The sequence below is a fragment of the Anopheles ziemanni genome, chromosome 2 (genome assembly GCF_943734765.1).
Source record: "Anopheles ziemanni chromosome 2, idAnoZiCoDA_A2_x.2, whole genome shotgun sequence".
NCBI classification, from domain to species: domain Eukaryota; kingdom Metazoa; phylum Arthropoda; class Insecta; order Diptera; family Culicidae; genus Anopheles; species Anopheles ziemanni.
In genome coordinates, this window is record NC_080705.1 from 38,451,038 (window position 1) to 38,558,342 (window position 107,305).

The 107,305-nt window shown below is 41.5% G+C and overlaps 9 protein-coding genes across 9 annotated transcripts; 5 read left to right on the forward strand and 4 right to left on the reverse strand.

The window, feature by feature from the left end:
- Positions 1–8,487: 8,487 nt before the first annotated feature.
- LOC131292024 (UPF0047 protein YjbQ) lies at positions 8,488–26,928 on the reverse strand. The gene is made up of 4 exons (XM_058320771.1): positions 26,482–26,928; positions 9,931–9,985; positions 9,589–9,670; positions 8,488–9,494 (listed from the first exon to the last, which is right to left on the reverse strand). The coding sequence occupies exons 1-4, from the start codon at positions 26,642–26,644 to the stop codon at positions 9,279–9,281; spliced, it is 516 nt and encodes a 171-aa protein (XP_058176754.1). The 5' UTR covers positions 26,645–26,928; the 3' UTR covers positions 8,488–9,278.
- A 4,054-nt stretch (positions 26,929–30,982) lies between these two features.
- LOC131292395 (adenosine kinase) lies at positions 30,983–32,897 on the forward strand. Its single transcript, XM_058320822.1, has 4 exons — positions 30,983–31,154; positions 31,332–31,493; positions 31,692–31,853; positions 31,929–32,897. The coding sequence occupies exons 1-4, from the start codon at positions 31,054–31,056 to the stop codon at positions 32,716–32,718; spliced, it is 1,215 nt and encodes a 404-aa protein (XP_058176805.1). The 5' UTR covers positions 30,983–31,053; the 3' UTR covers positions 32,719–32,897.
- Positions 32,898–38,900: 6,003 nt separating this feature from the next.
- LOC131294850 (cytoplasmic protein NCK1) lies at positions 38,901–42,096 on the forward strand. Its single transcript, XM_058322905.1, has 5 exons — positions 38,901–38,949; positions 39,029–39,349; positions 39,430–39,766; positions 41,220–41,541; positions 41,624–42,096. The coding sequence occupies exons 1-5, from the start codon at positions 38,928–38,930 to the stop codon at positions 41,831–41,833; spliced, it is 1,212 nt and encodes a 403-aa protein (XP_058178888.1). The 5' UTR covers positions 38,901–38,927; the 3' UTR covers positions 41,834–42,096.
- A 5,355-nt stretch (positions 42,097–47,451) lies between these two features.
- On the reverse strand, positions 47,452–50,625 carry LOC131282683 (arrestin homolog). Its single transcript, XM_058312210.1, has 4 exons — positions 50,272–50,625; positions 48,389–49,199; positions 48,190–48,319; positions 47,452–48,115 (listed from the first exon to the last, which is right to left on the reverse strand). Exons 1-4 carry the CDS (start codon positions 50,378–50,380, stop codon positions 48,014–48,016), a joined length of 1,152 nt encoding a protein of 383 aa, XP_058168193.1. The 5' UTR covers positions 50,381–50,625; the 3' UTR covers positions 47,452–48,013.
- Positions 50,626–53,732: 3,107 nt separating this feature from the next.
- LOC131282186 (protein croquemort-like) lies at positions 53,733–55,603 on the reverse strand. Its single transcript, XM_058311593.1, has 5 exons — positions 55,466–55,603; positions 55,098–55,400; positions 54,225–55,030; positions 54,059–54,149; positions 53,733–53,984 (listed from the first exon to the last, which is right to left on the reverse strand). Exons 1-5 carry the CDS (start codon positions 55,589–55,591, stop codon positions 53,835–53,837), a joined length of 1,476 nt encoding a protein of 491 aa, XP_058167576.1. The 5' UTR covers positions 55,592–55,603; the 3' UTR covers positions 53,733–53,834.
- Positions 55,604–58,458: 2,855 nt separating this feature from the next.
- LOC131281967 (trichohyalin-like) lies at positions 58,459–60,041 on the forward strand. The gene is made up of 5 exons (XM_058311344.1): positions 58,459–58,506; positions 58,573–58,625; positions 58,685–58,861; positions 58,935–59,097; positions 59,160–60,041. The coding sequence occupies exons 1-5, from the start codon at positions 58,459–58,461 to the stop codon at positions 60,039–60,041; spliced, it is 1,323 nt and encodes a 440-aa protein (XP_058167327.1).
- A 7,443-nt stretch (positions 60,042–67,484) lies between these two features.
- Positions 67,485–70,098, forward strand: LOC131282440 (peptidylprolyl isomerase domain and WD repeat-containing protein 1). Its single transcript, XM_058311910.1, has 7 exons — positions 67,485–67,773; positions 67,841–68,228; positions 68,297–68,936; positions 68,999–69,108; positions 69,187–69,305; positions 69,522–69,862; positions 69,940–70,098. The coding sequence occupies exons 1-7, from the start codon at positions 67,578–67,580 to the stop codon at positions 70,081–70,083; spliced, it is 1,938 nt and encodes a 645-aa protein (XP_058167893.1). The 5' UTR covers positions 67,485–67,577; the 3' UTR covers positions 70,084–70,098.
- A 108-nt stretch (positions 70,099–70,206) lies between these two features.
- LOC131293529 (uncharacterized) lies at positions 70,207–71,695 on the reverse strand. The gene is made up of 4 exons (XM_058321605.1): positions 71,633–71,695; positions 70,569–70,629; positions 70,404–70,490; positions 70,207–70,319 (listed from the first exon to the last, which is right to left on the reverse strand). Exons 1-4 carry the CDS (start codon positions 71,693–71,695, stop codon positions 70,207–70,209), a joined length of 324 nt encoding a protein of 107 aa, XP_058177588.1.
- Positions 71,696–74,535: 2,840 nt separating this feature from the next.
- Positions 74,536–106,174, forward strand: LOC131282482 (uncharacterized). Its single transcript, XM_058311965.1, is given in 7 exon segments — positions 74,536–74,597; positions 75,707–75,965; positions 95,577–95,954; positions 96,538–96,608; positions 101,667–101,826; positions 102,672–102,994; positions 104,925–106,174. Coding segments are annotated over 5 exon segments (1,443 nt in total). The 5' UTR covers positions 74,536–74,597; positions 75,707–75,965; positions 95,577–95,934; the 3' UTR covers positions 105,794–106,174.
- The last annotated feature ends 1,131 nt before the right edge of the window (positions 106,175–107,305 follow it).

Consider the following 107,305-nt stretch of genomic DNA (forward strand, 5'->3'; position numbering starts at 1 on the left):
TAATGTAAGAAAATCTAAGGACAAAAATTACGTGTTCTGTACATGCTGATGCAAGAAGAGAAGATGTTGATTTGATTTCTTTTAAATATTTTGTTTATTTTTTCATTATTTTCATTTTTCTTGATCCACTTCCCTCATCTCGTGCCCGACTGTTTCGAATTTCATAGTGTACTTGTGTGCTTTGTCTTTCGCTTCTCGTCAGGCTAATTCGACCATGGGTTGCATTTGCTTAATTCTGTTTTTTCTTTGTTTTCTAACGCCATCTCGCTCCTGCCATACCTCCATTTCCTTATCTCTTTAGTATCCTATTATTAGAGAGTAGCGAAGTGTATTGGATAAGAACAGTGGACTCGGCATTTTGAAACATAAACCAAATGCACTGATACTCGAACTCCAAACAAACAACATTCGGCAATAATAAATTTGTGGTTCTTTTTTACTTCTCCCCACCCTTCATTTCACTAATCATATTTTGTTTAATGTTAGGGTGTCCTCGATGCGTGGCACTACTTACTGTTCTCTACTCTTCTGTGGTTTTATATTATTTCTTATCGTTTTGCTTTACTTTTTTAATCTTTTATTTGTTGCTTCTATTTACGATTGTTGCTAATTATTATTTTGGTTTTTGTTTCTTCCTGTTGCTAACGGCTGTTACGACACATTCTAGATTCATATTCTAGCGTTCGTTCGGTTATTTTTTTTTTGTTGTGTTACTCGTAATTTCTTGCCATTCTATCTCACCAACTTTACCTACAACTCTACCATTATCTTTGTTTCATATTTTTTTCATTTCTATCTTGGGCATACGCACCTTTCCGTCACTTGCTTTATTATTTCATTTTCGCTAGGCGCAGTTTTCATAATCTCTTATAATTTTCGTCTTGGTTACGCCATCAGTGCCAACCAATAACACATTCGTTAAGCCAACGTGTCTGCAATAGTACTGTTTAAAGAATCGATTTTGTTTTGTCAATCTGTGAATTCGACCAGTTTTGTGGTTTTAATTGTCATCAATTGATCATATATCTCCTGATTTGTTGTTCATTTTAATTTGGATTTCAGCTATTTGTTATGTTTCTAAAACAATAGTGTTAATGCCCAATGCATTCAAACGAACGTGCCATTTCTCTTTATGCACAGTGTACAGTCACTGCCGCTTGACAAATCATTCGTTATGTACAAGAAAAACAAATGGGTTTATAAGTTTGACGAGGGATTCCGGATCCATTACCTTTTAAGGTTACTCAACATTTACACCGTTTTGTTTTGTTTTTCCTCTACCCATATTAGATTTAATAGTTCGCTTTCTTTTGTATATCTGCCATTACAGTATTACATTGTATTAATGCATACAATTGTATGCTTTAAAAATTGGTTTGAGTTTTCCATGCTTTACTATCTTGCTGTGATGTTTGCAATAATGTGCCCCGATTTGCTAACGGTAACGATGCAAGAGTATCGAAGGGCGGCAGAAATTATTTTTATAGTATTTCTCACTATTCTGGACTCATCGTGGTTTGTCCGATTTAAGATGTATGTTTTGTGTTGCACCCTTGGTCACCCTCAGCGTTTCGCAGCAGAGTGTTATTTGTTTGTTTTTACTACTTGTTTGTTATATTAGCTAATTATTAGATCAAGATAGTTGTTATGCTTCAATTATCTATTTACATATTGTCGATTTTGTGTGCATGAGTGTATTTTTTTGTGTTATCTGCTTCGCAAACATTTTTAACCATATATTTCTATGCTCGTTTCCATTTCACTTCATAATGTTCGACACGTGTCCTGCAGATAGATATTTTTTCCCATTTTCTTTTAACCGTTTTTTTTTTTGTTTTTGTAAACGGGCAAGCGTATAGCGTTTGTTTATTCTTTTAACGCAAAGAGCTCACTCAGAAAAAATGTTCTTTTGTTCCTTAGTATTTTTGTTTAAATTTTGTTAGATTTAGATTGACCACAACGTTCAAAACCAATTTTGAGATGCTAGTGAAAAAAGCAATAAGTTTAAATTTTGCCTGTTTGTCCTAGCTCTTCTACCGTATTGCAATATGTTTGCCGTTGTGGTAGTAAAATCAAGTTAAATGCTTTCTATGAATGGTTTTGCCTCTTCTTGTGGTGTACCTAGGGACGCGGATTCGACACGCCGAACCACACTTAATGCTGCTCACTCTTTATAGCCCAATCGACACGATAAACTGTATGCCATTTATGCACTACGTTTGTGCTCTGTAGAACAACGAGTGTAATCTATTTGATTTGAAGAAAATTGACGCTTTGTAAATTAATTATCTTCCTTCTTAGAATGGTGTAGACATACAAACGAAAAGCGGGATAACAAAACAAATGAAAGCATAGTACATTAATAATGTTTGGATGTAAAACATAAAATAAAAAGTATTTAATGTTCACTTAAACACACCCATCTGTCTGATGAAAGGATACTTAGAGCATTTTAACAGTGTCCTCTTAGTTCCATTTCTGCGGTTATTGTTTTGAGGATTCGGGGTGAGTTTTCGTTTCCCTTCTCTCTCGCCTTTGCCTCTTTATTACCTAATGCATTATATTTCCTTTTTTTATACAAATTGGCAGTGCGCTTTCTGTGTGTATTTCATTTTTTTTTTTAATTTTTCGTTTACCCCTTGGTTGGTTGTGACATTTGATTACTACTGCCTATTCGCGTCTCAGCAAGAATATTATTAAAGAACCCTTGATGACACGAACGTGAAGCACAAATTCTGTTTTCCCCTTCCTTGACCACGTGCTGCTACGAAAGGGTCGCGCTTCCGCAACCTTCCGGGAATGTACGTATTTGCCCTCGTCGATGTTCACCGCTACGACTATAAGTATTTGTCCAAAAAGCAATAAGGCTGCCATCGTACTAGCTCGATGGGGTTTTCAGTGACAACAAGTTTGTGGGGGTTTTTGTCTAATCCAAACTCGAAGAGACATTAGGACGGGATAAACCAGCTTCACCACACCTGGTTAAAACGTACATACGGTGCAAAACGGTCTGCTGCTGAAAATGCCAGGTTAACAACGTAAATGGCCGGCTACACACACTCGTTACGAAATAATTTCTGTTCAGTAATGTTTTGTAAAAATAATTCTGATTTTTTTTTCTTTCTTCTGCTAATACGGAAAGATACGTGAACCGCGATGGTGCAAATTCCAACTAGGATATAGTATTGCTTTTGCTCTGCTTGCGTCTGAATTATCACATGGAAATAATTTGATCTTTTTGATTTGGAAAACTATTCAAATTTCTACCACCCGCGACGGTGTCTCAGGGCAACGCCAGTGCACGCAAAAATGGTTAATACATTGCGTTTAAAAAATCCTGTTGGAATGGAACCAAAAGTACTGGAAAGAACCTTTGGCACCAATAGTCAATCAATGTGTTTGGTGTTCGTTGACAATTTAGTTTTGTTTTTCCAACTGATTCGAAACTTGCCAGTGCCTCGCTGTGTGAACCTATGATGTCTCTCAGCCAAATCTTCTTCATCTTCTACCTACAGCTATGGTTCCACGCACCGATGGGAAGTTTATAACTATATTCTTTAGTATGCCCGCGCTCGTACGGCTCCTGCTCGTTCATGTTCCTCGTTTACTAATCTCCTGCTCGCGCAAAATAGCTTCGTTACCGTGTGTTGTATAGAAAAGAACGAAGAAAATAGACATTGTTTTGTTCACTACCTTTGGACGCGTTGTTACTTACTTTCACTGGCTCGACGAGTTGTGATGTGCTTTGGTGTGAGAATGGATTGTGTAGTCACTTTCACTGCTCAAAGCAGTCGTTAACGGTTTGCAGGACCGCGTGCGCACTTGGCGGTTTTGAATATTTCGGCCGTCGGCCTTCGTTTAAATTTACTCTACTTCCTTAATTCCTTTGGTCTACGGATTTACATGCGTACGGCAAGCGACTGCATTTGTGTGTTCGGAAGTGTGTAGCCTACTTGGTATATACGATGGCCAAATGTTGTGCACAAATTGTTGTGTGTTTATGTCTGAATATGTGAGTGGCGCTCTCGGTCTGGCATAGCGTGTGTTTGTGTGTTCTCTTAATCAGTACAGGGCGGAAATTTTGCATTTGCTTGCGCATTACAAGTGGTATACAAAATAATTATTCTATTTTTCTTTTGCTTGTTGCATTTTTGTTGCATCACCGTTCGATCGCTTCCGTCGCCTGAACCGCCTTTCGTGTACCTGTATTACTTTAGTTTTCTTCACTACTTTTACCCAACGGCAACGGTTGGACCTACTGCTCGCTTCCTAATTGTTACAACAATAGCAGCGAAAAAGCTTGAACATTTCTGAAAGATTGGATTGGTTTGATGAATTTTGACTTCCACCACCAGCTTTTTGGAGCATCTTCTTGAACGTTCAATTAGGCTGTTTTATTTTTGTTATTTTTAAATATCTTATGCCCTCGCCACGCCACGATTAAGATGGCCTCCAACGAATTCGGCCAGCCGCACATTCTGCCCACTGATTTACGGGCACAACAAAATTGCTCTCCGCTTAACGGTATCGAAAATTTACTCCAACTACAAATTTTCAGAATTCGGATTGTTTATGGACTTTTTTATTTATTCATGTTTTTGTTTGTTTGTTTTGTGGTTATATTTTACCTTGTAACGCGCGTACGAGCGATATTCAAATCAACAGAAATGTTTGTTTTGTTAGCTGGGAGCGTGAGGGTTTTATTTATTAATGGGTTACTTGCGGTATTTTCATCTTTTTTTTTAAGCTTTTTACCTTTTTATTACAAAATATTACCTAAGTTATCAAATGAAAATAAAAAATGTCCCAAATAACTAGCCGAAATCGAATGTTTCAAACGTAAATATTCGAAGATTAAACATAGCACTCCGCCGACAGTTGGTTTCCTATAATATAATTCTACTACGAGGGCGCACCCCTCGTGCCTTTTCCGCGCTAAACTTGCAATTTGCTTCCGATGGTTTTAAGTGCAGAGGAACATTGAACCTATTCTCACACCTTTTGCCGTCGATCGCGTCCGGCTTGACGAACCAGTTAGCTCCCATCTTCCCTACCTCTATATACCCAACCCGGCAGCTTCGTAGCATATCGGCAGACCAGAACGTGGGGGAAGAATCTCTCGTTTTGGAAAACCGATCACGTTCAACATTGCACTGAGCTAAAACCTTCCGCGCCCTTCCCTGGCCAACCATTCCACGTTCCTAGTAATGGGGTGAACGGTTTAGCCGTCCTACGCTGGCCCTTCCGTCCGATGGGCAGAACACAACAAGAAGAGAACGGAAACATTCGATCAATTGTAAAAACAATGCCTGCCAACAAATGTAAACCGCGAGTCTTCAGCATCGTTTACAAGAATAGTTACCGTTTGCTCACGTTGCCTCTTTTGTCCACTATAAGTTGCATTCCTATAATATGTTAATACTTTATAAAGTATAAGCAACTTACACGCTAAATAATTGCTCTGTTCTATAAAGTTAAATAAAAATTGCATTACAAAAAGAGTTAGCTTTTTCTCTCACCCCGCCTGTGCTACCATTTAAATCTTTTTAACTACTTTTGCTGGCCTTTACGTCTTTTCCGTCTAACGTGTGTAGATGATATAATGCTCCTGTATGTGTGTGTGTGTGTGTGTGTGTGTGTGTGAGTGTGTGAACCTTCTCTCGGGTTGAGGGAAAGAAGGAAAATGGGAATTTTTATTCGTACATCAAGCCTTTTCCATCCTAGCGAGATCTGTTTCGAACCAGTCCACTCACATCCATGTACGTACAAGCGTTAAAGCGTAAAAAAATATATAAATTTTTCCCTACCTTCAATGTTTATTGCACATTTATTGTACCTTTAGTAGTTTTTTTTTCGTTAAATTTATCCTGTTACAAACAACGGGAGCATTGGGATTTTCAAAACTGTCCATAATAAAACTGTGGATTTTCAAAACTGTCCATAATAAAACTGTTCGTCGTCAAAACTAACAAATTGCTTCCACCAATCATAGGATAGAAACTAACATTCGTTGAAAATAATATTTCCCAACTTGTACCGATATGCATGTAAATGGACAACCTCGTGATCTGTTTAGGATGGTTGACCTTTTTTTAACTTGGATGCCGTGTGTTCCGAATGGGACACCTCCCAGTATGTCTCCTATTGAAGTGTATATGCGCACGCCTTTATCTAATTATTTAACGTTAGTTATATTACTTTTTATTATACTTATTTTGTTTTTAAAGCTCATACCAAGATTTTTATTTTATTTCTCTCCCCTTCGTCATTTTATTTTTTGCCATTTTCTCTCTTTATGTTGAGTTCGGGTTTCCTCATTTTATATGATTTCTTTAAAGAACAATATTCATGACTCTTTATGGGTGTTCTTCATGGTAGTGTTATGAACATGCGTGAATATTTCAATTATTATTTGGGGTCTTCTGATATTTATCAGTGTATCGTTTGGAGTATCGCTCTTAATCAAAAATTAGGAAGTATTTCGCTTCCAGTGCTTTACTCCGTTCCGTTAGGGCCCCGGGATGTCATGTCTCAATGCCCACTGCGACCAATAGTCCGCCTAGCGCCACTAGAGAATGTTTATTGCTCCTGCACGTCACAATTGCGTCATCGCTACCGTTTCATTGTGTTATTTTTGTTTTTGTTTTCTCCTTCATTCTCCCACAATCGCCAGTTTCTGTGCAATTATTTGAATGAAAGAATATTGATTAAGGAATACATGTAAACCACCGTAACGATGAGACAGTTAGAGCATTTAGATTTACATGTAGCGCATTCCTGCATTTTACTTTTACTACGATTGCTTATGAAGTTGGTACACAATTCATTGTGCGGTTCGAAGGAACGCTACTGAAATTTAGTACTTAAAAAGTTCGGGTGAACATATACAAAAATCAATAAAATTTCCTTACAATTTTAATATTTCATCGTCCACTGTCATGCAACAAATTAAAACTAATTTAACAATTCATTTACCACAAACCAATCTTGATAAGGATGTGTTAATTACTGTGTAGAATTGGTTCTGTTTGGCTTCAAGGATGCGTTAAACATTTTTATGGTCGGCCTATGGTTATTAACCTGTTAAGATGCAATTCGTTCCAGACACAACTCAAAGCCTCTCTAAGATTATTGCAACCCTTCATATGTTCACACCGGATCGGTTGGACGACCCTTAGTTGCCTTTGATATATGTCATGCCAAGTTTCGACCCAAGTCGAGATGTTCCAACCGAACCGGCAGTGTTACGTTGTCAACACCATTGGATGAAATTAAAAAGGGACATAAGAAGCTTGAATTTTGATGGTCAATAATTGATTTTTTTTCAATAATTGGAATTCGAATTGTTATGTTAAAACTAATTACAAATAGGATGACACCAATCCTTTTTTTATATGAAACGCAACAACAAAACTAGGTGGTTAGTGGTAATAATGAACAAAATAAAAAAGGGTTTTTGTTTTTGCTATTTATTTTTTCTTCTAACTTCTCGCACAACGCATTTCGCTTTGCTGACCGCGAAAAGTACAGCAAATGTGAAGGTTTGCAAAACTGTACAGTAGAGTTGGTTGCCGCCATCGGTAGGCCTTTCGTACACACGCATTAAATACATCCATTACTTTACCAACTACTTGCTATTCATTGCGTTTGCTTCTTTCTGCCTCTTATTTCCATGGCAAGTTCGTAGACATTCGTTCTGCTGCTGAAAAGTTGCTATTGCCGAACTATTAATGTATATGTATATTTAAAAAAACAAAAACATCAAATCAAATTCAATAGCAATCGTTCCCTGACCGTTCATCATCAAATGGATTCAGTCTAGCTATGTTCGCGACTACGAGTTTAGCTTCTCGAACCATTGATCAATCTAAAACAATCCATACTTATTTGGAACTTTTCAGTAACGACGTTTAACTAATCGGCACATTTGTGGTCGGTTTTTGCTAGGAGCAATGTACAACAGGGAAAATAAATCATCCACCAAACAACGAAAGAAACTGCCACATTATTGCAACGGTACAACACCGCACACCGCATTTGCACACGGGTTTTTCCCATAAACTTCTCGCTTCTACTACCCGCCGCCCTATGCGGGGGATGCGCACATTTCTACTGCTCGACTCAACCACGCAAGGTTGTCTTACTCTTTCCTTTTTTTTACAGATTTTGTAGTTGACGTAACAATTGCAGATCCTTACGAGCGTAACGCACATGAATGCGCGTCTCCACAAAATTTGATTTTTGGAAGGAAATGGATGCTTTCGAGCCTGCTTGTACTGCTGGGCGAACCGTGATTGCAACACCGTTCACCAAACACCGCTCACAATGTGTCCATTTTTAACGATTTTAAAAACAAGTGTCAACAATTTAAGTTATATTTTCATTTCTCAGCTGTTTCGGTAATTTTCAGTGCAGCCCGCAATCTGCACTACTGCATGGGGAGGGGAGGGGGGTTACACAACACACCTCTCTCGCCTGTCAGGTCGAAACGCGAGCAACGTATAACGTTGTCCGGGCGGTCATTTTTTATGCTCTTCTCTTTTTTGGTACACCACGTACCACGGTCAAGCTACTACCAGCTACATGTACGGCTGCTACACTTGCTCTCACTTACTATACGATCCTGATTGCATCCTTAGGACCATCTACTATCGGGCGGTCAATTTATTAACGCAGGCCCCAGGGAGCCTCTGTTATGTCATTCGGTTTAAAATGTGTATCCTTGTTTAGCTTCGCTGGTATGTGTGTGTTGCGTAGGTTTGGTGAGTGTATGTATGTGTGTATGTTTTGTGTGTGTGTAGGTGTGTTCGTGAACGTATGGGTGTGTGCAATTTCTTGCGATCATGCTGATCAGTTACGGAGATGCGCACCGCTTCCTGCAGTGCACTCAACCGTGTTCCACTCTTTTCAAACGGATTTGCAATTGCTACAATTCGATGCAGTAATAGTAGAAGTAGTTGTAGTAGTAGTAATAGTAGTAGTAAAAGTAGTGTCGTAAGTAGCATTACAATTTAGTTAATCATGGTAGTAGTAGTAGTAGTAGTAGTAGTAGTAGTAGTAGCATTAGTGGTAGCATAAATGTTTTTTGCTCTGTTTTCTGTGGTTGTTGTTGCTGTTTTTGTTGTTAAAATTGCTGTTGATGAAGTTGCTGTTGCTGTTGTTGTTGTTGTTGTTGTTGTTGTTGTTGCATTTCTGGTAGTTGAACAATTGTTGACCTTACAGCAGAATGCCGCTCTAACCCACGATTACCGACTATCGCGAGCAGAGCGCGGCCGACCCTAACTGGAGGTGGAAGCGATCGGTGATACAGGCGATAGTGGACTTCGGGCGGAATCGCGGGGACAACCGGACAGCGTTATCACCAACTTCCGGGAGCCGGCGTGGTCGCGATGCTCGCACAGCCAAACACCTTGCCACGTGCCCAGCGACAGTTTGCCGTCAGTGATTGGGATTGTCAGGGAGCTTCCGAGGAAGCATGCTTTTACGTGAGCGGGCTAGCGGGGCAAAGCACACAATGGGGTACATGAAAAATAGGAAGAAAAAAAATATTAGCATACATTTCAACGGAAGAAGGCAAACGTTCAGTACCATATCGTCTGGACCTTCGCAGGAATGCCTGTATGGAAGTCCTTCGGGCACTATTTTGTTCAACATCATTTCCATATCGTCCCTAAAAGTAAAAGGAAACAATTATTTATAATGCTACCGTACCGGTAAGAGATCGATTCGTGTATGTTATTATGATACTACAAGTCTGGTCCTATGAAAGGAAAACCCCCACCCTGATCAGTTGTAATTCATGTCTGTTGTGCTAGCTTAGGAAAACATGAGCCACATTTTGCTTCAGTAGGCACTATTGACCTTCGAGTGCGAGTGATTTCTTTACGGCCCGCGGCATAGCGGCTTTGGTAGCAAATTTCTCCAACTTACCGTACGTCTGGATCCCAGCTCTCATTCAGTGCTAAGCTAGCGGATGTATGCAAAACTGTAAAAGATGAAAACAAAAGGAGAACACAACGGAATAATTAGCACAATTTAGGCAAGTGTAAGATTGTTTTGTATGCTTGGCCGACCTGAAAATGCCGTACGCTCCATTAACTAAGCTAAAAGCAGCAAGGGGAACCAACGAAAGAGCAACACAGAGGAAAGATGTGCTCAGCCTTGATCAGCGCAAATTAAAGACCGGGCCGGCGGGAAAAGGGAAATAAAAATGTGAGATACACACACAGCGTACAATGAATGTAAAATCGAAAACGAAAAACATCGCCATCGCCAATGGTTATCGTTGCAGTTGAATATTGTTTTTACAGTTGCATGTAGGAAGAATGTAAAAAAGCGAAGGCACGAGATATTAATAGCCACGCTGTGTTGCAATTCTGCTGCGCTACCTGTGCTAATAGTAAACACTCATGTTTTACATGAATTACATTGCGAACTATAGTATCAATTAAACACACAGCATATCAGCGGTCCATTAATACTTGTACTGTGTTTAAAGTGTTATTGGTAATGGAAATTATCCAATACATATGTTATTGCAATATAATGTACGAATGTACAAACAAGTACACCAGTTAACTATTTAACGCTTCCATATTACTTGTTTTATCTGTTTCTTTTTTTATTACCCCATCCCACACTCCTCCATACTATCCAGCGTGATTTACTTGTCTCACCGTTATAGTTTAAGTACTGGACTTTATAAACCCCAGGTGACAAATACAGTAGCTTCCCGCTTTACGTTAATGTTTGGGATCGTTAATGATTTTTCCTCTACCATATCGTTTACATTTCATATTGAAGTGAGGAATTTGCTTTTTTTTATTCTTGGCGTTGCGACCATGTTGGTCATGCCTTCCCGTTAAAGGCTTAAGAGACTTTTGTACGTGGATTGTCAGTCCACTCGTACAGGGGAGGGTCCGGTCTCGGTTGGGATTCGAACCCAAGCCGTCGAGGTGGTGAAGCCACGGCGTTCATTGGCCGATTTTCGCTTATTTAACGTATATTCTATCAATCACTAATAAGCATTCCATTTCTTCTATTATTTCATTACGTTTCCATTATTTCATTACGTTCGCAGAATTCCGCAGATTAGTTTGCTTTGGGAAATGGTCTGCACTGTTGATTAGTGGTCGTTTTATTTGCTAGGCTATTGCTGCCTAACTCATTCCTTTTTCGAACATCTTCGCTATGTAACTTTTCTGAAATTATTATAGCACACGCGTCAAGATTATATTGAAGTTTAACGAAATAATAACCAACGTGTATTGATTGTGAAAACAATTGATAATTTCTTGGAAATTCAAGCCGTTGCACTCATGGCCTTTAAACGGCTGTTTAAAACAGCGTATTAAAAACTTCATCCCACCAAACCAAAGCCAAATTGACCATTCAGAAATCAGGCAACATCGGAAAACGCAACATCGGAAATCAGGCAACATCGGAAAACGCTATCTGTCATTTTTTTAAATATCGCGTATTTCGAAAACGCGTATATCGAGTACAGCGTACTGCGGGGATCTGCTGTAATTTCAACAACAAAAACAAAACAAAAAATAGCTATCCTATAATAGTTCTTAAAAATAATAGTACACTAAACACAAATTGATACCCCAAGCGATTTAGATAAATAAAGGTGTTGCCATCTAGGCTATGCTCTAACCCACGAATGATTGAGATAGCTCATCTACTGTTGTCTCTAAGCCGTCTGGTATTTATAGCTCATCGAATTCTGTCTCCGACGTATCTGAGTTTGTCTCTAACGCATCCAACTTTGCCTCTAATGCATCTGTGTTGTCTCAAACCGAAAACCAGGGAATAAACAAAGAAACTGTTGTTATGCTACATTTTAAAACTCCAATAATCAGAAACATTTTTGTTTTTGTTTATGCTTTAAAGCTATTCTTATATATTTTTGAACAATTTTCTGAACACTTTTTAATACGTGTATGCATACGTATATCAACTACGAAGGCAGCATAGTGGTGTTAAACTCGGTGGCATAAACGCATTTGCTTAGCCGTCAAGTGACATTGATTCAGCTAAGCAAGCCACCGAGTTAAACACCACAACACTGCATTCTGAATGTATGTACGCATAAAAAAAATTTACGGAAAACCATTCAAAAATACATAATAGCTTTGAAGCATACATAAATAACATAAATTTGATTTTGTCAGATTTCAAATACCCTTCAAATTGCAATTATCATACCGCCGAACAAGCAGTTTCGATTATTTGTTGTATCAACCTCAAAACGAGAGCATCTACAACCGACGAGAGGCTAGGCTAGGGACCAACGATGGTGCTGTGCTCCTCTTGGTGTTGGTGGGAAGTACAACCAATTTATTGTGCAGGACTCCACAACACTCCTTGCATGCGCTGCACTTTAAAGGCGGAAGTATCGAAACTCCCGCCCGCCCCCGGGGTTTGGGAATGGGAAAGCTCAGTCATCGCTTCAGGGACATGCAACGTGGTAGCCCATTTCCGCAGTATCGCGTGTGTATGTGCGTTTTGTCATCATGTACCGCTCATGACGATTAATAGATTAGCGAACCGCCCCGTTTCGCAATGCACTGTACTCTTGAAAAACCTTTCTTCATGCTTGACGATAAACCCCAACATGTGCACGTCTCTAACCGTGGTCGCCTCGTTCAGCGAATGGCGTTCTTTTGACGCTTACTATACCAACTCAATCGTATGTTAATAGGCGCACGGAAGGCAACTAGTTTGTTACTAAATGGGCAAGCAATTTTTCCATTTTCAAATCGGGCAGAAATATGCTTAAAATTCATCAAAGCAATACGATCGGCTAATTTGCTTCAGACACGTAACGATTGCCACCCCTCTTTAGGCGGCCTTCCAGTTTCTGACTGCAATTCCATGTTTCACCGATGCTATACGAAAACGGTGTTTATGGTTTTTTGGTTTTTGAACCGTAAGATATATGATTATGTTCTGGCATTTCTTATGGAGCGAAGTTAACAACACTTTTCCACAAACCATTAACTGATTTGCTTTGGAAATTATCTAAAAAAAAACCCACAGTTTGTTGAGGTATAGAATTATTTTTTCCTTCACGAACATTCGGTTTCAAACGTGATAATCATTCCATGGGAAATAAGTTGCACTCGGAGCTTAAGAAATTACTAATTAAAATACAGATCAATTATCTCGGTCAAGCTATAATAAATTTAATTACGAACAAATTTCATCTCGTCATCAATCGAACGGAAAAGTAAAGTTTTCTTCATTTTTGTTATGGTCACTATTTTTATATCACAAACCAACCTACACATCACCCTCCCAGGGGTGCAAACTCACGCTGATGATGCATATTTGAATTCCATCATCATTACCAAGGAAAATCTTTCTCTCCCTCTCTCTCTCTCTTTCTCTGTGGATCGAGGCAAAAAGCACATGAAACAATTGATGATGCATCACCGAAAGGTATTTTCATTAAATACTCTATCGGCTTCCATATCGCCACCCCGCGTTCCTCGCAGCTGTTTTGTTGGAAGTTTTACGCTTCGCACGGTTGTTTTAATTTCGAACTACGTGCTCCAACCACGCCGTTGGGATCGTGCGAGTGTCACTCGGTGGTCTGGGCGCCTTTTCCAACATGACAACGCTGCATGCATGATCCATGTTTCGCTCGTAGCGAACAAGGGACACCGACGATTGTTTGATGGCGGTAAAGGCTCGCGCGAGACCGTTTTGGCTTGGTGAATAAAATGGAAACCGGTGCAATGATAGCCAGCTGAAGGTTATCGTTTGGGACAGCAGGACCTCGGGGTCAAACGTGCCCAAACGTTTGTTAGGCCGAAGCAGTTCATCAGGAAGTCAAATTAAATTTAATTATCGACATTTCCAAATGTACATTAGCAAGACGAGAATCGTTGCTTGGAGCCGACAAATGAGATGCATCGTTTGCATGCTGTACAGTTTTGAGTTTTTAAGGTAAGAAGAATAGTTTATTTTAAGGGTTTAAGGTGAAACATAGATTTTGCAATACTAAGAAAACATTTAAGAGAGACAACTAAACGTGATTTAAACGTTCAGTGTAACACGCTGTACATTTTCATAACGATCTTTTCAGGTGTCACTCGCGTTTGTTACAAATTTTCCTTAAAAAAAAAAAAATTTCAAACATTTTTAGTCTTTGATACCATAAAACAAACTAACTTGTTTTTTTACTGTAGTAAAACACCCATTATAAACTCTGTACAGTTGCCTGCTATTTGTTTATAAAATGTGGAAGCGAATGTAGATTCGTCCGCCAGGTCCGCCACGAGATACTACTTAATCAGTAATATATATTTTGTGCAGGTTACTGTAGTACAGAAATTGAAAGGTTATCTGTAATGATAAGAAAATGGTTGCTACGACCGGTTGTGTTACGAACAACGTTTCCTACATTACTTCGGTTCTTTTCTCAGCTCATTTTTATATTTTTGTTTGTTTTCTAAAACTTTTAAATGACTTATGGTGTAAATTTTTAAATGTTTTGAATAAGTTAAACATGTTATTAACATACATTGCTATTTTTGCAATTTTTGAGGCATACAAATCAATATGACTGCGAATATAGGGGAAAGTGTGTTAAAATACACCAATATTGTTTTAACCGTTACATTCAGGTTCAACCGTTCGTTACAGGGGGGGTTCCATCATTTGATACAATATAAGGTAATATAATATGTTCATAGGCGGCATAGTCTAATTTTGCCTGAAATTATATAAGAATTCTGAACGATAGTTTAAGCTATAACAAGTGTTAAAATAAAATATTGTAATCGAGCAGACATTCAACAACCACAACCGAGCAAATACTGAAAAGGATCGAATTCAGCATTCTTACATTCTAGTTGTGAAGATAAAAAACCAAACATTCTCACACGGGGCCAAAATGCGCCGTCTTATGTGGGGTGGAATGAAATGCCGTAAATGTTAAGCAAAACACACCCGATATCCAATTTTATGCAGTTCTGTTCAAGCTAAATTAACACAAAGTTGTATGTATATCCATAACGCACATTTGATTAAATTCAACATAAAGGGCTCGGTAAACGAAGCGTAATCGCTGGTCTCTCGTGTATCGTCGATATTCAGGCCAAGCGTCATCTTAGCTTTGTTTATGTTTTGCAATTTGGTAAAAATGGCAACATTTCTTGAAGCTACTGCTATTATTTTGTTGTTTATTTTTAAAAATACAAAAACTACGCTGAATTATCTTAGAAATTTGATAAATAATCACGGATGAATGAACTATTGATTCGTTTGTTTACGTACTGACAAGATTACGCATGCTGGACAGATGGACCAGCAGAATAACACGATTACGCTAGCGATTACGCTTCGTTTCCCGTCCCCTTAACAATTTTTACGCCGATTATTTGCGGCATTCATCAAATAGAAAAATTCTGCTACACTGTTTGGTCCATTTTGCCCAGCGATTATAATATGACACGTGCAAAAAGTACTAATTATAAAAATCATTGTTTGAATAGAAACTTGCAAATGTTTATGTCATTTTATTAATTTTTGGATTAGAAGAGAGGCTTCGGAATCGATCTGTGGAGATTTGGATTATTTTTCTTGATTGGATTGATTGTGAGGAGCATTTCAGGATTGTGAAAGCAAGAGGGCCGTTCTGAAAAATAAATAAATAAATAAATAAATAATTGATTGCGAGGAATAAAAGATTTCCGCTTAAGGGGGGCATATGGCCTCACATTACCTTACATAAGTGTAAATATTGTGTTTTTTTTACAATTGGAAGTAATAAATTTAAAAACAGACGGGGCACGCGAAATTGCAAAATAATAAAAGTAAGTTACTCTTCAATGAATTAACGTGTGACGTGTTTCATCTTCGTTAAAGCGGGGAGAACCGCTTGTTTATAATTTATTTCAATTTAATAATACAATACGACCACTGACTAACTATATAAATTATGGTGAAAGGTTTTTATTTTTATGCTTTAGGGCCTAGTTATACAATGCATGTAACACGAATGCCTAGCGCGTGTAGAAAAATGAACCACCACCACAAATGCAACAATGTGCGCTCCTTGCGGGCCTGCCAATGTGTCATTTGTGCAACTCGCCCTGAGACGGCCGCCCATCCGTGCACGCGAGCCACAATGTAGGAGCGAAAAAGCTCATTGAAAGGAAGTTGTTTACAGCACACTCATTTCTCTTGACCAACCTCCCACGCCAGCATCAAGGGCGGTGTCGCTGGTTTACTGCCTGGGATTGCCGGAATCCTGCCCTTCGCGCATCCCTCCTCCTTCCGGCCACGGAAAGGGATGAGCCACCGGCACCGGCGTCCGCCCCGCACACCCTTTTTCCTTTTTCGGCTGCGGACCGCTCTCATTCATTCATTCATTCATGATTCCGGGCGTTCCACGAATACCGACACTGGCGAGTACTTGCTCGCCACAAAGGAGAAGAATGTTCGCTTCCTCGGAGATTCAGACCCCGGGAGGGACGCACATACATATGCACACACACACACCCACATAAACATCGTATTAACCGCACAGTGCTACGGTTTGTACGCAGCTCGCTTGTATCCTCGCTGCCGGGGCCCGCAAGGAACGGAAGGATTGTTTTCCTTTCGCCGGAAGCACCAGCCGTCGCTCCCGGGTGGTCGATGTCGATGTCGATGTCGATGTGTGTGCGGGCGCCCACAACGTTGTTCCCAACAAAGCCCAACCAGAGGGGGGGAGGGAGGGGGTGGTTTGGAATCCAATAAAGACCCAGGGACACATGCTCGTTGCATAAAACAAGGATGTGCTTTATCAGAATTGAAATGGAACGTAAGGCAGAAAGGAGTAAAATGAAAGCTGGCTAAAAGAAATTGTCCACCAACCGACCCCGGCACTCGGGACACGGTAAAAGCAAGGTGTACATTTTGTGCAGCACACTTCCTACGTCGGAGAAACGGGGTAGGCGTTGCAGGGTTATCATGCAGATGTTCACCCACAAGCTTGACGCTAAATAGCTTTGGTAAGTCACAGCATCTTGCACGGCAGATAGTAGGAAGGTTTTTGAATTGACAACGCTATGCTGCAACCATTGGCCACAGAACGGTTTTCAACAACGAGGATAATAATAACAAAAATGTGTTCGTCTTCTATTAATAGCAACCATGATTCTCCATCGTACGATTTTGAACAAGAAACTGTCCGTTAACGTTCACAGAAACAAACCTACGTTCAAACAGTTGTTACTTTCTCTCTATTCTCTTCAGGGAATTTGTTTTTTCGGGAATGGCTTTTTCCGAAGCATCGCAATATAAAATTAAATATAAAAAGCATTTACCAAAACCTCCGCATTCACATGCTGAACCTATCGTGCTGAATGCACGTCTGATTGACACTGACAGTTGCTGAATAGTACCGAAAAAGGATGGTACTCCTAGTAAAATTTCCTTCTTTCTCATCTCGTTTTACTCTCTTACGCTCTCACTTTCTCTCAACATATCTCTAGTTTATGCTCTGTATCGAATTGTTTTTTTTTTTTCTTATTTTCCCACGTGAATGAGATACTAAATTTCTCCAGCAGTCCTTACACAATCTCTCGTCCTAGCCGGTAGTGTTATTTCCTCCTTTTTCCTACAAATCAATCCAAGGGTTTCCCTTTCATATCACTCTCGTTCTACCTTCTTTCTCTCTCTCCATCTCTTTGCAAAGTCCATTCTCTATCTTTTGTTTTTTAGATCCTTTAACTCTCCAGTAGCCAAACACCGCTAAGGTTGATCTGTGATATCATCTCTTTCTACCGCAAAAACAATCGTTTCCCCTTTCGGGAGGGAATTCCACCTCCCCCCACGGTCACAAATCGCACACCGTAAAACTAATTGGAGTATGTCGTGACAGCAAGGTATGGCATAGAGTTGTAAAGAGGCGACTGGACGCTGCTGGGGCCGTGGTAAAAACCAGCGGGAGCTGAGTTGATTAGTCTTCCAAATGGGACGGTATTGAAAATCCTTCCGTCAAGGTAAAGGCTCGTTGTAACATCGTTGTTACGAGGCAAATAAGTGGAGCCGTTTTTTCGTCACTGCCTCGCTGTTGAGTTGGTTGCGGAATTCAATCTACGATCCTGCTTTATTCGCTTGCACACGGCGTTGTCGGTCCCTGTTTTTCGGCTTTCGTGGCCCACGAAGTAGAAGATTAAGGCGAGCCGCATCTCTCGCTGCCAAAATATGCTCTCCAATATGCTGTGTCCACTACAAGGCTCTACTCCCGCTCTCTATCGCGCCATGCTGCAGCATTACAGCAAACGGTATAAACAAGCGCTGCAAGAGAGACGACCGAAGCATCCTTACACGCACGCACACATGCACGCAAACTAGGGCACAAATAAGCTACAATATACCGGGACAGAACGGAGGTGGAGCAAAAAAAAAACGGGAAAACCCAACCAACCACACCACTATGATTACTTTAGTCAGGTCATGGACACGGAATTTTGTCAGTTCCTCGTTCTAACCGAACCGCATTCATCCTCCCTTCTGGCGCTGCCCCCCTCCTTCCATGGAAAATTTGCTGCAGCATAAATGGGAACGACCGTCTCGGTCACCTATTGCCCACCCGGCCACCAATCGGCCATCGTTCATTGCCAACCCTCTCCTCCTGGGTGGACGTTCTGGTCCGTCAGTTTGGATAGAAAAAAAATGAATTCCATGACTAAACCATGATCCATCGGGGTTTGCTTGTTCTGCCATCGGGTTGGTTCCCATTTTCATACCACTTCAACTCACCAACGTAAAATATTGGATTTTTTAAATATGATACTTTTCTAGTAAGACATGTTTTCAAAACGCTCATTATACGAAAAAATTGAACTCATCATTGTTAATTACCAAATTTTTGGTTAGGCTCTAATTTTCCCCTCTTATGAGTCATGTTTTGTGAAATGAAGGTTTTGTCATAATTAATTCTAACTTGTAGGGGATTTTTATGCCAAACATATAATCAATCAACGAAATGAAATGAAATGAAACTAGAGTTGTGTAATTCAGATTCAGATTCATGAATCTGTATGATTTTTTGCGTTTTAAAGATTCGTTAATCTTTTGATGAGAGATTCATGAATCCGAAAGATACATCAACGGAAGAAAAGTGATGAGCCAAAATTGGATCGAGGGTCAATGAAAGAATCGTGGAGATTCAGATCCATGAAAGATTCATGAAGATTCATTGATTTGAAGATTCGAATTCCTAAAGATTCACGAATCCATCTGAATAAATCTTAGGTGAAAGATTCATATGATTGAATCTCGCCAAAAGATTCATTATTCAACGCTAATTTGAACATATGGAATCCGAAACAGCCGAGCGGTAGCGCAGGTTAGAAAATCGGCCCATGAGCGCCGAGGCTTACCACCTCGATGGCGTGGGTTCAAATCCCAACCGAGACCGGACCCTCCCCTGTACGAGAGAACTGACTTGGAAGTGCACAAAGGGAAAAGGTTCTACTAACACGCTAACGGGTAGGCACGACCAAAACGATCGTTACGCCAAGAAGATATTGAAACATAGCAGATCATCACGCAAATTCTTAGAATGTCAGCTTCAGTATGGCCTGTTCTTGTTGTCTAATTACATTTCTGTCTTTCATGTACTTATACGTGACAGAGTAAAACAACATATGTTTATTTTATGTTTTCACTAAAAAAATATCAATTTTCGAACACACTTTTCGTCGCTATTTTGGCCCACTTTGATTTTATTTTGGCCCACCTGAGTACCAGTTTTGGCCTACATAAAAAAATGTTTATTTTATGTGTTTTGTGATTAAATAGTGATATTAAATTTTTAATTTGATATTTTAAAATCCACTTTTTTGCACGTTGAACGCATTTTTTAAATATTTTATGAACTGATCATAAAATCGAACTTTGAACACAAATAGAACTTCGAACATATGGAGTGAGACACACTGGCACTCACATATTTTAATTTGATTTTATTGCACATTACTGTCTTACCATAAATGGTTTGCAAACACGAGTATGTCTAATTATTTTGAAAGCAAATTATCCCCATTTTTCCTAAATTCCTTCAACTAAGTTTCAATTCATGCGCTTCTATTGTGAAAGTCTCTGACAACCAGCTGAATGTCAGTCAGAATGCATAGAAATTTCGTTTCAACCCAAACCGGATTTCCTGGCATCTATTGTGCGCTACATTTACACAAAAAAAAAACATATTTTTTGAGCTCAAAAATGCAAGTAACGTTTTGAAACTTCTCTTCTTTTGATTGCGCTCAAAACATAAGAAAAACATCACTTACGATTTTACAACGCAATGGTTACTTAAATTTCAATGTGGGCGAACAGCTGTGACAGCTTCGTAGATTTAAACGATTTTCTCAAAATATACTCATTCAATCGCATTCAAATTTGGCTAGAATAAATCAATATCAACAGCATAAAAAAGGTTAGAGTGCATTTGAAATCAGTCTGATAATTGATCTTCTTTTCAGTGGACCAAAATTACATGCAGGGCCAAATCTCCCGCACCCACCCTTTGTCTGCACTTAAGGGAAAAAATTCGGACTCAGTTGAGATTCGAACCAACGCCAACGAGAGGGTTCGCCAACAACTATGGATTGGTTTTCTAACCAGCAATTAGGGAGTGTTTGCATTTGAAATTAATAAATTTAGCATAACTGCATACAGGAATATTCGTTTGACTCAAATATTAAAAGAAAACTTTTTCCTAAATTATTTACCTTAGCCTCGGCCTAACCTACCAAATTTGGAGGGAACATTTCCCCCGTATGCCACACCATGAGATAGCGTGGGAAAACGCTGTGGCCATATGAAAAAAGCAATATATTTGGAACACAGGATCTTCCCCCCTTGTGTCCTGATCTTTGCCCCTCCCTTCCATAGGCTCACGATGGCCTCTATTTAAACATACCGTTTCAGCCTTGCATTTTATAGGAAACTTATTCAATAACAGTATTCACTGCCAAAAGCATTATTTCATTCCAACCAAGCTGAAGGTTCTGCCCCGTGTTCCCGAAGCAAAAACACACACCACCACCACCACCACGGCAGGTCTCCCAGGACACCGCCCCACCGCTGGCTTGGGTGGGAGGGTAGCGCGATATGTTGAGTGGTCGATACTCCGTCCGGAATTAGAGCGCGTTCGCGACGGATCACTTTCCTCCCCGGGTCTCACCCCCGCCGCCCGCACAGGCGTGCGCACAGCAGACCCCAAACGCGGAAATGCCCTCCCCTCCGGCCCCCCCCACCACACGAGGGTGGGGAAACGGAAATTGGAGGACGTTAGATTATTGATGTACGAGAAGTTTACGTATATACGTGGCCCCCAAAATAAAGCGAGCGACCGAAAGTCACCGCGTGACGCTGGAGGAGGGGGTGGGCAGGCGGCCCAGCGAATACCATAGGTGAACCATGAATATTTCAATTTATAAATTTGTACCCAATGCTTAGCATATCGGGCGCGTTCGCCATACGCTCGACAACCGTTGGCCCACCCGCTCCCTCCCTCCGAACGGTGATCATTTTCATTAAAAACATATCACTTTCTCGCCCATTGCTCCCTGACAGCGGACCCATTTAACCGGATGGTCAAAGGCATTCGGATGCGGAACCTCACGACCACGGATCAGCTTCGGCCCATCCGAGCCGTGCCGTTGAAAAATACATAACCACATTCGTCTCACCCCGTTGGCGGGGTTGGCGAAAGGCAGCCCAACTGCCAGCCAACATGCCGAAATCCTCATCCTCCTCCCTCCTCCCTCCTCCTCCTCCTCTTCCTCCAACCACCATTTGGTGACCTTCTTTCCCCTGCGAGGCCCCGGCTTTTTGGTCCTTTTTTTTCGCCATCCCATAATTTAGATTTATATCTGCGGAGTAGTTTTTTATTCATGTGCACCACACCGTCATCACCACCTCTCGCAACAACAAAAAAAAGCTAGCAGAAGAAGACGCCGATCCACAGCATTCCATATCTCGCTGGCCTCAAATGTTGCTGCCGATGCTGCTGCTGTTGGGGCTTCCTGCGCGTTCCTTGCTCCTCTCTCCTCCGCTTTTCGGCTGCTCTTTTCCGGTCCGGTCATTATCCATCGCATCCCAAAGTGCCCCGTCTCGAACGCGTAGCCGGCTGTCGTTTATGCACGGCTCAAAAACACATCTTATGCCGCATACACTCTCTTTAGCCCAATGCATCAGCGGGACACACAGCGTTGCAAAGGAGAAAATGAAAGAGAACTGCAAGCATGATGCCCGCATGGTAGGGTTTTTGGGGAAAAAGGGCACCCGAAACTGTTTGCGATTATCTCTACTACATAGAAACGCAACCAAAATCGATAATGATCCTGGTGTATTACACACCAGGCAGAGGAGAGGATAAATTAGAAGGGACCCCCCCTTACTATACTCCATTTGCTAACTACACGCTTTAAACATATTTGATCGAAATCAATGCCCAGCCAAACGTGTGATAGGGTCCAAGAAATATTTGGTTGTAGGCAAACACGAAGGAAACTTTTAATATCTAGCACCGTTATACATAATTTACCAACAGTTTCTGCCGGAAGATTTTGAACTTGTATAAGTTTAAACCGATTTTTGTACGGTTTTGTACCGATAAACAACACACCACCTTGGAGGCCGGAAGACTATTCAATATTATAATTTTTGCTATTCACATCCCACGGAAGCCGGTACACTATTATTTTGAATAACTTCCAAAGTCAACTCGATACAATCAATTCTTCCCAGATATTTTATTTCCCGTTCATTTTGTAAAGGACAATGTTGCAAGGCCATTATATATTTTTTTAAAATATTGCTAAACAAAATTTTAAAAAAGTGTTTGTGATACAACATTTCATTCCCATACGTTCAGGTAACATTCGAAATTGATTGAACAAAGTGCAACTTCATCTACAACTAATTGAATGATTTTGCATGATTTTTTAGAAAATGATTTGAACAATTTGATCAAGGGAAAACAATTCGTAATGAAACAGGCAAGTATTACAAGTCAGAAATAAAAAGAAATCCGCAAAAACGCACAATCAAATAAGCATTTTGGTAATAGAATGTATTTCAATAGTGTGGTGTTTCACCCTGAACTAAAGTTAAAAGATTTTTGTTCATAATTGTTTGTGTCGATAAACAAAACACATTATTTATCGAGTGTTACAAGAGAAGGAATATTGAATATTGATTTCCAAAAATCATGAAGACGTAAATATACATGAGCTTTTGTAATTGTTGATCGCTAATCTAGAACATAAGTACACACTAGCAGAATTTGGGGACTTTGTGTTCTAGTGAGTGAAAGTTACCTTCAACTAGAAAAGAATCGTTTTAACTTAAACAGCAATAGCCTTTACAGATGTCTATGCATCTATTGATTTAAATATATTATTAACTGATCATAAAATCGACAACTTTGAACACAAATAGAACTTCGAACATATGGAGGGAGAGCTGGCACTCACATATTTTAATTTGATTTTATTGCACATTACTGTCTTACCATAAATGGTTTGCAAACACGAGTATGTCTAATTATTTTGAAAGCAAATTATTCCCATTTTCCCTAAATTTCTTCACCTAAGCTTCAATTCATTCGCTTCTATTTCGTCCCGTTTTGAAGTTCTTACAATGTTTGCCACTGATTGCCCGTGTGCCCAGTGGGGTCGGCTTTGTTTCGTCACTTCGATATCCTTACCGTTTTTCCTTTACTTCCAGTTTGCTTGCGCCTAGCGCGAGCGCCCTGCCGCCTTATTGCCCGTAAGGGCTACGCCGCAAATAAGACAGTAAATAATTCAAAATTGGCGCGCGAGCATGTCGTCGTGCAGAGCGCGGAGCGGAGGAAACCCCCGGAGCCGGGAGGGAAGGGACACACACACACACACACACACACAAGCCACAAGAAGACAAATGACGATGACACTCGGTCACGCAACCGAACGGCCACGCCACGGCGCACTGCACCGAAGCGGTCGCCCAAGAAAATGTCAACCATTAAAACTATCACCGCTCGGCACTGGGAAAGCGGAAACACGGCGTCCGGGCGAGGCAGAGGCGCTTTACCTCGTTCTGCTGCGTTCTGCGCCACTGGCAGCCGCAAGAAAATGCAATTGCAGCAATTGTGCAGGACACCCGGCGGAACGAAGCCTACGGAAATGTGCCCACTGACTTCGCGATGGTCCCCGTGGCTTCCAACGCCTCTCGGAACTGTCGGTGTGGTGCAGTCTGCGCGACGTCCGTGGGTGAAAAACGACCACTTTCTTCGCCGACTGCGAGCAGAAGTGCGCGGTTTCGGCCGGGAAATCGTTCAACCGTCGCACAACACACGGGCGCCGGCTGGCCATAGCCAAGGAAGCTCGCGAGGGCGTGGTGCTAAATAAGTAATCAAGACATATTTCGAATGGTTGGCTGTTTATCGGCTTTAATTATCAGCACATTTTCATCGCAATTAGCCGTCGTCTCTCGGTGGCTCTCGGGCGAAGCGAAAGGGTATCATTATCGGGTCCGTTGGAAAAATGCACGGCCCGCCAGTTGGCAGTGAAGCATAAGGTTTTAGCGGCCTAAAACCTAAGCCTCCTCTTTAGGGCCGGCCGGCCTCGAGATGCACTACCGATGAACCGTGCAGAACACCAAACGCAATTGGGATGCATGTCTGGCGCAGTGAATTTTGTTGGAATCAGTGTGCCACAGCGGCAGACCGGATGGAAATGAAAGTAAGCTCTCTTCTCTCGTACCTATTCGTAATTGAAGTTAGACATGATGCCTGTCATCGCCATTCCAGACTCATTCGGCGCTTGATCCGCAATATTTATTTACGGACGGTTTATTTAAGAAAAAAGTAAATCTCTAGTCATCAGAATTAAACGCCATAATTTTAGTGGTCAATTTAGACCATTCATCCAACATTTGACAACTTTCGAATCTAAAGTCTCTACCTTCCAAGAACAACCATAACAAGTTTTCAAGATGCGTTAAGATGTGTACGCAGATAACCTATTTAAATTCTATGTCAAATTACGATATAGATTTGAATGAAATAATGTATGAAACTCGAATTGAAATTATTGAATGCCCCGAAAAAGGCTCAGTTCGACCAACAACCCGCGAATTGGTACATAAGAAAACTATGTTTTGGTCAGAGATGAGTAATAATCAAACTGTACCGACTTTTGGATTTGACCTCTCAGAAGATGCAATATGTGGTCATATATCACAAAATGCCTCAGAAAGGAAGCAATTATGGAGTAAATATGCACCAAACCCAATGCACAAATGTAAATAAGAATGTTTTTGAAAAGGCGACCTTTATGAAAATAAATATTAAAGCTCTTTATGGCAATTACTATTTTCATTTACAATTTTCAGAAAGAATTTCCCGAGACATTTTAAAGAACTTTCCAGCTAAACAAAAAATATTCGAAAATATTTATACGTAACGGAAAATTCAAACCACGAAATGAAGCATCCACCTCTACAATCGACTTTTTGAACAAAAGCGCTCACAAAAGGCTCGGAAAAATGACTGCCGCTAAAAGGTGCGGCGAACGGTCTAATAGGTGCGGGCAACGCGCAAAGGGTGCTCCCATTATCTTAGAAGGGTCTGTCATATTCTTAATGCTTTGGATGGAGTTGCTAAACGGCGCTCGCGCTGTCTTAATAGCTCCGGCGATCGTATTAATGTTTTGGACGGTGTCACTAAACGCCTTGGCCATCGCGCTAAACAGTGGTAAAAGGTGTAATAGCCGATGAGTCAACATTTCATACAAACTGCTTCTCATCTGGGGTTGGCAAAGTTGGCATAAATTAGTACGATGCCTGAGAACACCTTGATAAATTTTGATATCTGTAGGCGTCATTATTGAAAATTTAACTCAAATCTGTTTGGTTCATAGAACAATTGAAAAACTATAGGATATGGTTAAGGATTATATTTCAATAATACCCTTATTAGACGAGGACTTTATCTGTCATATTTTCCCAGAAGTTTTCTGCCAAACGCGTTTGACAGATACATTCCTTCCTCAAAATCGGAATCGGGCACGACCGGTTCTGATTTTCTTTCGACTGGAATTTTTATGTCAAAGTGATCGGTGATGACTATCCTGACTTTCGAGATCAGAATGTGTTTAGGTTTTTAAGTTCATAGCCAAATACAGACCGGTTAATTTCTCGATAAATGCGAGAACCGTAAAAACTGATTTTGATGTTTTTTGGTATAATCATACTTCTCATAGTGAAACTGTTCCATCATTCATTTCCAGATCTTACTAGAAGGATAAATAATCATTTGAATAAACTCAATTTTCCGTAAATATCTTTGGTATCTTATTGTTTGAATGTGTAAATATAGAAAAGTAGGGCGAGAAAGACGGAGACGGAGTGAAGAATCGAAGCAGAATTTCCACGTGAAGACGTTCAGGTTGTTTGCCGAGAGGATTGCAGCACACTTACTCTGTACGTGGCATAGTCCGACGGAAAATTGACCCAGCTCCGGCATCTGCCGCAGGATCTCCTCCGTCACCAGGTGGACGCCGCGATGCTGGGGCCGGAGGTTGATCTTGCGCTGAAACCAGGCGGACCCAATCTGTATGCCACGGTGATTCGATGATGCCATGTTATTGCTCTTCTCATATGATGAGCCCGTGGTCGTGGTCGTCGTTGTCGCCGTCGCCGGGTTTACCCCCGCCGTGGACGCCTGCTGCGGATAACGGTGGTATCCGGCCTGGTGCCGGTGGCTGGCCGCCGAGCTGCCTCCGCCACTGCTCCGTTCCGCTTCACCCCCGCCAGCGACACTGTTGCCGCTGTTGTTGGCTCTTCCACCAACGCCACCACCACTTCCGCCGCCACCACCCCCACTACTAGCGGCACTGCCTTTTCTTCCTTTGGCTCTACTGCCGCCGCCACCACCACTGCCACTGCCACCACCACCACTACCACCAACCACAGCACTTGTCGCTACTCCTACGTCGGCGGAACTTCCACTAGCTCCCCCGGCACTGGCACCACCTGCTCCAGCTCCGCCTCTTCCTCCACCACCTGCTGCTGCGCGCGCTACCGCTGATCCTCCTCCCCCACGGCCCCCGGCGGACGTTGACAACGGTATCGATGACGAGGACTCGTCGGTGACCGATGAAGGAGGGCTGCTCCGCTTGCGGGGATGATCCGTTTTGAGGCAGTGGACGGCAACCACCGGGCGGACACCAGAACCCTATGCAAACTCACACACGCGCGCACACACTCACACACGCACGCACTCGCTACACCATGCGTTTGAAACTCGAGCACTTCCGGGATGCCGCTCCGGATGCCGATCGTATTCGACTTGAAGAACTCCGACACACGTGCCCGTGTGCCCGTAACCGAAAAACGATCTATTCCACAGAGCAGGGCGAACAACACAAACCCGTTTGTTGGGTCACCGGAGGTGGGTGTATGGTACAATTTTTTCTTCCTTGCAAACTTCCTTTCTTTCACTTGATTGCGGTGCCACAGGATTGCCGGCGCCCTACATTTTCCTCGCCCGAACCGATCGCTTTTCACTGAGCAGCATTGCAACACTCTCTCATCTCATTCACAAAAAAAAACCCAAGCACAACTTTGTCGACTCAGCTCGTGGACATCTTTCTTCTCGGTCGCCGATGTGCCGTTACTTCCTCCTCAAGAGCCTCTATCAAAAACGCATCACTCGACGACGGCTGCTTTGATTAGCATACTTGCCTGTTGGGGCGGGGGAAAAAGGAAATGTATAAGTACAACAAAACAACGCAAAATTAGAGCACGGAAAAAGGGATGCACATTTCCAAGCAACACGCACACACACAAACACATCCACACCAAGCACTTTGAAAATGGAATGGAAAATCGAATTTTCCCTCAGGGTGAAGTCCACCAGGCTGATTACCAGGATTACAGTATGACAGGTTTAATTTTAGCGACCAACGCGTCGTCTCCCGCGACTAATTGCACGTGCATTGGACACAGAGTTTCCCGGTGTCGCTGTTCGGTAGCCACATTCTTAGCAATCTCATTTCCGATCCATCACAACAGCACGTTTCGTGTCTTCATTATACAATAATACTATTTTTTAAATACCGGTTCTATAATCATTCATTTTTTTATCTTCCTTTTTTTGGTTAGTACACACGCGTCACGCACAACCGTTCCATAGGACACGCACCAGTGTACGGGAATTCCTTGCGTGCCGTTTGTGTGTGGTCCTTCCTTTAACGAGGCCATTCATGGTTGGAGGCACGAAGGAAAGAATAAAAAAAAAACTCGAATAGTTATGAGCACTTTTCTCGACGTCTTTTCGGAGACACATTTTCGAGAAATATCAAAAACCTCCTCGTCTGCGGTGCTTTTCGCACCCGGATCATACCGGGATATCCGATAAGGGTCATATTAGGGTTGGGAACAAAATAGCATGATAAAGTTTACCTACTTAAGTGTGTTCTAGGGGAAAAAGTTTGATCGAAGTTTCTGCGCGACAACGGTGAAAAGACTGACAAAACCATTGACTCTTTACGTACGCTTAACTTGATCTTATGCGAATAGCGGAAAAACTGTGCTGCTCTTAGCCGCCTTTAAGATTTACATAACGGGTACCGACGAAAAAGGGAAGTGTGCATTAAATTTACAACAGAAACAGTCCTGTGGGTCGTTTTTCTAAGTAGCAAAAGGCCTATGGTTCCCAAATACCTTCATAAAAGTTGGCTTTTCACTTGCCACCCACACGCAAACGTGTTAGCAAGCTAGGAACACCATACCGTTTAGTAGTAAGCATTTCGTCGGAGAATTAGTTTTATTCGATGGGACTTGTTTTAGTGTGTTTGAAAGATTTGCTAAGCTGTAATGCGACATATTAAGCTCAAATTGACTCTTGTGGCAAACCTGGACAAACCATCAACCAATAGGACGATGATGACCGCTCCTAAAAGAACTCCTGGAAACATTCGGTTGTATCAAGCAGTATGAAAATTGGAGCTATTTAGCGGATCATAGTAACTTAACACATAAGGTTTATGTTGTAATTGTTAGATCAAGCATGCTCTTCTTTTCTAAACTACATCGGGCTCCGTTTTTCCTCCTGCCGCTCTCTGTCTCTCTCGTTCGCTCGGGCCCGTTTTCTCAACCCTCTCGCTCTTATACTGTAGTAGAATATCCTTTTTTTTTGCTATTTGCCTTCTTTCTCACTTTTCCATTGATCTTTATCTCAAACTCTCTTTCTCCAGGGCTGCAGCATACATAATCATTCGCATAAGATGTTTGCAGCAGGCACTGGTAGTACTTTACGGCATTTTAGTGCCACTAATCGTGGACAATCGGGATGGGTCCACCCGGTACCATTGATTTTAAGCACAGGGTTCTGAACTTGAGCACTGCACCGAATATTCTGCAAGTTCTGTTCGCTATCGAATTTATCACTTTGAATCACTCTGGGACTTGATTTACTCCGCACAGCGCTGTATGGTTGGGATGAAAATTGGCCACTGCCGCTGTGCAGGGAATAGGGAAAATGTTTTCCTCGAGCACACACTGCACACACCCAGAGACACAAGCGCTCGCCCTTTGGACTCCTCGGACACGCAGAACACTTTTGCTCGGAGACTGGCTTTACCATGCACTGCCATGTGTGTCCGCGTGCTTCGGAACGGTTTTGTATCCTGCTATCGAACGTCCGCTTGCTGCGTGGTGTGTTTAGCAAGGGATTTCCTTGCACGCGGCTAGAATCACATTCAAGCCCACTACCTTCACGGCGGGCCAGAAAACACGAAAGAACGCAGGCTGCTCCTGCGAATGGTAGAATGTAGGACTGTGCCGATGGCAGCAGTGAAAGATTGGATCGCGACTGCTTTGGGGCGAGTAAAAACCATCAAACTTCAAACACACCGTCCTCCGTGTCCGACGGCGTGTGATGAATTTTCTCTGCTTCACGCGCATACCCGCATGTACACATACCGTCACACATACATTCGGCCACTTCACACACACACAACACCCACTACTCGATCACAATCAGGACAATACGAACGCGATGTACTTTTTACGATATACAACTGAATTGAACTCGATTCTGTTTTATGTAATTTCAGATCCGTTTTTTCCAGTCCAACTTCTTTTTTCTTCTCGCTCTCCAGTTGCCCTCGACACTAGAGGTGTGAGTTCGAAGCTGGAGCGATTGATTTGATAAAATCCGTACAGAGAGCTTTTCAATCCGGTCCTAATGATTCGCTCCACATGCTACACTTTATGGGAATAACATGGCCTTGATCCAGGTGTGGTGGCAGATAATGATGCAAATACTAGTTGTAATATTTTTTTTTAAAGTAAGGTTTTGCCAAAGTAAGAGCAAAGGGTGAATGTAATTTTGCTCCATTGCTGCTCGTATATGAAAGATCCGATCCACACAAGGCGCTTTAATTACCATCACTAAAAGATCGCTGTCAAAAATTGTCTAATTGACAGCTGTCTTTTACAGCATTCAATTGGCCGCTTCAAACTCCAAGGGTCACAAGATGAAATAAAGGCCAAATAGTCACTTAGTTAATCACTTTTTATGACCTATAGCAATTTAAACAATAAGTCACTCGAACAAAAGTTATGTGTAAATTACAGCCAAAAACAATTAGGCATCAAAATCATATTTCGAATCATGTTTGAAACTGGATATCGAATATTTAAGCGTACAATATTCGAAACTATCAGCATTTATTAAACCGAGCAGGACATAATTGGTACTAGGTTTATTAGATGAAATTGGAAACTTTTTGGTAGTAACATTTTTTCCATTACATTTACTACAGTGTTCTCAGCTGAAAATCCAAGCATCGCTTGACTTTAGAATGCCGGTACTTTAGATAGTCGCTTGAGTTAAGTACGTAACTAGCGTGTTTAAACGTATGGTACACGAATGTCAGTCCGAAGTGGATCAACATAGCAGGAGTCACCTTGGTGCACATGCAGTTTTGCATGCCTTGCAGAGCATTAATGTAACATTACAGCATTGTACCGAAATAGAAGTGAATGGGTGCCGTTGTGCGCTCCAGCGGAATAAGTTGTGCCGGACGGTTTTGTGATATTGGCAAGATGATTAGCGCGAACGAGGATTTCACCATCGCCAGCTGGTAAGTGTAAACAAGTCGTCCTTGCGTTTCGCGGATTGGATGTATTTGTTCTGGGGCGCTTACGGTGTCCGCCAAATGTTTCGGTAGCATGTTTGGGCAGCAATATAGCGTGGCCTAAACGTTATGACTCAGCGCGTCCTATAATAATTACACTAAATATTGTATTGCATGCTTCAGCGATCGGTGCCCGCGTATGGTGGCATTCGGGAACATTCTGCTGGATATAAGTGTGGAGCTGGAGGATGGTAAAATACTCGAAGAATTCGATCTGAAACCCGATGATCAGAGGGAAATTCCTGCCGAAAAACTTGCTGCCCTTGTCTCCGTTGCCGTAGAAACGTAGGTATTTGGTCAATGGAAAGAGCTTCTTATTTACACCTGTCACATATACGCATAGCGCAATCATGCTCACGAGACGAAAGAAAAAGGGACGAACGCATTAGATTTCTACTTCAGTTTCCACGGAGCGCAGTTTTTCCTTCTATGAGAATGACGTCGTTTCTGGGTGGCTTTATTTTTTCGATTTTTTCCGTCTAGATGCGGTAATCCTATCTACAATCCTGGCGGTTCGGCTCTGAACACGTGTCGCATTTTACGCGCCCTTGGCGAAAAAAATATAATTTTTTGTGGTGCGGTTGGCATCGACGAGAATGGACAAATACTGCAGCAGATACTTAAAGACTCCGCATTAAACACATGGTACGTTATATTATCACAATTAACATTGTATGCCTTGAGCCTGTGTGTCGAACTGACGCTTTACTGTACTTTTAGCATTCAAACGTTGCCCGATCAAATAACTGGGACGTGCATGTGCCTCATCAGTGGTGATAAGCGAAGTTTAAACGCAAACATTGGAGCATCGTTACATTTCAAGAAGGAATTCGTGAGTTCCCGGTGGTGCCAGTCGAAGATTGGCGTTTGCAAATCTGCCGCACATACCAACATCGACGAAGACATTCGAATTTTCTACATAGAAGGGTACTTTGTGCCGGAGAAGTTTCACATCTGTTGCTATATATACGATCATTACTGCAAGGGGACGGCAAACTTGCTCGTAACGAACCTGAATGCATCCTACATACTGCAACAGTTTACTGTAGAAATGCGCTTTCTCGTGGAGAACGCAGATCTGGTGTTCGGCAATTTAGCCGAATTCATCGCACTGGCGGAGATTTACAAATGCAGCGATGTGGACGAGTTGGCGCGGCTGTTAATCAAGCAGTATCGAAAGCAGAATCGCAGCAAAATCCTCATCGCAACCGATGGCTGCCGGAGCGTTCGGTTTTACCACGGAGCAGGTTCGAAGTTCAGTGCGGAAAGTTTCCCAGTGCCGGTCATACCGGTAAACACCGTCGTCGATACGACCGGTGCAGGTGACTCGTTTGTGGCCGGATTTTTGTACAAATTTATGAACGACGAAAGTCCTACGCTAGTAGAATGCATTCGGTATGGATGTAAAGTGGCCGGTAAAGTGATACGACAGGTTGGGTGCAACTTGCCATCAAACGTACCGTCTTCACCCACGGTTCCGACGACTGCTCTCGAAGGAAAGATTCCTTAGATTTCAATGCTTTTGGCAGAATAAGTTCCTTTTGCTTCTATTATGTTACGCAATAGATTGGTCTAGGTGCTTGCTCGATGGTGATCATGATCTTATTACAGTAGTATGGTTAAGGGAAATAGTTGTAAAGTGTTGTTAGCTGTCAATATTTATGAATGCACATAAACTTGTATCACAATACGTTAGACTTGTGGTGAAATGTCTATGGAAAGAAATGTATGTACATATTATAAATTATTGAACAAGCGGTTGAATGCCGGCCGAATGATTTCGAGTTGTTCAGAACAATGTATTAGATTTATAATGATACACACATTCCAAATACGGTAGAACTGTTACAAAGTTCCACATAAAACTGAACTGTGTTATGTTACAGACCTTTAATTTTTGTATGTAGTTTTTAAAAAGACATGATTGAACGAAGAATAATTGATCCAGGTTTTTTTTAACGAAGCGAACGTTTAGTTTCACTTAGTTGAAACAACCTTGTTTGTAAACGTCTGCGGGTAGTTGTGATGGGAAAACTGAATCCCTACAGGGATTCGAATCATTCGATTCAAATCCATTCCGGATCGTCGAATCCGAGCCCCAATCCATCATATCATGCGTGCCTACCAAATTTACCGATTTTTCATATTATTTGTTACTTTAACAATTGTACAATCAATCATTGTACAATCAAAGCATCGGAAACTTTCGAACTCTGTTTTCCTGGATCCCAAAAAAAATTATTGGTAGGTTATGAGGAGTACATGCCTACCAAAAATACACTTGGCAAGGTTCTTTTTAGTAGGCATGTATACCTTTGGTAGGAAAGTGCAGCAAGGTTCTCCTCGGGTAATAGTATCTACACATCTCACTGTAATTGGGTCCCTTTCTGTTCTTGATAGTGACACCACATTATCAACCAATGGTAATTGGCGGGGGAACTACATACAGAGCAGAAATATCCTCTTACACTCCGGAAAGTGGTGCCTCGTTTACCTTGGGGGACTCGGCGATTTACCTTTCGAGGTGATTGCTCAGGGCCGTTGTATGGAAGGAACGAAATCAGGTCCCGTAAGTAGCACTGGTGGGTTTCACCACTCTATCAGTCATATATAGCTGGCGGTGTTAACCAAAACTGTGCGAAAATATCTGCCCTACTCCGGAAAGTGGTCTCCTTTTGCTAGTTAGGAAATCTAAGATGTACCTCCTTGTTCAATCGATGGCGACCGTTGTATAAATGGAGTTGGATACGATTGTTCTGGAGAGTAATGCCCCAATGCCCCCTCTCGTTTGGTGATTTATATTTAATATCGTAAGATACTTTCGTCCCTCTCAAACCAATGTAGGGGTAAGCGGTGGGACTTATCATCATCATCATCATCATCATCATCATCACCATCATGTAAACAAATCAATGTCGGTCTGGAAATTGTTTATCCTAATCTGAATCCCCAGAATCCGATTCAGAATTCGGTAAAAATGGTCTGGTCCTAATGATTTGGTTGGGTAGAACAACTCGGATAATGGACATTCTACTGTATTTCTTTGTAAAAAAATAGGTTCCAGGATTTTTTTACAGCAAAACTTGCAAATCGCGCAAAAAACTCAATCTATGTCCATTGGACATTCTACCCAGCGTTCGATTTGAGTAAACTTAAATCAATTACATTGTCTCTAGATCGACTAGTTATGTGACTAATTCGACTCAAATCATTGTGAGTCGATTGATACAGTTTAGGATCAAGTCAGAATCGAATCAAATCGAGTCCCAAATGAATCAAATTTGATTAGAATCCTAATTGAATCAAATCTTTAGAATCCGTCAAATGGGATCCAAATCTTTAGAATCTGTCAGATGGGATTCGAATCTTTAGAATCCGTCAAATGGGATTCGAATCTTTAGAATCCGTCTAGGGATCGAATCTTCGAATCTTCCGAGTCCCGATTCTGCCAACACTCGAATTCACTCGAAGTGACGGTCGGTCGCAATCAGTCGGCTGCTAAATAATTGTAAAGTTTCGGTCGGAAAAGATCACAAATTAGCGTGATTTCAGCTTCGCGGTAATCGTTTCGCGTACATCGACGCCACTCGCGGGTGTGGCAAAGCGTTCGCCGTCCGTGATCAGCGAAACAGACAAAGGTGCGAGAAAGGCAAAAGTTGGAGGTGTCGCCCTCCTCCGCTGCTGGCTTGGCTGTGAGAACAAATTACCCTTTGCTGTGGGTCCGTCGACGGACGGTATAAAGTGTTGTTTGGTTATGCGAAAAAATCATTCGTTCTTTGCATCGCTGCTCCGGATTTCGTACTTTGCATCCAATGTGCAACAAGGTGTGGTGGGAGAATAGAAATCAAAAACTTCATTATACCGGAGAAAAGCATATATGACTGCGAATCTTTTCCGCGAAGAACACATCACCCTTCGGGTAATTGACGGCGAATAGACGCGTCAAATGGTACGTAGCCTGAACAGCGTATGCAAATTGAATTTGTGTTTTCCTTTCAACAAAATGGAGAAGAGATGCAAAATATTGGAATAATCGAAAAATTGCCACAATGTAAGGTGGCATTTAGCACATGCGGGAGTGAAAGCATATGCAATTTGGTGTGCGTCCCTTGGGCGAAGGATACACACCGGACCTGTGCGCCTCAGCGAAATCACACCGTGTTCACATTGAGTGTGTGGTGCCTCTAGCAACAGCGGAAACATCAACGTACACAGCAACGCCAGAAAAAGGCTGTATTCTGGTGGTGTAGAGCAGCTAAAGGTTCGCACACTAGCTTACCAACGCGCGCAACGAGGGATGATGTCCTTTGCCGATGAACTGTTTGTACACCACCACACAACACATTGAGCGCGTGTGTGCGTGTGCGCAGGACGGTTCATAATGTGGTGTGCGTTTTGCAGCTTTGATGGTGTTGTTTGCGAGGATATCTTGGCTGTGTTGTCCCTGCCAGACGAGACGATATGGTTTTGAACATATCCTTTGCACATTGGTGCAATCTTCCATTAGTGTGTGCGAGTTGGGATGGGCAGATACCTCGTTTTCCTCGTTTTTTCGCATTTGTTTGTGTTGAAGCGTGTCCTTTGCACTTTGCTTGATTTGGTTACACTTCAGAATACCGTGCGGTGTTGAATCGGGGTAGGCTAGAAGGAGATCAAATCACTTCTTTTAAAGGACCCTTTGCTAGATCGGGCAATATCGCAAATCGTACCCCTTCCATCGTATTCGCTCGAGGAGGCTTGAGATTGAAGATCGTGCATCGTGTTACTTATGGAGCAAAGGAAAAATTAATTTCCTTACAAACGCTACTCGCGTGCAAAACTTAGTAGACGTATTGTACGGGGAGCACTGCTCGAAAACTCCTTACAAAATTTCACCACGGCTCACGGGAACAATGCGAATCCTGCGTGCTTGTGTTTAAGTGTGTGTGCGTGTATGTAGGTGTATGATACGTTCGTGTGCAAGTGTGTCCGGGGGTAATTTGTCAATTCATCAAAGCGAGCCCAGTAGTAGGCGGTTTCGTGTAGTTAAACAAAACAACCATTTTCATGTGGGCCACACACGCCGTCAAAATGAAAAAGCCGCCTCCCTGTCTTGCCTGGCCAACAAGAAGACGAGTGCGTGCTTCAAGTGCATTTTTTTCCATTTCGTTCCTCACGATCAACAACAATAGAGCCCAGATTTTCTAATTAGAGCTTTTCTTACTGTTGTGTTGTTTTTTTTTAAGTTTTTTCAGGACTGCCTCATTGTTTTGTTTCGAATACGATAAATTTTTGAATATTTGAACTACTCTTTGTAGACGACGCTGCTGACGTCCGAGGAAACACGTAATTTGAGCATAATATATCACGTCCCAGCATCGAACCTGTGGTACGGGTATGACGAAGGCAAAAAGCAAAGTGGAAGTTGCTTTAATTTTAAATTTAGTCGCTGGCGTGCTTTTACGTATGGTTACGTCTGCCTACGCACGCTCCCGAAGTTTCCACGTGCTCGGCACGCTGTACTGTTATGGCCACGCAAAATTTCCCCGGGAGGGAAAGCTGCTGCCACTCACCCTCCCCACGAAACACCCCCAAAAAACAGAACCTCAACAGTCGAGAGGGGCCGCCAGGTGGTGGGAAAATGTGGTAGAAAAAAAACACATAATAGTAATTGGGAAATTCGAGACACCAAATCATGCCGCGATATAGTGTTTGGTTCGTATAGGAATAGAAAAGTTACTTTTACCTTTTTCCCTTTGTTTAAGATTAGCGTACACATAGGCCAGTATCGAGTGGCACAGAAATGAAATCACGAACATTTAATTGGTGACTGTTGTAATTTTACGGCAAGAAAAACAGATCGAAACAACCCCGTTCCACTGTTGGATTTGAAAAATACTTTCTATAGGCTTCAAATAGTTGTAGTGTGCCACGATCGTGTCAAACAAATCGCTGATGTAAATGATATGCCGTTGGCGATAGCTGATCAACATTTAAACATAAACAAAAAATCTGATAGCATGGGTCTCGTATTTCTCACGGCACACTTCGAACACAAGCAGCACCAAATGAAATCTCGAACAAACTTCTACTAAGATTGCTGCTTCAAAACGACCTTCACTTAATTCTCATTATGGAAGTAAGCTTTCTGAGAAGCGCGTGTTGATAGAATACCCTTCGGAGGGGGGCGGGAGAGGCTGGAGAACTGTTGTGAGTTGAGCTGGGGTATTTTTTTTTACGCTGAGCCTCCGGCGGTCTCAAAACCTTGAGCAGCGACACCACTTCACGTCACTGCAGCAGATATATTGTGTACTTCACTTCGAATCTTCCGATTGACCGGAAGGCGTGGGCGAATCTTACCAAATGTGAGCACAATCGAGACCGCTCGGTGCTGTGCTGCACAGCTGGGAAGCATATGTTGTTTGTCCGGGTTTGGAGGTTTGTGCCAGAAAAGTCAACATCTTTCGTCGGTGTCCAGTTGAATATGGCTGGGGCTATCTTATTTTGTTGAGAAATTTGAAAGTATATTGACGAAACCTTAAAACAGTACCATGTATAGTATGGTCTTAAATTGCCTAACATATTTAAAAATAGAGCGCATCTCTTAACCTAATATAACATGCTATACAGCACCTCCGTTTTGTCCATATGTCCGGCCCCACATAACAGTCATCACTTCATCGTGGATGATGACGGCAACAAACATACGACAAGACACAAACAGATCATTTCTGATGCCGTTTGTCCATTTAATTAACATCCCACATTGGGTGAAATATATTTGTGTGCTGATAAAATGATTTTTTTTTAATATAGACATTCATAAAACTTAAAAAGTCATTTTGCTCGCGAGGTGTTTTTTTAACTATACTCCGAGAAACGTGCTCGTATTGCATATGACCCATGATCCCGTTATTAGCAGATTAAAACCATCACAACACTTCAACGTAAAAGTGTGATTCATAGAATGGTCCATTCGATGACGTATCCATAAACAGGCAGAGTGTCCTAAGAAACGTGTTGATTGATAACGCTGCAAATGAGTTCTGATACAGTATATTTGAATTATGCAAGGGAAAGAAAAATGACATAGGATTTTTCTTTGGAATGCAGCGAGCATTAGATTGATGAGGAGGAAGCAGGGAGTTCCAGTATAATCTCGGTCTCATTCTGCAAACGATGCTACATTGCATCTGCATCTTTTCGACGTTGGACACATCCTTACATTTGCTGTGTGAATAGTATCGATTTTGTTCATTGTATCTGTTATTATTGAGGTGGAAAAAATCCCCTTCCAATGGTGTCGAACTCCTTCCGCAAGAGTTTGACAATGCCATGACTAATATATGACTAAGGCACACGCTAAGCCTATCCGAATCAATTCTTATCATGTACCATTTTCTTATTTTAGGTGCATTGCTGGTGACAACGAAAATAATGTGACTGTAATAGAACGGTTCTGATGTACCCATTGGGCCCTCCGTATGTAGCAGTTTAGAGTAGAAGACACACCGGTCGAATCAAGCCGTTGGAAGTTACTCCATAAAAGCCACAAGAAAATAGACGGAAAAACAAAGGAGCTAGGCAGCAGTGACGCCGAGTCAAATTTCCGGTGCCCGGTATTTGGCCCTCTCATAGTCATTAGTCGTAAGAAGACTCAAAAGCCGGACGGTTTTGAACAACATTTTGTGCGGAACACATTGGAAGCGAGTTAAGCCAGCGGTGGATCGTTAAAAAATAATGGCCGGAAGCATTAAGCAAGGTACGTGTGGAGTGTCGTTGATTTTACAATTGTAAAGCGTTCTTCAAGAGATTAATATCGTTTTTATATATCTTTTCAGAGGATGTGTGCTACGTAGTAGCAAAGTACGATTACGCATCGCAAGGCGCCCAGGAGCTGGATTTGAGGAAAAACGAACGCTATCTGCTGCTGGACGACAGCAAGCACTGGTGGAGGGTGCAAAACACACGCAATCAGTCCGGCTATGTGCCGAGTAACTACGTGAAAAAGGAGAAGAAATCCGTCTCGCTGTTCGACAGCTTCAAGAAGAAGGTCAAGAAAGGTTCCGGCAGTAAAACGCTTCCAAATTGCTCTCCTTCGCGCCAGGTGGACAGTCCCACCATGAGCCGGCGGTTACCTCCGGACCCGTCGGATGCAGTTGGTGAGTAGCAATGGCCGTTTACCGTTTCGTGCCCAGCAAACAGGTATGGTATGGTTCAATTCCCCTTTTCATTTTCCCAGCGTCCACACCGATCGGAACTGCCATAGTCAAGTACAACTACCAAGCGCAGCAGCAGGACGAACTGTCGCTCACGAAGGGTACGCGAATACTGATACTGGAGAAATCGAATGATGGTTGGTGGCGTGGCCAGAGCGGCTCGGCGACCGGCTGGTTCCCGAGCAACTACACGACGGAGGAAAACGAAGACGACACCCTGCACACGTACGCGATGGCGGAGAACGTGCTCGACATTGTGGTGGCACTTTACTCGTTCAATTCGAACAACGACACCGAACTGTCGTTTGAGAAGGGTGACCGACTGGAGATTCTCGAGCGGCCGGCGGCAGATCCTGAGTGGTGAGTACACTGGTTTTATACTCAATTGTGCTAATGTATTTTTCTCGTTGATTTTTTCCTGTTTCTGTTTCGAAACTATCTTCACCGCTTATGATGAGGTTTAAACATATCAACTTTTTTTGTTCATAATATTGTAACGAATTGGATTCGCTACCGAAGCGCCCGAAGGTACCCGCTCGCGACGTTGTCGCCGTCAATGCGAGACACTTTATCTCGATTCTGATGTCCTTTGGTTCTCGTTTCAAAGCGAGGCCCGAGCCGTGACTATGCCGACGTCCGATGAAGTGCTATGAAATCTTGAACGTAGGCTTAAACATTAACCAACGTCGATAGCAGAGGTAGCTCTAGTGATCTTTTCTAAACCTTCTTCTTCTTGGCGTAACGACCTCTTGGTCATGCCTGCCTGTTAAGGGCTTACGAGACTTGTTTCCCTGTTGTACGTGGATAGTCAGGTGGTGAGCCCCGGCGCTCATGGGCCGATTTTTCTAACCGGCGCTACCGCTCGGCAGTCGCGGACCCCCGTTCTAAATCTTCTAGGACTTAATTGATTAGGGACTCACGATACTTGCTTCAATGTGTGACTACGCCGACGCCAGAGGAAACACAGTTAATGCTTGAATCTGGTCTTAAGGAAAATTCAAAAGAACTTTACATTTGTTATAAGTGCTTTGCGGACATTTTGTAATTATCTTTGCCGTGACGAAAAAAATCGGTCATAAGAGGTGAACCAACAGAAGTTAGCTAGTTTTGGGTATCTTGTGGTTGGATCGGAACACGATCTTTTCACGTCAGATAACTAATCAAGAAGGGGGTCCGCGACAGCCGAGCGGTAGCGCCGGTTAGAAAATCGGCCCATGAGCGCCGGGGCTCACCACCTCGACGGCGTGGGTTCGAATCCCAACCGAGACCGGACCCTCCCCTGTACGAGAGGACTGACTATCCACGTACAACAGGGAAACAAGTCTCGTAAGCCCTTAACGGGCAGGCATGACCAAGAGGTCGTTACGCCAAGAAGAAGAACTAATCAAGAAAGTCTCCTGTGAAAACATCTCAAGAGCTCAGCTTCGATATGGATGGAAGGACTTGAAAAGTTTGATTTTATTTCAATTTTTCTAGCCTTTTATACATATCCTGCTCCTATCAATTAGAGAGCTCGATTCCTTACGCATCGATTTCGTTTGATCGTCTTTCCTTCGAACGTGATTCCCCATCTAACTTCCTCGCTTGATTAAGTCCTTTTTCAAAATTATCAATACTTCTTGTATCACGCGATTAACACATTCGTTGCACGTATGCTGAAATATCTTTTTCCTGGTGCATCGTATCGTAACCGTCGTATTTTAACCAGCAGAGGAACAGCACCAATTCGAATTCTTTTTTTTCTAATTTTTATTTACTTTTATTTTTTTTTTGTATATATAAAACTTTTTTTTTCTTCCTCTCTATTTTACAGGTATAAAGCCCGTAACAACAACGGTCAAATTGGGCTCGTGCCGCGCAACTACCTGCAGGAACTATCCGAGTATTTGGCGCAACCATTCCGTAGCAATGGCAGTGGGCCGGATTCGCTAGACCGGCGGCCTGCCGATGCGCAGTCGAACAACAACAACTCCAATACGAACAATAGCAACAACAACAACTCGCAGCAACCGGAACGTCCCCATCTAACCGGGAAGAGCTGGTACTATGGTGCTATTACACGAAGTCAATGTGATACGGTGTTGAATTCTCACGGACACGATGGCGACTACTTGATTCGCGATAGTGAAACAAACGTAAGCAATATCTCCTATCCCCTTCGGGTCGGGAAGGAACATGCACGAATCTCATGGCATGCCAATTTTTTCTCCATTACAGCTTGGTGACTATTCGGTATCACTGAAGGCTCCCGGACGCAACAAGCACTTCCGTGTGCACGTGGAAGGAAACATGTACTGCATCGGGCAGCGTAAATTTCACACACTGGATCAGCTAGTGGACCACTACCAAAGAGCTCCCATCTACACCAACAAGCAGGGCGAAAAGCTGTACCTCGTCCGACCACTACCGAAGGCGAACGGTACCTAAGCCGACCTACTCCTCCTAGGCTTTCGAATGCCGGCAACGGTAGGTAGTGTAGAACAAGACAAGACAAACCGCTGCCGATTTGGTAACCGAAACCACACCGAAGCGAAATCATGGGAAAACGGTGCAAATTTGATGAGTTCAGTTGTAAGCTTGTTCGGGTTGATGGTTAATGTGTGGTCATTGACGAGATCGTGTTTGGAATTGTGAGCTTATTGTTTTCTCTTTAAGGCGCTCAATGAATCTTATCCGTTTATATTTTATTATTTTTATCGGTTTTATAATCGGTTGCTTGTTTTTAGCTAGTTTCTTTAAATTTTATGTTTTATTTCTATCGCTTGTATTCAAAATTGTCCTACCGGAACAACCAAACGCGTTAGGGCCCATAAAATGAATTCAATAAGATATTAACCGAATGCACATCTATTCGTGCATTATCATTTGGTAACGTGTACCGTACGTGTGTGTGGAGCTGTGGCTTCTACTGAGCAGTTGCAGCTGAGACTAGTTGGTTCGGAACAACGTCACGTACAGGCTTCTTCATGACACCGAAATAGGAAAGGAGAAACCCGCGTGAACTCGATATAATAATGATAATTATAAACGTAGTAATTTATTTTGAAGCAGAAAACTTCACTAAGAGAACTGTAGATCGATAAATAGACAAAATGTGGGTTGACTTCTTATGGTGGTATTCCCGATGTGGAAAAAAACGTTTCGTGCAGTAAAACGGCTGCACGATCAAATGGCACCGTCAGTTTTCCAAAGGGGGATTGGGCGTTTTATACCATAATTAAATGTACACTCCTACATCGTGTCCATAATGCGGAGTTGTGGTCGTTTCATTGAAACCAATTTACATTCAAACTTCTACACAAATAATACGATAGTTGTATTTGATTTTTTTTCTCTAATTCACTACCCAACGAATTTTGTACAAAGTATCCACTTTTGGGTCCTGTTTTTCGGCATCATATCTCGCTAGTTCTTTTCCACTCTTGCTTTTCCGAGTTTGATACGGGAGTTATATACCAATCTTTACCCTTCAGAATGGTGTATGCATTTATTTTGTAGTAGATTAATATTCCCACAACGGTCAATGTGTGCGTATATGACTAAAAAAAAATAGAACCGAGAAACACGATTAAACAAAATCCACCGGAAGTGAAAAAAGATCTACCCAATTTTCTAACGTAGTACCGTACACACCTATATTCCTACGAAAGGTTTGTGTCGCTAAAATTCTTGGTGTGAACGAATGATTAGCGTGGTAGCAATCCCGTCGTTTTGGGTAAGTTGATGATCTACTCGAGACCAGTGGAGAGTAGGAAGGGAGATTACACAAACATAAATCCGGCCACTACATAGCAGCAAATACACACAATAATTTCCGTTCATGGCATGTTCAACGGATGTAATGCATTTTGTCCTTCCTTTTCCCATGATGGAGTGCCGTGGGGATTCTAGTTGTGCAAATTCGTTTGAATCACTTACAACTATCTTTTCCAAAACATCCCAAAACATCCCAAACGGTTTTATTTATGGCTTGAACAATAACATAACGGCATGTGACGTCGAGCAATGCGAGCTAGAAACATTGTAGCTATATCCATTATAGATCATATGTACAGTATAACAAGCGCGCTTTGAAACAAAATCCCCTATCGAAGAAGAATGTAACCATTCGATATCCTTTCTCAAGTTTTTAGCATCACTTTGCAAACATAAATGACTTGTAATAAGCTCCGCTCCGCTGCAATGCAATGTCCGCATCGTAACAAGGGAAGCGGAAAGGATGGGAAATACCACAACAGAAGACGAGTTCGAGAGTAAAACAAAAAAAACGATATAACTATGAAAGCCAAAAGTAAACAAACTGTAACAGAAGAGAATCGAATATAAGGCGGTTCCGGAATACGTGAGTGTGTGTGTCAGGTAGTGTCGAGGAAGCGACGGTCTGATAATTTTATACAAGGTAGCATGTTGTGATGGAATTAGTCATTTTGATACTTCCTTTTTTACAATACCAACAATTGACATGAAAATCGTTCGTTGGGCGAAGCAAACACCACACCATCCAACTGTACTGTCTTGCGTGACACGTCGGCGGGGCCCGGTGTTTGCGTAGTGTGTAAGTGTATATCGGTGTTGTGATGTTCGCTCGGAAGTTTTTTTTTTGCTTCTTCTTCTTCCTCCTTAGCCCGGGAGCAGAAGCAGTTGTCCCGCAGTAGCGCTACGGGCCATTCGGGAGTCAATCGATACTTTTGATATTCATCCTTTTGGGTGAAGGTGTGACTGTAAGTAAGCACCGAGGCATAAGTAATATCCGTCATCGGGGTTGAAACTGATCTTCAAACGATCAGCACCATCCTACTACGGCTTCACTGAAAAATGTCCATATGCTGCTTGCACTGGTACTTGTCTGTGTGTATGTGTGTGTGTACGACTACCACAAGCTTTTTTCCTTTTTTATTGTTTTGTCATGATCCTAGCCCATACCGAGAGTCTCTCTGTAAGCTCCTGGATATGGTGCAGATCAATGCGGGAAATTGGCGAAATGTTTTTTCGAATTATTTTCTACATTTGCAAAAATGAAAACAAAAAATTGCGGGGTTTGCCGGAATCATGAATGTGTTCACAAAAAACTCACGTAAAGCAAACAAATATCGGATCCCAGCAGGATACTACATGAGACTTTCGAAAGCCTAACAGCATCTTCCGACAATGATATAAGTGGCATCTTTACAGGTATAAGACGAGATAGAACGCAGTGTAAGGGGCTAATGTCTCACGAACGAACGAATAATTGGCACTAATTTTTGGGTGAAAATGCGCCGTTGGCAGCCGGATCCGGCCCGGATCAACACACATCAACGGAACCTGTGGGGGGGTGAAAACGTACGCCTAACATGACTTTACGATAAGACTCGAATTTCTACTTGCCTTTCGGAAGGAAAGTGATCGGTTTGCAAATTGCATTTTGCAACTAAAAGAAAGAGAGTGTAAGGCCGTGAGAAAGGGAGTCGGGAATTAGTGTAGTGCCATGTTAGACAAGAATAAAACCGACAGAGACGTAAGGGCACGAAAGAGCATTGAAATGTTGAATGGAAACCTATGTATGCCTACGAAGCAGATATCAACATTACCATGGCCCTTGCGAGAGATGTTGGAATGGAATCAAAATTATTAAACTTTAAAACTGCTTGAACAGAAAAACAAAACTTAAAACACTTGCGCAAACGAAAATAAAACCAACCGAACGGTTGGTTGTCCATAATTAAATGGCTGGCAATGCGATGGTTTCGAAATTCTGTTGCTCGCATCAGGATACTACTTGTTTCAATGGGAAGTAGCGATCTCATGCTCTTATCACTGGATCGCATTTTTTCGGTTCGTTTCGAATGTGGTGCTCGCTAAATGTTACATTTATGTTTCATGGCCAAGTGAGGTCATCCATAAACCGAGTGACTATTTAGAAGGGAAGCTTTGTACAACAGAAAGGTTTTATTTTTCACAGCTCAGATCAACTGAGGATACGGTATATAGGGGTTAAAATATAGATATTAATTTCCACTACATCATCATAACAACACACAGAGAAAGTAACACGCATCTTTTCACTTTTATGGCTTGTAAAGCCAGCATGTATAAACACGATCTTTACATGATCACCGATCGTACGTAGGAAGTCATCGCGCGTTTTTACTAGCGTACATTAGCAAACTTTCTTTTGAACCATAAATTCCATCGTACCGCTTAAGGCGTTTCTAATTTTAAGCAACCTTGCCGCACCCAGGGCCGGTGCAGCGGGAGGTGAATGAATAAAAAAGGAAAACAGGAAGTGAAAAAGATGGATCAATTGATGGAATCATGTACGGCGAAATACTTGGCAACGTATGGTGGTTAAGATAGTAATGAATGAATGAATGAATCATCCTAATACCAAAATATACAATTAATATAGAATATTATAAAATTACTGCAAGTGCAGAGGGACATACACGATGAAAAGCATCCATAATGTGTGCAAGAATAATGTTAGTGACAAAAGGAAATAATGTGGATGGTAGGGGGAGTGTGTGTGTGTGTGTGGAGAGTAGGGTCGATCATACGGAAGGAAACGGAGGGACACACCGAGGGGAATCGACAGCGGCACAAGGTGTATCGTTTTGTTTTTCGCGGCAGCTTCCCGACACACTTTCGATCGACCCAAAAACGCACTGAAACAGACTGGCAAAGAGTGTGAAACTAGAAAAGTAGGAACGAAGAGAAAAAAAGACATCCATACACATGCATAAAAACACGTAGAAAACACACGAAGATATGAGCGCGAATATACTATCTACCATGGAATACTAAGTCATCGCAATAAAAGGTAAGATCAATGAATCTAGTAAAAAGTACTCATTACATTACAAGCTTATTGTTTATAGAAACGTTTCCTTTCGGTAACAATTACTCGTAAACGTAAAGCCAAGCGCACAGAACGCATTATGTTTTGGCAGCGAGTAACCGAACAGCTAACACACGCCGAACGGAAAGCGTAGCAGCGGTATCATAAGCGATAGAATAAATGATAAAGAATGTCGATGAGTGCGCGCAACTGGCAGGCAGGCAAATCCACCATGAAGGCCCTGCTATATAGTAGGTGCCAGAATTTGGTGGTACGAGCAGGAAAACCTGGTACGAGTGCAACATTCGAACTTAGAGCATGATGTGGTGAAGCGCCTGTCAGTCAAGGTACGCTCGGTTCACTGGGAGCGAATGGGTCGTGGTCATGTAGGTGTGCGCCAGGATTGAACTGAAGAATAAACGATGAACGAAATAAAATGTCTAGCTGGGTTTTACACTGCTTCGTTTGGTAGATGCGACATCCGAAACGATGAACATTTGAACAGTGATAGTGATATTTGATATATTTGTTATTTTGGGAATTTTATCAATTGTTTTTCTTTAACAAGTTTAAATTGCATGACTATGCCACTTACTTTAAGAAAGCAAGGTCAGGTCTTTTTTAAGTCCAGTACGAATGCGAATATTTCTATCAATAAAGTGAAGTGATAAATTTTCTTTTTAAATGTAGTGCTGCTGTTACATTTTATGTGTTATATTTGTTGTTACGAAATTTTGGCTCAGTTGCGTAAAATTCTCTCTCACTTGCCATTGCCCAGGTGATTTAATGTCGTTGACGTCCAAATTTAGATATGATTTTGATCTTATCTTCCCAGCCTGTACTCAATAAGCGTAATTAATTGTACAAATAAAAGTAAAAATGCATATCCAAAAGGCTTGAGGCTGATCCCTACTGGTAACGAACATTTTCGGGCAATTCAAGTCAAAAACGTTAATAACATTAACACCCTCGGAATTACAACACCGTGAACCACGTTTAATTTAAAATAAATTATGTCTTTTTCGGTACTAATTTAAATGTGTTTAGCTTTACATGAAACACGCTTGGGGCTTACGACTACATATTCCATTTTTAAATGAATGAAATACAAGGTCAGATGTTAATATAAAGTTCTGCCGAACATGGGTGTCGATATCTGTTTTTGTTAACATCAACAAAATAGGAAAAACCTAGAAAAAAATAACGCTGCTATTAGAAGCAATTTTTTTTAGCCAATCAAAAATTTTATTTTTATTTTCATCCACCCAATTGTAGTGTACATAACCAAGTCTCTCTTTTAAGTGAAGCGCAACATGCACCAATGCATGGTTGCAGTTCAAGCACATCCTTGGAAGGAACCTGATCAAGTTGGGTGTTTGATTTTCGTTTTCAGTATAAGGTACATATTTGCAGATAAGCTTCTTTATTGCTTCGTTTTTCTTTATGATGTTAAAAAGTTTCTATCTCGTTAAAGATTGTTTCATCCAATCGTGTCGTGGTCGTCGTTTGCGTTGTAGTTCCGTGTCTCTTCCTTTCTTGACTTCTGCACCGGCGAGGGAAAGAAAACAAGGACTGGAATGGAAAGCTCGATCGTCGTTCGTAGGTCGTTTGCGTTCGGTTTGCGGTTGTGGCATCTGTGTATTTCCTTCGTTTACTCCTTCTTCTTCTCTCTCTTTCTTTATCTCTCACTCTATCCCTCTCGTTGGTGTGTGTGTGTGTGTATATTTCATGTGTGAGTTTTCTGGTAGGCCCGTTCATCGTAGTTATCGGATTGCGATCACTTTAGCGCTTCAATCGAAGTCGATCGAGCCAGTCTGATCGACGGTGTCCTGCCGGAAGGTTTCCACCTCAGCCTGGCTGTCCGCATGCATCACCTTGGCCTTGGTGCCGGGCTAAAGGTGAAATATGGGGGTAAACGTTAGCCAAACAACCATTGCTCGCAGAGGAATATTTAGTGTTCAATTACCTTAGGGTGCATCAGGACGAACGGTAGCTCAGCCGACAGTTCGCCACCGAGTGCACCGAGGAACAGCTTCACCTTGACCGCGTAGGATACGATGATTCCGAATGCGTCACGCTGATCCGGTTGCGCCAAACTGGGGGAAGAGATCGTGACAAGTGCCGTCAGTCGATCGCAGTGAGTGAATGGTTGCCATGTTACTTACAGAGTAGTGGAGGCGAGGCACTGGTCCTGGTGTTTGATCTGCCCGTCGAGAGCTACCCCGCGGCGTTGCTTGTTCGAGGACAGCAGCGGCGTCAGGTACATCACCTTCTGCAGGCTGGACCCGGGCTGGACAGGGCAGCCCTCGCTCGTCTCCAGCGACGCGACCGTGTTGCGGTAGCTGCCGTTCTGGAACAGCACCACGTCGACGCCCTGCTGGATCATGGCCTTGATCTTTTTGACCATCTTGTTCGAGTTGTTGCGTATGCAGATGTTCACGCCTATCCTCTCGCCATGGAGATACAGCTGTTTGTCGAGCGTCACCTCCAGCTCCAGCTCGCCCGGGCTCAGCATGAAGTCCTTGCGCACCACGGTGCATGGCTGGGCGCCCTGCTTGGTCGGCGCAAACTGGATCTTGCGGATGCCGAGCGCAACCGTGCTGCGGCGATGCGTGCGGTCCGTCTCCGAGTCGCCGGCGAAGATCTTCACGTAGTACGACACGCCGCACGGGTCACCGTTGTCGTCCTCGCCCTGCTGCAGCGTCACCGAGGATGGCGCGTTCGGCGACATCTGGAACGTGAACGGGACGGCGTTCGGGCCGAGCTTCTTCAGCAGGCGCTCCTGCAGTTTCGTCTGCTCCTTGTCCGACTTCTCCGGGCGCGGCCAGATCTGCTCCGAGGCGAGGAACAGCTCTTTCTGGAAGTTCAGCCCCATCACCTCGTCCTCCTCGCGGCCATACCGGAAGCAGCACACGACCTGGCCGAACACCTTGCGGTTGTCGCGCATGTACTCATCGTCCAGGACGACGATACCGTCTGTAAGGGAGGATGTAAATTATTAGCATTCGAATTTATGGCATCTCTCGAATGTTCGTCAAAACGCCACGATCGTAATGGAGAAAACTATTAAATGATCGTACGCCATACATCAACAAATATTTGTAAATGATAATCTCCGTCATCGCCGTATGTGTTTGCCAATTTCTTTTAAATCGTCACCGTCACCCCGTTGTTTTTAGTAGATTACTGTACAGTTATTCTTGCCGTCTATTCTTGAAAAAAAAATGTTTCAATAGATTTATCTCAACTGCCCTAAGATCAAAAAAGTCAGTTAGAGCATGTTGGCTTTAACTATACGCCAACGACCGTAATCTTATCCAAAATCCCCTTTTTATTCCCATTATAGTGAATTTGATCGTATGTTTAAGCTCTCCAAGAAAATCTTAAGTTGTTTAATTTTCGATTTTGGATAATAATAATCAATCAGGAAGGTATAAAGTAAGCCAAATGGTTATTGATCGCTTTCTCTACTATGTCTTGGTTAAAAATTCATAGGTAAGAATGTATTATTGTTATTATGAAATTTCCAATTTGAATGTATAGTTCACGGTGTGCTGTTGATGTTTTGCATTATACTTCTAAAACATAATTTTACTTTTTAGAATTTATAAAACAAATAAATGAAATTCACCTCGGCCGAATTAAATATTCTCGTCGAGCAAAAAAGAACACGAAACTTGGAATCATCGCAGAATTTACGAAGAATATGTCGTATTAATTTACTTGTGTAATTAATTTAGATAAGGATAGTGAAATGAAAATAATAGTATCGGCTGCATTAACATTTACGATAATGTTCAATCTCAGCCAGCTTCGGCTGTGTCTTGCTTTGGGGCAAACAGTAAAGCCCCAAGAGAACTATAGTCCTATCCGACATAATGGCTTCCCAAATTCAAATCGTTATGAAGCAATTTACTGCCTAGCTATTGCATCACGCATCATCACTTTCATAAGCTGTTGGCATTCTTCCCCATCACCGATCGTGGACATAAGGACTCCCAAGGGAAAATACTGGCACCACTCGAGCCCAAAACCCCAACATACACACCGATTGGCTCGACTCCGGAAACGTGGTCGACAAAGTCCCGCTTGCCCATGTACAGCGTAATCTTGCCATTCGGGGCGCACTTCTTGAAGACCTTGAAGTTATAGACCATCTTGATGTAATCCTTTTTCGTACGAGAACAGTTCACCAACTCTCAAACTGGCACTCGGGATGCACACTATGAAGATATACGGGCGAGAATATGTTTCGGGGTTTCCGGCACTGAAAAAATGCACTGTTCGGTTCGGTTTCGGAAGCGGGTTTCGGTTTCAAACTTGGTGGTTTGGACTGGTTCTGTTTCTGTGCTGTGCTTGTGAGTAGACGTTTCACTGCGAGTAGAGGGATGACCACCTTCGTTCTTGAAGATGAACGCAAACTGAATTAGATGCCAATGGTTTGGCTTCATTTATACGCGCCCGGAACGCGGGTTGGCGTCCCATCGGTCGAACCGTGTTGCGTCGCACAAAAGCCCGCTGATCCAATTATGATACGGCTAGGCCGGGTATCCGTGGTTCGGCATGCCACGCCGCCATCGATCGAAGGTCCAGTTTGTCTTGCCATATTTTTGTTCGTTTTCTCTACCGAAGACACTTCGAATATATGTTCGAACGAGAACGATGTTTTGGGGGTGGGTTTCATGCCTTTTCGCTCGCTGCCCACTAGCTGGAAGACACGAAGACGCTTTTCTTGGTACGGAAGGACCGACAAAACAAAAACCACAAGGACAACGCTGACGCTCCTCATTGTCGTACGATTAGTCACGAATGTGCAAAATGTGCTATCGGAACTCGTGGCACGTTGGGGTTTTCGGGCAAAGCCAGCACGTGTTTTTGTTTTCGCTCGTTGCTGTTCATGTTATTGCTGGAAGAGGCCTTACCTGTTTATTTACAATTGTTTTCCTAGCAGCTACCCTGGTAAAGTTCTTTATGCTGAATCTTTTTTAATATTTTGAGTTTGATATCGCACGTTACCATGTATCGTACATTTTCATTTTCAAATATATCACAATTTGGGCACTTTTTAAGGTTTAAAATAAGAGCTGCCGTAAAGCAATAAAGAGAAAAAAAAATAAAGAGGGAGAACAATTCCAGATTTTGTTTCAAATTTCCGATTTGATAAGGATATCGTAAATAAATTTCGCTAGGAATAAGTTTTGTTTTTTGAACGGTATACTGTTTAAATATCTTTGCGGCATTCATAAAAAAAACAAACCCTGAGTCATGCATTCGAATCTTTTAAGAAGTTGAAAATATTTTTCTCAATATTATGTCTAAGTATAATTGCGACCATAAGAAATACCAACCATTAAAACGGTTTATTTTAGCAAATAACTAAAACATAAACATGGAACCCTGATGGCCATCATCGCTTACTGGCCCATCATCGTCACTCGGCAGCTCATAACTATTGGATTTTCGTTTGCTAGCCAATTAAAATGCTTTCCATCATGTGGCACGGGCCCAGTGGAGGCGCATGGTGTTTCGTAACGGGCAGCAACGATGGCCCTATTTATTAGCACGTTTATGAGCCTCGCTGGTAACTTTCACTAAGAAATCGACGTCCGAAGAGTATGCGCAAATTGGGATAAGACTCGATGGCGCGTCACTAAAGATTCCCTCGATGTCTCAATTAAGGTAATGTGATCGCATCGATTTATGGTGGACAGCTGAACCGGCACACCGGAAGCACCGAACGACGTTCGGTGACGTTCGGTGGTAACACGTGACCACATAGCGGCTCGAGTCGAAAACATTTCAAGGGACATGTTGAATGGGCTTTACCGCTTGTTCTATATTATGCTTTCTTCTCTCTGTGAGGAGCGATAGCGGGGTTTCTTTGCTAACGTCGATATGAGGATATGCAGTTTTCCATCCTTGAGCGGTTGAGGTGTGCAAGGTGTCCAGGGGCAATCGAACACAATCGAGTTACTGGAGGCTCTGACCGTGAACTTTAAGGCGTGAGGACGAAAAGCGAAAACAATGGACAACCAATGTTTGTGTAGGCTGATATTACAAAGTGAAGGAAGGTCATACACACGCGTCATATGGGATCTCTTTTCTACTGGCAACGTTATGGAAACTATATATAAAATGTAACGAACGTCTAGAAAGCACCGCGTAATTTTCCGTAAGCCTATTCAACGCAAAAAGAGTTGGCCGTTGAGCCGCTGTTTTCGTTTCTAAAAGCAACAAGAAGCCTTTTGATTTATCTAGTTGTAGCGATACTAAATCATACGATAAGGTTCAGCAGTGTTCGTAATAATTGGGTTGAATAAGAGAAGGTGGAGAGGAACGCCGGTTCTTTCGGGTAACACTACCCAGCTTTTATGGCTTATCAACTTAAATTAAGTTTTTTTTTAACAAAATTTTATTTTTCAGATTTCTTTTACGTGTATTACGTACATAATGTTATTTCACGTTTCTTCTTTTTTTTTTAAATTATAGTAAATATCCTTCTCCATTTATTTGCAATAATTTTTTTCGCTGTAATTAACGCAGTTATCACAATAAATTTACAATCCTAGTTTTTCAATTTAGAATCTAAAAAAATACGTACAGCTCCAACAATGGTTTAATTTAGCTTTCTTTTATTTTTAGATTGTACTTCATTCATTCATGCCTCGTTTGTGTAGCAATTTATGTTTTTTCTACAAATGATTGTTATGATCTTACTCACTTTCATCTGTGGTATTTTTACAGATGAAAGTGGGTGAGTTTCATCTGATGTTAGTTAGCAGTTATCCGTTCATTCAAATTATTTCTCACTTTGAGGACGACACGATTGCAACGCAGTTTCAATGATGATTAATCCAGATTTAGGGTTAACCAAGCTAAGGTGGAATGGATCAAGATTTAAGGTATTTTTTCGTAGAGTAAAATTAAACATCGAAATGAAATTGTCATTGGTCTTTATTTATAGCATTTTCACGCTGGCTCTCTCTCCATTTTTTTGTGGTTAAAACAAAATCCACCTAAACACCACCTTATTTTAACAAAATCTCTTAGGATATGCTGATGGAATATTGAACTATCTAACGAGTGGTTCCCTTAATTTTAAACGTTTTTGGTTACATCGTTTTTTTCAGCGATCACGTATATTACTATCCTCTGCGAATGATTCCACACTACAACTTAGAGATCACCTCTACGATCTTTTGTCGGTAACAAAAGTTTTCAATATTGATTGAGCATTGACTAACGATCGTCGAATGGAGGAATTTGAATGTGAGAGCATAATGAGTGATGAATAATAAAAAAATGTAGTGAAACAAGTGCACATTATGTAATTCTTCTTGTACCCGAGACCGTTAGCCGTGTGTTTTGGCACGTCGTCATAGTTCGTCATGAAAGTTAAAATAGTATTGATAGATTTTTATATAAAAAAAGAACAACAAAATGGAATAAAGAAGTCCTGATAAAGCATCGACAGGGTTTTGACTTTGTTTTTCTCTTTTGTGTTAATGGGGGATACCCGATACTGATATCACTGTAAGGCACTTTAATAAACAATGGTACCTTCAATTATCATGCGCTCGGATTGTACCTTCGCAGTTTCAGTTGAATTCCCTACTGTCCCAGCTCTTCGTACGGAATCATTTCCGTAACCGTGGACCATTTTTTGATTGACACGTATAGGAAAATGGCAGCCATGAACACCCCGACGGAACCAAAGAAGGTGGCCACGTAGATTCCAAGCGATGGCAATGCTAGAGCCAACTGAAATGATTGAAGCAGATGCACAATTTAAATACCGTACAGTTGCAATCAACATTTGGTTATAAAACACTTACCTTAGCTTGCTCGGCAAGTTCCTGCGTAAGGGTGGCTCTCTGTCGGAACCATAACATGGGCACCATCAAATCTGGAACATTTTCGAAGAAGCTGTGAAAAGGAGAAAAACAATTTAATGACAATCATCGCAAGAGAAGAATTTTCGTCCATCGAAATAAAACATACCCAATACCCTTCAGATTCTGAAGATGTTCATTTATCTGAAGCTGAGCGCGTACGTCCAACGGAATTCCGGTCGTCGGTTCGATGGCCATGTAGAACTCATGCTCGGTTCGATTCGGGTGCATGCCGTCCAGCGAACTGCGGTAGCTTTCGTCCGCGAGGTAGAAATGCGGGTATGAAACAAACGTCGGCGAGCCATACTTGCAAGCAGAGGCATTGAACAAACCCGGCTTCAAATCGGGACAGTGGCTGGAATCCGCATTACACCAGCAGCTCGCTTCTGGGTACTTGGTCCCGTTGTCGAACACCCGCTCATCTCCGACGTACTTCGTGCCGCGGACGTCGTACAGCGAAACCTCTTCGCTAGCCTGCAGCGTAATCGAACGGCAGATATCGGACGGAAAGAGCGTAATGTTGGTGGGCGTCACCTTGTTCGCTGGCCACAGTTCGCCGCTTGTACCGTACACTTCGCCGCACCGTCCACTGTACATACCGGTCCGGGGTGATCCGTTCCACTGGGTAAGGAAGCCGGTATTTTGCAACCCATCTGCACCGGTACGCATCGTGAATGACCCATCGAACGTTTCACTCAGATTGCGTCCAACGAACCAACCAAACTTATCGAAAGGAATGTTCAGTCCGGTAACGTTGAGGGTTTTCAACAGATCCAACAACGGGTCTTCTACGCCATCGAAAAGCAGTTGCCGGACTGGCTTATTTTTCCACATCAATGATCCGTGCGTATTGAGCACAACATTGACACCATCTTTTATCATCCAATTTGAATTGCGCATCAGATAAGCCGTGTTCTGGGAATAGAAATTAAAGAGATCGTTTACACCGACCGGAAATTGTCGTTGAAAGTACAACACTTACCAGCGTGATAACGTTCAGGTTGGTGATCACATCGTCCAGCGATCCCTTGGACAGCTCGGGAACAAAATGCCACGTCCGACGTTGTTGGAACGTGACGGTACCATTGTCATTCCACACCAGATTCACTCGCTCGTGCAACTCGGAGAAGGTATACGGTCCCACCTCGACGAAGTTGGGCTTCACCGAACGGTTGCTCAGCTGGTCCGCGTTGGTCCAGTTGAACAGGTAGATTTCCAGGAACATGGGTATCGGCGTCCGGATCCAGTTTTCGTAGTTCGACGATCCCGGTTTGACGACCAGCTTCTACGGGTGGAAAAAAGAGCGTTTAGAACGGCGTCCCACAGCTTGTTGGCAGGGACAACACCTACATCATGCAGAACCTTCTCCGACATGGATGGCCACAGTACGCCCAAGGTGATGGCTGCCAGAATCAGGAACGCCGAGCAGCCGAGTGATACCATTTTTTTCTGTAAATTTGTACATGATGAACACATGTTTGCGGTTGGTATCGAATGCTTTTTGGTTTCGGTTAAGATCGATGGGTGTCGTTGACGATTGCTTTGGTGAAATACGACACTGTCTTTCAGGTCAACGCTACATTAAAGCGGGCTGCAAAGAACGTGCACGTTCTGTGGGGGAGAAACATGAAAATAAAAGAAATGTATCTTTAGGAAAAAATCGCATTGATGTTACGGATTGCGCTGAGTTCGCAAATGTACACCGAACAAACCGGTGGCACATTGACGACTCATTATTTGGTTGCCGTTATTATCTACCATAGCTATCCGAGCATTTGGTGACTCATCCACGAGGTTGCAGACTTAAAGTAAAAGATTTTTCTCTTTCTTACTCCGCCTAGCGTATTGGACAGCGGTCATTTGCCCGTACCATGCTCTTTGTTATCACCCCATTGCCTAGATGTTGCAGGAAAACAAACTATGTTCCATTGAAACAGATAACGAATATAGCAATGCGACTGAGTGCACTTTTACTGAAGGAGACTAAGGGGAATAATAGGATTACTGATTTTGCGTGTCACGAACCGAGCACATAACACAGTCGTATGTAACGATAAGTAATCGAATTATAATATTTTTTAAAGACATTTGAGACTCCATAATATCGGTATTATGTTGGTGCCAAAAGTTGGTAAAAAGCAAGCAACGATTCCGTTTTTCCTCTTCTGTATGTTATCTCCCTTGGCAGATAGAAAGATCATCCTGTCTTGAGACGAATAACGATCGGAAATGGAACTTGGCTCCACGGTTGCATGCTCTACTGTGCAATTGTGTTGCAATCTTACGATCCTCGTAAGCTTCAACAGCACCGATTCGTTTCAAGTGGCATTGGCATGTTTGCTGGTCGGCAGTGTTATTTAATGCGTCGCGATGATTGAAAATTGCAATCTATACAGGTCGTCACTTGCAAGCGATAATCGCACGAGGAGCTTAGTTCCTATGATAAGAAATGTTTGTGGTTGCGTGTCTAAATAAAATTCTTGCTGCTTAGTGACCCTGAGAGGAAGCACCTACGTGTTACGGTATCGCTTCCAAATACAGACGATCGTAAGCACTGTGAACCGAAAATGATCGCTGTTACACAACGGTACTGTTATATAAAATAAGTTGAAAGTTGGAGGGTAATTAAATCTATTATGTGTACACAACCGCACTGTATCGTGGAAGGTAAAATGATTTACGTTCTTCGCTAAATTAGTATGATTCATACTGCTCTATCGACAACCAAACATTGCACCGTCACGACGATAAAATTGGCTTTGAAAAAGCACCTGATCAAACAGGAAAGACTAGAAAACCACTTGTTGGCCGTTTGTGCACTTGTGTTTTGTTTTGTAAGAATAAACTACCTTGGCAAATCAATATTCCGTTTGTTGGCTTAAATTACAATACGAATTATTACCTACACCGCGACCACAGACGAGTTGTTTACTACTGGCGAACGAACGAACTTCCTATTCTGTTTGCGAGATAAAAACAACTGACGACAAGTGTTGGTAGAATCGGGGTTCGGAAGATTCCAAAATTCGATCCCTACACGGATTCTAAAGATTTGGATCCCACTTGACCGATTCTAAAGATCTTATTCGATTAGGATTCGAATCAGACTTGATTTGTTTGGGACTTGAGTGATTTGAGTCGAATTAGTCACATAACGAGTTGATCTATAGACAATGTAATTGATTTCTGTTCACTCAAATCGAAAGCTGGATAGAATGGATTATCGGACATAGATTGAGTTTTTTGCGCGATTTGCATGTTAGGCTCTAGAAAAAATCCTTGAAACTAGTTTTTACAAACAAATACAGTAGAATATTGATTATTAGAGTTGTTATACCCAACCAAACCCTTTTAGACCACGGAATGGCAATGGTTCAGACCAGGGCCAGACCATTTTTATATATATACTATATACCATATATACTAAAATAACTGTGCCCGATTTTCAATGCCTGCCAAGAACATTCCCGGTTGACAAAAATTCAAATTTTTTGCAGCTGTCATGTAGTACCAGCAAGTTTTTCCATGGCAGATAGCTGGGACTCTTGCTGGAACTACATAGTACCAGCAACAATGTCAATTTCTGTCAACCGGGTTGTTTCCTTACGTGAATAGATTTTCATGATTAACAGAACTACTTACCTGAACCTGGAACTACTTAGGTGAATCTCACATTGGAAGTGTATGGCACGTTTTTATTTCTGAAAAGCGAGCTGTGATTTGATGAGGATTCAGATTAGCATAAACAATTTCCAGACCGACATTTTATTGGTTTACATCGAGACGATGTCGCGGCTGTTTCTTGGATTGGGATTCGGATTTGGGGATTTGGTTTGCCCACCACTACCACCTTCTGTTTGCTAGATGACAATAAACTGGCGACTTTGGTGTTGTCATTCTTCAACAGGTTCGTTCCGTTCACTTTATGAATTGTGAGTTCGACTTGTTCAATATATCTGTCGTATTGTTCAAATAATCTATAGCGTATAATCACGTTTCAGATGGTTTTTAACGTGGTTTCCACGGGGAACAGCCAAGTTAGTTAGATTTTACGGAAACATATGTTTTTCTAGCATAATTCAATATCGAACATTTTTCATCATCTTATCAACGCTATACATCTAGAGAAATTGTTGTCCGTTACCCCTGGCCACCTAGGGTTGTAGTAACAGCTGTAACTAAAAAACATAGCAACCATAGTAAACAACTTTGAACTTGATGTGATTGCTTACTCGGTACGTTGTTTGAGACACTGGAATTTTGTAGGTTTTGTTTCGAATAATAAACGTTTAATATTCAGAATTTATCCATTTTGGTTACCCATTTTGCGTAGTGTTTTCGCAATGCTTTTCTATCCGGAAATAAGTATACAAAATGAGTTGAAAAAATTGGTATGTATGGCTCAAAGTTGGCCAGATAAGGTTATTGAACTCCTGCAATATTTTCATGCCCTGCAGATGTCATGTGCGGATCAAGCGTACGATTACGAACTGGAGCAAAAACGTGAAAGGTATTTAATATATGATTTAATTTTATGAGTTCCAAACGTTTGAAGTTGTTTATTTGTAGACTTCGAACGCTATTACAATCTGAGGAGGAGCTACTGGGCCGTGAAATCATGCAAAAAATACAAGAAGAGGAAGCAACACGTTTACGAGTAAAACAAAACGCTCTGCTAACCGCTAAACAGGACCAGGAAAGGCAACGTGCCGAATTTGTTAAAAACAAAATGATACAACTGAAGCTGTAAGTAACCTAGCGAGCTTCTTATGGTTGTAATTAGATTTCATAAATATGATTTTATATTTTGCGAAACTAGAAACAACTGTGACGAAATAAGGTGCTTCATGCAGCAAAAATATCACGAAGAATCCAAAAAGTGCCAGCTGGCACAGATAGAAGATAAAATGAAACTGAGACAGGCAAAAATGGACGAAGAAAGAATGTGGATGGATGTTCACGTGCGGAAGTATAAGATGGATGTACGTTATACGTGTATTTAGGTTTTTATTCGGTACTTATTAGTTAATTTTTCCCATTGCAGCTGGAAAAGGAGCTCTCAGAAATGCGGGAACGAAAGATACTGGAACAGAAAACACTACAAAACATTCAAAATCAAATCAAAGAAAAATCGTTACGAGCTGGCCAGGAAAAGATCGATTTACAGAAAATTGTATGTGCTTCTTTGCCTTTCCCCGATCACGACCCAAAGCTGAAGGTGATGGATAAAATAGATTTAGCAGTGGAACTCAAGGATCAGATCAATTTTCGCAAAGAAATGGAACGCCGCCGGGAGGAACAAGATAAACAGGCTAGCCGGGAGATGAACGAAAGGCTGGCTCGGGAGCTGGAGCAGGAACGAATATCCCGCAGAGCAGAAGAGGATGTGTTAAGAAAGCAAAAGGATCAATTCTACCAGTATTCAAAACATGTTCAACGACAACGGCAGCTCGAGGAAGGCAAAGTGGAAAAGTTAATCAACGATACAAGAGAAAAATTTGCGCAGGAAAATCTAGAAGCGTGCCGGTTGGAAAAACAAAAACGTCTCCAAATGGCTACCGTTGCTTACGAAGGTCAACGATTGCAGATCGCCGAAATGGAAGCGCGAAAGGCGCGGGAACGCGAAGCACGACAACAGGAAGCTCTGCGGGAGCGTGAGTTTCAGGAAAAGAATCGCCAGGAAGCGGAACGCGCCGACTACCGAATCCAGACAGCGGTTCAAAAGTACAGGGATACGCTGAAGGAGCAGATTAAATCGGCCACACTGGAACGAGCGGAAAGAAAACGTTCGAATCAGATGGAAACGAACAGACTGATTGAGCGCAGTTTCGATGAATTGAACTTTGTCCACAGCTATGTGAAAGGATCTTTCGAATCCCATTTCAAAAGGCACCCAAATCTATCACTAATGAAAAAGAAATACTAGTTCACACTCTGAATGTAGGTATTAAATACACCAAATGTTTATTAAAAACAATTGCTTTGTGTTTTCGAAACTAAATAAAATAAATTGTACATTTGTATCACAATCTAACATTGAATTTCACCTTACCAAAGAAACTGAAGTGAAAATCTAGAAAGAAATTGCGGAATTGCTCGAGAAGCAGACAGATTGAAAGGGCTTTATCGATAGATGCGGTCGGAAGAAAAACGGTCTGGGCATCATATCGTTGGCGTTGAACGTCTTCTAACGATCTCTATTGTGAAGCTGTAAACATCGAATCGCTGGGTAAGGACTAAACAGTGTTCCAACAGAATTCAAGCGACGATGTAGACATGTCTAGGTAAAAAGAATTAAAAACATTTTTAAGCTTTTTTTACTAGAATTTGTACATCCACCATTTGTTTGTAGAAAAATCCACCTTTCTTACACATCTCCAGCAATTTCAGGATCCAAGCTCACAACAACCTGGTCGGAAAAATCATCATGCTTTCTCGTTCTGTCTAATTGACAATTGTTACCAACGAAACGAGAAAGCATGATGATTCTGTCGGCCAGGAACTTGCTCAATTCTGAAAATCATTTTTATTCGATAAAGTTTTGAATTATTTCGGATAATATAACTCGTTACAGAGGATAGATATTTGAAAACCGCGCTCTTCACGATATTGAAATTTACTATTTTTCTGAGAAATTGGATTGGTGTTTGACTCTCTCCAATTGTTCCAGAATAATAGTTTTTATTGAGGCCTGCATTTTGCAACGAGAGCTAATTTTGCACAATGATTTGGGTAAATGCGGACAGGCTGTGATTAATTTATGCTACATACAGTGCATTGCTGTCACATTCTCCCCTGTGTTTGAAGACGTATTCTATTAAAAAAAAAACGAAAAGATCAAGTTACACATACCGTGCCATAAACCATGCAAAGTCTAGTATACTTTTTGCGTGCAATGTGTAAATGGAATGTGTAAATGTTTTTGTTAGTTTTACTTATCGATTACTTTAATATGTTGATAGATGATAGTGACTTAAATATGATGATTTTTATAGTTTTATAAAATATAATATTTATATTCTTCTTCTTCTTCTTCTTCTTCTTGGTGTAACGACCTCTTGGTCAAGCCTGCCCGTTAAGGGCTTACGAGACTTGTTTCCCTGTTGTACGTGGATAGTCCTCTCGTACAGGGGAGGGTCCGGTCACGGTTGGCATTCGAACCCACGCCGTCGAGGTGGTCAGCCCCGGCGCTCATGGGCCGATTTTCTAGCCGGCGCTACCGCTCGGCTGTTGCGGACCCCCGCGAAATATTTATATTATGATGAGTAATATTTTATCTAGTTCTGTTCCGGCCGTCTTGCCAAGCAGGCCTATGTCTATGTTGGTAAATGTATGTTATACTTGAGTTAGTTTTAAGATGTGTTTGCATAGGCTAGCAATCTGCTATCAATAAACATTTAAGCAATACTCACTGTTACTTGCTGCACAATTGTAAGCGCTCATGTAACAGCTGTTACCAAACGTGATGTCTTTACCTGTACCATTGCTTGGTTGGCAACAAATTGGAGCATACAGAGCAGGACATATTTCGAAGCATTGTGAATACAGTACCAACCCATCAGTTGCAGAGCTAGTCAAAGCGACGACCAGAAGTACTACAAATAAAGCATCAAAAATCGATTATATTTAAAAATAGCATTTGTTTTAAACATTTGTTTTGTTAATCATTTGAACGTTGAGTTTATTCATAGGAAAATTAAAGATGGTTGTATTACCTGAAATAATAGTAACGGAACGCATTTTCTTGTGACGCTGTTTTGTGTTCAACGAGAAAAGCTTAACGAAACGTTTCTTTATTGTACGCGAGCTGCTTGTAAACTGAGAAATGTTGCCAACTCGCCCAGTATTTGAATTAAAAAAAATGATATATTTATGATGACAAAGTGTGGTGTTACCATGAACGAAAGCTGATTGTGCCTGATTCATTTGCACTTCACCGTCTGTTGATGTGTCGGCTGAATAAACCCTTTCACAGTTTCGTATCCGCCTCGAGTCTCACACGGACAAGAAAAGTGCTTTGTATCTTTGTTCGCTATCCGGCGTTGGTATAAGCAGTAGTGGCTTCAACTTTGTGCATGTTTCAATATTTTTGTAGAAGTATGAATAGGCTTTCGACAGTGATCTCAAAATTGTTCATATTTTTAAAGGCCTGGAAAAACAATATAATTTTACATATGACAAATGTTGGAAAAATATTTTTTTCTCATTTGTACAGTAGAGAGATTAAATATAAAGCTTTACTAAAATATGCGATCGAACGACGAAACCTGTTTTGTTAAAGAGTTTAACTAAAAACTCACGATTGTTACCCCGGGATAATAAAGAAAGACATGGTAAAATTCTTGTCGGAACGAAAGATTAGGGCAGAATAGTGTCAAGTTCGTAGTTCAAGTAGTGTAGTTTTGCCTATATAACGCCTATATTGTTTAATAAGTTCGGTATTTTGATCTGAGCGTTACCACATTTAAATATTTGAAATTCAAAAGAAGTTGTTCGAAAATATAAAATATGCTATTATGTATACCTCAAAACCTTGCAGAAAAACGACAGAACTTCGCTGTGAACTTTCTCAATAACTAGAAAATATGTAAAGATCTATTGTTACACAAACTGAGGTGTTTTGAAAAGACTTTTCATTTAAGGGGTCACATGCTCAAATTGGTTCAGCATTCATAAAGTTATTTACAAATTTGTTATTTCAGCAGAAAATACCAAAAAAGGTTTCTGTACCTACGCCCCATTAAATTATTTATTTCATAAACTAAAAACCTCGACGGTGTGGGTTCGAATCCCAACCGAGACCCGACCCTCCCCTGTACGGGAGGACTAACTAATCACGTACACATAGGGTAAAAAGTCCTTAACGGGTAGGAATGACCAAGAGGCCGTTACGCCAAGAAGAAGAAGAAGAAACTAAAAATTACAGAAGAATCTTTGTTGTACAGAGTTATCTGTCTTCAAAAGACCTTTCATTTAAGGGGTCTTCTTCTCTTCTTCGAGGCGTAACTGCCATGTTGATCATGCCTGCCCGTTAAGGGCTTATTGGACTTTTTACCCTATGTGTACGTGATTAGTCAGTCCTCTCGTGCAGGGGAGGGTCCGGTCTCGGTTGGGATTCGAACCCACGCCATCGAGGTGGTGAGCCCCGGCGCTCATGGGCCGATTTTCTAACCGGTGCTACCGCTCGGGGGAACATTTATACCCTTATTAGACGAGGGCATTTTCTGTCATCTTTGCCCAGTATTTTTCTGCCAAAATTGGCTTTTGACATAAAAATGCTGTCCGCTCGTGTAATAACTCAAAGTTCCACAAAATGTGTTTTGCAGTTAATTGATCATTTTCATGTTTGAATTTAGCGTATTTTTCAACCTAGTGTAACGAACAAAATCTGTTGCAAACAACAGAGCAAAAAGTATACAAATCGCCACTTTAACATAAAAATACTAGGCGAAAGAAAATCGAAACCAATCAATGTGTTGTCAATGGCCACTTGACACTATCTTCCAAAATCGACGGACAGAAATATTCCTCGTCTAATAAGGGTATAAGGGGTATGTTGCTGAAATTGACCGAGGTACTAAAAAGTTATTAATAAATTCATTATTTTAGCCATTATTTCAAGTTGTGACCAAGATTTTTGAAGTTTGTTGATGCCCCTAAATCCGAATCCCAATCCAAAAAACAGTCGCGACATCGAGACGATGTAAGCCACCCCGTTCACAGAAATTCAAAATGTTTGTTGTTGTCATGTAGTTACAGCAAGATTTACCATGGTAGATTGCTGGAACTCTTGCTGTAACTACATGACAGCAGCAAAAAAATACATTTCTGGCAACCGGGAGTTAACTGAAAGACCGGGCCCTTTTTGAGCTCGGGCCTACAAAGCGGCTGCTCGGTCCGCTCATACATAGGAAGATCCGCTCCTGAGATAGTAGTTACTAAAGAAAAGCCACTCTCCTCATTTACACTGTAAACAAGACACGCACCAGCTTTAGATGAAGTTGCCTCATAAAAAAACTGATTCTATACATCAATTCTAAAAATCATTTTTATTCGATAAAATTTTGAATTATTTCGGATAATATAACTCGTTACAGAGGATAGATATTTGAAAACCGGGCTCTTCACGTTATTGAAATTTACTGTTTTTTTGAGAAATCGGATTGGTGTTTGACTCTCTCCAATTGTTTCAGAATAATAGTTTTTATTGAGGCCTGCGTTTTGCAACGAGAGCTAGTTTTGCACAATGATTTGAGTAAATGTGGACAGGTTGTGATTAATTTATGAAAGATTCAATGCACTGCTGCCACATGCTCCCTTGTATTTGAGGACGTATTCTATTTAAAAAAAAAAAGAAAAGTTGAAGTTAAACATAACCATGCAAAGTCTATTACTTACAAAGTTGTATACTTTTTGCGTGCAATATGTAAATGGAGTGTGTAAATGTTTTTGTCATTTTTACCTCTCGATTACATAAATATGTCAATACTACGATATTATTTACTATATAATATTTATATTATTATGCGTAATATCTTATCTAGTTCTATTCCAGCCGTCCCAGCAATCTGGCCTATGTCTATGTACCCGGTTGACAAAAATTCAAATTTTTAGCAGCTGTCATGTAGTACCAGCAAGTTTTTCCATGGCAGATTGCTGGGACTCTTGCTAGAACTACATAGTACCAGCAACAATGTCAATTTCTGTCAACCGGGTAGTTAAATTTTTGTTATACTCGTGTTAGTTTTAAGATGTGTTGCTATAAATAAACATTCAAACAATACTCACTGTTACTTGCTGCGCAATTGTAAACGCTCATCTCACAGCTGTTACCAAACGTGATGTCCTCACCTATACCATTGCTTGGTTGACCACAAACTGGATCATACACAGCAAGGCACATCATTTCGAAGCATTTTGACTTCAGTGCCAATCCATCAGCGGCAGAGCTAGCCAAAGCGACGACCAGAAGTACTACGGAAAAAAGACCAACAATCGATTGTATTTTTTAACTTTAAAACATTTGGTTCATTAATCTTTTGAACGTTGAGTTCATATATAGGAAAATTAAAAATGGTTGTATTACCTGATATAACAGTAACGGAACGCATTTTCTTGTGACGCTGTTTTGTGTTCAACGAGAGAAGCTAAACGAAACGTTTCTTTATTGTACGCGAGCTGCTTGTAAACTGAGAAATGTTGCCAACTCGCCCAGTATTTGAATTAAAAAAAAATTGTATATTTATGATGAAAAAGTGTGGTGTTCATAAACGAAAGCTAATTGTGCCCGTCTTTATTCATTTGCACTTCACCGTCTGTTGATGTGTCGGCTGAATAAACCCTTTCACAGTTTCGTATCCGCCTCGACAAAGAAAAGTGCTTTGTATCTTTGTTCGCTATCCGGCGTTGGTATAAGCAGTTCCCAACGAGAAATTTTGACGTTATTTTGGGGTAAAAGAATTCTCTTCAGAACTGCCCGCTCTTCTTACCGCTTACGGCGTAAACCGACTTCTGAAAAGAAGTGTAAAACAATTCTCTTTATACTTGCGGGACGCCTCAAAAGAGAACGCTTTTGACGTGACAGTGCGTTTATAACATCTATTTCTGACTATAAAAACAAATGACAAAAAACGTATATAGTAGCTATAGTTACTTCAACTTTGTGCATGATATATTTTTGTAGAAGTATGAATAGGCTTGAATATCATGAAGCATTTCGACAGTGGTATCATAATTGTTCAAATTTTTAAAGGCTTGGAAGAACTATACAATTTTACATGACAAATAGAAGACAAATGTTGGGAAAATAGTTTTTCCTGCTTTTTACTTTAGAGAGTTTTCATTCGTAGCTACGAAATATGAAGCTTGTGTTGTTAGAGAGTTTAACTAAAAACTCACGATGGTTGCAACGGGATAATAAGGAAAGATACGCTAAAATTCTTGTCGAAACGAAAGATTAGTAGTAGTAGTTCAAGCAGTGTAATATTGCCTGTATAACGCCTGTATTATTTGATAACTTCGGTATTGGGGTCTGATCGCCACCACATTTAAATATTCGAAATTCATAATAAGTTGTTTCTTCTTCTTCTTCTTCTTCTCTTCGGCGAGGATTTACTCCAGTACGGCAATTGAATCCAGCTTCCTGGGCCTTCGCAAGCTAACTTGGAGACATAGACCTCTATTGGTTAAGGACTGGCAACTAAAGGCCGTATGTCCTGATTTTCTGTAGGCGTCACATTTTGACTGCCACCATGCGGCCAGGAACACTGCTAACCAACCACGCTAGTGAGCAGTCAAATTGTGGCTGTTCACCCGCCGTCACGAAAGGAATATTTCTTCCGTTTGTCAGACCGCACGAAACTCGTGATCCGCTTGATTACTCAAACAGCACAAGCTGTGCGTCGGCTAGGATTTCTCTGACTTGAGCTCCAGTTCGGCGCCACCACGCGGTCGTACCGTAGATAACCTTACTTTTCGGCTAACTATTTCAGGAACCTCGTGCATTGCTAACCATCCGCTCTGATGCAACGCCCGACTGGAACTAATAAGTTGTTTCGAAAATATAAAATCCGCCAAATATAAAATCCGCCAAATATCAAACTCATGCAGCAAAACGTCAGAACTGCGAAACGTCAATGGACATTTGTTTTAGTGATGAGGAAACTGAATCCTTACTGGGATTCGAATCTTTCGACCCAACTCCATTTTGAGATTCGGATCTACGAGTTCGAATCCCAATCCAAGGAACAGTCGCGACATCGAGACGATGTAAACCAACCAATGTCGGTCACACACTTCCATTGTGAGATTCACCGCTGTAAGCAGTTCTGTTGATTATGAACATCTATTAACGTAAGGAAACGATGTACTTCGCAGGTCATAGCTATTTTTGTATTTAACACTGCCACAAGAAGATGATCAATGGAGAGTGAAAGTTTTAGCAGTGAGCTAAATGGGTTGGATTGAGTAGAACACCTCGGATAATCGACATTCTATTGTATTTTTTGTCAAAAATAGGTTCCAAGAATTTTACTAGAGCCTGACTTGCAAATCGCACAAAAAACTTAATCTATGTCCAATCCATTCTATCCAGTGTCCGATTTGAGTTAACTGAAATCAATCACATTGTCTCTAGATCGACTCGTTACTTGACTAATTCGACTAACATTAAATTCAAATAGTTCCGGAGCAAGTGAGAATCGAATCAAATCAAGCCAAAGAAATCAAATCTGAATCGAGTCCTCATTCGAATTAAATCTTTAGAATCCGTCAGCTGGGATTCGAATCTTTGGAATCTGTCTAGGTATTGAATCTTTGAATCTTCCGAATCCTGCCAACACTAATTTGTTTACATTCGGTTTCTTAACTTGGTAGAAAGTCGCTCAACACTTGCTGTTTCGTTCGTGAAATAACTTTCCAAAGTCGTTGAATTGGGCGCTAAATATAATAAGCATCCTGTGCCATGAGTGATAAAGAAAAATCCCGTCGAAAAAGACGGACCAGTGAACCGGATGCTGAGGAACAGAATGGTGAGCCAAAGGAGAAGGCCACTCGGCCGGCGTCACCTGAAGAGAGCAAGGAAGACGACGAGGACGGCGATGACGACGGATGGATTGGCCCTTTGCCGTCGGCAGCCGCGCTACCCAAGAAGAAAAAAGGTATATATACATTTGCAGACATCGGCATGAATGGGAAAAGATTCATTTGCCTTCCTATCGTTTGTAGTGTTGCAGTTTGAAAAATTGTACATCGAAAGCCTGCCGGATTCAGAGTGCTACGAGAAATCGTTTATGCACCGGGACACCATCACTCACCTGGTGGTGACGAAATCGGAATTCATCGTGACGGTCAGTGTAGACGGTCATGTTAAATTTTGGAAAAAGATGGAGCTGGGTATTGAATTCGTGAAGCATTTCCGCAGTCATCTCGCCCCAATCGTCTGTCTGGCTGTGAATTGCGCGGGAACGTTCCTGTGCACGGCGTCGGTAGACAAGAGCATCAAAGTGTTCGATGTGATCAACTTCGATATGATCAACATGATCAAGCTGGAGTACGTGCCGTATCGGGTCGAGTGGATCCACGGCATGGGCGATGTGTTGAGTTATTTGGCAGTGTAAGGAAACTATGTTTAAGATATTTGATACAGACCATTCTAACATTTTTGCTTCTTTTATGTTACAGAGCGGATCAAGATTCGCCTGTCATTAGAGTTTACTCTGGCAACGGAACAAACACTCCACTGTATACGCTCGAAAAACTGCACACCAAACCGGTGGTGATGATGCGCTACAACTCCACCTTCGAGGTGACCGTTTCGATCGATAAAGCGGGTATTCTGGAGTACTGGTACGGGCCGCGACACGATTTTAAATTCCCCACCAAGCTCGTCCACTTCGACTCGAAGCTCGACACCAGCCTGTACGAGTTTGCGAAGAACAAAACGATCGTGACATCGTTAAGCTTCTCGCCGGATGGTAAGAAGTTCGCCACCATTTCCACCGACCGTCAGGTACGCGTGTTCGGCTTTCTGAGCGGGAAGCTGTTGCGTGTGTACGACGAAAGCTTGGCACGGTACAGTGAAAGCCAGCAGCTGTCACAAACGCTTTCGAACATGGAGTTTGGACGGCGGATGGCGAACGAGCGCGATCTGGAGAAGTCGGATGCGTTTGCGAATACAAACGTAGTGTTCGACTATAGCGGCCACTTTGTCATGTACCCGACGATGCTAGGAATCAAGCTGGTTAACATCGACACGAACCGGTGTGCAAAAATCATTGGTAAAAACGACAATTTACGACCATTGAATCTGGCATTGTTCCAGGTAAGTTGCCGGGTCAGTTAGCCAACGTTTGAAATCGCTGATTTTTTGTCTCCAATTTGTAGGGTAAAGTAAAATTTTCCAAAGCGGCAACAACCCTCGAACAAGAGGCATCGGACAATAAAGCTGCACAATCCACCCCAAACGATCCCACGCTGTTCTGCACAGCGTACAAGTAAGTATTGCATTATTGCAATTTTGAAATCAATTTGAATAGCGTTATCGAAAATAATTCTCTTTGATCATCGTAAAGGAAACAACGATTCTATCTCTACACGCGACGGTTGCCGTCCGACTTGCAGGACATGGAACGTGACGTGTTCAACGAGAAACCGTCCAAGGAGGACATTATTTCCGTCACCGAAGGGCAAGGTAAGTGATTGCGTGTTTTCGAGTAAAATTTCCACAGGTTTTTGATATTTAAAATGCGATTATTTGTTTCGCCCCGCACTCATATCGGTTACCAGGAGAAGGTAAATTAGATAGAATATATTGGTATCCAATCATGCACACGCACGTCAACACTACGTTCGATTTTATATATGAATTATGATGCTTATTTGACATTTTTATTTCTATTGCCTGCAGGAGTTCAAAAGATCTACGAAAACGCTGTACTGCACACCACGATGGGGGACATTCATATGCGTCTGTTCGGCAAAGAGTGTCCCAAAACGGTGGAAAATTTCTGCGTCCACAGCAAGAACGGCTACTACAATGGGCACCTATTCCATCGAGTGATCAAGGGCTTCATGATACAGACCGGCGACCCGACCGGTACCGGTACCGGCGGTCAGTCGATTTGGGGCGGGGAGTTTAAGGACGAATTCTGCTCGACGCTCAAGCACGATCGGCCGTACACGATCAGCATGGCCAACGCGGGACCGAACACGAATGGCAGCCAATTCTTTATCACCGTTCTGCCGACGGTAGGTATTGGGAATGGGTTTCGGATCGGGCGGGTCTATGACACTGGTTTATCATCATTTCTCCGTTACCTTCACAGCCTTGGTTGGACAACAAACACACCGTTTTCGGAAGAGTGCACAAGGGCATGGAGGTAGTGCAGAATATATGCAACGCGAAAACCAACCCCAAAACCGACAAACCGTACGATGAGATTCGCATCATCTCAATCAACCTATCGTAGGGGAATTGTAAAGGTAAAGTGCCCAATAAAGAATTCACAACGTGTGGTCAGGATTAAAAGATGACTCAAATAACGTTTAATTTAATCTACATATTTTGGGAAAAGTGTTTAACAAAAATGTTTCTACGTGGTTTGCTGGGGAAGTGGTGCGGGTGGTGAATAAGGTGGTGGTTTTTGGTATAGATCCGGGGACTTTATCACTTCATCGTACTTCGGGGGAGGAGGTGGTTCCGTATCTTTAGAAAAAAGGAAAAAATGAAACAAAATATCAAATTGTTTCTTCAATATGATCGTCCATTCCTATGTGTTTTTTTTCTTACATTCCGGAGGTTGACTCCGCTCGGACGATGCCTGTGCTCGTTGATCGCCCTGGTAGATGGTGAACACCGCGAAACGTTGCGATGAGGCTGTAAGAAATAAAATTGTAACAATACATTCCTACACTGTATTGTTTTCCAATATTAGGCATTGAAAATTATTCCTACGGGCTGATGATGATGGATCGCCAGGTCGGTTAACTGCTAGTCCGAAGTAGTATATTCGCCGCTGGAAAAAGATGACAAGTTAGTGTAAATAATAGAAAGACGATATCAAGCAGGAGCTGGGAAATTGATGTTATGCAGACAATATCTACTTGTCTTTTTTTTATTTGAAATCGTTAATGTTTGAACTTATCCCATACCATATGAAATTTTTTGAATAATTTTCCGGAAACACAAAATACCTCCGTTTTAACAAACCATCTGATTGAACAGAAGTTTCTAGAAATGAGTCGAAAAGTTGCGCATCGTTACAACGATTGCGCTTAGTTTTTGGACCTAGTTTCTTGGTTGGCAGAACAAAGTGGAATTCGATAAGTGGGACAGATAAGGGATGTGTTATTTCCACTTCAACGAAAAGATGGAAAGGTAAAAATTTCATTAACTAGAAATAATGCATGGCTGAGGATAGAAAAATGATTGTTTGTAGCACTGTGCGTTTATCAACGCTTAAGAAAGACAAACGTATCAACAAACATTGTAGTGAGGGTGCTTTGCAAATAGCGGCATGATTCGCGAAAATAAAACAAAATGTTAGCCAGCCGAATCAAGTGATAATAACATTTGAATTAAACAATGGCAATTTGTCGAGTCATCAGGTATAAATAACTGGTTTCAAACGGAACCAAAAATTAATACCGCAATAATTGTTCTACATCGCAGCTTTCTTAAATTTTTGTCGGAAATTGCTTGCTTCTCGTAGTACAGAAAAATATAAAACCTTGAATATTAAATTATAATAGCTTCAATATTAGAGCCTAAATATTAAAAGAAAAATATTAGGATAGAAAAGAAGCAATTCGTTTTTGTTTGTTCATTTTATCGAACATACTTTTCTTTATCTTGGAAAAGTTATATAAAGTTCTATTTACTTGGATCAGTTATTGATTCGATGAATATGTTTGCACATTCACCAACCCGATAAGGTTATCTCTCCGTTCTCAATCGCATTGCAACCGGTGGTGCAAGTGGCCACTTCAGCGAACGTTTTGAGATTTCCGTCAACTTACCAGCACGACAAAGAACAGCATTACCACCATGAACATCCACATCAGATGAAACACCCAGGACATGTTGCAGGATGCACTAGTGTCTAACGGTTGCGCAAATAAATAAAATCGAAAATGCCTCTCAACAGACAACCGCGCCTATTTTACACCAAGGTGAAGGTAAAAACAACCCCGTCGGATGCTAATTGGCTATTCAATACGGGTGAAAACGGTTTCAATTATGCCCAGTTATCCAGCGTGGTAGACGCACATGATGACGGTGATATCGGTTTTGTAGCGGTTTATTTTTGCGCGTCCGTCCGTTTCAGCATCAATCGAACTGTTTGTTGTCCATGGGTTTTTTTTTGTTCCCTTTTTTTTACTTTTCTCGTCACTTCGTCCTTTTTGCAGATTTTTTTTTTCAGATCAAACCGATTTTTGCTCAAATATTAACCCATCCCAACGAATGCCACAATTAAGCGGGATATTTGTGCTACCAGCATCCAGTGTGAACTATTTCCGGACGTGGGACACACACATAAAATTGCGTGATAAAAATGTCGATGCGTAATATCTTCTTTTTGGTTGTCCGTATGGACGTTGTTTCGGTTCCGATGCTACAAGGTTTTCGCTCGTGGTGTTTTTGATAATTATTTTGCTTTGAATGTTTGCAACTTTTAGCAATCAAAAGTGGAGCAATGTGGTACGGTAGGCGTGATTAACAAAGCAATTAAACTTTAACTGAAATTCACTGCAATCTTATTCAACTGTTGCACATGCACTACAATCGGTTGAACAAACGTTAACGCGAGCCGAGTCTCAGTAATACTGCGTCTAAAGCTAAACCTGATGGAGCTAACACTGTGCGGTTCTTCCTGTTGCGCTCGTTTCTGCGATTGTTCAGATTGGCCAAGTGGAAGTTGTCGATCGATAGAATATCCACTACCACCAGCTAGTAGTTAAAGACAAAAAAAGGCAATTCTTCCTTATCAAACGTTCGAAATAGATAATACAGTATGGTTTTCCAACACGAACGCAGCTATGAAAGCAGTATGTGGTGTACCTTGCTAGCCTTTATGAGCGAAATAGTCGACTTATTTTTGGTCATTTCCTCTTCAATGGGCCATGCTGATAAGATTCCGCCATTACTCGATGGCCCTTGGTGCCATGCGTTAGGGCAGTTCATCGTTTCGCCCGGCATTGTTACTCCTACGTTCGACGTACACCTTAGCGGTGCTGGTCACGAAAACATCTACCTTGCTTCAATTACTTGCACCTCGCTCGAAACTCGGTGCAACATTCCGCACCGAAGCACTCGACCCAACGCACGAGTACCGCGGCCATTAACGTCCGATTTGTGGGCTGAAGTGTCGGGATTAATTTTGCACCATTGACTCTCGACAGGATGCCACTTGATGCGTTGCGATGTGAACGATTGCGGAAAGGAGTGGTTGATTGGGTACCGCTGGGTTTGCTACAGCTGTAAGATAAATAAAAATAAGATTTCATACTTCATTGTGAGGGTCCGCAACAGCCGAGCGGTAGCGCCGGTTAGAAAATCGGCCCATGAGCGCCGGTTCTCACCACCTCGACGGCGTGGCTTCGAATCCCAACCCCCGGACCGGACCCTCCCCTGTACGAGAGGACTGACTATCCACGTACGTCTCGTAAGCCCTTAACGGGCAGGCATGACCAAGAGGTCGTTGCGCCAAGAAGAAGAAGAAGTTCATTGTAGCAAGGTTTTAACAACTGTGTACAATTAGATTAGAAATAAAATTATAATTTTTCAAAACTTTAAATAATGAGCTCGTAACGCGGCTGAAAGTTAAAATATTGTGTGAGATGCTACATTTTATTTAACTAATTGTGCCAGCTGATGGAATCAAGGGAGGAGTCGTGTTAGGAGAAAATGTGGAAAAATACGAATCAATTAATGTTTTCCTTTCCCAAACCAAAAAAAAAACTCCCTTTCGTAGCTAGATAACCCACATCGTCCCTTAAAAAGTACAGTATGTTTTCGTGTAAATCTGTGGAAAGAATAAAACATAAGTGACGCTACGTTGTCTTGTTGGTGTTAAGTTTTTTATTTTGGGCAAATGTAATTTTCACAGTTATTTGAAAAATACAATGTTATTTTTGTATAAATTGCATTAAATGGAAATTTAACTGTTTGATACTACAATCGCAAACTAATGTAGCGCAATGTAAGAGCGTTAAAATTAAATTAGTCGTATAAAGCTTTGAATGATTACAGAAGGAGTATATGAAATTAGTTAAATCATTTAAGCAGGTTTTAATTTGAAATATGAAGGTTAGGTTCAGCGAAAATTAGTAGGTGAACTGGTTGAATTATGGATTAATTGGAAAATTGGTGATTTAAAAAAAATGCTAGCAGTTTTAAACAAATTAAACCCGTTACAACAATACTCAACAATGAGCCTGTTTTTCATAATTTGTTCTAATATCAAATGCTGTGGCTTTTCCAGCAAACGTAATAAAGCGAACATTTTCTTCCTGCTATTGTTGCTGATCATACTTAGCGTAGCATAATTTGATATGTCGCGGATTCACGATCAACAGTGTAAGAAAACGTGACTCCAGAGCGAGCTCTCTTTCGCTCGGAAGTTGCGAACAGCATGGCATGTGATCAATGCATTGGTCCACAACATGAGACTGCAATTACTTCCTCTCAGAAAAATGTCCTCTTCAAATCAACTTACCCCGAGAGATTGGTGTAACTTTAGGACAATAAAAAAAGGAAGCGATCGCTGGCGAATAAAATCGCTCCTCGCAGCGGCTCGATCGCACGCGATCTTTCTCGCGCACCTGCTCTCGGATGTTGCTGCTCTTCTCGCGGTTTTCGCGAACAGCGCGGCGGTCGCGCGCGCGTCGATCTGACAACACTGCGCCGCTCAGTGTTGCTCCGGTGCTCGACAGCTCCGCAGGTCTTCGGTTTGCGCTTGCGATTGGACCGATCTCGCTGGTGGTGTGTTAGAATTTCATGTAAGCGCCCGTTTCGCGTGTAGATGTTTTCTTTTGGCATAATGCGGATGGAACCCCAATATTGGTGCTAGTCGAACAAACAACGGCGAGGCCCGCGTGACCAAAGAAACGAAAAAAGCTCTGCCAGCAACGTTGACACATCGGTGCGAGATTGGTGATATCGTGTCGCTGCCTTGTGTCGCAGGGGGAAACACCGAGGAAACGTGGAGTGTGTCCGGGAAGAGGGCAGCAGCAGGGCAGCGTGTCGTGCCATTATCATCCCAGTGTCTAACAAATGGGGGAGGGTTGCACAGTGCGGCTGTAGATAAGCGGTTGTACGTGATCGATCTATTGTTTCGATCCCTCCAGTCGAGATCTGGCTAGCGCCGGCGAGCGCCAGTGCAGTGTTTTGTTCCGTGTGCTTCCCGGAGTATCTGCAAACGTCACTTGTTCCGTTGCGATCTTGTCTACCTGTGTTTATCGTTCCCTCTCCCTCCCTCTGCGGCCGTATCCGTGCCCTTTTCTTTCCATCTAGCATCATTTCTTCCACGGGCGCACCATTTTGTTTGCATTCCCACAATATATCGTACCGTGCGCGGCGATGCGTTCGCGTGTATGCGTATCTTTCGCGCCTGTGCGGTTCGATTTTGATAAACGTCCCGGTCACACTAGCACACGTGGGCCGTCGCCGTTTTATGTGTTCCTTTCTACCCGTGCGCCCCGCGAAGCCCTGTCAACCCGGGCTTGAAAGATAAACCGGACACCGGAGTAGGCATTTCGGGTCAAACAACATGGCCAAAACAGCGGAAGAGAAAGCTTTCCCCCCACCTTGAGGACACGCTGGTCAAAGGAATGTCCCTCCTGTGGGGGGGACTGTGTTTATATTTGCTTGTGGGTAGTTATGCGGCGAAAGTATGTGTGTGCATGAGAGTGGGTGAAATGTAATGTATTTTTTAGTGAAATGCAAAAAAATATTTTTTATATCGATCTCTACAGCAACGACTGAAGGGAGGTGAAAGGATATCTCCACTATGGGTGTGTAATTGGGCATTCCCTTCAGTCGTTCAAGATGCTGATCGATTGTTTGCATCCATATCTTTACATCCCTGTCAGTACAGTGTTTGCACAAGTGTCCATAGGAATAAAATAAACGCGAATTCCGAAGGGATTCTCTGTCGCCATGCATTAGCGACCAAGTGAAGGCAAGAAAACAAAAATATATGACACAGTTTAGTGCAGTGTAAATTGATTCACATCATTACACAGTCGGTGTGTTAAATAAATTCTACCACCATCATCACCAGCGGATAGTTCAACCCCCCCCAGTCATCGACAGACAACCAACAGACGGGGAAGGCCGTCTCGATAACAGGTATGAACGTTCTTCTCCCTTTAATGCACTTGCACGGTCCTTAACGGCTCGAGGTTAGGTTGCACGGGGTTTGATGAAGGGTGTATAAATAACACCCAGGTTTGCTTTAGCCACAAGGGAACAGAGAAAACCACCCATCTAACCAGTGCGTACGGTTTTGATCTATCGATCGATTGCGCGATTGATCGCTTCACTCAGCTGATCTATTGCGTCAACGGTGGCAAAAACGCGACAGCAAAACAGTAGCAGGCCTGTACAACCTGTACCTCTACTCCACGATTGCTCGAACGGGTCGCGATGACAACGCATCATCATGTCTACTCAGGGTTTGTGATTCACGCATTGCCATCTTTCTGGCCGAGGATGGAATAACCGATCTGTAATTATCGTTACGTTTGAAACGGATGAATCGAAGTAAAGCGCGCTGTACGTGTGGGAAAATTGTTCGTCAAGTAGGTCGTTGTGGCGTACATGGTTGTATAGTTTTTTTTCTTTCTTTTCGAAGCATTCTCTAAATCATACCCCTTACTACATTAAGCAACGATTCAGTTCATTTTGTAATCACTATGGGAATGATGCAATATCGCATCCAGTTCAAATCGCAACGATGTGCAGGCCCAAGCAGAATAAAATAATTTACGTTTATGTTATTAATTTATACAAGGAATAATTGTTTTAACATTACAAATTTCGTTCCTAATTTATTGAATTTTTTCCACATGCTTGATGTGATGAATTAAGAAATGGTATAACATGCCAGGAACGAATGTAAACATTAATCTTGGCGAGGTACTGTGGTGACGGTTTATTGTTCTTGTGTTGGATGCTAGTAGTTTTCTTTATTTTTAGACCATTCTTACGGGCCGATGCAAAATGCACCGTTACGAAGAGAAAGTATGCCATGTACTGAATAAACCGTTTTTATTGTTTTGAGTGCACAATCGTGGATTTCAGAATAATTTTTCATTTGAAAATATTTGTTTTGGAAAGAGTTTTGCGTTTCTGATACTTTATTTTTTCAAATTTAAGATAAGAAGTTTTTTCCCCGTGTGCGAAGTGGTAAAGTTCAATTTACGAACAATAAAGTCGATGTTAATGTTTTCTGTTCAGTTGCGAAATTTCTAATAAAATTAATTCTGTTGGCTTGAATACTTACGTTCGGCTTTAGCTAGTGCGCATTATAATTCGTAAAACACTTTATTTGCTCTACAGTTGCTCAGCTCGGCGGAAAGGTTTGTTGGCACAAGAATAGCAGTAAAAACTAGAAGCATTCTGCCACATTAAATCTTGCTTATCATCAACATAGGCTGTGCTAAGAACAAACAGTGAGTGATTGCAAAAATTATTTACGTTTTTGATGACTCATAAGTGGTTTTACTTGCGATGACTAATTAGAGTAGATTTGTGATTTTTGTTAGTGTGTTTTCGTTTCGAAATAATTGGTCTTATTTTTTGATAATTTTCACTTATACTAGTAGAACTTATCCTCTTTTGCGAATCGCACAGTAAGTGATTGCAAATATTCTTTACATTTTTGACACCTTATAAGTGACTTAACGCTTTCGATTCAATTCGAAAACTTTGTTTCTAGAGTTTTATGGCGAATACTTTTGTAAAAATGTTGTTTTCCTGTAATAACACAACCATTTTTTTACGATCCGTTAAAGAGCTTCATTTAAATGAAAAAATGATATGGCACCTTTTTATAACGATAATATCCTCTAATGGCTCTGTGCGGTTCAAAACTATATTACTAGAATCAGTTCACCGATAACATTTTAATTGAACGCATTTCAATGCAAATCTCTCGTATTGCATTAGTGCAACGTTGCAACGAATCAACAAACACGGAAAACGATATCACTAATCGCAACAGTGCGGTATATGTAGAAAAGCATGGAGTATCACATTGATTGGATGGGGAAACCTTTTTCCCTTCCTTCCTACCTTCCTCCAATGCGATCCCGCAGCGCACCTCGCGCCGCCCGCTTCGTTTTTGGTGTTGAAAAAAAGCATGAATCTCCAACAACGCGACCAAATGTGGCTAAATTCCTAAATGCAACCCGTCAGCGACCGCAACCCCACATTAGCACACCGGACACCAGAATTGACATATTCCACCGGACCGCACCGGTGGATGGAAAATGGATGCGTTTCTGTCGCATCACCCACGTTTAGGCCTCCCACTACCCCCCTACGTCTGCACTCGCTGAAAACCGCACGGGTGTCCAATGGGAATCAACCACCATCGAACCCCACCTCGGGTTTTACCGTCCGGCGAGGAACGCGAAGTTGATGATATTTCTACTGGCGGAAGTCACAAAATTTATAAATAATTACACAATCGTCCCGCCATCGGTACATCGGTCTGCGTAATGGTCTCTGTACTAATGAGAAGTAAAGGGGTATTCTATGGAGCGTGTTAGTGCGTGGGGATTGAATCGAGGGTATGTGACAGGATTTCTACTAAAATGGGTGCTTTGACATAGGGAAAAGCTATCACTCGTCACATGGCTGGTTTAAAGAAGGGAAACCACACGACATTTTCACATTAGCATAGACTGAGACACAAAACGGAATGGACTGTTGGAATGGAACTGTTGAATCTGCATTGATATCCAGATTTTTGTTTCGCCCAGGATTTTTCTACTGGAAAATAGCAAAACTAATATTCGATAATATTCGGGATATTCGCTGAAAAGACAAACTTTTAACTATTACTAACGTGGCGACAAACGTTGGATTGCTTTACTGTACAACACTTTATGGGGGCTAATTATTTGCAATTTTCTTTTTAAGCCATATGCAGCCACATGATTTATATTTGCTTGATTTAGAAACTGCATGAAAAACATCTGTGCATTTGTCTATTCTTCACCGCCATTCACCGATGTAAAGTAATTCATGAGGTCCATCAACAATGAAAATTAGCTCCGAGTGCGTTCAATAAAAAAGTTTCAGTTTGGAGAGGGTTAGAAATATCTGTTTGTTTTCATCATGACGAGAAAACACATGAAAATTTGGTAATTTCATTAAACTTATTTTTCAAATTTTGTTTTTGTTTTTTGCTTCTTCAAATATTGCGATATAATGTTTTGTTCTAGCTATGTAGGGAAAAATGAAATTATTCATAAAGAACCTTCAGCTTTTCGCGGCACCTGTTTTTTTTCCTTTCGCGCCCCCGTTTTTTCCTCCATTGCAATCGATTGATTTTGTTTTTAGAATCGAAATTTTGCCTCAGTTCCGCACCGTTATTATTGAACCAACTGCAAATCAATTTCCACGGACGTGCTGGAACAGTTTCGCTTCTAGAAATAAGGTCCTTGTCCCCGGGGAAGCGTAATTGCATTTGCATCGTATTTGGCACTCGCGCTGCTGGGAAGGGTGCGTGAGGAAATTCAACTTTCCGGTGCACGATTGAATTTCGCTTTGACGAAGCAGCCAAGCAGCGTACCGCCTTCGCCTACTAGGTTGGTGCATTTGTCGGTCGCTCCGACAACCGAACTGACGAATGGTGAGAAATTAAATCTGCAGTGTGCACGACAAAACATGCACGGTGAACCGTACTTTCTTCGGGTGCATATTAAAATGGAAGCTGAATTTAATAATGTAAACCAACACTGCGGCAACAATTTCCGCTTTCGTAGCATAAGTTTCGATCTAAATTTAAATATTTTCGATTGGGAGCTGAATGTTTCAGATTTAAGGAACCGCTTTTTTATTGAATTTCATTTAAACCATTATTTTAAAACTCAATTTCATTTCATTTTACTGCTTTAAAACTTATCTCAACGGAAGGTTGTGAGTTTGAAGTTGGACAAAAATATATTTTTTATTCTTGCAAACCAACCCATAAAATTAATAGAGATTTCCTGCTCATTTTAATGCTTGCAGTCAATCTTATCGTTGGTTGAGGCCAACGGTTTGCGCACATCGCAAATGCCAAGTGAAGCAATTGCGTCTCCATTTGGCAATTATCATGTCCAGCCATGAGCGCTCGAAGCTAACCGCCATGTAGAAAGGGAAGAAAAAAAGCGTGTGCTGCGGTGATGTTGTTGCCTGAAGACGATTGCCACGGTTGGCGGTGTGCTGGGCTGTGTGTGTGTGCGCGAGTGGGGTTTATGTGGCATTCGTGACCGTGAACGTCACGATTGGCCGAGCACTAAATGATTTGTTAACGACGACGGTGACGATGACGACAGACCGTCCTCCGCCAGCATAGCACGCGGTGTAGCACGTGGTGGAGAAATTAATCAATCTGCTTTTAAATCATCAACCGGTTCGTCAGCCGGGCGGTAAAAGGTGCTGGACTAATTCATAAACAATGACCGTGGCAGTTAGTTGGTTGAAGGGAACTCGAAAGCCTAGAGACTACTGTGTTATGTATGCGTGATTGTGCATGTGGATGATATGTAGATACATAAATCAAAGATTTAATTGATTGGTCATTGATTGAATAAAATTGTTTACATTTCACAAGCCTATGAAATTGGGCAATATAAAATAATATTGAAAGATGTGTTATCGTTATCATCATATCATTTCTAGCATCAAGGCGAAAGCGGCGAATTTAAATGAAATAACACTACATACGACGGCGTTCTTGATGCCATGATGATCTATGCTACTGTAAAATTAATTTATCGTCAAACCAGAGGACCAGAACGCCAAAAATGCTGATTCGGGCGAACTGTTGCTAACGACGGGTTTGAAATATGGTTGGCTACGGGGAAAAAACAATGGCGGGGTCAAATGCATGGGTGATATATCGCACCCGAAGGCACAAATATCGCCGGACTTCTGGTGATAGTGGGAACTCGTAGATATTCATATTAACGAGAATTGATGGCCGAGCGGATCACTGGACAACACTGGATTATGAAATGGATTTTTGAAACGATTTTTACCGACTACCATGGGTGGTTTGTCGGCGGGTGTTAATTTGGAGTGTGAATAATTGGCCTGGCTGTTCAGGAGTCCAACATTGTATTTTAATCAGAATCGTAACATATGTTCGTATTATGCAACTGGCACCCACACCGTTATCTAGATATCACGTTTTACTCGCACGTTTGAATTTTATTGCATAGTTTAAAAAAAGATACTGTTATATCCATGCCCAGTAGCAACTGAAAATCAAACTGTTAAGTGTTTAGAAAACTTAAAGCCAAACAAAAATGCCGATGTTTTGTACCTTAAAATAGTAAACAAAAAACAAGAGTTATTTCAAAACGCACTGTTCGATGCACTAAAGAAGAAATATGTTTGCATACGGTGCTTTCATGAAGGCCATCGTTATTATGAGCGTGTCTAGGGCAAACGCCACTGTTTACTAAAACACTCCGGCAACGCCCAATTTAACCCCGCCGCAAACCGAACAGATCGCGCGAAACGTGTTTATGAACAAAAACAAAAATAAAAAAATAGTCACCAAATACATCCGGGAGAGTGGGTTCGAGTGTGCAGAGCGAGGTGGAGCAACTTTGCGTCAATTTATTTTTTATAATTTCCTCCTGCAGTGTGCAGCATCCGTGAAAATCAATGCAGTCATTATGTGACTTTTTTTAATCGCCCCAACACATCATTTCGTTACTAACACCCGCGGAAATTATCACCGCTTTTAGCAACCATAGTTGCAAAGACGAAATGAAAAAAATATTGCACCTATGTCTATTTCCGGTTGGAACATTTTCTATCAAAAGTCAGATTGGGTTGACACGCTGATAAAAACGTACGTCGTGCGTGCACACGCCAGGGTTTGTCAGCATCGCTTTGCTGGTTCACTTGGTACTGTATGGTACGTTATTTATTTACGTACGTAAGTTATTTACAGTTTAGTGGAAATGCGTGGTTTTTTCAACTTCGTTGAGGAAGTATAAATGATTTTTATATATTTTTTATCGCTGTTTGGTTTTGTTGCTTTCGATGATGACGACAAATGACCGTACGTGGCATTAGTTGTTAATTTGTTTGAAATATTAATCATTGTGTGATCACCATTTTTTACACGATCATGCAAGATATTCGATCTAAATGTTTTGAAAAAGAATTTTAAAATAAAAGAAGCAATTTTTATTTTTTTTCATTCATAATATTCATGTTTTCAAACACTAACATTTGCAAGGTTGGTATTTGGAACAATAAAAAATAGTATACCTTCGCTGGTTTGTATGGCAAAACATAAAATCAAAATATGTGTAATAATTTTTACGAAATTACCACTTTCTTTGACAACTTTGAATTATGATCAAGTTGTGATTACTTGAAGGCGCAGCTAAACGAAGTTCATGATCTGATTCAGTTTTTCTTTTTAGTCTAAAATTGTCTCCCATACAGTTTTAAAATACAAACCCTCTTCTAAAGTATATGTTTAAAAACAATCACTTTTTTTTAAAAACCTTCCCTTTTTTGTTTTCCATTAAACTACACAACTGTATTAAATCTCACCACCCTTCCCAGACCGGCGCTCGTTTTTATCGGTCTCACGGATAAATAGTCCACTTTACCCGGAATAAATTGTCCCCCACGAGGAAAAACATATCAATCACGCGTATGAATATGGTGGTTATTTATCCGATGTTTCGATTTTGGTGGATTAGAAAAAAAAGTGTGCAGCCTATTTGCGTCGCTTTCCAGGCAGCATTATTTTCCACTGGCTTGCCTGGTTTCTGCCGTATGTTTTTTGTCTTTTGTTTTCGGGCCCGGGATGGGCCAGGTTATGCATACGCAATCGCGATTGCGTCACATAGATTTGGATTTTTCATCAACCCGCGGGTGCGGAATGCTGTTGCGTTATTTTGTTGAATAATTCTGCCCGGCCTTGGGCCTCCTCCGGTTTCCCGCAGCACGTTGTCATTTTCCCGCCGTGCAAAATTTTCATTGCGATAATGCTCCCCGTAGGCTCGTGGGTGGTGCATTCCATCGTTATAAACATTATCCCACCAAATGCCAGCGACGCCCGGTGGGATTACGCTGCGCACTGCTCGGCCTGGGGTGCTAAATTAGAGCTCAATCGGTATTCATCGAGCGTTTCGATTCGATGGCTAATGAAAGGCAAACTAAGGGAAAATATTTGAAATTACTAGATTAAAAACAAAAAGCAGAACATATTCGTAGTAATGAATAAACCCTTTCTGCCTGGAAATAACATATTTTGCTCCACAGCCGCATCCGGACTCGAGCGATCGTTTTTGTTGGCCGCTCGGTGTGGAATGAATTTTCCGATAAATTCAATCGCACCGGAGAAAAATCGTTTCTATGCAAACGAGCTACCGAACAGCTCGGTGGGTGTGGGTCGGGCATGCCGGCCGGTTTTGGAATCGATTTTGATAAAGCACTAGTCGGTTTTGTTAGCGTTGGCAAACGTACACACTGCGGAAAGGGGTTAGGAAAACGCGTTCGCTCTGAGAAGGATGCGTTATCCGGACGAGAAAGGAAATCCGAACCCTTCGTCCGGGTAGAGAACACAGGCACAGGGAAAGCGCCAGGAATGATCCGCATTTACGAACGCTGGTTGGCCAACGGAAATCAACCGGGAGGGAGGGCGCAGCGTCCAGTCAGCTTGCATTGTGCAAATGAAACATAAATACGAGCGCTAGAGCATAAATTTAAATTTCTATAACACGAATAAATTCTGAATCAATGATCATTTGTTTCCATTTATTGTCTCGTCGCGCGCTTCGATGGTGTTGATCGAAATGGAATTTTCATCTCTAGCTCTCCACTCGCTCGACATGTTATATGCATAAGGGTTTAGTGTGTTGTTTATTGTTTTCTTGAATGCTCTATTTTTGCCTAAAATTAGATGGGAAATTTTCAAACATGAATTAGAAATTTTGTCCAAATCTTGGCAAATTAAAGATCGTTAAAATATATACATGGGAAAAAATCTTATTCAGCGAATGTCAAACTGTCTCTCTTGGGAAGTGCATGATTGATTACCCAATAGATGGCAATGAGTTCTCAGGAAAAAAGGAAATTTCAGCTCTGGTTTTGGTTCTTAGGAGAAATTTGCATTCCTCCAAATCAATTAAACATTCCACGAGTCGTGAATTTTACAAACAGAATTTCACGTTCTCAAAGCCCCATCAAACGTAAAGCCAGAGTAGTTGTTCGAACTTGCCAATAATTATGAAACTTCTTCAACGCTCAATCGAGTGCGCCATTTGTTTCGGAGCAATTTGCTCCACGTTGGCCCATTGACGGGGAGAATTTGCAAAGTATCGGATGAGGAAATAAATCGTTCGCACCAGAAAACAACACAAATTTGGCACACCAGCTCCACGACTCGCAGCCGTTTGTAGCGTTCCGTGCGATTGGGCAATTTGGCAAGGGTGTGAGTGAGTGTTTCAGCCAGTGGTCGAAAACCAGATTTAGCACCAGCTCGTCCCCCCCAACTCCGGTCTTACTCGGGAGTGTCAATTATGCTTGCGAACGATCCATTAAAGAAGGCGACATCTGAGCTAGATCAGAGCTATATCTCGTTTGGTTGTTTGCTTTCGTGGCCTCCAAATGGTTGGAGTCGTTACAGGTTTTTATTGCGGCCTTTTGCTACCAGTTCATCCGATCATTTGAAATTGGTAGTTTTTAAATAATTTTACACCAAACAATTTCAATATTGAACTATAGATTTACTATCCAATATTGCTTTATTTTCATTTTTGGATTAAGGTTTTTCCTTAATTCCAATATTCTGTTTTACTTTTGTGCATTATGTTGATTCTGTGAATCAGTTTATGCCATTTGATATCCCATATTATTTTGCGATAAATCTAAGCTAAATGAGCTATTTTCTGAATGGTTATCGTTAACAACCGACTTTTATATTGTCTATGCTCTTAGGGGGTTTGACAGTAGCTTTATACACCACGTTAGGAGTTGTTTAAAGTTAGGAAATTCAAAAACCAAGAACATCGTTTTTTTAGACAATACATAGATGTCAAAACTATTGCATATGTAAACATTTTTTCCTGGAAACTTACTCTCTATCATCAGTTGCAACATAATAAAGGCGGTTGTCGAAAGAATATGAAACTGGAATATACAGATCTAAACTTCTCAAAACTAAACGGTGCTTATTCTGTAAAATATTCCATGTCAATGGAAAATTTTGATATTGTAATTGCCTGAAACGTTTCGGCATGTTTTCAAGGTACGCTTTCTGACTTAAATAAAACATTCGTATCTACGTTGATAAGATAAAAAATATGTTTCTTCGATAAGATAAACTTCGATAGACTAAGCGAAGAAAAATAGAAATACCCAAAGTTGTTTAGTTAAAACCATTCAGTCTGTCAAGTATTTGCGCCAAATAATTCTTGAGAAGTATTGCAAAAAACTGCCATTCCATTCCGGGAGAGTCGCTCAAAATAGCTCGCTTCTAATTTGCGTTTCTTTTTCCCACCTCTGCTTGAGTTCGTTTTTTTTTTTGTCTAGACGACCGCGAATCATCACCACGCGATAAACGCAGGTTTATGACTTTTTCGGTGAATAATTATCGCCACTCCTACATTGTAGACGAGACATGTTAATTCTCTTTTACTTTGCGCAAAAGTTCCAGTTTGTCTTCTCCATTTTAAGGCTTGGCAGATTGGAGATTGAAGTACGCTACGTTCGGCATACTCTTCAAACATACATCACTGTGTATCGGCGATGTGATTTGTTGCTTCTCAAGTTGGTTCAAGTCAACTTCAACGATGATTAAAGTCACCCTTGGTCGAGGTGGGGAGGGGATGTCGGGAGGGATGTTCAATCATACCTACGCACCATACCGATGTCATAGAAGTGGCATTGCCAAGCGCTGTTGGCCTCCTTCAAGGTAACGTATGCGGGTCGTTTTTGGCTACAGTCCATGTGATCCGCGGCTTTATACTGACAAACGAACACGAAAAGTATGCCTCAGGGCGTATGGCACGGATTGGCAACATTAAACAACTAGCAACACCAGCTTTCCAGCTCGTTTTGCCTTTGGCGGCCATCAAAATTCGCGATCATTTGCGGTGAGCATAAACCGCCCGAACTATTGGCGTTGCAACCGACTGCACCGAAGAACGACGGAGAATCGTGTATCGCGAGCTGTCGGTATTGGTTGGCTATATAAGGCATCGGAATTTGAAGAAAGCCAACGTGATGTCACGGTCGCAATTGGTGTGTGCGGTTTGGCCCAATTGTTACCGCACCGAAAATGGTGCCTACGAAAGTGAATGAACTGTTGGAACTCCACTATTCCGATGTTACAATCTGACTGACTGACATGAATATTGTTCAAGCTGGATCACGTTTCTGCCAAATGTAGTTAGTTTAAACACAAGTTTTCTACAACACTAAACGATTGTAGTTTTCTTCAACATGTCTCGGGTTTTTACAATAAAGCAATAGATTTTAGAAATTATCTTTAATAGTAAGTTTGAACATTATAAATATCAAAACACTCACCAGACGATAGATAGTGTTTGTTGAGTAAGAATGTGTAATTATCGTCTGCCAGATTGTAAACAGATTTGTCTTACTATGTTGTATTTTCAATTTACGCTCCGCAGCACGTGATTCGTCACTTCTACTCTAGGAATGGTCCCTTTACTCACAGCTTACTGTTGGCCAACTTACGTCCGGAACCGATAGACTTAATTTGTATTTGTTCCACGTGCCTTCCAGCACGGAAGTGGTACAAATCTCAACCATCTCTAAAGGCTAAACCCCACTGTGGTACACAATAAGGTACACACACACGCACATATATACATGACATTTTGCGGAGCCTCACCGAACAAAACCGGAAACAACGGATCCAAGTTCAAGATCGACTCCCCGCATCGTCACGATCGGGGCAGGGGTGGGTTTTCCCATGGACCGTATAGTCTGTTGTTGTTTTTCGTTGAATGGTATTTTTCTCACCACCTCCCAACTTCGTTTGTGATGGTGCTGTCCGTCGGTCACTCATTTGGGACCCCCAGCAGAAAAGCGCCGGCACTGCGAACGACGCGGGGAAGATATTTCAAACGCTCCCGAGAAGGTTATCAATTGATCGAAGCATCGGTGTTTAAACAACTGCGATCGTTCGTTTTTCCCAAGGGAAGATTAGTTTTTAATGTTTTTATTGCCGCGTCAAATGTTTCTGCTCCTGCTTACTTTCAATTTCATCCACATTGAAACTGGTTGTAAAATTTAATGTTGATGCTTCGAACATTTGTGGCAATAAACGTTTAATATTTATGATTTACCAATAATTTTATTCGTACTATAACTTCAAATCAAACAAATAATAAAATGGAATACTGGCTACTGCGCATGTAATTTAGTCACTGGGTGGCTTTTAATTTTATCGTTTTCAGTTTTATAAGGTTTATTTCTACTTTTGAATAAGTTTAACAAAAATAGTCAAATAGGTTTAGTTAGGGTAACCTCCTGTATTTCACTCAATACAGTTGACAGGGAAGTACTACTAGTATGTATAGTTTGTATAATTATATAACTCGGTTTAAAAAAATGTGTTTCGTAATCCCTTTTCTTGTGCACATCGGAACAAGTTATAATGTTTAATAAATTTAGTAAAAATAAAAAACTTTGAATTTTAACATGCTCCAGCGGGACTCTAATCGATTTCAAATGCAGAAAAATCGTGCAACCCGCGTCAAGTGTCCGTTGAGGTACCGATTTAGCGAAAATAGGCCACGCCGGTTGTTTATCAACTTCAGTTGAGTAGCGCTAGTTTCAATGAGTGTATTTTATGCGCGTCCGGTACCGATGCGTCCAATTTATGTTGCGTTCGATGGAAAACAATCACTCCAATTGCTTCCGCTAGGCCGTTGCTCGCCGTTTCGGGAGTAAATTTAAATGTTTTATCCGAACGGGCGGCCCAGCGCATCGGAAATCGATGCTTCATTTCAAATGCATACCCTCCTTGGCGCGGGAGTACCAAATCAAACAAACCGATCGGTGAAGTGATTCGTGTACAATAGGTTCGGTTCGCGCCGCTAGCCCTTGAGGCTGTTCGCTGGGATGTTTTTGTCCTTTTATGTGCAGCCATTCATTTGCATCCTGCGGCTGAATGTGTTTGTGTTGTGCTGAAATAGCTTTCGATTTAACAAATCGCTAACGTTGAGAAGGGTTTTTCCCGATTTAAGTGTGCTGATGTTTAAGCAAGAAAAAAAACTGTAATTCAATTAAAACTACATCAGCAGCTTAATGCGTGGCAAATAATGCGCGAATTATCGTGATTTCCGCGTGTTCTTCCTGCATTACGGCCACCTCCAGTTTGTTTGATGATAACCGTCGGGTTTTTCACGCTAAACAAAAAAAAATGTACTGTACGTCACTGTTTTGAATATAGTTTTTGACAGGAAATTGAATAAAATGTTTTTCTAAGCATCCCTCATTTGTTTCCATCTCAAATGATTCAGATTCTCTCTTGTATAATCTCATAAACAAATTGGCAGAGCCGTTGCTAGTAATGAGCATGTATCTTTGAACTCAAATTATTAATGTTCCTGGAACATAAAGAGCCAGTTTTGTCGAATGGTTCGCAAAGAATAAATCGTTAACGAACAAAGTAAACGTTTTGATTAGCATTGTTGGCTATACGAGTGAAAACATCTCACATAAATGTGATATTATTCATCGAATTAACAATCGACAATTCTCTTAATGACATTTTAATAAAACTGAATATTTATTCTAGAATCGAATGAAACGTACATTTACATCGTTTATGTATATATGTAGCTATGTACTATGCTATCCTGTATGTCTATAGCTATTATTATTATTATTATTATTATTAAGCAAGTAAACAAGCTTATGCAGAACCGTATGATTTCCAAAATATTTTAAATTTTTTGGTTTTGTTAATTTTTAATCTATTACGAGTGTTGTTGTATTGTAATATTTTTAAATTTAAAAAATTGTAAATAAAATTTTTATAAATCTGTGGAAATCAAACCGACTTCAACAATAAAAAGTTTATTTTTATGTTTATTCAAATGAACAAATCGCTTTCTATTCCAACCACTTGGTATCGTTGAAACTGCGTGTTTCGGTTATGAATACTTTGTTATTGAAGTTTATTTTCCACATTTGTTTAAACATTTTCCTCATCCTTTCCGTGTCAACCGTTTAAATTTATAAGGCCAGAATTTTCTTTATTTTCGAGTGGCCACCGGGATTGCGCGTGCCCTCCTGCCAGCACAGGTAATTTCCGCTACGGACATTTTAAAATATACATCACTAACAACCGTCCCACCCCCCAACCAGTCCGCTTCCTTCCATTCCCCTCGTGCAGTGTCCTTGAGGCTGAAAATCGGAAAATTGTGCGACAATTTCGATTCGGCGACTGGCCTCCGGTTAATCGGGGCGCCCGTTTTTCCTGCATTTTCGTTCGTTTAATTCATGCTTTCCCATATATTTCTTGCGGACGCTGCAATTATATGACATCGAAGCACAACAGTAAAGCGATTCACCCGCGTTTGGTGATTTTCCAGAGCGACTGGCGGGGGTAGATTGGGGAAGAGAGTGCCAACTGGCTGGCGGGGATGAAAGTAAAAGCGCTGGGAAAAGTATGTCCCGGCCACACCGGTGGGCAGAGCTTGCCGTTTGTCCGAGCTGACGGAAGCGGAAATGTACAGCCATATTGTAGGATTGCGCGAAATGAGCCCATTCCGTTTACCGCTCCGGTCCTCTGCCCCTTGGCAAGCCCTTGGCGTGCATCAAAGTGAATTCGAGTCCCGGTTCAGCGACGCAAGTCATCAACCACGAAAGGCCGGGGGAATGGGTGAGGGAGGTCCTGTTTCGGTCCACTGGCGCTTGGTCCATTTGTGGCGACCAACTTTCTGCTGCGCACCGAGCGCAGTGATTCTGTTTAATGAAAACATTAAAATTTCACATGCATAATTAATAATTATAATTAATATATTCATAATTTTATTTCAACGGCCAGCGAAACATATTTTATTGTTATTGTTATTGTAGTTACAGCCCCGTAGCATATGCTTGCGCAAAAGAGGGATGTGGCACGGCAGTTTGTGGCGGTTTTGTACCCAGCAGCCGCTCGGAATGTATGTGACGAGGGCAGGCTTGGATTCTGCGTTTGAAACGATGGCAATATTTTGCCGGTTCGCGTGGATGAGAAATGCAATTTTACGCAATGGAACGAACACCGGTAAAGAACGGGAATGCAATTGGACAAATTCAACTTTGCCATCTCGAGAAACGATTTAAATAATTTTCATATTTTATATATCGAAACCCCACATGCAGGATACATACAAATATTTAATGTCACCAAAAATGTGTTTTTAATGCAGAAGAAGTATTCCACATTTTTGTTGATTTTTGAATGCTCGCTCTTATGGTCTTTGGAGTTTAAACACATTCCATTGCTTCAACTGGTAGGCCCATTTTTAGACAAGTCATCGTTAATGGTTGTGGATTGCGATAGTTTTACTGGTTGTGAAGTGACTGTTGAGCATTTCGGAACCGCACCTTCCTTTATTTTAAGATTTTTGTTTCGCACCTTCCTTTATTTTAAGATTTTAAAATTTTATGGTTTTAAGGGCATCTTTATACTGTCGGGTATCACCATACTGGCTTGTTGTGAGATAAATTCTTCAATCAATCAACCGCACGGTTTAAGTTTACAAGGCAGTCAACTGATTTGTTGTGTAAAAGAGTTCGTATAAGTTACTTACTTACTAAACTATCGAACTGGCGTAGGGTTTTGCTTGGTCACTCTTCAAATAACGATAACCAACGTATTGGGATGAAATACTTTAAAATGTTGATAAAAGTAAAGATAATTTTTCTGAAGTAATTTAATTTAATACTTTGATTCAATAATGTTAAAAACATTAACATTTACTTTTCTCCTGTATAAATGACCCTTTTAAACACAAGTTTTGAGACAGCTTAACAATGAAACTAACAATCTTGGAAAATATTTTTCATTTTTCACTTTACATTCTCAGAAAATCCTCAAACCTGACCGGTCTGCTTATGATACAAATATCGTTTATCATGTTCGTGAAGTTTCAATACTAGAATACATTGATTTGGAATCTTTGTATATTGCTTTTTAGTTGTAATTTTGATCACTATTTTTAAGACTTTATAACTTCCTTTTTTTAGAAGATAATATAATTGTTAAAAATAAGATAAAGATAAGATAATTGTTTCCTATGATTTTCCGTTTTTAATATTTGGATGCACCTCCGCTCCTCCCAATTCCGCTAGCTTGGTGTGATGCAAAGAAAAACTTCAAAAATAGGATAGTTATAGCGCCCTAAAACGAGCTGGTCGAACAGAAAAATCTGAAGTTTTGTTGCTTTGAATTTTAGCTGTAGCTTTGAATTTTAGGAAAGGCCTGTTTTTAAAAAAAATATTCAGCCATTTTTGAGATACTAAATTTGAAAATTGCTTTACGGTCAAATTGACCACGATTTGGATTTGAGTTTTCTCAACTAGGCAATTCATTTTTAAAAATTGTTGTCCACCGGCTTGCTCTCGAATGCTCCCGTGGTGCATGGCCAAAATCACTAAAGCAGAGTGCAGGGAGCTCGAAATCTAGTAAGTCGCACATAATGCAGCTTGTTACGCACCTTACGCACCGGGTGGCATATTATGCTTATGCCCTCCCAACAAAACATCCCTTAACAACCGCTACAAAATACAAATTGAGCGATAAATAAACAAAATACTCCTCCGTATTCGACTTGCCATGCGAATGGTCGCCAGGATTGGCGAGCGTTTCGTGCACCGAATGCAGTGACACACTGTTGTTCGGCCCTTTTGGAGGACAAGCGTGCAAAGTTCAGCGTTCTGCATCCGGTGGTTAGCAAAATAAATGAGCAAAAATCGAAACGGTTTAAGGGTGCGAGGGACGTAAAAGAGAAGGTAGCAGAGTAAGCGATGGTGCCACCGCTTTGGGGTTATCAAACTGACATCAACGCATTAGTTCGATCCTTGCGGGTAACCCGGGGTCGCTTGAAAACGAGCAGGACATGGGGTGAGCGTAAACCGGAAGCAACAAAACATCCTGCACGTACATCTTGTCGAGTGGAGTAAGTAGCAGTCGCGGGAGTAGTTTCGGCCGATTCTGCCGTGGGGAGTTTTATAGTTTCCACCAGAGAAATGGCTCAGAACTCGATTCCGACGCAGATGCATTTGTGGAACGAGCCGCTTTGGATCCGTTGGAAATAGTGTTGTTGTGCTTCTTTTGAACGGTGTGCCTCCCTTATCAATCAGGGTACTATTCTGGGCTCCCGTCCGCCGGCCAAATGTTCCCACTAACTAATGGTGCCCACGTGACTCGCGTGGACACACGACACACGAAACCCGACCTTACCCGAGTCCTGCTTGTACCGGTTCGTCCGTATGGCAAATGAGTGACAGGCACTCCTATTCTATAAGAGCGTGCCCGTGGCCCATGGTGTAGTCCTCGGGTGCATTTTGGACCGGTTTCTGGCCACTGATTGATTAGCAACGAATTGTTGATGTCAAACGTTAAAGCCGTTCGTTTGTGCACCACCTCATGCTATCAGGCATCTGGACCTTGACAGTGTGCCGCGTGGCAACTCCGGCCCGGTTTTTGGGGTGGTTTGCAGATGAGCCCCGACGGATTTGCGTTCCGTCGTGCCAAAAATTTAAAAAGAAAAAACAACAGCAACAACAATACAAACGACGAGGCACGTACAAAACGTGATGCGGAAATTAGTGTGCGCTGTAGCGGAGAAGCGGAAATCACGGTCCGTGCAAAGCCACTTATCGATCGCTTATCGTCGGACGGGCAGACGAGTGCAGTAACCACCCGGGATGGAAGGTATAAATCTATTTTTGACGATACCACACATTTCAATAAGCGGTAAGCGCAGTAAAACTAGTTTGGTTCGTATCATTTTTCGAGAAGACACATAAAAAATGTAGAGCTATTTTATATTATGTAAGACATATTAAAAAAATGCACACGCTATCAATTGAAATATCCTGAGATCTTCTTTTAATTTCTTTGAAGTTTTCTTTTATTATTTTGTGTTTGTTTTATGAACTGTTGAAATGTAATAATGGCTACGCAAATTAAATCCAATTCATTTACGGCTATAAAAACTAGTGATAATGATATTTTTTGTCACTATTTTTCGCTAGTTTCGAATTCCAGAAGGCTTAGTAAATCAAGTTTACCATTGTCTTGTCTGGTAAGCATAAGATGCAGCTCCAGCGGAGAATAAAATATTGTCCAAAACAATTGCCTGGAATAAAACTATTATCACTGATTTTTGTTAATTTTTTGTAATTTTCACATAGAAAAGAAGATAGATCCAAACTTTGGCATTCGTAAACAAATTATACTTTTTTAATAGGAATGATATTCACTTCACAAATTGATTCTTAGATGAGGTCGCATCTTTATTTTATGCTCACCTGACCGTATATTAATTTCATGCTCGACGAATTAATTAGCAGAAATAATCAGGTTGACACACGATATGCGAACTAATGGTTCCCATTCGCGCCTCGGGATCAGGTGGTTTTTCGTGTTGTTGACTAATATTTCTTACTGTTGCTCATGTCAAAAAAGTTGAAGTTATTCAACCACTCCTGCTTGTATATGTTTTAAAACCGTTAATTTATGACCGACCAAAGTTCTCGCCAATTACGTCTCAACCTCAACTGCGACTCCAGTTGACCTACGACGTGACCCACTGCAGCGCTCTCTCGGCTCCACCTTGTGATGTTAAATATTTGGCTTCCTTCTAAAAGGCAGACACAAAGAAAAAAAACAGTCGAAATAAAAACACAACGATTGCATGATTTCGGCATGTAAACAGCGCCAACCGTCACGAGTCACCCCGCCGGACGATGCCTCACCTGAGTGGTTTCCGGGAACCGCACGGCAGAAGAAATGGACCCGGGAGATCCGGGCCAGAAATGGCGAGTACCGAGTGCTAATCAAATTAACTGCTGGCTGCAAACGAACAAACAAACCCACGCATCGACCGTTCCTGGTGGTGCCGGTTGGAGGATGTTGGTTGCAATGGTCATGCTTATGGAAAAAAGAAAAACAGTGCAGTAAAATATGCACCATCAGGGTGCACGACGGTCTTCGTCGTCCTTCGCAAGGACCAGCATTCCAATTAGTGGAACGGCAGGAAGGAACGAGACGAAATTTCCGTGGCAACGGAGAACGCACCTCGGTAAAGTACGGGGTTTCTATCTTATATCAGAGAGCCTGGTGTTCTGTAGCTCATTTAGAGTAATATGTTCAATCGAAATCTGGTTTCGTGACATTACCAAATGAATTATCGATAACTGTCTCTCAATTTTTTGAACAGAATTAAAAATGTCTTCTTAAAGTCCTTGGAACGTTGGGAACAAAGTATTCAAAACTTTTTAAATGTTTGCTAATTCTTTGTATTTATTTAAGGTCGATTTATTAAGGTCTTTGATAACGAACGGTCAACATTATTATACATACTATTTCCGTTACAATTTCACGATAAACTAACTTTTTCCAGAAAGGATAGAAATGGTCTTATGTTGGTTGCCCTTCCCAAATTGGTGTCTACTCTGTCTTAACGAGTTTTTAAAATAGTTCAATGTTATAGTCCCAGGAATTGAATTATTTAGAGTTTTTATGATATGATATTTACAAATTTCTTGGGAAAAGCAATCTTCTTATCCAAAATAATTAACCAGCACATTTTGGATAGTACTTTAGAAAGCAATAAGAAGCAACGTTGTCTTGTGAACCGTAACTCAAAACCTACTGTTCTTCTGTGTCTTCACGTTAAGCAGGATAGAAACAACAGTCCAGATTCAAATCCCAAATTCTCGTTTCCAACTTGTATACATTTTTAATAGTTTGTGAACTTAATAGACTTCTGCCGCAAAAAAAAAATATTCGTAATCTGAATTATGGTGGCCTAATCTGTTCTTATCAGCCCTCAAAATTCGCGTTACAGTTGTAATTATTTGTGTGACCCTAGACACGAGACCTCCGGAGATCAGCTGTACGGCTACGGCTGGCCATATACAGGACGGAATTCGCATTTGATAACGTCCGTCTTTGTCAGTGGGCGACTCGCGTCATCAACCGCGCTGCGATAGCGCACCGAGGTACGTTAGGTCGGAACAGGGCTACAGGCATAGTAGGCTCTGGTATTGTAAGCTCTGGTGAACCGATCGGAATTTATCAGGGCTGTCCCGTTTTTTGGTGTATCAGTGCTAGTGCCGCAGGGTTCAATCGAGTACCCTTGCGATAGAATACTGTTAGAGGGCGCCGTCCGGTTCGCTGGTGTTGGTTAGACACGCCATATAGACGGAACTTTAATCGAAAGAGGCTTTCGTCGGTCGGTACTCATGTGACTATTTTATAACGCTTGGACGGTGCTATATTTGAGGTAGTGTGTATGTTTTTTTTTGTTTGCACTTGTTGACAGCTTGCTGTTGACGCCTTTCTTCATGAGCGGCCAGACAGGTGTCTGCACATTTCGGGACGTCGTTTAAGAAGCCCTCCGGAAGCTAGACATCGGCCCTTGGTGGTGTCGGTACTTTAGAAGCGTTAATGGAAACAATCCATAACCTAGTTTGATATTTCATGAGTTCATTCTTTCCGCTTATTTCCAGATCGGTTACTTCAGTTTCGTCGACAGTTTAGAGTTGCAGCAGCAACCTGGTGATGGTTCACGCTCTAATCCCTTCGGATGACAATGACGGCCTGTGGACGACGCCGAAGAAAGCGACGAAAGTGACACAGGCTTAGAGAAAGTGTTCAGTGTTGTGTATCTATGCATCCGGACTGCTGTGGTCAATTCGTGCTTCACTTAATATTCCGCGCATAGTTCTACGCGCCATACTTAACCCAAAGCTAAAACGCTAACGTACTTTGCTCAGTATTATTTGCAACACCCTTCATTCGACTGACTATCTACCGCTACTTTGCTCGTGGAGTAAATATTCCTTGGATAAAAGCTATCCTGTTAAAATGTGTAATTGCTGCAAGTGGTGAGTACTTGACCATAGAATATGACAACAGTTTTGTATTTTCCGCAAAGAATCGTTCTTGCAGTTGCTATTTATTGGATTTATTTATTGCTATTAAATTAATTGGAATTGGATAGAAGTTCTTGTGTGTCATGAAGTTTGCAATGCATCGAAATTTCCTTATCGACTCTCTGCAAAGTCTCGTGCTTGTCGATCATTTTATTTTGAATAATTATATAGGGTAAATAAGAATGAACGCCACGAATGAATTGATAACCGAACTATAACAAAAATGTTGAATAGCTTTCGCGTGGTTTCTTTAACTTCAAATAAACGTTTTGTATAAAGATCTCATTGAGTGATAGTTAGCTTTTCAAACCGCTAACAAAAATAATTATTTTTGTATCCAAAAATTTAATACCGGTCTGATAATTCATCTTAGAACCGTCAGAAAAACGTTACTTCATGATTATGGAGACAATGTTCCCTTGCAATACAGACGAACAATATGTTTTTTTATTTTCGTTCTTCTTTTAATTCATAAATTATTTGAATTCACTATTTCTTATTACTGTATTGAACATCACGTATTTCTGTTTTTCAGTATTTTTAGTTGCTGGGAGGACTTTTACTGGAACTGCATCGAGGAGAAGTTTTGCTTCGACGAAACGTTAGGTAAGTCACGCTAAAAGCGCTGCATCGATAGAATAACTTGGTTAAATATTAACTCTGCTGCAGCCCGATGGTAATGCTTTAATTTCATTTCATTTCGCGACGCTTCTGCACCTGGTCTCGCAAAACTATTCTCCTCCGATGTACAATAGTCGTGGGGCAATGCGGTGAAGAATCATTCTCAAGAACCTTTTTCTTGATTTCAGTGTGTAAACACTGTTGACTTCGGTTGGGAAAAACGTTTTCCCATCACGTTTGGCTAAGGGGGTTCGCCATTGTTTCGTCCACGCTCCTGTGGTTTTCCTTAGTCTGCTATTTGGCTGCACTGAGCGCAATGGAGAAAGTGAACTGTGCGACGAAAACCTCGCAGAAAGAAGAGTATTATTTGAACAGCACTTATTAGTCCCTGTGGGGAGGTGTTTTTTTATTCCTAGTAGTACACCAAGAGACTTGAAAGTGTTTAACGATGCCCAAGGATCCTTTGGGAATCGAATTTGGGACTAGTGTTCTATTCTGTTGCTTACTAGAGAGTTTTCTCTGATTAGAGCGTGTTTTGGTTTGCTAGCAAAGTTGATCGCACGGAAATTATGTTGCAAGATTGGCGATAATCTATTGAAAATTTGAAGCGTATTGGGATGCAAGAATAATCAAACTTTAATAGGTATGATAAATATTAAAAAAAAAACAATATTTTCATTTAAGGATTTATTCGATAACAAAATAATAATATGTAAACTTGTTTTGTTTTGCTATTTTTATCTTCCATGCACTTATTTTAAGTGCAATTGGCATGTATTATGCTTTGTATTATGTTCTTAATTGTGCGTTATTTCTCAACATTGTGTATTATTTCGTCACATAAGTTATTTCTCAACTACAATTTTTATGCCAGATAACCAGATGAATATCGGTTCATTTAAATTTATTTTGCGTAGAATTCTTTTTTGGTATAAAGTATTGAAAACCTTTCCCGGCTGAAAATAAAAGGCTTCGAAAATGAAATGGTGCTCGGGAAAAAGAACATGTTCCTAAGCTTCCCAGACGAATTGACTAAATTACGTTATAGTAATGGATGCAGCATCGACCGAATCTGGTTATGTGTTGGATACTGCGGGTTTCGGTGCAGCAGAAAAACTCCAAACATCCGTCCAATGGAAAGACGTGAAAAAGTGGGTTGAGGGGGATAACAAATATTGTGCCAGTCCGAAAATTATCGATTGATGACAAAATTGATCCAACGCACCAGACTCGGACCGGTGAAAATTCCAGACATGTACCGTCAGATGGGTGGGGTAGGGTGGTAGGGTGAGTCACGTGATCGATGGTTTGGAGCCGAAATATACCTTTGGGAAAAGCCGGTCTCTGAAGGTATGCTCTATTTATGGGAAACTTCGATGTATCAAAACGTACCGGATCTGATACATGTGTGGATCGAATAGTTTCTGGAACCGGAGATTGTTACTTTAAAACTCTTTCCAGATGTAGGTTTCTTTAAATATGACAATGTTTTGTGCTGTCCAAGCATTGTGATACAAAGCTGAAGTGTGTAATAATTATAACATAAACTAAAAACAAAATGATATCAAAAGATTGGCTGCGAAAATGATCAAAACTTTAACAAATTGCATCTAGATAAAAATAACTTAAGAAACCATACATATGCATAAAGTAATATATTGAATAACTTTAGAAATCATAGATATGCGTAAAGTAACTTTACTTATAAATTTAAGCTACTTTTGTTTGATTTTAAAAGATGACAAATTTTTGATACAATTTTTTTTCAAATTTGTTATTTTTCGTTTTGAACCATTGTTCGAGATAATCTTCTTTTAGTTAGCATAAAGTTCATTATTGATTCCAATTCTCATTCCTAAAAATATGTTAATAATTTTTATGTTTGGTTTCATTCCTTTACACGCATAGTATTGTTAACAATCGACAATTCGGACACCTGAGTCACTCGAAAAAGTGTCGTGAGGTGAAAAGTATAGGTTTTTGATTGAAAATGACCTCGAAATAAGATCCAGGAGAATTTTAACATTCATAAGCCTATTCATCAACTAAATAATGAAACAAATTATGAAGACGCTGTTCAATTCCTATTTGAATGGTTGTTGTCCGTTACACTAGTTTGGTGCGTTAATAAAAAGCTAAATATGTATTTTGCTGATCCTTAAGTAAGTAAAATGTGTGTTTGTCACACAGTAATAAATTCATCCCTGAATCGGAACAATTTGGTGATAGTACGCAAGCCACCTAAAGATTTAAATTATATTTTAAAATTTCATAAAACAAAATGTATCGTTATCATTGCTTTATTTTTTTTTCAAATTATTACCTACAATCCTTGTAACAAGGTACTTTGCTAAAACAAAAAAGGTCCATTCATGGTTATATCTTCTGCGCACTTTTCAATCAGTTTACCGGTCTATGGCTCTACTCACACCTTGGACCATTGATCGGTGCCGCAGTACTCGGACCAAACCCCGGTTTGGGACTCGCGCCGATCGATAGAGTTAGCAACGCATTTGATGTTGATATAAGACCGCCGGCACCGATGGGGCTGCCTTCTTTTATGCCCTAGCTGTTGTTGACGGAGAACATTTCGCATCATCTGCGGTCGGTGGTGTTGCTGCACGAATTGTGTTGCATTGGCAGCGTTTCCATTCGTCAGGTTGTGTGTGTGTGTGTTTGAGTGCATGTGTTGGGTTTTCTTTTTTCTCCTCCTCTGGTGTGCAGGTTTACCTTTAACCTACCGTTGCGCAGTTTATCAAACATTCACGTTTGATGTGTTGCTGTCTGCGGTAGGTATGCACACATACGCTGCTGCTGCTGCTGCTCTTGTATGTTCCTGTGCATCGCTGCATGTGCAGGCAGTGCTGCACGGAAAGTGCGGATCTATGCTGTTGATATTTAATTTTGTGAAATGCACCATCACCAGCAGACACTCAGCCGCAACACTTGGCAGCGTTCTGCTATCTGGCTTGTGCTCACATACCTCCCTCCCCCTACGCCGCTTGCCTTCCCTTTTGGCCCAAAATTTCCCAACGATCATATCCGCGACACAGCAGCATCACCCCATTTCCTTCGTCACCAATTTCCCATTCCATTTTCCCGCGTTCGACGATAATTGAACTGATAATTAATTTCGCCCGGCAGCATAACCACTGCACCTTCCCCCTCCGCGTGCATTTCGTGGGAAAAGCACTTCAAGTGCAACACACCGTCATACCCACACACACACACACCCGTTAAAGAGTAGTTCTTCTTTGCGCACCGGTTCACAATCGCAATCGATCCCGGTACCTCTCGCTTGCCTCGCGTATTCTAAACTTCTTCTCTTCGTCCCAATCCGACGACCTCCAGGCAGGAGGGGGGTGGAAACATTGCAGCAGTGACATAGATACTTGCCGGGGTGTCCTCGGGTTGGCGGTAATGATTTTATTAATTTTTCGTCATCCTTCACCCTTTTGGCGGTTGGAGCACGAGGAAAAATTGGGCTCGTTATGATGGTGGTTTTAGGATAAATTTGTTCCACTTTTTCTATGCACATCGTGTGCAGGGTTGTTTTTTTTTTTGCAAACTCCAATGCATCTGATGCTGCATTGCAGGCACACGTTTGGGATGGTACGGTTAAATTTTCTCCACGTCCGCGAGTTGGCGTATGTTTTGGCTTAAAATGCACAAACCGGGGGCTTTATTTCGGGAAAATGTTTAAAATGGGTAAATTAAACTGAAGCTATAAATAGTTTGAGCTGGAAAAATTGTGCAATGTACGATTTTTCTTTCTGCTAATTAATTTCCATCCGGAATAATTGATTACATTCAACACGTAATTGGCCTAATAAATCAATTGTGATTCATTCATCATAAGTGCTTCATTGTGGACTATTGTTCTAGGGCTTGAATTACGAAAACTATGTTGGGAATGGAAAGGATTTTTTTTTTAAATCGTATTAATTGACATTGATATCAATTGGACATAATTCTTTGCAAGTACGATATTCAATTTTGTTTTTAATATGAACCATTTTTTAAATTTTACAAAAGTAGTAAGCAAAATTATATTCTATTTTATATCGCACAATTGTGTCCAAAAGCATCTCTGTTGAAGTCGTTCCTAACTATCAATCGATTTCAATTTCGTGGCTTCCTCACACATTAATTTATGAACTTCCGCAAGACGACAGGGAAGGAGCAAACCCGGTTCGGCCAAAGAAATCATCCTTTGCAGCACGGCCCTTCCGGAACACTGTTTCAGTGATGAGGTTATTCCGGTTCGTAAGGTTTTCACTTGCGGATTTCTTTATTTTCTACGCTGATAACTTTTATAAAAGAAAACTGTAGCCGATCGATTCGAGCAGAAGCTGGTGGGTCGATAAACCACATATGAACTCCGTACGGTGCAGACTTCGTTCGGTGAGGGATTCGTCGAGCGATAGAGCCCAGAAGGAAGGAGTGGGATAATTATTTTGGTGTGTGGCTTTCAATTAGAACCCGATCCTCGAGAGGGCATCAGGCAGCGTTCGGGAAGCGAAACTTTCATTGTCAAACGAGAAAATGCAATCGAAAAAGCAACAGAACGACAAAAAAACCCGCAGCGGTTGGGTTGGTATGCGCTTTTCCGTGCAGTTCTTCGATTTTTTCGTTAGTTTTCGGTTTTAGTTTTCCTAGCGGTCAAGATGCACTACCGCCCTCCTACGTCCATTTGCTGGCGAAAGTTTAAGAAAGTGTAATTACATTCGTATCACGTAATTAAGTAAGAAGAATGTCCGAACGATCTGGTACCCGGTCGGCTTTTGGTCGGCGGCTGGGTTGAAGTTTAGTGGCAATGGTAGTTTTTAGCCTTCACCAGAGCTCCATACGAAAGTACTCTTCCTCTGTGTGGTTCGCTTGCCAGCCACCACGACGACGATAACGACAATATTTATCAACCCGTTGCGGATTCTAACAGCTCCAACATTTGGGAGCATCCTCTGGGAGGGATGCAATGAATCAATGCCTCTATTTTCTTTTAACTTTAGCTGACTTTTATTTTGTTTCGCTCCCTCCCAACAGTCAACTACGATCCGGACGATGACGAGCATGCCGCCAAAAGCAAGAGTAAGAATGGATTCTATGGCAGCACCGCTGAGGGAGGGTCGGCGGAGAACAACAACGCACCGATCTGCCGGCAGCCGGCGTCCGGTGCAAGCATTGGCCGAAACATGTCCATGAGGTAAACAGTTTGGTCCGCTTAAACGGTAGCTTTTTCGTTTTAGGCGATATAACAAAAGCATTTCTCAGCCAGATTAGCCACTTTGATGTTAGCGACATTTTTATTTTGAAACAAATTTCTAAATGTTTGCAAATATTTGTAATATTGTATTGTTTAACAAAGATATTATTTGAATGGAAAATAAAACATGTCCAATGGCATGTAGGTTTTCAGTGTGTACTCAATGAGGTTTGATAAAATAAACAATATATACAAAATTGTTTTTTTACGTTGTTTTAAAATCAACTTAATGAGTTTATGAAAGCCTCTTCCATTTTCCCTAATCGAATAAAATTGTTTGGGAATGTGTAAAATATTTAAACCTTATTCAAATATTTTCATCGAACTATCTAAAAAGTAAATTCATTGCTTTATTACAGAAAAAATCTTAAAAACGGGTTTAATTGTTGGTTGTTTAATGTTTTTGTTATCAATTAGTATTGTGCTTATTTTGGTTCCGATTTTTTTAAATTTTATATTTACAGATAAAAGCACGTATAAATACAAAAGTCTTAAACAAATGTTTTGACCAAACGCATATATTTAAATAAAATGTGTACGAAATATTCTAGTACTGCTTTGTAGTTTATTACTGCTTTGTACTGCTTTGTAGTCTTAAATCGAAAGCATGTTTTCTTTCTGTATGAATTTCTATAAAATAGATTACAGAGTAGATGCGGTTTGAATTTTATATTCATAACGTTGATCGAAAGGTGAAAAGGGTCCAACCCTATCCGAAGGATCCTGATAACTATAACATATTTTTATAATACCCTGTATCTCACGTGCACTGTCCACCGTTTCAGCTCGAAAATACACGAGGATGACCTGCGGCGCGAGGTGCAAACCAACGTTCCGATGCTGGCACCGGAAGTGATGGCCATCTTCGCCAACTCGCAAATTTTCCAGTCAAGCGCACCGCCGAAGCCAACGGCGGCCGCCCGGGCGACCTCACCGGCGTCGGTGAAGTTCGCCATTTCCGATTCCGGTTCACCGATCGAGGTGACACCGGTCAACGCCGGGCGACGGTCGGACGCACCGGCAGCTTCCGGCGGTGACTCCGGCGATGAGGGTCGCCGCGAGTTGAGCTCCGATAAGCTGCTGAAACGGCTCGAAGGTAACTAGCAGTGTCCCGCAATTCGTTCTACACTCACATCTGCACGGACCTCCCGCACAGGGAGTGCTGAACTGAGAAGGGAAAATCGAACATAAAAAGAAAACAAATACATGCACACACATACACACTACCTCGTAGTTTTGTAGAGCAGGCAGAGAAAGGACTTTCTCGAGTGCAACAAACTAGTACAAAATAGCAAACACTATACACCGCAATGTATGAAACCATTTTACCTTCATAAAACCCGAGGACCCCGTTTGGGAAAAGTTTCACCCCTGCCATCGTACGAAAAAAGCGCGCCTTTCTTCGGTGCAGTATCGTAAATAGAGTTTTTACGAGTTTGGCTAGTCACATTAGGACGTTATTAGTAGTTGGTAGAGGATAACATTATTTAAATCAATAGTTTTAGCCTGCCCCACCCCTTGAATGCTACTCAATCAATCGATAATAAAGATCCTCCCCTTCCACCCACGTCAATAATCGTTGGTTGCACCCTGGTATAATGATTCGTCCTAATCGCATGATAATGACTGTCTCACTACTGTTTAAGCTGAATTAATAATCTTTATCTTTATGGCTCCACTCAACTACTTTAACCACTGTTCTCTTCTTCACTACTAAGTACAATTACCGATCGTAAAACGAACTTATGGCTCGGAAAAACCTGCTCCCACCCGTGTTGGAGGGTCGGTGTTAATCCGGTGGGCCACAATCACTTTCACATCTCCTCCTTCTGTCGGCGGGTTTGTTGTTGGTTTTGCATATTTGCACGGGATCGCACCATACAAATGCACCTTTTCGGCCAGGGAAGGGATCTTCTTTTAGCGCTAACCTACCGGACACGGTGGTCCGGATTAACCGGCTGCCGTGTGTTATATGTATACTAACCATCAAGCTCATCGTCCACTCGAACGGGGCAGGATCATTGACAAAACTACTCCCCCGGTACTAGCCTTCCACTATGGCAGGCTAGCGGACGGTCTCACGCAATCTCACGGACCGGGTAAGTTGGCGTAGTGCGAAGAGCGTACGTAGTGAAATTGGCTTTAGTTGACTACTAACTGTATTGGCTTTGAGTAACTAGTTTCAATAAAATCCTACACTAGCTTGTTCGCTGTTTGTTTTCGTATTTTTCACCCTTCTATAATCCTTGCTATCCTTGTCAGTGCTTTCGTGATTTTTTATTTTATTAGTTGAATGTGCTTCCTTTTTTGCTATTTCTAAAATGTTGTTGGGTTTGGATTTAAAAAAAAATATGATAATATGATTCAAAACGGAAATAAATTTTAATGTACGATTTTTTAGCGACTGGCGAAAATAATGCTCGCTCAACAGATTAACAAAATAAATAAATTAACTCGGCTCACGAATAGACTTTCGTTGCATATTGCCACCACATTCCTCTCGGCATTCTGTGTCATAAATAATACTGCCACTGTTTCTCGTTACTGGTACACTGAGGCACTAGTTGGTTGACCATCAAACCGTAACATTGGTCACGTGCACCGTTCAGCATGTTTTGTGTCCAATTTTAGGCTCCAATGGATGCGTGTTTTTCTTTACCTCTGGAGACTGTCTTCAGTAATAATTTGATATTATTTCAACTCGATACTAAGTTTACGTTTTTGTTATTGCCTACCTTTGCCATTTAAGTCTTTTCTGCTCGCGTGATATAGATAGCTATAGAAAATATTTCCCCGTTTAAAAGTTGCTTTATTTCCTTCACCCACCTTCATTGTGATAGTGTTATTATTATTTCTACAAATCAATATCTTATTCCAAAAAAATATTTCCCCACCTACACCTGTGGCTCTTTTACACACACTTTGACGCACACTTTACATCAACTATAGGCGACACATCAAAAGCTAGTGCAATAGAGATGCAATTGTTAATTTATGTTTAACACTTTTTAACGATGTTTGCTTGTGTTTCGTTGCAGCTGGAAGTGCGACGTCGGATGAACGGGACAGTCGCCCCGTCATACCGGCGATCGTTGAGGAGGAGGATAGCGAAGAAGATGGTCAGCAGAGCCGCGACGTGGAAGACGTTCACCGTGATGTCGAAGTCATTCTACGACCACCGCGTAATTTCTCCGAGTCCAGCCTGTCCCGGTCGATCCCGCGGGACGTAGGCGGCAGCGCGGTCAACAAGACGATCAGTCAACTGCAAGCGGAGATACCGTACTTCTCGATACGGCCAGCCAGTGAGAACGATATCTTCACGATATCGGGTGCGAGTGCGGGTGGCGGTGGCGGTGGCAGTGGTGCAAGTTCCGGAGCGTACAATGCCATCAGTATGACACCGGAGGTGCCGGCCATCTCGTACTCGAACCTGCCGAAGAACTACCTCGAGACGCCGGTGATCGAGAAGTACCGCGAGTCGGTCAGCCTGTACTCGATCCAAACGGCCGGCATTAACCGGCAGTCGCAGACGGACAGCCTGTCGATGCCTCGCTACTACGGCAAGTCGGACCTGTTCGTGTCCGGTATCGATCGGGCCAACAGTCGCAGTGCGGACGCGGTCGAGATGAACCAGTCGGACAGTGACGACAAGGGGCTGGCGGTCAGCGATGGCAGTGGAAACGGGCTGTCCCTCAGCAGCAGCGCCTTGTCGAAGGCAAAACGAAGCAGAAGTGTCGCGGCCGAACGGAGCAAGCGACTGATGAACATCCGTACCGCGCTGCCACCGTTGAATCTGGGTTTGATACGGGGCAGCTCGTCGTCGAGCAACTTGCGCGAACGGGGAGAATCGCGCGAGCGGGCGGAAAAGGGAACCAACAAGTCCAAGGAAGGAGGGTTAAGAGTTTAAAGTGTGCCAGTTTGGGGTGGGAAGCACTCCGCACGTTCGTTTTTAGTATCGAGAAAATGAAACATATCAGTGCCAAGTACAGTATACGGGAAGCCAGACTGTCCAATGATGAGAAACTGTTGCTACTTAACGGTTGCGTATTGTTTAGAATATTGTTGTATTTTTATTTTAATGAAAGTTTACCGGCAACGAATCGGACGCGGTGGAGGTAAAACGTGGCAAAAAGTGTTTGCCAATGTGGCGTACCTAGCGTAGGCGTGTTTTAAAAACCGTTGAAAACAAGTCTTTCCAACTTTTTGGCTCGTTTCTGAAAGGAGCGATATTATTCCATGTTTGTAGATGTAAGCTAGATTTCAATAAACACAGATTAATCGTAGAATAAACCATGATTCAATTTGTACCGTTTAAATAACTTTAACATTGCTTTTGTAAAATACTTTTTTACTCTATTTAAAGAATCTATAAACTACATGATGACCATCCGGATATGTCCTTCGCTTAGGAAAATTTCAATTTTTTCGAAAAACTTTTTCTCGAAGTTAAAGAATTTCTTCTTCTTCTTGGCGTAACGACCTCTTGGTCATATGCCTGCCCGTTAAGGGCTTACGAAACTTGCTTCCCTGTTGTACGTGGATAGTCACTCGCTCGTGCAGGGGAGGGGGCCCGGTCTCGGTTGGGCTTCGAACCCACGCCGTCGAGGTGGTGAGCCCCGGCGCTCATGGGCCGATTTTCTAACCGGCGCTACCGCTCGGCTGTCGCGGACCCCCATTAAAGAATTTACAGTTATTTATTTATCGATCCACATTAGTGATGAGTCTTACGATTCTTTTCACAGATCGACCCGGAATCGACTCCGTCCCTAGAAGAATCGATTCGGATCAATCCGAACCAACGGATCGAACTCGCATATGGGCAGCTGCACTCACGGGTCGTTGCAATCGGGAATCGTTCCGACCCGATAGGCTCTTGTCGACCCGCTCATCACTAATCCACATGCAAGTTTGCAAATGCTGTCAGCTTTGTAACTTATCGTTTTGTTGAAACTTATCGCTTCAAAATAAACTTCTCTCAAAATGGTGAATCTTCTCTCAACATTAAAAAACCCCTCTCTAAACTGTAAATCCTCTCCCAAATTCCCTCTCACGCCCTTGAACCGATACATTTGATGAAACGGGAGTTTGACCTTGCAAATGCCAGAGGTTCTTGCGCGAGGGTCAATGAATCGGCAATCTACCGGTACCGGTTCGTTGCGAATGTCAAAAATGACACACGGCCGCCATTGTGAATATATTTACACGCAGCTTTACTTTCCTCAAAAACTAGAAACGATGGATAGATTTTCACTTGGACAAAGCTGCTTGTCTTCAATAGACCATTCATTTGAGGGGTCATTTATCAAAATCGGTTGTGGAACTAGAAAGTTATTGGCAAATTTGCATTTTTTTATGCTTAAATTTCAAAATCAAGCTGCCTTTGTCTTTTTACCGTAGATAGCGCTCTCTTTTCTTGCCA

Excerpts from the sequence above, each read along its gene's own strand:
- LOC131292024 (XM_058320771.1), bottom strand. The coding sequence starts at position 26,644 with ATGGCATCATCGAATCACCGTGGCATACAGATTGGGTCCGCCTGGTTT. Across the intron at positions 9,986-26,481 it reads CGGACTATGCCACGTACAGA|TTTTGCATACATCCGCTAGC; the intron begins GTAAGTGTGCTG and ends CATCTTTTACAG. Across the intron at positions 9,671-9,930 it reads AGCTGGGATCCAGACGTACG|GGACGATATGGAAATGATGT; the intron begins GTAAGTTGGAGA and ends TTTTACTTTTAG.
- LOC131292395 (XM_058320822.1), top strand. The coding sequence starts at position 31,054 with ATGGGTGCCGTTGTGCGCTCCAGCGGAATAAGTTGTGCCGGACGGTTT. Across the intron at positions 31,155-31,331 it reads GATTTCACCATCGCCAGCTG|CGATCGGTGCCCGCGTATGG; the intron begins GTAAGTGTAAAC and ends TGCATGCTTCAG. Across the intron at positions 31,494-31,691 it reads GTCTCCGTTGCCGTAGAAAC|ATGCGGTAATCCTATCTACA; the intron begins GTAGGTATTTGG and ends TTTTCCGTCTAG.
- LOC131294850 (XM_058322905.1), top strand. The coding sequence starts at position 38,928 with ATGGCCGGAAGCATTAAGCAAG. Across the intron at positions 39,350-39,429 it reads GGACCCGTCGGATGCAGTTG|CGTCCACACCGATCGGAACT; the intron begins GTGAGTAGCAAT and ends TCATTTTCCCAG. Across the intron at positions 41,542-41,623 it reads TTCGCGATAGTGAAACAAAC|CTTGGTGACTATTCGGTATC; the intron begins GTAAGCAATATC and ends TCTCCATTACAG.
- LOC131282683 (XM_058312210.1), bottom strand. The coding sequence starts at position 50,380 with ATGGTCTATAACTTCAAGGTCTTCAAGAAGTGCGCCCCGAATGGCAAG. Across the intron at positions 48,320-48,388 it reads TGCCTCGCCTCCACTACTCT|TTTGGCGCAACCGGATCAGC; the intron begins GTAAGTAACATG and ends CTCTTCCCCCAG. Across the intron at positions 48,116-48,189 it reads TCGTCCTGATGCACCCTAAG|CCCGGCACCAAGGCCAAGGT; the intron begins GTAATTGAACAC and ends TTTCACCTTTAG.
- LOC131282186 (XM_058311593.1), bottom strand. The coding sequence starts at position 55,591 with ATGTGTTCATCATGTACAAATTTACAGAAAAAAATGGTATCACTCGGC. Across the intron at positions 55,401-55,465 it reads CGGAGAAGGTTCTGCATGAT|AAGCTGGTCGTCAAACCGGG; the intron begins GTAGGTGTTGTC and ends TTCCACCCGTAG. Across the intron at positions 54,150-54,224 it reads CAGAATCTGAAGGGTATTGG|CTTCTTCGAAAATGTTCCAG; the intron begins GTATGTTTTATT and ends TCCTTTTCACAG.
- LOC131281967 (XM_058311344.1), top strand. The coding sequence starts at position 58,459 with ATGCTTTTCTATCCGGAAATAAGTATACAAAATGAGTTGAAAAAATTG. Across the intron at positions 58,862-58,934 it reads AAAATGATACAACTGAAGCT|AAACAACTGTGACGAAATAA; the intron begins GTAAGTAACCTA and ends TTGCGAAACTAG. Across the intron at positions 59,098-59,159 it reads TGCGGAAGTATAAGATGGAT|CTGGAAAAGGAGCTCTCAGA; the intron begins GTACGTTATACG and ends TTCCCATTGCAG.
- LOC131282440 (XM_058311910.1), top strand. The coding sequence starts at position 67,578 with ATGAGTGATAAAGAAAAATCCCGTCGAAAAAGACGGACCAGTGAACCG. Across the intron at positions 68,229-68,296 it reads GTGTTGAGTTATTTGGCAGT|AGCGGATCAAGATTCGCCTG; the intron begins GTAAGGAAACTA and ends TTTATGTTACAG. Across the intron at positions 69,306-69,521 it reads TTCCGTCACCGAAGGGCAAG|GAGTTCAAAAGATCTACGAA; the intron begins GTAAGTGATTGC and ends TATTGCCTGCAG.
- LOC131293529 (XM_058321605.1), bottom strand. The coding sequence starts at position 71,695 with ATGTCCTGGGTGTTTCATCTGATGTGGATGTTCATGGTGGTAATGCTG. Across the intron at positions 70,630-71,632 it reads TGCTGTTCTTTGTCGTGCTG|CGGCGAATATACTACTTCGG; the intron begins GTAAGTTGACGG and ends ATCTTTTTCCAG. Across the intron at positions 70,491-70,568 it reads CGATCCATCATCATCAGCCC|CCTCATCGCAACGTTTCGCG; the intron begins GTAGGAATAATT and ends TATTTCTTACAG.